The sequence below is a fragment of the Kogia breviceps genome, chromosome X (assembly GCF_026419965.1).
Source record: "Kogia breviceps isolate mKogBre1 chromosome X, mKogBre1 haplotype 1, whole genome shotgun sequence".
NCBI lineage: Eukaryota > Metazoa > Chordata > Mammalia > Artiodactyla > Physeteridae > Kogia > Kogia breviceps.
In genome coordinates, this window is record NC_081330.1 from 31,518,884 (window position 1) to 31,620,478 (window position 101,595).

Consider the following 101,595-nt stretch of genomic DNA (forward strand, 5'->3'; position numbering starts at 1 on the left):
TTGGCTGAGACCCACAAGCACTGAAACGAGAGGATTCCTTGAAAACATTTAAAAAGTCTTTTTCTATTTTGGAAGTCTAAATTATGGCAAAATTCATATAGGCTTAAAACTCAATTCTGCACCCATTTTCCTCTCCAAAGTTTCTCTCCGTGTTAACACTGCTAAAGTATTCCTGAGGCATTTGCCGTAAGCATTTCAGTCAGGTCCCTGATAGTCCTTCTAAACTCTGTTTCAAAATATTCTGAAACGAATCCCTTTCCTCTCTATCTAATATATTTGCCTTTGTTTTGCAGACGCAAAAGGTGAAGTAACAGGGAGATTTGGGGGCATATCGCCAAATGACTTACAGTCAAGCTGGTGTCGCTTCTTAAGATTTTGGTACCCAAAGCAGCGGAACCGGGATTTAGCATCCTTCCTCTGATCACACGTTTCTTAAAGCAAGCATTCTGCGCGTTTGAACATCGCCTCTTCATCCCCAACACCTCCTCCCAGCCCGCCCCCTAGTTCCTTCCCACCCTCTACCTCGCCCCCCCCGCCCCCAGCCTGCGCATGCGTCCTAAGAACCCCCTACACTCGCGGCACAAGCTGAGAGTATTGTCGGGGGCTATTCTCTCTCCCAGGAACATGGCGGCGAGTCAGGGAGGTGGTGGTAACAGTGGGGGCGGCGGTTGTGGTGGAGGTGGAAGTAGCGGTGGCGGTGGCGCGGCCGGAGGGGGAGGTGGCGGAGCCGGAGTGGGAGGCGGCGGCGGCGGCGGGACCCTGGTGGTGCCCATCCCGGTACCGACTCTTTTCGGTCAGCCGTTCCCTAACGGGCCGCAGTGGAACCCGGGGAGCCTACAGCCTCAACACACCGTGAGGAGCCTGGACCGGGCCCTGGAGGAGGCGGGCAACTCCGGCATCCTGAGCCTCAGTGGTAGGAAACTCAGAGACTTCCCGGGCAGCGGCTACGACCTGACGGACACCACCCAAGCAGGTGACAGGACGGGGAGGGGGAGGGGAAGCTGGGCTGAAAAGGAGGAGGTGGGGGGAGTGGGTGGCTGCGTGGCTGCGTTGTTGGACTTTGCTGGTCTGGGCGGGTGCGCGGGGGCGGCGAGACTGACAAAGTCAGAGCAGCCAGTTCTGAATGTGAGGGGAAGAGCAGAGAAAGGTGGGGGGCGGGGGGCCGGAATGCTGACTGAAGGTTGTATGGAAGTCGGCTGGGATGTGAGGGGTGAAGGAGCATTATTGTTAAAGCGAGTTTCCCTAGTAAGGGGTGGGGAGGGAGGTATTGACACCTTCCTGAATGCACTGCTAACTCTCGTGGATGTTCCCATCTTTCCCGGAGGAAAAAAGGCAATACATAACATCATAATCTATACATATTCTTTAAAGCCATACGTGCCTGCAAGAATGGTATATCCCTTTTCCAAGTACAGCAGCAGTATTGCCACGGTTTTTCTGTGTTTTTATTTTGTGTGTGTTTTAATCATCCTAGAATATTCTTGCCTTCTTGTCACATATGCCTTTAAAGACTGAGATTTGTCATTTTCCTGGTGTTGAGATAGTGGTGGTTAAATTAGTATTTGCTGCAGTGGCAAATTAAATCATCAGTCACTTATGTGTCTGGTTTACTAGGGGAAAGAGTCCTTGTTTTGAGTTATGTTGGAGTCTTAATTTTTATTGCAGATATAACCAGAAATTTTAAGGGCATTTTTAAGAAAATTAACTCCATTCTTCTTGGAGTTGTGGGTTAATGGTTTATAATTTTGGACAAGAAATTGGCTATTGTAATGTTCTTCATATACTCTCTGGTACTCTTTGTTGTGGATGGCATTTTTTGTTATGAACACACTCTCTTTCCCCTCTGCCTTATAAGCCAATGCCGATTATTTTAGGTGTGTTTTGGTTTGATGAAGGATTTTTAACTTTTCATAATCGTTAAATTTGTTATTTATGTGTCTGTTTTTATTTGCTTTGCTGAAAGAAGTCATGGACAGATTTATTTTAATGGATTTAGTGATTTTGAAGCAATATAGTAAGTTCACTCATAATGAGAAGTAATAAAAGACCTCTTATTTTCAGAATAACACTGTTTCATTGTATTACGTTTCTATATATTAAATCAAGGTGTGTGTTTGGATGAGGGTGGGGAGAGGAGGAAAACCTAAAATTGAAGTCTTCTATCCAATTATTCTCTTAGGAATTATCCTAAGAACTATGAATGTGTAATTGATTTTGTATTTTGGAAAGCATGTTTGAGTATTTACTCCTTCACTCTGAACAGACTTCCTAAACAATATGTTCACATATTCATGATATATTGGCAAGATATTATACTACTTGGTATGTTCTTCAAAGGCATGAAGAAAAATGGTTTCAGACTGCATTATTATAGAGATATGTTGTTTTGCTTGTTACCTATAAAAGATTTCTTTATCTATAGGACAAAGTTGAAGCATTCTCTCTTGGCATTCAGGGCTTTCATTGCCTGGCTCCAATTTATTATTGCAACCTTAACTCTTCAAATGCTCCTACATAGAACCCTCTGTTCCAACTAGGTCAGCTCCCTGTCCCTCAAATATAGTTTATGAATTTTTGGCTCATCTTTGTAGAAGGTCATCCACATGCATGAGATTTCCTTCTTTTCTCCACCTATTTAATTTTGTTCAAGCTCCAGCTTTTCCAAGATGCTGTCTCCAACTCCCTTAGTCCACAGCAGTCTCCTGTTTCTTTGAATTCCTGTGGTACTTATTGTCTTTACCACTTACCTGCTAGTGCTGGCTTTATTTTCTTTTTATGTTCTGCTTTCCCTGAGAAGATGGAGAGCTCCTTAAAGGCAGGGAAAAAGTCATATATTTGTTCAGTTTTCTCATTATATATTGCTTATATTGTACTTAATAATATTTTTCATAAATATGAATATCATCTTATGTGGTTGTAACCACTGGCTTTTAAGGCTTCAGTTTGTTTTCTGAGGCAAGTTTTAACACAAACCAGAACCATAGTTGTTCTTGGTAAAATTCATTCATCATAAACTTTATCAGTGCCTACAGTAACAGAGGACTTTTGGAGATAATTCCACCTCATTTTACTTTTTAAAAAATTGAATATATGTTCCTTGTGGGAACACTTCAAAATTTAAATGAAAAATCTGTGGGTGACTCATTTGCCATTCATTTTTGACCAAATTCAGCCATGAACTAGTTAGGGACAATAATCTTATATGTAAAGAGACTAGTATCCATTATATATAAATGGAACTGAAGACAAACAGAGCACGTTTGAGATTATACATACATACCGTACATACATACACATATACATACAGACATACACATATGTATATACAGTATATTCTCTGCTTGATGAAAACAGTTCTGTTTGTTGATATTGTTATACTTAAAATGACTCTCAATGGGATACTGTTTCAGTACCAAATTGATTAGACAGCAGTGGTTTATTGGGTTGGGAAGAGATTGGAAGAAGGGAAAATAGGTAGAAAGCTATTTGTTAATCTAGGTGTAAGGTGGCTGAGAATCTAGGTTGAAACAAAATTGGATTAGAAGGGGAAATTGGTAAATTTCAAAGGAAGGGAGAGGGCTTTTCACATTATTTTGCTGTTCCTTACATATACATAAGATGAAATAGACCTGTGGTTTACTACCTTGCCTGCATGTTAAAATCACAAGGGAGTGTGTTTTTTTTTTTTTTAACCTATGCCTGGGCCCCACCCTAGACCAATTTAATCAGTCTCAGGGGCAAAGAGAGGGTTTTTTTGTTTGTTGGTTTGTTTTGTCTTTTTGTTTTTTTAAGAATTCCCAGGTGATTCTATTGTGCAGTCAGGGTTGGGAAACTCTAAAATAGCTCATTTTTTAGGCACTCAAGATATATTTATTGTTTGAGTGAATGAGAACATTGATAAAAGTTTGGTGACTAACCTAAAGCTACTTGTCAAGAGGGTCAAAACCAAAGCTAGGAACCAAGTGTTCAAGTTCTAGTTCAGTATTCTTTTTGATAGACTTGAGTGAAGCAGACCCATTTTTTTCATCATATTATGTCTGTAGTGACTAGAAACTAACCAGGAAACTATAATTTCTCCAGTTCCCTACTGTTGGATAAATTTGCGTTAAGAAAATAATGCCCCTAGAATATGTAGCAGCAAAATCTTGTTTTGTCTATTAATAGTCTTCCTGTGAGGGAAAGTGGATAATAGGTTGCTGATGGCAAAGTTTATCTTTGGTATCTTTTTATTTCTCTTTGCATTTCTGGTGTCTGTTCTTCTTCACCTGTCCCCTTCCTCCTGCTGCCCTCCTTATTTCTTTTTCCCTCTTCAGCCTCACTCCTCCTCCTTTGCTGCGATGGAGCTCAATGCTAAATAATTATGGCAGCCTTTCCAGGTGATTAACATTTAGAAGAGAGAGTTTGCCAATTTACTTGAATCTCCATTTGGTGGTTTGTGCTCGTTGGTATCTTTTTATTTCTCTTTGCATTTCTGGTGTCTGTTCTTCTTCACCTGTCCCCTTCCTCCTGCCGCCCTCCTTATTTCTTTTTCCCTCTTCAGCCTCACTCCTCTTCCTTTGCTGCGATGGAGCTCAATGCTAAATAATTATGGCAGCCTTTCCAGGTGATTAACATTTAGAAGAGAGAGTTTGCCAATTTACTTGAATCTCCATTTGGTGGTTTGTGCTCGCGACCTTTTTTGAATTGATATGCCTTGCAGATACTTTTTTTTTTGGCCACGCGGCATGTGGGATCTTACTTCCCTTGGAGTCTTAACCACTGGAAGGCCAGGGAAGTCCCTCCAGATACTTCCTGATTAAAATCCTCACCCATATAAAAACATAAAAAATAGGGATCAGAAAGTTGGTTACCCATTTCAGGAAAGTAGCTAACTCTGGTTGTAATGTCTTATCTTTGCTGGTCTGTGGGTAGATTTGGCAAGACAAAGGGAAATTGCCTAGAACTTTAAAAAGTCTGTCTGGATACTGTGATAATTTGTTGACTTTAAGAGAGCTTGGAAATGATTTTAATGGCTACCCAAACAAATCCTGAAACTTTTCATATTTGACTTTGTCACCAGTGCTTCAAATAAGTCTCAGTCTACTTGCAGCTGCTCCCTCTGTTTCTTCATACTTCTTTATGTCCATAAACAATAGGTCTGTGAAACAGATTTAGGAATTCTTTACATACATCAGATTGTGCTGTGTCCTGGTTAATCACGTGTTTTCCTGTAAACCTGGAGTCAACTCTAGTATTTCCTACATGTGCTGGTTCACCTCTTCAACTGTGGGGCATGGTGCATTGTATCGGCTTGTAAAATGGAGCCAGTTAAACTGTGCAGCATCTGATTTTGTAACATAGGTGAAGGCCATCTTAGTGCATTCAGTGGAATAAGCTTGTGATTTTGCGGCCTGATTCAAATACCTGCCTTGCTGTATGTAATAAATATCTTACTGAAAAATTGAATGTGAAGGACACTTTTGACGGTTGACTCATATTTTAATTGCTTCAGATTGAATTTGAATTGCTGAACCTTGCAGTGATTTATTTTATTCAGTGATGAATTCTTCTATAGCATAAACAGTTGCCCCTTAATTTCTTTCTTTTGCAAGTTCACACTTTAAAATAAAATGTTATCTTAAATTGGAGGGTACATTTATCATTAAAATAATACCATTTATACAGCTCTTTATAAATTCTGAGCATTTTAATATATATTACCCTATTGTATCCTAATAATAACCCTTTGAGCTTTGTAGAGTGCATAGTAATTACTCTTTGTTGTTGAGAGAGGTTAAGTGATTTGCCGGAAGTTAAATGGCTAGTGTATGGCAGAGTGTGGGTCAGAGGCTAGGTTTTCCAACTCTAGCACTATTCCATTGTTACTTCCATTGCAGCACTTTCTCTTCTTATAACAAAGCTACTATTAAAATAAACACTGTGCTAATAAATAGCTTATTTAATCTGAAAGGTGAATGCTTATTTAGTTTCATAGATTATATAGTTTTTGTTTGTGGTGCAGTGTGTTTTGTTTTGTGCACGGTATTTGCATAGCTTGTCTTCATGCCCCTCTGTTGGTTTTAGAATAGATTCATTAAGCAAGCTTTTATTGAACTCTAACTTTGGGAACATGATCCTTGAAGGGTTTACAAGCCAGGTGAATGTGCACAGTAATATATATAACAATTAGAAAAGAGTTATAATATATAATGTTCAAAATTGTATGTTTTAATAAACTGTACAATTAAGTGATATGGAACTGGGGCATAAGGCTTAATTTTATTGGGGGTTAAGTTAGTTTGAGAAAGTTCACTATAGAGTTAGGTATAGCTGAATCTTGAGGTAAATGATCAGCATGGGATCAAGTTATGATTAAGCAGGAGGGACAGTTGCAGACTGTCAGGGGAGAAATTGCACTGATATGGAGTTGAGAATGGCATTGCATGTTAAGGGCAGATGTTAACTGCAGATTCACTTTATATTTTCTCAAACATACTTGGAGGCTGAAAGGAGGGAACTAATAGAGAGTTCAGTGTTAAAATGCAAAAGGGGAGGGAGGATCTTCATGGAGTGGGTGGAGAGTTGTTAGCAATGGAAAGGAGGAGTTACCTGACTTTTGCTAAGGTGAAAGGGAAGGTAGATGTCTGGGGACATTATTGTCTTAAATTTTAATCTTAAGTGAGACAGTGTCATCTGGGAGAACAAAGTTACAAGCATAGGAATAAGTACTCAATAGAGCAAAATGCTTTAAGGAGTCATTATGGAGAGTAAGCCACAGTTTAGAATTAGGACTGTGTTAACCACCTAGATTAGTTGCTTTTGAACAATATGAGCTTATCATGTTTTCTGAAAAAAATTATATATACTGCATGACAGGTAAAAGAACAGAAGTGGTTGATTAGGATTTTTTTTTTTTTTTTTTTTTTGCGGTACGCGGGCCTCTCACTGCTGTGGCCTCTCCAGTTGCAGAGCACAGGCTCCAGACACGCAGGCTCATCGGCCATGGCTCACGGGCCCAGCCGCTCCGCGGCACGTGGGATCCTCCCGGACCGGGGCACGAACCCACGTCCCCTGCATCGGCAGGCGGACTCTCAACCACTGCGCCACCAGGGAAGCCCGATTGGGATATTTTTGAATTGGGGTTATAGTGATACTTGCTTAAGTTTAAAATTTAATATTTTGATTTAGATTATTTGTAACATAAACTCTGAAGCATTTATTTATCATCAAAAGCATAAAGATGTACAAGATCCAGAACCTCATTGACAGCATGAGAGATGATGTTAAGGACACTTCACAAATAAAGGTAGTTGAATACTTAGAGCATATTGATTTCCTGGGAGGTGATATTTAAGTTCCAGTGCATGCAGTGAAACTTTGCAAAAGGGCGTATTACTCTCCTAGCCTATCCCAGCAGGGTTGCTTAAACTGTATGATGCCCACCCCCATCGTACAGAGGCTGTTCATCATCCTGATGTAGAAGGGGAAACCTTTTTCTTTGCTCTACACTTTGTGTGTATTTAGGTAGTTTTTGAAGCATTGTAACACTCTTATAATCAGTTTTCTGAAAAGTTTCAGAAAGTTTTCTCTGCTTCCCTTTTATAGAAAAAAATACCTTATATTCCAGGGGACCATTTAATGTAATAAAAGAAAACTGTACAAGTGAGTTTTATAACAATAATTTAAGTTTGTGTTTAGTCTCACTTTAAACTAGTGTATTCAATCTGCTAAAGGTCTAACTTTTAATCTTTACATTTTTCCTGCTTCAAATAAATTATAAATTGATAGCATTCTACTTACAGAATACCAGTCAATGGACTGTAATGGATAATTAAACAATGAATATTGTCTCATATGTTTTTTGACCCCAAAATTTTTTTAGATTTTTTTTTTCCAAATAAGAAAGTAAGTTCTTCCCTATTTGTGGACATTGTTAATCTGTGTACTCTTATATTGTGACAGAGATTGTTGTCACTTTTAAATTAATTGTTTAAGTTCCTTTCAGTGGAATTTTATGTATAATATTAGGGATTTAAGGTGACAAGAGACAGAAATAAAATAACTGTGCCATACAATTTTATTTGAACTCTATTAAGACTAACCAATTCTAGAGCATTTGTGAATCTGGATTTCATTCAAAAATGACTTCTCTAAATTATTATGTCCCTAAGAGACTCTAGAATGTGCAGCATAGAAATTTTCCCCTCTTAAAAAAGTAATTACAATATATAAATCCTTAATACTTTGAGCTAATTGGTTGGGGATGTCTGTGTCAATGAGAAATCAATTACTTTAAAAGATATTTATACATTAAAAATAGTAAATTGAACATAGCTGTCTCCTTAATTTACCTTGATTAGTATGTAAGAATGGATTTGTCATATCTATTTTATGTAAATGGACAGGGTGATAAAGTTGCTGCCTTTAAGGAACTTATGATTTCCTAGTGGTATAAAATAAGTACTCATGTATCTATTATATAGGCTAGATCAAGGTTTCAAGGAGTGGGGGAACTTGCCCCCAGGAGATATTTGGTAATGTCCGGGGACATTTTTGACTGCCACAACTTGGGGATGCTACTGATATCTAGTGGGTAGAAACCAGGGATCCTGCTAAGCATCCTACAGTGAACAAGACTGCCCACACAACAAAGAGTTACCTGGTCCAAAATGTCAGTGGTGATTGAAGTTGAGCAGTGCTGGGCCAGAGTATGATAAATGTCTTAAGTGAAAACAGAGTGATGTGCAAGTTTGAAGAGGGAGCGGTGACATGATTGTGTTGGTAGAACATCAGAGGGGGCTTTATAATGGAGATGGAGGATGGGCTCTGAAGGGGGAAGGATCAGATTTTATACTTAATCATAAAAAGAGGATACTATATGAATATTGACGTCCTAGAGTCTCTTCAAACTCAACATGTCAAAAAAAGATCAACTTTCGTTATTGACCCTAGGCCCCCTGATCTCCCAGACCAGAAACTTGGGAATTATTCTTGACTCTTCACTGTCCCTCACCCTCTATATCTGGTTAGTACCTAAGGCCTCTTGATCATAACTCTTTGAATAGCTTTCAGATCTGTTTCCTTCCTGTCTGTTCTCACTGCCATTGTTGTTGTTCAGTTCCTCCTCTCCTCACCTTTAGCTGGACCTATCAACAGTTTTCCCAAATGATCTCTCTGCCTCATGTTCAGTTAGCTTCAAGTCCAATTAGTCCTTCACACTATAGCTGGAGCACTCTAATATGCAAATCTGGTTGTCACTTGTTGCTACTAAAACACCTTCGATCCAGTAAGCCAGCTCCTTAAATAATACATTGCTTATTCCTTGTTTTGAACTTAAAAAAAATGTGAAAAAGCTAATACATAACTGCTTTATATAACTGGTAATTTTTATATTATATTACTTAATATTAAGTTGCTCAGATTCATCCAAATTGTATGAAGCTGTAGTTCATTCTTTTTTTAAAAAACAATTATGTATTTATTTATTTATTTTATTTATAGCTGCGTTGGGTCTTCGTTGGTGCATGCAGGCTTTTCTCTGGTTGTGGCAAGTGGGGGCTACTCTTCGTTGTGGTGTGTGGGCTTCTCACTGTGGTGGCTTCTCTTGTTGTGGAGCACGGTCTCTGGGCACACAGGCTTCAGTAGTTGTGGCTCACGGGCTCTAGAGCACAGGCTCAGTAGTTGTGGCGCATGGGCTTAAGTTGCTCCGCGGCATGTGGGATCTTCCCAGACCAGGGCTTGAACCTGTGTCCCCTGCATTGGCAGGCGGATTCTTAACCACTGCGCCACCAGGGAAGTCCCTGTAGTTCATTCTTTTTGGTGGCTCCATTATCTTTCATTGTGTGACTATAGCATAGTTTATTTATCCCCTGTCTCACTGGTGGCCATTTGGGTTGTTAACATATTTTTGCTCTTGTGAACAGTGCTGCTATAAGCGTTATACATGTCTCCTGTTGTGCATGTGCAAGAATTTCTCTTGTATTTATTCTTGGGAGTGGAATAGCTGGATTGTATGGTATGTTAATGTTCAAATTAAGTAGATAATGCCAACTGGTTTACAGTTTACCTTTCCATCAACCTCTGTAAGAGATCCTATGAATTCATATCTCCTCCAACACATAGTATTGTCAGATTTAAACATTTTGGCCATACGAATTTATTATTTTTAATTTTTTTGGCTGCACTGAGGCATGCGGGATCTTAGTTGCCTGACCAGGAATCGAACTCGCACCCCCTGCAGTGGAAGCATGGAATCCTAACCACTGGACCACTAGGGAATTCCCCCAAATGAGTTTAAAAATGGTAGTTCGATGAAGTCTTTTTTTGGGGGGGAGTATGAAACTATTTTTTTTAATCGAAGTGTAGTTGATTTACAATACTGTATTAGTTTCAGGTGTACAGCAAAGTGACTCATTTATATATATGTGTATGTGTGTGTGTGTATATATATATATATATATATATTTCAGATTCTTTTCCATTATAGGTTATTACAAGATATTGAATATAGTTCCCAGTGCTATACAGTAAGTCCTTGTTGTTTATCTATTTTATATATAGTATCTGTTAATCCCAAAGTCCTAATTTATCCCTCACCCCCTCCTTTCTCCTTTGGTAACCGTAAGTTTGTCTTCTGTATCTGTGAGTCTGTTTCTGTTTTGTAAATAAGGTCATTTGTGTCATTTTTTAAAGATTCCACATATAAGTGATATCATATAACATTTGTCTTTCTCTGTCTAATTTACTTCATTTAGTATGATAATCTAGGTCCACCCATGTGGCTGCAAATAGCATTATTTCATTCTTTTTTATGGCTGAGTAATATTCCATTGTATATATATCTTTATCCATTCATCTGTTGATGGACACTTAGGTTGCTTCCTTGTCCTGGCTACTGTAAATAGAGCTGCAGTGAACATTGTGGTACATGACTCTTTTTGAATTATGGTTTTCTTAGGGTATATGCCCAGTAGTGGGATTGCTGGGTCGTATGGTAGTTCTGATTTTAGTTTCTTAAGGAACCTCCATACTGTTCTCCATAGTGGCTGTATCACTTTACTTTCCCACCAGCAGTGCAAGAGGGTTCTATTTTCTCCATACCCTCTCCAGCACTTATTGCTTGTAGACTTTTTGATGATAGCCATTCTGACTGGTTTGAGGTGATACCTTTCTTGGTTTATATTTCCCTGATCACCAGTTTCGTTAACATATCTTCAAATGTCTTACCTACTTGGCCATATGTGTTTCCTGTACTGTGAAATAATTTATTTTGCCCCAAATACTAATACTATACTAATCATTTGTTAGTTTTGTATATTGTATTTTCTCCTAGTTTATAACTTGTCTTTTTTGCTTTTTAAGGAGTCATTTGCTGAACAAATGTTCTACATTTTAATACAGTCAAATTTATCAGTCTTTTATAGTCACTATTTTTTGTGTCTTGTTTAAGAATGTGTAAAATATATTCATGTATGGTTTTTTACTAAAGGTTTTAAAGGTTTGTTTTGGGTGTTTAAGTTCCTCATCAACGTGGAATTGATTTTTATGTATGGTGTGAGGTAGAGGTCCAATTTTGTGTTTTAGTACATGGATCATCTTTTTCCAGATATATCCCTGCCTACTTCTTTTCTTTTTAACATTTTACTGAGATATAATTCACATGCCAAAAATTCACTCATTTAAACTATATACTTTATTGGTTGTTACTTGTACACTCATCACTGCAGTCTAATTTTGGGATATTTTTATCACTTCAAAAAGAAACCCCATAGCCATTAGCATATCCCCCCACCCTGCCACCAATCTAGACCTAGGCAACGTCTAACTTACTTTTTGTGTTTATAGATTTGTTGATTCTGAACATTTTATATAAATAGATTCGTACAATATGTGGCCGTTTGTGATAGTCTTCTTTCATTTATCATGTTTTAAAGTTCATTTATGTTGTAGCATATATCAGTACTTCATTCCTTTTTATATCTGAATAATATTCTATTGTATATTTTGTTTGCCCATTCATCAGTTGATGGACAGTTGGGTTGTTTCCATTCTTTGGCTATTATAAATAATATTGCTATGAACATTATGTAAAAGTTGTGTAGATGTATGTTTTCATTTCTCTTATATATGTAGGAGTAAAATTGCTGGATCATATGTTAATTCTATGTTTAACATTTTGAGGAAATGCTAAATTGTTTTCCAAAGTGGCTGCACCATATTACATTTCCAGTAGCAGTGTATGAGGATTCCAGTTTCTTCATATCTTCAACAACACTTGTTGCTCTCTGTATTTTTGTTTATAGTCATCCTAGTAAGTGTGAAGTATAATCTCATTATGGTTTTGATTTGCATTTTTGCAAATGACTAATGATGTTGACGTCCTTCCATGTGTTTATTGTCCATTTGTGTATCTTCCTAAGGAAATGTCTGTTTAGATTCTGTCCATTTTCTAATTGGGTTGTCTTTTCATTATTACTGAGTTATAAGAGTTTTTTTTTTCTTTTTCTTCTGTACATAAAACCCTTACCCAAGTATATAGCTTGCAAATGTTTCTTTTCTAGTCTGTGGGTCATCTGCTTTGAAACACAAAATTTGAAAATTTTGATGAAGCCAATTTTATCTGTTTTTTTCTTATGTTGCTTGTGCTTTCTGTGTCATATCTAAGGAGCTATTGCCTAACATGGCGTTGAAGATTTACTCTTTTGTTTTCTTTTGGTTTTATAGTTTTAGCACTTACATTAGACATATTATCCATCTTGAGTTCTTTTGTTTGTTTTTCAATTAAAACTTTTTTTTACCAGTAAATACTGTATTTTACCCCTCAGGTGTGTCGGTACTTTTTTTAAAATTAATTGTTTAATTGAAGTATAGTTGATTTACAAGGTTGTGTTAGTTTCTGCTGTACAGCAAACTGAATCAGCCATGCATATACATATATCCACTCTCTTCTAGACTCCATTCCCATATAGGTCATTACAGAGCACCTAATAGAGTTCCCTGTGTTATACAGTAGGTTCTTATTAGTTATCTTTTATATATAGTAGTGTGTATATGTCAATTCCAATCCCCCACTTTATCTCCCCCCTTTCCCCTTGGTAACCATAAGTTGGTTTTCTACATCTGTGACTCTTTCTGTTTTGTAAATAGTTTCATTTGTGTCATTGTTTTAGATTCCACATATAAGCGATATCATATATTTGTCTTTCTCCGTCTGACTTAGTTCACTCAGTATAACAATCTCTAGGTCCCTCCATGTTGCTACAGATGGCATTATTTTGTTCTTTTTTATGGCTGAATAATATTCCATGGTATATATATACCACATCTTCTTTATCCATTCCTCCATTGATGGACATTTAGGTTGCTTCCATGTCCTGGCTATTGCAAGTAGTACTGCAATGAACATTGGGATGCATGTATCCTTTCGAATTACGTTTTTCTCTGGATATATGCACAGGAGTGGGATTGCTGGATTGTATGGTAGTTCTATTTTTAGTGTTTTAATGAACCTCCATACTGTTATCCATAGTGGCTTTGCCAATTTACATTTCCACCAACAGTGAAAGAGGGTTCCCTTTTCTCCACACCCTCTCCAGCATTTGTTGTTTATAGATTTTTTGATGATGGCCATTCTGACTGGTGTGAGGTGATACCTCATTATAGTTTTGATTTGCATTTCTCTAATAATTAGTGACGTTGAACATCTTTTCATGTGCCTCTTGGCTATCTGTCCATCTTGAGTTCCTTGTGTGTGGTGTGAGATCAGGGTCCAACTTTGTGCTTTTGCATATGTATATCTAGTTGTCCCAGCACCATTTCCGGAAAATACCTTTCTTTCTTCATCCAGTTTTCTTGTTACCCTTGTCGAAAATCAACTGACCATAAATGTGAATGTTTATTTCTGGACTCTCAATTCTATTCCATTGATCTGTATATCTGTTCTTATCCTGGTACCATTCTATCTTGATTTCTGTAGCTCTGTATTAAGTTTTGTAATCAGGAGGTGTGAGTCTTCTTCCAACATTGTTCTTTTTCAAGATTGCTTTGGCTATTGTGGGACCAATATGAATATTAGGATCAGCTTGTCAATTTCTTCAGAAAATGCAGTTTGGGATTTTGATAGGGGTCGTGTTGAATCTGTAGGTCAATTGGGGGAAATTTTACCATCTTAACAATATTAAGTTTTCCAGTCCATGAATATGGGATGTCTTTTGATTTATTTGTATCTTTAGTTTCTTTCAATAATATTTTGTAGTTTTCCTCAGTCTTTATTTTCTGACATACTATCATATATAGAAAAAAACAGAATTTTTTCTTAATTTCATTTTTGGGATATTCATTGCTAGTTTATTGAAATACATTTTTTTTTTTTTTTTTTGTGGCTGCACCACGTGGCTTGTGGGATCTTAGTTCCCTGACCAGGGATTGAACCTGGGCCCTAGGTAGTGAAAGCATGGAGTCCTAACCACTGGACCCAAATATAATTGACTTTTTTTTTTAGTAGACTTTATTTATTATTATTATTTTTAGTATTTATTTATTTATTTATCTATTTATTTAGTTGGCTGTGTCAGGTGTTCGTTGTGGCATGTGGGATCTTCATTGTGGCACGTGGGATCTTTCACTGCAGTGCTCGTTGCAGTGCACGGGCTCTTTGTTTTGGCACATGGGCTTCTCTCTAGTTGTGGCGTGTGGGTTTCCTCTTCTCTAGTTGTGTCGTGGGCTCCAGAATGCATGGGCTCTGTACTTTGCGGCACGTGGCCTCTCTAGTTGAGGCACGCAAGGTCAGTAGTTGTGGCACGCAGGCTTAGTTGCCCCACAACGTGTGGGATCTTAGTTCCCCGACCAGGGATTGAACTTGCGTCCCCTGCATTGGAAGGCAGATTCTTTACCACTGGACCACCAGGGAAGTCCATATAATTGACCTTTACATAGTGGTCTTTTATCTTGCAACCTTGCTGAACTTGTTTCTTCATTCTAATAGTTTTTTAATGGATTCATTAGGATTTTCTGTATATACGATCATGTCATCTGCAAATAGAGATAGTTATACTTCTTCCTTTCGAATCTGGATGCCTTTTATTTCAGTTTCTTACCTAATCATCCTGGCTAGAACTTCTAGTACAGTGTTGAGTGGATATGGTAAGAGTGGACATTCTTGTCTTATTCCTGAATTTAGGAGGAATGCATTGTCTTTCACCATTAAATATGATATTAGCTCTGGTTTTTTTCATAGATGCCCTTTTTCAGGTTGAAGAAATTCCTTTTTGTATCTAGTTTTTTTGTCTTCTATTGCGTTAATATGGTATATTATATTGATAGGCTTTTAGATGTTATATCCTTCTTGCATTCCTGGCCTACCTGCTTTTCAGTTTAGTCTCATAGTGTCCCCAAACTCTATATTCCAGCCTGCCAAATTCCATGCTGTTCCTTGAAAGTATCATGCTATTCCATGTTTTCATGTTATTTTTGCCCTTACTGTTGATGTCCTTCTTCTCCCTCTTTTCTGCCTTGTGAACTCCTGTTGATCTTTTGTATCCAAGATCAGGCCTTTCTTTATTACCTTTTCCCTTTCCCCCATCCTCTACATAGAGGGATTACTCTATCCCTCTAATGTAGCTGCTGTGATCCTTTATTGTAATTAATATATTTCCCCTATTGTAACATTCATCATCAATTTAATAACTTTTCCAGAAAAAAAGAAACACTACCACAATAAGCACATACATGGATTTTAGAAATGTTAACATTAGATGAAAATGTGCATTGTAAAATCAAAGAAATATGGTATTTGTTTACATTTCTCTTTTTATTGATTTTGGAAGTGTTTGAGTATAGTTGCTTTGTTGCCACTCCAACATTTAGTGTAGTGTGTGGTACACAGTAGATGTTTAGCACATTTGTTCAATTTAGCCTGCTTCTTACCCTGGGTGCCTTTTCATGTCCCTCCACAGTTTGTCTCTTTCCTTTTCCTCTATGTTTTCCAAATACTTCTCATGTATGTATCTGTTCTTCAGTCAGATTGGACTTCCTACTGTGTCTCTGATTTTTGTTTTTATTGTTTTGTTATATTATTTTTAAAAAGAAAAGCTATCAGGAAGCAAAAAGAAATAACAGCTGTTAATTGCTTCATAAGCAGAGGTATCATTATTAAACTTCAACAGTTGCAAATTAGCTATAGTTTTTATATATTGTTGTATCACTGAATATGTTTTTATTTTAGAATAGTTGACTGCTTTTAAATATTTAGGTTAACTAATAAAATTGATTTGTAAGTAATGTTTATGACATTAAATAACATGTTTGGCATTAAAATTATTATAAAATGTTTTGAGGATTAATCTGTTGTTTTAACCAATCCTATCTTGAAAATCATATTTTGTAGATGAAGTCCAGGAAAAATTGTGAGATGAATGCCTATTTTGTGCTTGGGTTTAGCAGTTTTTCCAGTAGTATAGCTCTAAATTGTTTAAAATTATTTTCATGTGTCTTGGTCTAGTTTTCTCTTCTTTACATTGGTCTGCTGTCCTCCATTTGCCATAAGCTCTCAGAAATAATTGCTGTATATATGTTCACTGCTTCTCTTGTAAAAAACCTCATCAACTCATGACTGAATGTTTTCTCAACAGTAATTTATGTAATGTTGTTGCCTTAAAAGTCTTTAGTCTGTTGTATACTTTTCTTCCAAATTGTTCTTTCTGAGAGTTCTGTTTATGCCACCGTCCCACTGAAGAAAAATGTTTTATAACATGATTTTTAATGACTGCCTAATAGTCTATTGTATGTATGCACCATATTTTATTTAGTCATTCCTCTATTGTTAGTTGTTTAAGTTATATTTAATATCAGTACATAGCCAGGTGCAGCTGTGCTCTTAGCTTTACATTGCTTCACTCAAGAGGAGTTTAAACTCTTTGAGGGCAGATAACACTTTCTATACAAAAATACCCTATAGTGTTTGTTTGACTGTGGTGTCTCTCTGCAACAGTTGATAGTAAATGCTTGTCAAATTTCTAAACTTAAAATTATGGGAAGGAGCATGATAATTTTATGTACTAACTTCTTATTCTATTTGTGTGACTATAAACTAGAGGAATGGCTTTGCCATGGTATCTTGGTGATCTTGCACATCTCCACATAGTCCACATATGCAAGGCTGAACCACAATCTGACTCAAATCTTGGGGAAAGACTCTCTGATCCTCCCTGGTACATGGCAAGATAGATGACATAAGGTCATTTTGTGTCCACCTCCCTATCTTGTGGGAGACTGCCTCAAGGCAGTTTATTATCTCCTTCCCTCATTCTGGTGAGACATGGGACATTCTTTCAGATACAGTTGTGAGTATAAAATTGCAAAGCTGCAGTCTAGAGTTGGCTCCTCCATGACAGAGCAACCCTCTGTGCATGTTGTCTGTTATTTGGTCCTTCCCTCCAGTTTGGTTTTGTCCTGTAGGACGAGGGACATGGGGAACTGACACCATACAGATCATGCTTTCTCTGTCTGTGTTAGTAATAAACTGTCTGAATCCATTTGGTCTTATTGGTAGCTGCCAATGTGCTGCTGTGTAGGAGCCACTTGAACATTTAAGATATACTAATGGGGTTTTCTTTGGCCTGGTTTGTGGAATTTGTCATTTCTTTGTAATTCGTTCACTGTAACTTGCTTTTTAATTTCAGCATCCAATATTTAGTGCCTTGTTAAATAGCTCAAGTAAGGATGATCCTTGCTCTGTAAATACAGCATTTTTTTAAGGGGCACAGTACACCGGCTGTAAAATTTGTCTTAATCTGGATACATCAAAGGTGAATCAGTTAGTTTTGTTTAGCATAGTAGCTTGCACTTGGGTTTTTTTTTTTTTTTTCTCTTTCTGACCTGCTTTATTTATTTATTTATTTTTAACATCTTTATTTGAGTATAACTGTTTTACAATAGTGTGTTAATTTCTCCTTTACAACAAAGTGAATCAGTTATACATATACATATGTTCCCATATCTCTTCCCTCTTGCGTCACCCTCCCTCCCACCCTTCCTATCCCACCCCTCTAGGTGGTCACAAAGCACAGAGGTGAACTCCCTGTGCTATGCGGCAGCTTCCCACTAGCTATCTAATTTACATTTGGTAGTGTGTATATGTCCCTGCCACTCTCTCACATCGTCACAGCTTACCCTTCCCCCTCCCCATATCCTCAAGTCCATGCTCTAGTAGGTCTGTTTTATTCCCGTCCTACCACTAATCTCTTCATGACATTTTTTTTCTTAGATTCCATATATATGTGTTAGCATACGGTATTTGTTTTTCTCCTTCTGACTTACTTCACTCTGTATGACAGACTCCAGGTCTATCCACCTCATTACAAATAACTCAGTTTCATTTCTTTTTATGGCTGAGTAATCTTCCATTGTATATATGTGCCACATCTTCTTTATCCATTCATCTGTTGATGGACACTTAGGTTGCTTCCATGTCCTGGCTATCGTAAATAGAGCTGCAATGAACATTGTGGTACATGACTCTTTTTGAATTATGGTTTTTTCAGGGTATATGCCTAGTAGTGGGATTGCGGGGTCATATGGTAGTTCTATTTGTAGTTTTTTAAGGAACCTCCATACTGTTCTCCCTAGTGGTTGTACCAATTTACATTACCAGCAACAGTGCAAGAGGGTTCCCTTTTCTCCACACCCTCTCCAGCATTTATTGTTTGTAGTCTTTTTTTTTTTTTTTTGGCGGTACGCGGGCCTCTCACTGCTGTGGCCTCTCCCGTTGCGGAGCACAGGTTCCGTATGCGCAGGCCCAGCGGCCACAGCTCATGGGCCTAGCCGCTCCGCAGCATGTGGGATCTTCCCGGACCGGGGCATGAACCCATATCCCCTGCATCAGCAGGCGGACTCCCAACCACTGCGCCACCAGGGAAGCCCTTGGGGTTTTTGTTTTGTTTTGTTTTTGTTTTTTGTTTTTTTTTTTACCCTCCTCCAGGACTGCTTTTGTTTTGGAATCCAAAGCCTACAAGAGTTATCTTGGGAAGTTAGTTTGACATAGACTGTTCTTATGTTACATTAGACTTTCATTTCTCATGCAGTAGAAATGTACTAAGGTATCATAATTAATGCAAATAAAAAGTATACTGTATGCTTGTCCCTCAGTATCCATGGGGGATTGATTCTAGGATCCCAGCGAATACCAAAATCCACAGATGCTCAAGTCCCTTATGTAAAATGGCCTAGTACAATTGGCCCTCCATATCTGTGGATTCCCCATCTATAGATAAGGAGGGCCTACTGTACAAACAGATCCATTTGATTTTCAGTGACTAGTTGACATTGACCTAGGCAGAAAGTAAATCAACGTTAGATTAATCATGCATCAGTTCAGATATCTTAGAGATGGTCAAGGTGACATGTTTTGTTATTGCTTACTTCATTATCAGACTAATTATAACAATTCAAATTGTATGGTTTTGGAGGTTTGCTTTATGAAAATAATTTACATGAAAGCATGATTTTTGACATTAAAACGTGCATACTTTCATAGTAATTTGCATTTTTAAAATTATGACATATAATATTGGAATAGCAATAAAACATGATAGCACAGTGATAGATGTTTGGTAGCAGACCAAGTTGTGCCCCATAAAAACAAAATAATTGTATATAATACCAACTTATAATTAGCCTATAGCTGTCTGGATACATCATTTTTATGAATGAAATATATATGGTTAGAATTCAGTTTACATACTGAAATATAATACTTTTAAAGTACTATAATATTAATAGTGTTTTCTTATAACAGAAGCATGCTTGCTTATTGTAGAAAATTTAGAATATTAAATGCATAAAGAAGAAAATACAAAACACTCCTTATTCTACCAACCTTGAGTAAACATTAACATTTTGGTGTATTTCCTTCATACCCCCACACTCATCACCTTGTACATACCTGTAGGTCTTTGTATGTGTATATACTGAGTGTATAAAATGTACATTTTAAAAGGAAACAGTTGGCTCATACTGTGTATATAGTTTAATATTTTGAGTGTTCTAGTTTTACCCTCTGAGCATTCTTATTTCCATATTAAGGAATCAAGTCTATAACATCATTTTTAAAGGTTGCTGGATATTTCACTTGGAGGGTATACTGTATTTTATTTAGCCTTTACCTATTGTTGGACATTGAAGTTGTTTCTAATTTTCTACTCTATTAAATAACTGAAATGTACATCGTTTTTTATGCATCTTTATTTGGTTTTAAAAATTGCTAGAGATTGAATTCTTGGATCAATTGGTATGAACATTTTTAAGGCTCTTGATTCATATTGCCAAATTTCCTTCTAGACTGGTTACCTCATTTTGAATTTCCATCAGCGGTGTATGGGGAAGTGCCCAATTAAAACTAGCCTTGCCAACATTTAGTAATATCTTTGAAAACTTTTAAATTTGATGGGTGAATTATAGTGTCTTATTCTTTACAGTTCTTTTGATTAACAGTGAGGTTGAATATATTTTCATATACATCTTGGTCATTGATAATTTTCATTTTTGAATCTGTTTATATCCTTGGGCTAGGCTTTATCTATGAGTTGTTGTTATCATTTTGCTTTTTGATAGACTGCAGTTTTCCTTTTTATGTAGCTAAATCTAGAAATCTTTTCATTTGTGAATTATTTCTTTATTTGATGCTTTGAAAGTCCATCCCTCATTCTAGAATTGAGTGACTATTCACTAGAATGTTTTGCTAGTTTTTTATGATTCATTTTTCATGTTTATCTTTTTCTTCCATCTGGAATTTATTTTAGTAAAAGTTATGTGATGAGGCTCTAACATTTGTCTTTTGAAAATAAAAGTTTTTCAAGAACCACTTAATAAATAATACTACATGAATTCAAACTGCCAAATTTATAGTCTAATAAATTTTATAGGGGTGGAAATATAGTGTCATTCTCAAACATCACTTTGATGTTTGAATGTCATTATACTGCATTATTTCTTGGTGAAATTGAAACACTTTGTAGAATTTCCTACAGACAACTGTGGATAAAGTTGCCCCTCCCCTCTTAAAAAAAAATAAAGTCTTGTCCTTCCACGTGGCTTAATAGTTGTATGACTCACAGTCCTTTTCTCACTGAGCATGCATATAATCTACCCTCTGGTTAGCAGCTGTGGTTTCTCCTTGCAGCATCTGTTTTTGTTTGCCCCCTTGCTTCTCAAAGTGCCTGTGCTCAAAAGGAGCCTTCCATTATTGGGTGCTGCAGGTCACTAAGGTCTGCTTGTTATTGTTTTTCATAACAGTTGGCTTTAAAGCATTTTTTTCTTCACTTTTTCTAATATCTACTTCATACTTTTTTTCCTCTCCACTGTACTTATGGTTAATATTTTAACATCATGGAGTAGCTTAGAAATTCTTGAGCTGTACATCTTACTCGTTCAACAAGGCTTTAATATTATAGACTGATTTTTCATTATCTTGTCCTGAATGACAGCACAATACCCTTCTAGGGAATACTGAATCAAGAAATCACCTGTCTTTGCTGAGGGCATCTGTTGAAAGCAGATGCCAGAGCCATGGGGTTGTCATTTCCCATCAGGTTCCAACATCAGAGTTTAATACTTCAAAGACACTCTCCATTCTTGCATTGACAGACAGCTGTGGTGCCTCCTGTTTTCTTGTTGCTTTTGTTACTAGTCCTAACACTTCTTTTAGATGGAAAAGTAGATAAGGAAGCATTAGTATTTGAGAGCATATTAATCAGATTTTACGTGCTGTGACTGCTCACATTTGAGTAATATCAATTACTGAAGAGCACAGAAAATTTTTTTCATTTTCATGTTAGGAAATAAGTATTTTAGTTAGTTGATTTTATGTACTCTCCTAAAGAAATAATTCTAGCATATATTTTCCATGTAATAAGAACTGAATATAATAGTCAATTTCCATCATTTTATTTTATATCTTTATGAACATTATATATCATTAGGTACAAATTGATAATATTCCTGTCATTTCTTTTGCTTACTTCCTCTAAGGATTTTAGGTTGCTACAGAATATTTACTCATTTTCAGTAGCTCTGAGATAATGAGTAGTAATTAAGTGATTTTGGCAATCTTTTATAGGTAATCATCAGTAGAATTAGAATATAGTTCAGATACAGTCTAGTGCTCATCTACTAAATAACAGTTATACCTCATTTTTCAGTCTGTAGGACTTCTGTAAACTGTGAGATACACCCCAAGCATTATGAAGTATTGGTCCCATCACAACAGCTTTGTAAAAATTCACACTTTTAGTTGAACTAAGTGGGGGTGATTTTTTTTTTGCATAGTTCCTTTCACTGAAGTGTTATTATCTGAGCCGATAATATTTGGTGCTAGGGTGGAACAATAATTGGGATTGCTTAGAGTTGGTGTCTGACTGGCTTTTAACCTACCCTAACACATAGTACCTAATTCATGGTGCTTAATGGAATTTTGTATGAGCAGCACAGCCTATGAGTCAAGTCAGGATGCTGCCTGAGAAATAAGAATGAGACTTGGAAGGTGAGAATCAGGATTTGCCTGCCTCTGTCCCAGACTCTAAGGGCAGAACCACAGAGAATTTGATGCTTATGATATTTAATTATTTTACCTTGTGTATTTTCTGTGGTGAGGCTGCAACTTCTGATCCTTGGTCAATAAGGAATGTACACCTTGGGAGGTAATTTTCCATGGGTCTCATGTTTCTACATATCTTGCGAGTGAGGCACTAACTGCCCTTTGTTCAGGACTACTTTTTGGAAGAAAGGACAATCATGCTTATTATCCAGTAAAATAATGTCTCCCTTTGAACAAAGTGCAGGCATGTGTACTGTCTATTATAAAAGATTTGGGTTCCCTCAGCTTAGACTTCCTCTCCTTTAATGTGATGTATTGTATGTGCAGGTATCCATCTATACCCATATATGTTGCCCCTGTGAGATTTGGGGGGCAAGAGGAACTGATACAGACTTGCTGCTCATGCCACTTGCCGTGCTGTGAGTAATAAAGTCCTCTGACACATAGGAGTCTCATGCCTTCTGCAGCCTCCATTCAACTGTGGTAGGCTAGCTTGTTGGCTGACAAGTAGGCTAAAGTCTAGGATCCTTTAGAGTTCTTGACAGGTACTCAGCCTATAAAATGTTACAAATCTTTTGAAGAAACTCCTTTACTTTTTAATTTTCTTTAATCTTTGTTTATTGAGTTGGTTAAAATATTGAAAAATTAATAAGGGTCCATTCTTTAAGGAGCCAAGAAAGCTATGTTTTGGCTCAGACTAAACAGTTCTGAAATGGTAAATTGGGAACAGCTGAGCGCTTTATAATGGTGTTCATTATTTTCTTAACTAAAAATTGGGACTTGAAGTAAGATATATGTTCTGTTTCTTTTTGCAAGAAGAAATCTAGGATATGAATGTAGTTACGAGATTTAGAATTTCTCTGACCCTGCCTTGTGGTTCCAGTGGAACAGAATATTTGAAATCTGGGACAGGAAGTCACAATAGTGTGTTGGAGGAGTGGAAAAGCACACATAGAACATGGACTTCGAAGTCATATCTGAGTTTGGAACCCCTCTGCTGTCAGTTATTACTAGTTTTTAAACATTAGTCATGCCATTCAATATGTCTTTGATTCATATGTATAATGAGGAATAGTGGCTACCTCATAAGGTTGTTATGAGGATTAGAAATGATTATGCAAAGCCTATAGCCTTCTGACCTAGCATATGTGGAGGGCGCGTGTGTGCGCGTGCACGCGCACACATGAGACAGTTGCTTCAGTTCCACTTAGGTTATTGTTGATGTGAATTTAAAGTTCTGACTTCAAATTATTTCTCTACTTAACTGTCATGTTTCTTTAAGCAGAAAATTCTCTATCTCTGTTAATGATGAGTGTTTTCTAAAACACACATCATTGTTAGAAGTTTTCCATAGGTGAAAATGTGACAGATTTTCAAACATAATCTGGCATTTTTTTGAAATAAGAGGGACTATAGCAGTCTATATTATTAATTATCACCCAGAGAAGACTCATGTATCTTAGTTCATTTTAACAATATGTGACAAAAGTCATACAGCCTTTTGAACACTGAGTAAAATAAAACTATAATTAGTGCAGTATAATAGTATACTTTCTGAAGGTCATTTTCTATATCTTGGCAGAAATGCTAGCCGGTGGGCCAAGAAATGCACTGGGTGACAGATGGACCCATCTGTGGCTCTTGTGGTTGCAGCTTGGGAGACAGCAAACAGATTTCCATTCCATCTGACTCCTCTCTTCCCTTCTCTAGCTTCTTTGACCTCTGAAGCTCAAGAGTGATACAGAACATAATTTAGATCAGATTATTTAAAATGATCTATTAACGTCTAACAGGCTCCCAGCAGTTTTACAAGGAGCGATTTGAAGGAGGCAGGAAACAGTACACAGCAGTCTGTCTACTGTTGAGTTATTGCCAATACTGCTTGATATGATTTTATAATAAAAACCAAGACAAAAGAAAAATAGTTCAGTGGTTATAAAGGCACTTATCCTCAAGGATACTAACAGATATCACCTTACTGTTTAAGAAAAACAAGTACAACTGTTTAATTAAAAATTTTTTTGCAGGCATTCTGTCATTAATTCTGATTTTTGAGAAATCTGTTTGTTTTCTGTGGCTGCTGTAACTAGTGACTACAAACTTGGTGGTTTGAAACAACAGAAATTTATTCTCTTATAGTTCTTGAGACCAGAAGTCCAAAATAAGTGTTTTGAAACTAAAATCAGGGTTTCAGCAGGACCGTAAATCCTCTGGAGGCTCTAGCAGAGAATCCATTCCTTGCCTCTTCCAGCTTCTGGTGACTGCTGGCATTCCTAAGCCACATCACTCCAATGTCTGCCTCCATCTTCACATGGCTTTTTCCTCAATGCGTCTGTCTCATTTCCCTCTGTCTTACTCCTATAAAGATACATGTGATGGCATTTAGGGCCCAGCTGGGTGATGCAGGATAATCTCCATTGCAGGATACTTAATTTTATCTGCAAAAATTTTTACCCTATAAGCCAACATTCACAGGTTCCAGGAATTAGGACCTGATACCTTTGAGGGCCACCATTCAGCTTACTGCAGGAAGATAAGGAGCAAATTTTAATTTCCTTTTCTGTGTGTGTGGGAAAGGTGAAACATCTTTATAATAGTCTTTTCCCAAGTTCTACTTGTCTCCTAAGAAGGCAGACTTTAAAGCTGTTGTGAAATTAATCTCCTCATAAGGAATAAATTAACAGTTTGTTTTCCATCTTTAGATGGAACCATATTAAATAAAATACCAATTTAGCATGTACTTCTTGAGTATGAATATGTTCTTTTTTAGTCATGTTATTCTAGTTGCCCCAGTGCACGTGTTCATTAAATGATTTTTAATGTTATAAAAACTTCCTTGTGGTTTAATTGTACATCACAAGATAAAAATTTTAATCAGAGTTTAAATTTTATCCATTATATCTATGTAAAAGTTAATTTTCACTTTTTTGAAGGAAAATATGAGATGCTGTTACTGTGAGATCAAGAAATTAAAATACAGTTTTGTGTTATTGCCTATCTTTGCCTCTATGGTTGTATTTTTCTTTTGGCACTCTTTTTCTGTTTACCTAATTCTTAGAAAAGATGTTTATACATATTTAAAATCTGGAAAAGCCTAGAACAAGATTTCCTTAATTAGAGGCTTGGTAATGGCTTCAGTTTTAATTTTAACTTTATTATGCTTTACTCAATTAAATTAGAGTAATAATTAACTGTAATTTTAAGTGGTATTTACTAAATAAATATATTAGCTCATTCGGAAAATAGTTTATGAATTTAATTAAATTCCCTAAGGGAACTAACCATATTATTATTTTTTTAAATTTTTTTATACAGTAGGTTCTTATTAGTTATCTATTTTATACACATCAGTGTATACATGTCAATCCCGATCTCCCAATTCATCACCCCACCCCACCCCACCCCCCACCACTTTCCCCCCTTGGTGTCCATACATTTGTTCTCTACATCTGTGTCTCTGTTTCTGGCTTGCAAACCAGTTCATCTGTACCATTTTCTAGGTTCCACAAATATGCGTTAATGTACGATAGTTGTTTTTCTCTTTCTGACTTACTTCGCTCTGTATGACACTCTCCAGATTCATCCACGTCTCTACAAAGGACCCAATTTCGTTCCTTTTTATGGCTGAGTAATAGTCCATTGTATATATGTACCACATCTTCTTTATCCATTTGTCTGTCGATGGGCATTTAGATTGCTTCCATGTCCTGGCTATTGTAAATAGTGCTGCAATGAGTATTGGGGTGCATGTATCTTTCTGAATTATGGTTTTCCCTGGGTATATGCCGAGTAGTGGGATTATAGGGTCATATGATAATTCTATTTTTAGTTTTTTAAGGAACCTCCATACTGTTCTCCATAGTGGCTGTATCAATTTACATTCCCACCAACAGTGCAAGAGGGTTCCCTTTTCTCCACACCCTCTCCAGCATTTGTTGTTTGTAGATTTTCTGATGATGCCCATTCTAACTGGTGTGAGGTGATATTTCATTGTAGTTTTGATTTGCATTTCTCTAATGATTAGTGATGTTGAGCAGCTTTTCATGTGCTTCTTGGCCATCTGTATGTCTTCTTTGGAGAAATGTCTATTTAGGTCTTCTGCCTACTTTTGGATTGGGTTGTTTGTTTTTTTAATACTGAGCTGCATGAGCTGTTTATATATTTTGGAGATTAATCCTTTGTCTGTCGATTCATTTGCAAATATTTTCTCCCATTCTGAGGGTTGTCTTTTCATCTGGTTTGTAGTTTCCTTTGCTGTGCAAAAGCTTTTAAGTTTCATTAGGTCCCATTTGTTTATTTTTGTTTTTATTTCCATTACTCTAGGAGGTGGATCAAAAAAGATCTTGCTGTGATTTATGTCAAAGAGTGTTCTTCCTATGTTTTCCTCTAAGAGATTGATAGTGTCTGGCCTTACATTTAGGTTTTTTATCTATTTTGAGTTTATTTTTGTGTATGGCATTAGGGAATGTTCTAATTTCATTTTTTAACATGTAGCTGTCCAGTTTTCCCAGCACCACTTATCGAAGAGACTGTCTTTTCTCCATTGTATATCCTTGCCTCCTTTGCCATAGATTAGTTGACCGTAGGTGTGTGGGTTTATCTCTGGGCTTTCTATCCTGTTCCATTGATCTATATTTCTTTTTTTGTGCCAGTACCATATTATCTTGATTACTATAGCTTTGTAGTGTAGTCTGAAGTCAGGGAGTCTGATTCCTTCAGCTCCGTTTTTTCCCCTCAAGACTGCTTTTGCTATTCGAGGTCTTTTGTGTCTCCATGCAGATTTTAAGATTTTTTGTTCTAGTTCTATAAAAAATGCTATTGGTAATTTGATAGGGATTGCATTGAATCTGTAGATTGCTTTGGGCAGTATAGTCATTTTCACAATATTGATTCTTCCAATCCAAGAACATAGTATATCTCTCCATTTGTTTGTATCATCTTTAATTTCTTTCATCAGTGTCTTATAATTTTCTGAGTACAGGTCTTTTACCTCCTTAGGTAGGTTTATTCCTAGGTATTTTATTCTTTTTGTTGCAATGGTAAATGGGAGTGTTTCCTTAATTTCTGTTTCAGATTTTTCATCATTAGTGTATAGGAATGCAAGAGATTTCTGTGCATTAATTTTGTATCCTGCAACTTTACCAAATTCATCGATTAGCTCTAGTAGTGTTCTGGGGACATCTTTAGGATTCTCTATGTATAATATCATGTCATCTGCAAACAGTGACAGTTTTACTTCTCTTACAAATTGTATTCCTTTTATTTCTTTTTTTTTCTCTGATTGCCTTGGCTAGGAGTTCCAAAACTATGTTGAATAATAGTGGTGAGAGTGGACATCTTTGTCTTGTTCCTGATCTTAGAGGAAATGCTTTCAGTTTTTCACCATTGAGAACGATGTTTGCTGTGGGTTTGTCATATATGGCCTTTATTATGTTGAGGTAGGTTCCCTCTATGCTTACTTTCTGAAGAGTTTTTTATCACAAATGGGTGTTGAATTTTGTCAAAAGCTTTTTCTACATCTATTGAGATGATCATATGGTTTTTATTCTTCAATTTGTTAATACGGTGTATCACGTTGATTGATTTGTGTATATTGAAGAATCCTTGCATCCCTGGGATAAATCCCACTTGATCATGGTGTATGATCCTTTTAATGTGTTGTTGGATTCTGTTTGCTAGTATTTTATTGAGGATTTTTGCATCTATATTCATGAATGATATTGGTCTATAATTCTTTTTTTGTAGTATCTTTGTCTGGTTTTGGTATCAGGGTGATGGTGGCCTCGTAAAATGAGTGTGGGAGTGTTCCTTCCTCTGAAGTTTTTAGGAAGAGTTTGAGAAGGATGGGTGTTAGCTCTTTTCTAAATGTTTGATAGAATTCACCTGTGATGCCATCTGGTCCTGGACTTTTGTTTGTTGGCAGATTTTTAATCACAGTTTCAATTTCATTACTTGTGATTGGTCTGTTCATATTTTCTATTTCTTCCTGGTTCAGTCTTGGAAGGCTATACCTTTCTAAGAAGTTGTCCATTTCTTCCAGATTGCCCATTTTATTGGCATAGAGTTGCTTGTAGTAGTCTCTTAGGATGCTTTGTATTTCTGTGTTGTCTGTTGTAACTTCTCCTTTTTCAGCTCTAATTTTATTGATTTGCATCCTCTCCCTCTTTTTCTTGATGAGTCTGGCTAATGGTTTATCAATTTTGTTTATCTTCTCAATGGACCAGCTTTTAGTTTTATTGATCTTTGCTATTGTTTTCTGTTTCTATTTCATTTATTTCTGCTCTGATCTTTATGATTTCTTTCCTTCTACTAACTTTGGGTTTTGTTTGTTTTTCTTCCTCTAGTTCCTTTAGTACATAAGGTTAGATTGTTTATTTGAGATTTTCTTGTTTCTTGAGGTAGAATTGTATTGCTATAAACTTCCCTTTTGGAACTGCTTTTGCTGCATCCCATAGGTTTTGGATCATCGTGTTTTCATTGTCATTTGTGTCTAGATATTTTTTGATTTCCTCTTTGATATTTTCAGTGATCTCTTGGTTATTTAGTAAACGTATTGTTTAGCCTCCATGTGTTTGTGTTTTTTAACGTTTTTCTCCCTGTAACTGATCTCTAATCTCATAACATTGTGGTCAGAAAAGATGCTTGATATGATTTCAATTTTCTTAAATTTACTGAGGCTTGATTTGTGACCCAAGATGTGATCTATCCTGGAGAATGTTCCGTGTGCACTTCAGAAGAAAGTGCAATCTGCTGTTTTTGGATGGAATGTCCTATAAATATTAATTAAATCTATCTGGTCTATTATGTCATTTAAAGCTTGTGTTTCCTTAGTAATTTTCTTTTTGGATGATCTGTCCTTTGGTGTAAGTGAGGTGTTAAAGTCCCCCACTATTGTTGTGTTACTGTCGATTTCCTCTTTTAGAGCTGTTAGCTGTTGCCTTATATATTGAGGTGCTCCTATGTTGGGTGCATATATATTTATAATTGTTATATCTTCTTCTTGGATTGATCCTTTGATTGTTATATAGCGTCCTTCCTTGTCTCTTGTAGCATTCTTTATTTGTAAGTCTATTTTATCTGATATGAGTATTGCTACTCCAGCTTTCTTTTGATTTCCATTTGCATGGAATATCATTTTCCATTCCCTCACTTTCAGTCAGTATGTATTCCTAGGTCTGAAGTGGGTCTCTTGTAGACAGCATATATGTGGGTCTTGTTTTTGTATCTGTTCAGCAAGCCTGTGTCTTTTGGTTGTAGCATTTAATCCATTCACGTTTAAGGTACTTATCGATATGTATATTCCTGTTACCATTTTCTTAATTGTTTTGGGTTTGTTTTTGTAGGTCCCTTTCTTCTCTTGTGTTTCCCACTTAGAGAAGTTCCTTTAGCATTTGTTGTAGAGCTGGTTTGGTGGTGTTGAATTCCCTTAGCTTTTGCTTATCTCTAAAGCTTTTGATTTCTCTATCGAATCTGAATGAGATCCTTGCCAGGTAGAGTAATCTTGGTTGTAGGTTCTTCCCTTTCATCACTTTAAGCATATCATGCCACTCCCTTCTGGCTTGTAGAGTTTCTGCTGAGAAATCAGCTGTTAAACCTTATGGGAGTTCCCTTGTATGTTATTTGTCATTTTTCCCTTGCTGCTTTCAATAATTTTTCTTTGTCTTTAATTTTTGCCAATTTGATTACTATGTGTCTTGGCATGTTTCTCCTTGGGTTTCTCCTGTATGGTTCTCTCTGCACTTCCTGGAATTGGGTGACTATTTCCTTTCCCATGTTAGGAAAGTTGTCAACTATAATCTCTTCAAATATTTTGTTGGGTCCTTTCTCTCTCTCTTCTCCTTCTGGGATCCCTGTAGTGCAAATGTTGCTGTGTTTAATGTTGTACCAGAGGTCTCTTAGGTTGTCTTCAGTTCTTTTCATTCTTTTTTCTTTATTCTGTTCCACAGCAGTGAATTCCACCATTGTGTCTTCTAGGTCAGTTATCCGTTCTTCTGCCTCAGTTATTCTGCTATTGATTCCTTCTAGTGTATTTTTCATTTCAGTTATTTTATTGTTCCTCTCTGTTTGTTTGTTCTTTAATTCTTGTAGGTCTTTGTTAAACATTTCTTGCATCTTCTCAATCTTTGCCTTCATTCTTTTTCCAAGGTCCTGGGTCATCTTCACTATCGTTATTCTGAATTCTTTTTCTGGAAGGTTGCCTATCTCCACTTCATTTAGTTGTTTTTCTGGGTTTTTATCTTGTTCCTTCATCTGGTACATAGCCCTCTGCCTTTTCATCTTGTCTGTCTTTCTGTGAATGTGGTTTTTGTTCCACAGGCTTCAGGATTGTAGCTATGTTGTAATTTAACTAAATAATCTTGTTTTGGGAGGGGAAAGAACATGAAGCATCATACAATAATATATAAATTATTAAAATAATATCCTGATATTATTTAAATTATTAATACTGATATGTTGGCTTTTTCTCTGATTACTTCTTTGAACACTCTCTTAATTGTGGTGGTTCTTGTGTTTTCTCTTGACTATTATTTTCAGTCTTCTCTGCTTGTTGTTTTTTTTCTGCTCAACTTGTACATCTTGGTTTTCTGGATGGCCCAGTCTTGAACTTTCTTTCTGACTCAATACTCTGATTTTAGGTGATGTCTTCCACTTCTATGATTTTAGAGTACTAACCATATTCCCACAACTTTCTGTTTAATATATCCATCCCAGACCTCATGTCTGAGATCCAGAATGATCTGATTAACTGTCCACTTCACAGTCCCCTGTGGGATATTTTTCAGTTATCTCAGTTTGTACAAATATAAAATTGAACCCTTGATTCTAACTTCTGTTTCAAAAAACAACAGAAAACCCTACCAGCCAAAACAAGAACAAAAATCCTGTTCCACTTCTCACTCTTCTATTAAGTAGCATCATTTAGTTGCCTAGGCCAGAATTCTGGGTGCCATCCTCGATTACTACCTCTTATTTATCCCACATAAACAATCACTTGCCCAATACTTGGAAGTACTAATATCAAATATGTTTCAAATTCTACTTTTAAAAATCCCTATTCTTGCAATCTCAATGCAAGCTACCATCATCTGTTTCTAGGACCAGTGTATTATTTATGAGTACTTACTAGATATACAGATTAACAAACTGGGCATAATTTTGTTTTTAGTATTTCAAATTAACTGTAATCAGTAATTTTCAACTTGCAACTCCCAGGATTCTTTTTTTTGGTTGTGTTTGGTCTTCATTGCTGCACATGGGCTTTCTCTCATTGCGGTGAGTGGGTGCTACTCTTTGTTGCAGTGTGCGGGCTTATTGTGGTGGCTTCTCTTATTGTGGAGCATGGGCTCTAAGTGCGCGGGCTTCAGTGGTTGTGGCTTGCAGGCTCAGTAGTTGTCGCACACAGGCTTAGTTGCTCCACAGCATGTGGGATCTTCCTGGACCAGGGCTCGAACCTGTGTCCCCTGCATTGGCAGGCGGATTCTTAACCACTGCACCACCAGGGAAGCCCAACTCCCAGGAGTCTGAAGTTATAAGATTAAGAAGTAAAAGTGAAATGTAGAAGAAACATTCTAAACTAAAAAAAAAAAAAAAAGACTTAATTTTTCCCCCTAAATAGAACTGCACGATGCTTGCCTGCTCAGAGGAGGTGAGCCAGGAAAATGAAAGTTCAGAATTTGGTTTCTAATAATTCTGTCTATCCTTTTATTTAGTTATTCAGAATCTTATGGTGGGAGGAAGAAGAATCCAAATTTATCTTTATATTATAAAATCATAACTAAAGTTTTCTTTAGCCAATTATGAAATTTTGCATTAGGTGTGTGTGTATACACACATACATTAAAACATATTAAAACATGTATATTAATATTCTGAATAGGGAATTTATTATACTGCTAAATATGTAGGTCTCATCTCTCAGAGTGAGGAAGTTGAGTGTTGGTAGGAAGCTGTTCTTATGAGGGCATACCAGATGCTAAGTGAGGTACATGGGCTAAAATACACTGTAGATGTTCTTCTTGACAGAGGTGAATGATAGTCTTATGTTTTTAACCAAATATGTATATGAAGTTGTGTAAGCAAAGTATATTCCTACTGTAAGATAGCTAATTTGATAGTTGTTCTGGCAGTGGTTCTCAACAGGGGTAGGAGGGTTTGTACTCCAGGGGACATTTTTTGGCTTTCATGACTAGAGGGTGTTACTAGCATCTAGTAGGTAGTTGTCAGGGATGCTGCTAAATATCCTACCATGCCCAGGATAGCCTCATACAACAAATAGTTATACAGCCCAAAAGGTCAATAGTACTTTGGCTGATAAACTTTTTTAGGGTATTTTTTTCAACCTGCCACATGATATCCTAAATATTTTTCAAAATTTCATTTAACAAATAAACTGTCAATAGAGGTATAATTGTTATAATTCCATGATTTTATTTTTATGAAAACTTAAATGAATAGAAGTATATTTGTGTGTACCTGGAATAATTTAGGAGAGGAAGGAATCAAGGGCGAACAAGTTTCTGGTTTGAGCAGCTCGTGAGGAGGATGTTGGTGACATTACCTAAGATGAGAGAAACGATATGTGGAAGAAGATCTTCAGTTCCGATTTTACATTTGGAGAGTTTGAGGTGCCTGAGAGATATCCAGAGGAAGTCCTAAAGATTAGAACATAGGTGTTCAAACATATATTTAATTTGAAATTTGTCAGTATATGAATACTAACCCCGGTTTTGGATAAAATCACCTAATAGAGTATATATCTTAAGGAAAGAGTACCTTATGTCACAGCCCTTAGGAACACTAACATTCACAGTATGGGTAGAGAAGAATCTAGCAAGAGACTAAGTAGCCAGGGAGATAATAGGAAATGATCCAGAAATGTAGTCTTCCAAGCCAAGGAAAGAGAAATATTTCCAGATGGTTGACTGGTGGTTGATAATGGAGGCTGTTGGTGACCTTGGTGAGCATGAGAATGAATAGAAAGCAAATTACAGTGGGTTGAGAAGTCCATGGTAAGTAAGACAGTTATGTTGTAGATTTATGTAAGTTTGGCTATAAAGGAGGCAGAGGTGGATGGAGGCTGATGTGGGATCAGGGGAGGTTTTTTTCGTGTTTTTAAATATCAGAGAGAATTCCTCACTGATACTTTAAAAGATAATGTTTAAAAATAGTGAAGTATATAAAGTACGGTTTGTTAATGAACAGACTTTCCATGAGGTCAGTATTTAAAATAGTTGCTTGGATTCTAAGTGATTCAGCAAGTGTGAAAATAGTTCTGTTAATTCCATAAATACAGGTGTATGTTTGACACTCAAACATTACTTTTATTTTTCAGATCTTTCAAGAAATCGTTTTACAGAAATTCCTTCTGATGTCTGGTTATTTGCACCTCTTGAAACGTTAAATTTATATCATAATTGCATCAAAACCATTCCTGAAGCCATTAAAAACCTACAGATGTTAACATACCTTAATATTAGGTAAGGAAACAATTTTGGGGGGGTAGATTTTGTTTTTTATTACAGTTCTGATTCTTTTTAGTTGAAAAGGAATATATTTGGTTTGGCTATGTAACCTATATCTCAGGAGTATCTTATCTGTATTTTTTATATATCCACATTATAGGCTTTTGGTCTTGTTCTTGACAGCAGTGCTCCTCAAACTTTACTGTGCACAGGAATCAGATGAAGATTCTGATTCCATAGGTCTGCAGTGGGACCAGCATTTCTAACAACTCCCTGGTAATACCCATGCCTGCTGGTCCTTAGATCACTTTGAGTAGCAAGGCTTTAGATCAGAAATATTTTACTGAAATCATAGCACCACAACACAGATTTATTTATATGCATCCTCAGTTAAAGTGGAACATTATAAAGAAACAGTTCTTGATTTATATTTTTCATTCTCATGACTTCTTGTTGCTACTTCAAGGATGGATAGATTGGCATGGGAGTATTGGAAGGTTAGGAAGTAGGTAATTGATGTTAATAATAAGTGCTTACTGTGTGCCAAGCAGTGTTACAAATACTTTACCCATATTACCTCATCTTAACTTCACAACAGCATTTTGAGATACGTGGTTATTATCCCTGCACTGCAGATGAGGAAACTGAAGCACAGAGAGAGGTTAACTATTTGCCCAAAATTATATATATTGCAAGTGGTAGAGCCAAGATTCAAATCAAAGCAGCAGTATGGCTATAGAACTCTCATTCTTAGCTATTACCCTATGTTTATAATAGAGTGAATATTGAATAAGTATAAGAAAAAATTGCCCTATCAAATGAGTGACATTGAATGGAAATTGGTATATTGTGACTTAACTTTAGAATCTTTTTCTTATTTTTCTTTTATGTTTCTAGTTATAAGGAATAATTTCTTCCCCCCTCCTTAACAAAGTTACTTGTCTAAATTCTCATATAGGGAAATAGTAAATATAATTAATATACATAAATAATAGCATTTCTTTCTCTCTGTGATATATTATTTATGTCTCCCCCAGTGGTGTAACCTGTCAGTACATACTATAACTGAATATAATACTTTAACTGAAACCATTTTACACCTTAAAATGTGTGAGAGGAATTTCCTTTCATAGAGGTTGGTCATTTGGATTGTTCCTTTCTCTAATTGGGTACATAATCTCCTTGGCCTCGCTTGGGAAAGGTTTGAGGAAAGTGAGGTATTTTTAAGTTTTTTGTCTTTGTTTTATTTTGTTCTTTTATGGAAAAAGTGATTTGTCAAAATTGAATTGCATTTCTATGTTAACATGTATGGTATATCAGAATAGTTCTGCTAAAACTTTCTGCGATTCTTTCCCGTTTTGATCTCTAAAAGTTGACTCCTGGTTTTTGTTTACAGTCGGAGAAATTTTTGAACACACTGTATTAAAATAACATTTGTTCTAGTGACTGACTTCCTTTGACTCTCTCTAAAACATGTGGCAAAAAAGTGAAGATTGATGACTTATTAGCTATGTATAAAGAAATGGAAAGCTGACTGCTAACTTGGTAAACCTGCTTCTTAAGGGAAGAAAAGAAGCCTATTTTTTTTTTTTTTGTGGTACGCGGGCCTCTCACTGTTGTGGCCTCTCCCGTTGTGGAGCACAGGCTCCGGACGCACAGGCTCAGTGGCCATGGCTCACGGGCCCAGCTGCTCCGCAGCCTGTAGGATCTTCCCGGATCGGGGCACGAACCCATGTCCCCTGCATCGGCAGGCGGACTTTCAACCACTGCGCCACCAGGGAAACCCAAGAAGCCAATTTTTAAACTTTGTTGTCTGAGGGAGATTAGAATGATTTTGTATGTGCCATTCTTTTTCCTGTTTAGTTTTTATTTTGGTGAAAAGATCTTGAGAAACTTGTAAGATAATTTTTTAGCTCTTTCTTTCTTCCTGGGTTCTACTCTCCTTTTCAGTGGAATCCTCAGGAAGATCCTTGTGTGCTCTAAGACCACTTTCCCAAGGATCCTACTTGATCCTTAAAGTTCAAGGGTTGTGACAAGCACCTGGTATATTTGACATTCCACCAGTCTGGCTAGGATTGCTGGTCTTGGGGCATTATCCTTTTTTATTAAAGTCTGTGGCATGTGATTAAAGCTAGTCTAGTGTTTCTGGACGCCCTCTGTAGGCATAAAATGAGGTGAAAGGTCTTGAAGTTCCCCCAGTGGGGTAACATTGGGCTTTTGTTGCTCTGCATGTTAACAAAATGCTAGGTACAAGTCTATAAATATCACTTTGAAAAGCAGGAAAAATAATAGCAAATTGCTAATGAATGGTTGGTAGTATGTAAATATAATGATGCACTTTATATATTTTGGTAGTAGGATTATTGTCTTAGTCCATTCTCATGGTGCTGTCACAGAATACCATAGACTAGGTGGCTTATAAACAACAGAAATTTATTTTTCACAGTTCTGGGGGCTGGGAAGTTCAAGTTCAAAGTGCCAGCAGATTCGTGTCTGGAGAAGACTTGCTTCCTGGTTCATATAGATGGCTGGCTTCTAGCTGAGTCCTCACATGGCGTAAAGAGCAAGGGAGCTCTCTGAGATCTCTTTCTAAGGCCACTGATCCACCTCCCTAAGGCCCCACCTCCAAATACCATCACATTGGGGATTAGGTTTCAACATTACAGTTTTGAATGGGGAGGACACAAACAATTAGTCTACAGCAGGGATTGTTTGGGTCAGTCTGCATTGGCATGTAAATTTGACCAAAATTAGTTTGAGGGTAAGGGACCCGGAGCCAAATTGCCTGGATTTGAATCCTGACTCTCCCACTTACCAGCTCTGTGACTTTTAGCCGTTTACTTAATCTCTTTCAGACTTTTTCTTCAGCTGTAAAATGGGCATCATGATAGTGTCTATCTTCCTAAAGTAGGTTGTTTTGAGGGTTAGTCAAGTTAATTCATGTGAGGTGCTCTGAACATGGCCTGCCGCATAGTAAGCACTCAATAAATGTTAGTTGTCCTTATATTTAAATGTATGCACAGAGACAGGAATGTTGTATCAACTTTGAGCTGAGATAAAGGTGCTAGTAGACTGTTCTACCATAAACCCAAAACAAAAGCGAATGGGTTAGGGTTACTACATGTTTTTAAAGATATAATTCTATTAATTCTTTCATAAATTTGAACACAGCACATGCAAATTTATCCTTGGAGCATTTCCCTAGAGGTGTAGAGGTATTGAATATAGTGAAATTATGCCAGAGAGCAAGGTTCTAGCAATTTCTAGCTCAGAAGAATGATTCTAGGTTTTGAGGGCTTGTGTGTAGGACAATATCATAGGTAACAGCACAGGCTTTGCAGTCTGTTGTGCCTGGGCAAGTCACTTAAGCAATTTTAACCTTTATTTTTACTTGTATAATGGAGATAATAGTCTTGTGGGGTTACTATGAGGATTAAGTGAAATAGTGCATGTAAAGGTTTTAGCCTGTTACAAAGTAAGCACTCATTAAATGATAGTTACTATTTAGTGAAAATTTATTTACTTTTGAGGTGATTTGTTCTTTTTCAACATAACATGTCAAGTTTCAGACATATTTCTCATAATGAGACTTTCTTATTCTTTTCAGTCGAAATCTTTTATCAACATTGCCAAAATACCTATTTGATCTTCCCCTTAAAGTTTTGGTCCTCAGTAATAATAAACTGGTATCCATTCCAGAAGAAATCGGGAAGTTAAAAGATTTAATGGAATTGGTGAGTAAAATAGTTGCATCAATTGTATATAATATGCATAATACATACCTTTATATTTCCAAAGATTGATTCCTTTATGGAATTTCACTGTAATTAAAAAAAAAATAACTTGGTATATGCCTAAGTTCACTTTAGTGAAATTTTGAGATAACCATTGCTTATGTCTGATTTTAGCTCACAGCTACAATAAAAGCCTGGTTGTTCCTCAGTCCTAGTGAGGTTAGAAGGCTTGATTACAAGTCTTAAATGCTTTCAAACAAATAGGCATTTGTCTATCCATCTTGTGGACAGTAAAGGTCGTAGACCAGGAAGAGATAAGGTGGGTTTTTTTTAAGGTTTTACAGGGCTTCTATGAAAGCATCAGAGAGAGGAGAGTACAATGCCTACAAACAGTAGAATTAATAAAATGACCTTCCTCTCCTATATCCTTGTGTGATTTTATGACACCAAGATAAATGGAAACAAGATAAATGGAAAGAGGCCATTTATATAATTGATTATAGAAATTGATATAATTGATTATAGAAATATAGGAATAATTTAAAGTAATTACTTTGAATGTACCATTGTAGGTATTAAAGGACATTGAACTTTGAGAGAAACATAATCAAATCTTCAAAGCACTGAGCTGTTTTCACATTTTTCTGTTACTTCTACCTCATACAATATACCATGCTGTTTATTTTCTGTTTTATCTTGAGTAATGCTTTCCCAATACATAGATTCTTTTAAAAAGTGTTCATAAATATGACTTTTTAATGTGTGGAGGGCCAAAAGTTTTCTTGAGGAATTTATGTACAGTTTTATAATGGGAAGTTAATGTGCAAATACAATGTAAGGAACAGAAATTTCAGGAATGTTTTTTTTTAAAATTCATTAGCGAATACATACATGCGCAATTGTAATGCAAAGAAACTTCCTTGAACTTAGTCTTGTTATGTTGTAGAACCACAGAATTTTAATATCGTAAGAGATCTTATAAGTGATCAGATATAACCACTTCCTAACGCAGGAATCCCTGACACATCTAGTTGTATATGTTCAGTGGTGGACAAATATTTGTGTGTGTGTATCTGAGGCAGCCCTAATTCTCTTTTGCAGAACTTTGTTATCTTTCTTATTTTGAATTAAGATACATGCCCCTATCACTTTTATCCATTGGTCCTGGGACTACCATGTGAAGAAGTATAGATAATGACAACTTTTCTTCCCTTTGGATATTTGTAATCTGTTTTATGTCTGCTCTCCATTTTACCAAACTCTAAGACCTGTTTTTCTGTAGCTTAAACATCTTTATTTTATTCCTTTTCATATTTTCTATATTTCTATTCTTTATTACTTTTTATTTTTAGCTATGTCTATACTGAAAATGCTCCCTTTCATTAAGGTCTCTTTTAATGTTACATTCACAAATGAACAGAAGATGCCAGATGTGATCTAACAAATTCATATTACAAGGGACCCATTACTTTCTTTGCCCTGCACACTGTTAACGTTTTTAAAGATTTAATATATATATTGTACTTTAAGATTCTGTGGCTCTGTAATTTCTTTTTCATTCAGTTTTTGGCCCTATGTTCTAATTTGTATTACATGAGATAGTTTTTGGATAAATGAAATTTCAAAAATAGTTAGGATTTTTAGATTTAGTGTAGTATTTTTATTTAAATAGAATGTGAAAAAATATTAACCATTATTTTAGTAGGCACTATAAAATTATTGTGCTTTAAACTCTCAAAATTAGTAATGGTGGGTAGGTTGCATTAGGCTGGCTAATTGACAATTTTAAATCACACAATGAATTTGTGGGTATTACCTGTCATTGGAATGTTTTCCCAGGACACTATTCCATAAGAGTGTGGTAGCCAGCTATAGTGAAGTTCTGTCATTAGATCTAGGAAATACTCTCAGGCCTTCAATCCCCAGCACAGTATTTTGTAGAGTACCCATTGGTGAGTGGGTCAGTATCCTGTGCCTGGGTTTATTTCTTCTGGGAAGTGGCAGCTACCTATGATTTTTTTGTATGGAAATCCTCAGTATTAGGCACCTTCAGGAGGAAGCCATAGTATTTGCTTTAATGGACATTTTCCCAAAATTTTATTATCCATCATTTGGACAATAGCCTATCTTCAACACAACAGCTAAGGTGATCCTGTCAAAACATAAGTCAGATCCTGTCATACCTCTGTTTAAAAGTTTCTGGTACCTGCCCATGCCTCTGAGTAAAAGCCGAAGTCTTACCCCTCCCTCCATCCTAGCCTTCCCCTTGCCCACTTCCCTCTAGCTACATGGGATTCCTTACTGTTCTTAGTACATGTCACGCATGCTTTGCCTAAGAACCTTTACACTTATTGTTCCTTCTGTCTGGAATATTCCTTTCTTATGTATTGGCATGGCTCATACTCTCACCTCTGATAATATTGCTCAAATTATCAGCTTCTTCATGAAACAATCTAAATTGTTAATATCCCTCCCCACTATTACTAGTTACTGCCATTTTCCTTTACCCTGCTCTGTTTTTTTCTTCCATAGCACTTATCACCTTCTAGCATATTGTATAATCTACTCCCCTTGTTAGAATGCAAGTTCCATAAGGAGCTATGAAGGCAGGAACTTTTGTTTGTTTTATTCATTGATGTGTCCCCAGCACCCACAACAGTGCCTAACAAATAGTTTGTATTTGATAAATATTTGTTGTTGAATGAAGATGCCTTAGATATAGTTTGAAAGAAGTATGTAGGATACATTTTTAAATCATCTGTGGGTTAGATGATTAGATATTATTTAATATTCTTTATCTTCTTTTGAATTTACCCTCCTGCCTTTTTTACTTTTGATAAAACAATATATGTATGTGCCACTCTTCTCCCTCCAAGCTAATGTCAGTTCCAGAAAGTTGGAAATTGGGGGCAGTTGCAGTACAACACGAATTTCATTTGCAGTGTGTCTGGAATGACTGCTGCCTGAGATCTTGTTGCAGATTTTTCTTCCCTTTTTTTTTTGATGTGATAGTAAGAAAGGGGAGGGAGAGGGACCACAGGTAAATAACTTAAGCTGTGCCTTTATCCTCTTATAATGGAAAGGTGGTATTGTTTACCTTTAAATTGGGGTTTGCATTTTAACTTAACCCTGAGACATTTCTGATTAGATCTCCTAGAATGCCTTTTGGTTATGACGTGAGCCACAAAATTTTGAGCTTGTAATCCTTCATGTTTTGTATCCCTTTGAGAAATAGGTTTAGTTAAATCGATTCTGACCATGGTCTTTGGTTCTTCAGCTCACATCTGTAAATCCTTGACTTTCTCAGCTTCTGCCCAACCAAGTATCTCAAAACAACTACTATAATTGACAAATTATCACAATGATTGATAGTTGTCTTTCATTTTTACCTATGAATGAAGAGCACCTGGATCATCCTTACTTCTGTTTTTAGTTGGTAAGAGTGGTCTTTAGTTGAGATTTTCAAAAGGCTGACTTATGTAGTACTAAGTTGTAACCTTACATTTTTGCACAGAAAAATTTATGTTAACTGTGCTGGGTTGATTTCACGATGTAATGTAAATGGAAATCTGCCTGATAATCAATGTTTAGAGAAATGACATTAGAGGTGACTTTTACTAGCTATTAGCTATGTGCTTTAATTTAAAAGTTGAAGTACATCTCTATTTCTCTGTTAGTGGGTTATAATTTTATTTTCTTGTTTTCCTTAGGATATTAGCTGCAATGAGATTCAGGTTCTTCCCCAACAAATGGGAAAATTACAATCACTTAGAGAGCTAAATATAAGAAGAAATAATCTTCATGTATTGCCAGATGGTAAGATGCTCACTGTTCTTACTCACGTGAATAAGAGAGTACCTATGTAGAATTTAATTTAATTATTTTTTATTCCTGAACAGAATTAGGAGATCTTCCCTTAGTCAAGCTGGATTTCTCTTGTAATAAAGTGACCGAAATTCCAGTTTGTTACAGGAAGCTGCATCATTTACAAGTAATAATTTTGGATAACAATCCATTGCAAGTACCACCAGCGCAGGTTTGTAATTTTAAAAAATGATACTTGTTTCTTCTATTTTTATTAAGAATTATATCTGTTACTGGTAAATCAAAAAGCATCAGAATTAAGAGTCAATTTGTTTTTGAGGTATTGTCTCAAAGAGTTTTTCTGAGAAGTGACTTTTTCACTTTGGCAGGAGGTTTAGCGTACTTTCTAGAGAATAGGATTTGGATCACCCAGATATCAACTTTCTGCTTGTGAACTGATAATTCTGGTTGTCTATGTTATTTTAAAAGGATAGACTATGGAGTCTCTACCTCTGTCCTACTCAGGTATATATCTACTTGAGATTTGTTGTGTGATTGATTGGAATACATTTTTAGCACTGATAGGTGGAATCATAACAGAAAGAAAAATATACAAGTGGAAAAGTTTTAATTCATACTTTTAGTTTGAGAATTAAATCCACGTGGAATCCACTAAAATGATAGCATAGGAATACACTAAGCTGTAAACCCACGAGGACAAACATTGAGACAGAAGAGGACAGCAGGGGAGAGATGGCAACAAAATTTTGGAAAATGGAAAATAAGTGAAATAGTGGTAACTAGGATCTCTACTTACACTGCACAAGAGTATCTGGCTGAGGAGGCACATGGTAGTGAAATGCCAGCCTGCACTCTATTTCTAAGCTATGTGCCCTGGCACTGGGTTTGTATACATCCAGAAGACAGGTTGCCTTTTTCTTCCTACAAAGGTGCATTCCACTCATTGCAAAGGAGGTGCCTGTTTAGGCTGGCTGGGGTCCTGGTAGCTGCCCTAGCAGGATGGGGAAAGCTGAAACTGTGTCTGCTGTGGGAGAAGGCAACAAGAAGCAAGTTGATTTTACTGTGTTAAACCTGGGAATGGCTTGAGTGTTTCTTTCGTGATTATTGAAGGCATCATGTAACTGCAAATATAGGTATGAAAGACTGAAAACATGAAGGTCTGTAGAATATCTAAGGCTTTGATATCTAGTAAACTTTCTGAATGATTGGAGTGTTGTATAACATGTGATGTCTAATACCATAGCCACTTGCTATTGAGTACTTGAAATATGGCTAGTGTGACTAAGGAACCAAATTTTCAATTTAATTTCATTTTGATTAATTGAAATTTAAATAGGTTTACATGACTAGTGGTTAACATATTTGATACTACAGGTCTAAGTTTACACTCTGATTCTTGTCCTTAGCTCCACAACTACATGACTTCCACTCCCTTGCCTTAGCAGAAGCCTAGGGTTTACTCTGAGGAGTAGGTGGATTCTCTAAGATTCTCCTTCTCAGCTCAGCAGCCAAATGAGTATCATTACTTGCCTCAATATAAGCCTGGAGTTTACTCTTTAGAGCAGCACTGTCTATTAGAACTTTCTGTGATGATGGAAATGTTCTAAACCTGCAGTGTGGTAGCCACAAGTGGCTAATGAGCACTTGAAAGTACATAGTGTGACTGAAGAATTGCATTTTTAGTTTTATTTAGATTAAATTTAAATTTAAACAGCCACATGTAGCTAGTGACTACTGTATTGGACAGCACAGCTATAGAGAGACTCAGCCAGAGTCAGGGGCTCCAGGTACAGCTGTGGGTAAGGGTGAGACCCCATACTGGAAACAGTGAATGCTTACATACTGAATGCTGGGACTCTCCAGTAGATGTCTCTTGCTTGGCTCCCAGAATACTTGCAGCCTCTCTTAATATATCTCAGGCAGAGTTGGTGGATTTCTCTCTTGGTAAACTGACTGAACTAGGAGAAAAGACCTATAGATATACTGATCGTTGGCAGGCCCCTGAAGAAGTGTGCAGTCACTGTCTGAAATCTAGACAGTGAGGCTCACCATTGATAAACGTCTCCCTCATACATAGAGCTTCCATTTGACTTCTTATTGTTTCACTTTTGAAAATGAACAGACAGCAATGGATCACTAGATATTGCAGAAATAATTTCTAACATGAAAGACAGACCAAAGACACTGAAAGGCTTCCATTGAAACAAAATGGGTCACTTTCATAGCGGTGGTAATCAGAATGACTTCTCGGCAGCAGCATGGGAAGCTAGAAGATGTTAGAATGATGCCTTCAAAGACTGAGGAAATACCTCCAACTTTATAAAGTCAAACTGTCAGTTAAATGTAAGATAGAAAAAAGTTTCAAACATGAAAGATCTCAGAAATTTTAGCTCTCTTGCACCCTTTACTAGGAAGCTAGCAGAGGGTATTCTATATCAAATTGAGGGAGTAAATTAAGAAAGAATTCATGTCCAAGATAAACAGGTATGCATAGACCTAGAGAGCAGCAAGTCAGTTTGGAATAGGGGGGTTGTCTCCAAAAAGAAAATAGAAAAAGAAGAAAGAAATTGATAGCTGACTTGATGTGTTTGTCAATATGAAGCGATGTTTTACAGTTCTGTCAGAGTCAGGAATGAATTAGTAATAGGCATACAGAAAATTATGCAAAGAAAAAAAGTGGGACAAATAGTCATTTTAGGAAAAACAAAAACTTACAGGAGAAAGGAAGTGTAATCTAACTAACCTATGTACTTCATCTGTGAATATTTTCTTGGTCATAATATTGTATGTACTGGATTTTGAGTTAATGAAAAATTGTGACATAGTTATAATAATAGCAAAGATTTATATGACACTTACCGTGCTCCAGGCACTGTTGAAAATGCTTTACATGCATTAATTCATTTCTTATAGCAACCCTATAAAACAGATACTGTCATTATACCTCATTTTATATAGGAGGAAACAGAGGCATAGATGTTTAGTGACTTGTCCAAGGTCACATGGCTAGCATATGGTGGAGCCTGGTTTCAGACCAAGGTAGTCTGACTCCAGAATCCATGCTCTATCCACTATGTTATGCTTCTGAAGAGGGAGGAAATATGTTTATATGAGTTGGTAGGGATTGGGGATGGGAGGAAGGTGGTTGGATGATATGTGATAGTAGTGGTGATCTCGTGGAGACAGCAGTGAGTGATGGCTTGAAGTGAGATCTCCAGGAATTGAACCTGGGTAGCCTGGGTGAAAACCAGGAATCCTAGCCACTAGACCACCAGGAGCTAGAGGCTAGAAACAAAGTTTCCCTGGCTCTTGCCATGTTTGAAAGCAAGAATGTTTCAAGGAGGCAAAAACTGTAAAAACAGGTACAAAATTTAGAGATACAGCACAAGTGGGAGAGCACACAGAGAAACTGTTAAGACAGAAGCAAGGCTGAGATACACACCTGGAGAGAAAGGGTGTGGGCGTCCTCCCTAATGAGCAGGAGCGCACCAGAGGTGATTCAAATCACTTATATAGGGCAGTTCTTCCGGGTTTCCTCTGGCCAATCATCTCGCTTTGCCTGGCTCTGAGTCCATATTTGGTTTAACTCAGGGTCCTCTCCTGTGTGCGCATGCCTCTTTCAGCCAGATGGATTCCAGGATTTCTGGGAAGTTGACCAAACATATTATGGTCTGGCGCCCCCTCCCTTCTCTGACCTCTGAGGAACCTTTCTGCGCATGTGTAGTTGGGGAGGTCTCCTTGACCTCAAGAATGAGAATTACGTGGTCTATTTATCTTTCATCCAAGCAGGACTCAGCTCCTCCTTGCTCCTGCCATTATCTTTATCTTGGAGTATCTGTACACAGGGGACAGGTTCCAGCTACTCAGCCAGGGGCTCATCTATCTCATGTCTCAGTGGTAGTGGTAACATAAGGAATCTAAGTCCTCATCTTCCTTAGTAAGACCTCAATAAATAAAATATATAATTGAAAAATAAAAAAATAGCATTAGACCCATGTTATTTATAAATATGAAGGTGAAAAGCAGAAACCAACTGAAAGAGTTGAATGTGGGGACTGGGTCTTAGAGATTGAAAGGGGTGGAATGGGGGATTAAGTTTTTGTTATCAGTTTTGTAATTCACTTTGATATTTAAAACTATGTCCATGAATTATTATATAAATTAAATTTACAAAAGAAAGTAATTTGCCATCATTTAATTTGGAAATAGATAATTTTAAAAAATAGTTTGGACAGATAATAGGATACATTTTAATTGGTAATGTATTTATATTCTAATAGCTCATATATTTAAAATTTTCCTTTTAAATGAAGTTTTTCAGTGGTCAGGTCAGATCTGGTATCTATTAGGTTTATCCTTTCTATGTGGAATGATGATTACATTTTAATGTACTTTTCTTACTGTTTTCTTTGTTCATTGTTTTTGTGTGTTGCTAGGTTATATGTGCCCATACAACAAAACATTTTTTATTCTAATTTTTTTTTTTTTTGTGGTACGCGGGCCTCTCACTGTTGTGGCCTCTCCCATTGCGGGGCACAGGCTCCGGACGCGCAGGCTCAGCGGCCACGGCTCACGGGCCCAGCCGCTCCGCGGCATGTGGGATCTTCCCGGACCGGGGCACGAACCCGTATCCCCTGCATCGGCAGGCGGATTCTCAACCACTGCGCCACCAGGGAAGCCCTATTCTAATTTTTGAGAAATATTTATTCGATAACACTTATGGTGACTGTAGTTAACCTTTGTAAAGCTGACTTACTGTTTCCCGACTGTGCATTGTCTATCTTTTTTATATAGAAATTTTCTTTCACGTAGTATTTTTCCCTTCGTTATTCCTTTTCTTTATCACCAATGAAAATAACTTTTCAGGATATTATTTTAGTTGAATTGACCATTTAAAGCTTTCTTTTATTCTAACTGGCCTACCATCACACCTTTCAACAAATTCATTTTTCCTATATTTACATTCTTTTGATTAGCTTTCTTCCAGTGTTTAGCCCAAAAGACTTAGTGATTCTGATGAGATTACTTTAAAGAATTACATGGATTATTATTGTTTTCTGTTCTCACCACTACACTGAATATATTTCTTTTCATTTTTTTTGAATAAAGGCAACTTTCATGAATTATAAATTTTATATTGTTTAGTGGTTTGTACATTGTGCTTTTCACAAAAATAGCCAATGAAATACAGAAAAATTAACTTATTTTTTCTAATAAGAACAGAGACCACAATAGAATTTTAGTTGGTATCAGTGTTGTCACATTTTTTTCACCTAGTGTCAGAAGTACAAATTATTTAAATATGCAGAGTATATCTCATGACTGTTATATCTCTGAATAATTTGAGATTATTAAAATTTATCAATAAATTGGTAGATGACATTTATATTTGCACCTATATAATTAAATCTTCATTATTTATTGACAGATATGTTTAAAAGGTAAAGTACACATATTTAAATACTTAAATATCCAAGCATGTTGCAGAATGGATAAGAAACCAGATTCTCTGGATCTTCCATCATTGAGTAAAAGAATGCCCTCCCAACCTCTCACAGACAGGTAATGTAATATTCTGACAGTCTTATTTCATGATGATTGTGTCTTCCTTCTATATAAAAGATATTTATTAATCTCGAGTGTATTGAATATACTTAGACTGATTGGCCCAGTGTTAAATAATTAATTGGCTAAAGTGAAATATCACCATCATAGAATGAACTTTTGGTATACTAGAATACACTTGAATTTTCTCAAAAATTTATTATTAAAGCTTTTAGTAGTAAAATGTAAAGATTTGACATTATAGTACAGAAACACTAATTTCTCAGCACTTGACAACTGTTAATTTACTCCTGTGATCACTCTGTTGTACGTTTCAAATAACAAGTAGAATTTGACTTTGAACTGAGGTTAGCGGAAGAGCGAGACATTTCAGGATACCTTTCACCTTCATATTCTTTATGTCTGGATGAAAATTGAGTTACCATTGATGTTCTCTATGATATTGGTGTTTTTCTTCTCATGAGATTTTAAAATGTTAGATTTGAAATTTTGTTTTTAATTCATCCTTTCGAGATGTAGATTGGTCTGAACAATTTTATGAAAACATAATTCCGTCTAGTAGCATGGAAAATAATTTGGAGTTGGATGAGAGTATACTGTTGTTAATAGTGCAAGTTCTTGAATTCACAAATAGGACTTTTTCTTGAATATTTTTGTTGCCTCAGTAGAATTCAATATCAGAACATTAAATTTAGTTCCCAAAGATTATTTTGTTTAATATTATAAATGATAGTAGACCAAACAATTCTATAAAAATTAGAGTTAATTCATATATGAATCTCTATTAGTATGATTTATATTTATTTAAAAATTACTTTAGTAACAGCAGTCATTGTATTAGTCGTTTATTTATTTTAAAAATATCAGTTGGGGCTTCCCTGGTGGCGCAGTGGTTGAGAGTCTGTCTGCCTGCCGATGAAGAGGACACGGGTTCATGCCCCGGTCCAGGAAGATCCCACATGCCGCAAAGCGGCTAGGCCCGTGAGCCACGGCCACTGAGCCTACGCGTCCGGAGCCTGTGCTCTGCAACGGGAGAGGCCACAACAGTGAGAGGTCCGCATACCACACAAAAAATAAATAAATAAAAATAAAAATATCAGTTGAATGCCTACCGGCAGGTTCAGGGTATGTTTTGTTGAATTATATACACATTGGCCTTGGCCCTCATGAAGCTTACATTCTAGTGGAGGATGTCAGTCAGTAAATAAAGCAAGAACACACACAAACACACACACACACACACACATATAATTTCAAATTGTGGTGACTGCTTTGAAAGAAAGGAACAGGTTTCAGGAGTGTGGTCAGGGAATGTCTCTTTGAGAAGATGAGGTTTTAAGTCAAGACGTGGAAGGAGAAAAGCTAGCTGTGGCAAGAGTGAAGGGAAGAGCATTTCAGGAAGAAATAATGCCATGTGCAAAGGCATTAAGTTAGGAAGAAACTTGGTGTGTTAAAAAACCTGAAAGGAGGCCAGCACTGTGGTACAAGTTGATTTTGGAGAGGTAGTCAGGGCTGAAGTCATGTGGGGGCTTTGGAGGCTGTGGTAAGGAGTTTGAATTTTATTTAAAGTACAGTGGGAAGTGATTGGACAGCTATAAACAGGAGAATAACATGATCTGAATTATGTTTAAAAAAAGTATTTTTGGCTCTTACAGAGAGAATACATTGGAAATATACAAGAGTAGAAGTACAGGGACTAGTTAGGTTGTTGTGGTACTGCCAAGAGATCAAGGGGTCTTGAATAAGGTTATTGCAGTAGAGATTAAAAGGAGTGGACAGAATTGAGATTTATTTTGGAGATGTTCTCTAGCAGTGCCGTCCAATAGAAAGGCAATGTGAGCCACGTAAGTAATTTTAAATTTTCTTGTAGCCCACTTAAAAAAAGTAATAAGCAGGTGAAATTAATTTTAATAATGTATGTTACTTAACCCAATATATCATATGTCATTTCAACATATAATTAAATGTAAAAAATTAGCAAGTTATTTCACATTCTTTTTCTTCCTTTTAAATCTTTGAAATCTATTATGTATTTTACATTTATAGCATGTCTCAGTTTGGACTAGTCACATTTCAGATGCTCAATAGCCATATATGACTGGTGGCTACTGTATTGGACAGTGCAGGTCAATAGAATTTATTTATGAGTTGGCTTATGGGTGTGCTTATCTCTCACTCACAGCTGGTACTGAATTACTTAGAAAGTTCTCGTACTTTGAGTTTCACACTCATGTTCTTGGCTATATGGTTCTTACTACTTTCCGTGCCTTGACTGTTTTATAAACTCTTTATTTTACATAGGCATTACAGTAGCTATATATATCATCAGCCTTTGGAGTCAGACATAATATGCCTGTGAAGCTCTTCTCCAACCCTTAATAACTGTATGTCCTTGTGTCATGATCTCTGGTTCTCAGCTTTCTTATATGTGAAAAGGGAATAACCATATGGATGCTGTCAGGATTAAATGAAATAATGTATATAGAGTACTTAACGCAATGTCTTACCCAAAATAATTCCTCAACAAATAGCTTATTATTATCATTATCATCTATTACGAATACACCAATGTATTTTGGTATAGTACATGGATGTATTATTGTGCAGTGGAGTCAGATGGATTTCAGTTCTAATCATGGTTTAACCTCTCTCTTAATTCCTCTGTGGGCTGTGTAAATTATTTAATCTCTCTGAACCTGTTTCTTTATTTAAGATGTTAGCAATACACACTTCATAAGCTTGTGAAAATTAAATGTGTGCTTGGCAACTAGTTCAATGAATAATATTCAGTAACTGTCATAATTTTTCCCCTTGGGAAGTTAATTTTTATAAGCTGTATTATCTTCATTTGTAAAAAGATATAATACGTAAATTGTATAATGTAAGGATTATAAGTAAAATATGATGTGTACCCGGCATAGTATCTAACACAATGTAGACACTCAACTAATGCTAGCAATTGTTGCCTCTTCATCCTTCAAGATTCATCTCAAATGCCACTTTCTTGGATGAGGCCTTTCCTAACCTTACCAAGGAGAATTAATCTCTCTTTTCTCACAGCACTTTATATTTACCTTTGTCATATTCTTCAAAACATAGAAACATACTCCCTTCCCTTCTGGGCTGAGAGCCCTTTGAAGCCAAACATTTTAAAATTTATCTCATCTCAGCTGTTCAGCATAGTGCCTTGACACTTGGTAATTGCTTCCCTAAGTTTGTTGATATACTTCTGAAAAGTATAAAATCAGTATTTGGGGATGAAGTATAGCATAGTGATTAAGATCAGGGACTTTAGTGTTAGATAATCTTGGAACAAATTTAGACTGCCATTTGAAAGTTGTATGTCTTTGGGCAATTTTTTCAACGCCTCCTGGCCTCACTTTCCTCTTCCATAAAGTGAGAAAGCACCAATAACCTGCTAGAGTTTTCACAAGGAATGTATAAGGTATTACCTTTAAAGCACCTAGCCCAATTCTTGGCACGTAATCAGTGGTCAGTGTAGAGTGTATAGTAAATTTGCAAATTAAAGTGAAAAATATTTTGCAACCTGGGTGGCATACTGTAATTCAGAGATTTGCAAGGACAGCTCTATCCTCACACCAAAACAATTGCTTATTCAATGCATCACAGACTTTTTTTTGCCTCTTTTCTTAATTACTAAATGGGCCTTATTTACAAAGCTAAAATATATTTTTAAAGATAATGAAGAAAAAACTCTATGAATTAAAGTTAAAAAAACATTTCAGCATTCTGTGGTGAAATTTGTCAAACTGATAAAAATAGGTCTTTATCAAGATGATTTTCTAGCAGGACTATCTGCTTTTCTGAATCTTTCAGGAGAAATAATAAGCTATTGTTAAGTTTTTACAACAGAGCACATGAAAGAAAAATATTACATGAAGGGCATGAATAAAGTGTTTTGTATGATCTGATATTTTTCTCCTCATGTCTTTAAGGATTCTACATATCAAAAATGTGTACGACTGTATTATCTAGGGAAATTCTAGGTCAATTATATATTATTTATTTAAGAAGAAAACCCTAACTGCCCTTAGAATTTATATTTCCATAGTATGGAAGATTTTTATCCAAATAAAAATCATGGCCCTGACTCTGGAATTGGAAGTGATAATGGAGAGAAACGATTGTCTACAACGGAAGTGAGTCTTCTCTATTGCTGAACTGTTTTATTTTAAAATTTTATTAGAGCTTTGAAATAGACACTTGCACACACTTGATTTCTTTTGCTTAAAAATATGATCATCATTGTATTTTATGACTTCAAATAAAAAAAGACATGCACGTTTTAAAAAGCAGAACAGTAAACCTCATATTAATTTTTGGTTTGAAAACTGGAGATTTAAATCAGATGTTCTCTACTTAAGATGTGATATTAAAGCAACTTAATCCTCATCATATGTTTAAAACGCCTCATTTTTACTTTTTGCTTATTCTGTTCAGCCATCAGATGACGACACAATCAGCCTTCATTCTCAAGTCTCAGAATCAAATAGAGAGCAGACATCAAGAAATGACAGTCACTCAGTAGGAAGTAAACCTGATTCTCAGAAAGGTAATTCATATGGTGTCTGCTATTTTTATATCATGTACATAGCTCTTATTAAAAATGAATATTTTATTATAAATGGCCTTTAAAAATTATAGTATCTTTGGCCAACTCTTTTATCGGGAAAATATACTTTTTTCTAAGCACTGCAGTGTCAGAGAATACTGTTTACTATTCATAGTTTCTAATAACTATTAATCTCCACTTAGACCAGGAGGTGTATGATTTTACTGACCCCAACACAGATGATGTAGCAGTTCCTGAACAAGGAGATGCACCTATTGGATCATTTGTCGCTTTCCTTAAGGTAAAGAAAACTTTGAACAAGTATTAATAACATGTTCTCCTTAATCTCACAAAAGTGAACAATACAATTTAAAATGATAACTTTCTTTTATATAAGGGAAAAGAAAAAGGCCCTGAGAAATCTCAGAAAAATGAAGAATTGGGAGATGAAAAAAGGTAAGCACACACTAATTCTCAAACTGAAATGTTACTTCCTAATACTTGAAATATTCTTTAGATAGTTCTACTTGAATGAATATATTTTTTTGTTCATTTACCTGTTAAGTTCAGATAGTTAATTTGTGAAATTTCATCTGTTTGCATTCCTCAATTAAACGGAAAATTATACTGAACATATAAGTTGAGTGTAGTATATATACCATTTTCCCCTATAAGTGTAATTCTAATATCACCTATTATTATTATTATTACTGAAGAATACAGTACCTTCCCATACATTGCCTCATTTGAGCTGTTTAACAACTCTTTAAAACAGATGGTATTGGCATAATTTGACCAATAAGGATACTGAGGCTTGGAGTTTCAAATGTCTGGAACTCAGGTGTTCTGACTCTTGGTCTAATACACTTTACATTTCATCAGACTGGTTATGGTAATTTTAAGGGTATTTACTTCTCTATTTTATTAAAATAATTGTACTTTGGATCTTTTCTGTATCATTTATCTTATGAAATGTTGGAATATGACCTACCACATTTTTCAGTCACTCCTTCAAGTTACTTCATAGCTGCAGGAAGGAAGGAGTATTTGTTGAATACCTACCATATGCCAGGATCTGTGCTATGTGCTTTGCCATGTTTCTTACTTAATCTTCACTAAATCCTGTGGGGTCGATATTGTCCACATTTTTAGAGATGAGGAAGGTGAAGCTCAGAGACTAAAGTTTCTTATCTAGAACTACTTAGCTAGTGTCCACTAGAACCTCGGGTGTGAACCTAGCTCTCTCTCTCTGATCCCCAAGTTTTTCTCTTTTCTCTGCATTGTGCTTCCCCCAAATGACCTCATTGGTAACTTTTTAACAGTCATTAATTAATCATCTCTGGTACCCCATAAGGAGATACAGTGGTTTGTCTTGTACTCTGTATTTCATTATTCTCTTACTTTCTCACCTTATCTCATGAGGACAGTTGCCTATACTTGAGAGTCTCCAGTGGCATGCAAGATATGGTAAAGATACAGAGTCTTAGGGCTTCCCTGGTGGTGCAGTGGTTGAGAATCCGCCTGCCGATGCAGGAGACACGGGTTCGTGCCCTGGTCCGGGAAGATCCCACATGCCGCGGAGCAACTAAGCCCGTGAGCCATGGCCGCTAGGCCTGCGCGTCCGGAGCCTGTGCTCCACAACGGGAGAGGCCACAACAGTGAGAGGCCCGCATACCGCAAAAAAAAAAAAAAAAAAAAAAAAAAAAAAAAAAAAAAAAGATACAGAGTCTTAGGCTTGGTACCTTTTTTTTTTTCCTTGTGGTGCGTAGGCCTCTCACCGTTGTGGCCTCTCCCGTTGCGGAGCACAGGCTCCGGATGCACAGGCTCTGGATGCACAGGCTCAGTGGCCATGGCTCACGGGCCCAGCTGTTCCGCCGCATGTGGGATCCTCCCGGACTGGGGCACGAACCCTTGTCCCCTGCATTGGCAGGCGGACTCCCAACAACTGCGCCACCAGGGAAGCCCTTGGTACCATTTTTTGAATGAAATACCTTTGGGGTAAAATTACTAGAGTTTGGAGGACAATTTTAAAATTTCTTTGTTCTTTTTGAATAATAAAACTATATATTTTAATGAGTATTTTTTGGCAAATTGCCAATCTGTGTGAACCTATTTTGCATTTCTACTACTTAAACATCTTACATAGAGAGTCTGAAAATCAAAATGAATAAACTGGGCTTCCCTGGTGGCACAGTGGTTGAGAGTCCACCTGCTGATTCAGGGGACACGGGTTCATGCCCCAGTCCGGGAGGATCCCACGTGCCGCGGAGCAGCTGGGCCCGTGAGCCATGGCCACTGAGCCTGCGCGTCTGGAGCCTGTGCTCCGCAACGGGAGAGGCCACAACAGTGAGAGGGCTGCGTACCAACAAAAAAAAAAAAAAAAAAAAAAAAAAAAAAAGAATCACTCTACACTGATAAGTGTAGAGTGGCTTGATAAAATGAGAGATTTTCATAACCTTTTCTGTCTCTATAAAGATAGGCCAAATAGAGCTCTGTGGTCCTTATTACACTCAAGATAGAGAATATGCATTGTTAAATTACTATGGCCATTACACATTTCAGAAATTACAAAATGGTGGTGCAGTGTACCTTTTAGCCATTAATTCTATTAATATAACCAATATGCCACGTTTCCTATTGAGAGGATAGATATGTTTTTATATTCCTTAAATATTCTTTATTTCTTATTTTAACATTTTAAATACAAGGACGTTATAGGGTTTTAGCTTTCACATGCTATTAAAAATAAAAAATGGTTTCTACATTTAGAAGCTGGCATAAAATATCATCTGCCTTACTTTTTGGATAACCATGTTTGTGTCACCTTTCAGACTTGGGAAAGAGCAATTACTTGCCGAGGAAGAAGATGATGGTTTGAAAGAAGTAACTGATTTGAGGAAAATAGCTGCTCAGTTATTGCAGCAAGAGCAGAAGAACAGGTATTTTTTTCAATAATGAGATTTAAGTGGGCAACTTTTATAATCATTAAATCTGAGTATTTAAAGATTATAAAATAAATAGTAAACAATAGGAACATCTTAAGATCTATTTCAAGGGACTAACTACTAAAAGACAATAGGAAATACTTAGGAGAGAAATATAATGTTACATATACAATTAACAGAATACTTTATACTCATCTAGTCATTATATTTAATTATTACTTTGGTATCTCTTTTTTATTCCTGATGCTAAATATATTATAATTGTTGATATTCACCTTAGCTCACAGTAGCATTAGATATGTTATGAGCATTTTTTTCCAAGTACGTGTCACAAGTATATAGTGTGCTTTTTATCAGATTTTGAGTTACTTTGGATATGTGTAAACTCCTTAAAACTGACCTGAATTATATAATCGTTGATTAAATCAGTGTGACGATTTGAGAGTCACAGGTTCACTTTAGTCTGTTTCTTGGTCAAGGAGCATTTCTCCCTCTGGTTGGGCTTTCTCCAAATGCGTGTTATTGGCAATGAGGAGGACATTGTGTTAATGAGTGTAAAATCAGTGCAAGTCCATTTTTAATACAGAGAAAGTTCTATGTGCTGCTGAGGGTCAGCTTTATTGCCATCTTCATGTACTGAGAGTACTGCATTTATAGTTTTGAAATAATAAAGCAGATCTGAGATTTTTTTTGTTTTGAGATTAAAAGAATAATTTTGGTACACTTAACATGGATAACTAGTAAGTATTTTACTTATTCAAAGCAATAAATGTTTATGGATCACATGACCATGTTTTGGGAAGCTTAAAAAAAGTATACTGGCATTTCAAAGATGCTTTGAAAAATAATTACTATTAAAACTTATTCAATGACAGATGTATGGTTTTAGGGGCCACTATTTTTTAAAAATAATCACTCAGTATCTTTTTTTGCACTGCTACTACATTTATAGAATTAAAAACCATACTAGAAAATATCACTCATCTTTATCCCTTCTATATCTAATGTATCCTTATTCTCAATTGACATTTGTCTTCTGCAATAACTTTCTGTCACCCTTTTCTGTGAATCTTGTCTTCTAATCTTTTCCTATGATACATTTTTAACTGGGCTTTTAAAAAATTGGCTATTTATGAGGTGTGTGTTTTCCCCCTTCAGTATAATTAAAGTATTGATCCCCCCATTGGTTTAAGAGGTTTGATGAAGCAAGCCACCACCTGCTCTGTGTAGCTTAAAAAATAGTTGAGGGCTTCCCTGGTGGCACAGTGGTTGAGAGTCTGCCTGCCGATGCAGGGGATGCGGGTTCGTGCCCCGGTCCGGGAAGATCCCACATGCCGCGGAGCGGCTGGGCCCGTGAGCCATGGCCGCTGGGCCTGCGCGTCCGGAGCCTGTGCCCCGCGGTGGGAGAGGCCACAGCAGTGAGAGGCCCGCGTACCACAAAAAAAAAAAAAAATAGTTGAGTTTCTACCTCCTCTACCTGGAAGGTGAAAAAATGGCATTTATCATTATGGACAGAGAATACTGATTTTATAAGAACCCACAACAATATCCATTTCTCTCATTGTGTTAAGAATAGCATTTGAGTGCATAATTTTAGATTTTAACATTGCCATATATAACATTTCTACATTTTCAATTTTCTCCTACTGTTGTATTAGTTTTTCATCTATCCCTCTGACAAATTATTCTTTCTAGCCTAGATACAACATCAAATGATGTTTCATAGGTCTTGTTTTTGTGATAGTTTTGTAATCAGTACAAAACAGTGCCTAGCACTGCCTTGTACATAGTAGGTACTCAGTAATACTGTTACTGGTTAATTAATTGCTTGAAAATGAGATCAACAAATTTAAAGCTAATAGGAACCATTAAGTTAGTTAATTTGTTCTCTCTACATAATTTGTTACTTTTTGAGATTTATACAAAATTATTTCCTTTCTCTCTGAACTGTTTCTCTACTTCATCCTCCTTTTCAGATGTTAGTGCATACAAATATAAGAGCTTTTTGGATTAAATATTAATATGCAGTGACATTAATGTTATAACTGTCTAATTTTTGAAGGCATTAAATTTTTATAATATCTGTTCATAAAGTAAGGAGTACATTTTACTTTTAAAATCTGTAATCTGTAGACAATTTAAATTAAATCCCAGAATTTTCTTATGCTGAATCTAGTGTTTTCTCCATTAAATGATCTCATCCTTCCTTCTAAAATATGTTGCTATTGCTTATATGTCTTAGATGAAGATAATTAAATTTTTTTGTTTACTGTTACAATACTAAAATTTGAGTGAGTCCAAAAAGTCAAAAGTAATCTTGTATAAGAATATATGCCTTAGAGGATTTGAGTTTGTATACTTTCTCTGGTTGTAGTTTTTCCCTTTCACACTGTATTGTTTTAGATTCCAACTTTATTAATGAAGACTCTGAAATGCTATTTAAAATTGCAAGTCAACCAGGAGTTGTAAAATTTCTTTTTAAGTTTTAACATAATCATTGTAATGTTTTTGTTTGTTTATTGTTAGTCTTGATTTAAAATAATTTATCTGGTGTAAGATTATCTTTGTAAATCAGGAAGTACCACTTAAGACTCCTACTTTTACTGTATGCTTACTATTTAACTGTTCTTTAGCTAGCTACTAGTCAAAGGTAAATGCAGTGTTAACTCTCAGCTAAAAGAAGCCATGCATGTACTCCAAAATTAGAGGCAATTTAAAAATTGCTTATGTTGAGTTTAGTGATGATTTTCTTAGAGCAGCTTTGCCACTTGTTTAGTTCGTACTGTTTTTTAAAATATCTGTGATTCTTAAAGAAGGTTTATACTAGTACTTGGTGGATGAAACTATCTTAGGAAAGTAACAAGAAGATATCACACAGAATTAATAATCAAAAAGGGTGGGGAAAAGGATCACCAAATAAACCATCAAGTAGATAACTCATAAGTGTTCAAAGTCTGAAGCCTAGTTTTTTAGAAGACTGCCCCTTCTTTGTCTGAGATGCATAGATTAAACTACTTTGTATTGACAGTTTATTGTTAAATTTTTTAAAGCTAATCTTTATCCCCTTTGTCAAACTATTAGATTATTTCTACTTGTATTTGAGTGTATTGAAGTCCACCTGAATCAATGACTTTGTCTATATTAAAATAGCTGTTCCACAAATCATAATTTTATCTCCACAAATCATAATTTTATCTTCACTATAATTTGGGAAGCTAAATAAAAAACTATTGTCTTAAAAAATCATTATTTTAAAATAATGTTGCTCTGTAAATTACTTAGCCAATTCTTCAAATTTCCACCAACTCTACTTATGTATGTTAATATTAGAGAAGTGGCTACTGCTCTTCTTATACTGATTTTCTTATTACATGGCTGATTAAGTAGATGTTTATCTGGCTTCTTAAAATTTGTTTGATTATCATCCTAAAGAAAGGATTATAATACATGCAAGCAATGAATAGCTTCAGTTGACTGGTTCCCATTGCATGTTCATTCCTGCTAACTTATTCTATAGTATTTTCTATTATATCTTTACTTTTAATAATTATTTTATTGGCTTTTAGGTGTATCCTGAGAATTTTTACTTACTGTGCAAACATGTACTTCTGAGTATTATGTGATATAGCTAAATTTAAAAAAGTAATTATGAAAAGTTATTTTGAAGTATAATTAATTAAGGATCATGGAAAGCAAAATCAGATTTTGAGTAGTTTATTATTTTGGTTTAGAATTATAAAAATTATGTACATTACCTTTTCATGTGATTTTTTTTTTCTGATCATGTGAACTCTAATTTGAGGAGCATCATGTTAATCTCTAGCTTGTTATAACTAATCAGGTAGTTCTCTCAACCCTTAAAATCTATCCATTCTTTCTTTTCTGCTTGCTTTACTAATGACTTCCCTATCCTCTCCCAAAACATCTTACTTCTTCCATCTTTTGGTTTGGTTGATGTACGTGAAATGTGAATACAGACGGAGACCTTTATGTTATAGAGCATCATTCAGTGAAAAACTCTTCCAGAGGACCAGAGCAGCAGGACGTGCATCAAGGTATCTAGAGTTTGTGGACACCTTAAGTATTAAGGGGCCAGGTGGATGCAGCTGAATTATATAGTCTTTTACTTAAAACTCAGTACTGGTACCTGGATTGGGGAAGTGTCTTAATAATCTAGAAGAGGTATTTAGATAAAACAGACATTTATTTTAACTTGAGTATCACAGAGTAAAATATTAAATATCAATTGTACACAAAATTTTTCATAGGAGAATTTACAAGTACATAAAATATATTTTATAGGTAAGTAGATCTCAACTTTTTTTCTTTCTGCTCCAATATGACTTATACACATAAATAATCACAACACTAGTGAGTATGGTATGGGGAGAATTCAGAATTTACTGCAGTGAAGGGCACTGTAGTTTGACCTCCCCTTCCCAGGGAATAATTCTGACATTGCCCCCTAGCATACTTCACAGTGCTATATCTCCTTTTTAAATTAAGATTTTTTTTCTCTTTCAGTTTTATTGAGATACAGTTGACATACAGCATTGTATAAGTTGAAGGTGTTCGGTATAATGATTTGACTTACATACATCATGAAGTGATTATCACAAGCAGTTTAGTGAACATCCATCATCTCATATAGAGACAGAACTAAAGAAATAGAAAAAAAATTTTTCCTTGTGAGGAGAACTCTTAGGATTTACTTCCTTTTTAAAAAATCACTCTTTAATGATGTAATTTTTCCTCATAGTCTTAGATAATTTATTATCTAAATTCTTCTGCATTTGAGGATTCAGTACAATTTTAGTGCCTGCCCACACAAAGGTGTCAGTAATCTCGAAATTGTTTGGTGCAAAGCTACACTGCTTTGCTTGTGATAGTTGACCTTTGCCCCACACTGGGACTTCTTCCTGGTGAGGCTCTACTAGATCTAACCTAGTGAGGAAACTGGGGTAATGGAAATTGGTTTCTTTATGTTAACCATCTTTCTGGAATTACCCACTTATTTTTATTTCATTATGTGTTTTAATAGTTAATATGTAGCTTTAATTCGGAATTTCTTTTCTCCTGTGTATTCTTTTGATAGTTGACATCTGATGATATTATTTTGAATAAAAGGCAGATATTCTACTCCTTATAAAACTAAACTTAAAATTGAAAATTAAGATAACATTTATATCTACAGTAAACGGATAAATATTAATAACTCTTAAATATGTTACTTATATGAAAGAAAGATAGTTAATAATTCATTACTTTTGACTTTGAGATTAACACTTAGAATTACATAAAATTATAGACAAATAGTTCTCTCATACAGTGGTTTATCATTCTTTATTTTATTCTTTTTTGGTTTTCTTCGAATACTGTTTCATTTGGTTATTAAAAGTTTAATAAACTTGTGAAGTTTTTTTTAAAGAATTGAACTTTAGCATTAGCTTTGCATTTTGAATTAAGTTTTATTATTTGGCATTTGGCAAAATGATTATTGCATCAACATGATCCTGTCATTTGCTATCCTGGGAAAACTAAATCAGTTATGGTGGTACCTAAACAATCTACATCTCTTTATCTTCTGTCTCAGCCAAAAGTTAGATATGCACAAGGAAATAGCATGGCTAGAAGATATCCAAGCCTTGAGAAAGGGTTTATAAGAGAAGATGCATGGAAGAGTTGGTGAACTTCATTCCTTCATAATAGCCAGTGCGCTTATGAGCATCTGATCTAAATAACATTTAAATATTGTTTTCTAGCAAAGATCTTCATGGACCAGATGCAGTTATTTATGGACATCTTTTATATCATGTATAGACACTATTCTCTTTAATATACTATGGAATTAATGTGTTGATTTACTTCTAGGATTCTTAATCATTCAACTTCTGTCACAAGAAACAAGCCAAAACAAACTGTGGAATGCGAAAAGAGGTATAAAAATATCTTAGTTCTTATAGTTAATATTTTATAATGAAAGTTGATCCTTTAACAGTAATGTTCCTATATGTGGGCTTTAATTGAATAATTGATATCAATTTAATATAACTAGATAATTTAGAGAAGAAATGTGCTTTTTTTTTTAAGAAATGTGTTATACAGCACAGGTTTAATTGACTTTTGATGTAAACAAATCCAAAAATGCTGATTTGATCTTTTTGTACTCATACCAGCATTTTGTCTTGATGACAGATTCATTTATCCATTTAGCAAACATATATCATATTACTGTTACTGTCAAGAATAATGTGTTTCTTCATCATTGATTGTGTTTATTCTCTATGTATTGTTCACTTTTTAATTTCTTTTTTTAAATTAATTTTTTTGGAGTATGGTTGCTTTACACTGTTGTTTTAGCCTCCACTGCACAACAAAATGAATCAGCCATACACATAACAGATATCCCTTCCTTTTGCACTTCCCTTCCATTTAGGTTACCTCAGTTCATTAGGTAGAGTTCCCTGTGCTATACAGTATGTTCCCATCAGTTGTCTATTTTATACATAGTATCAGTAATGTATATTTGTCAATACCAGTCTCCCAGTTCCTCCCACCCCTACCCCTTCCCCCTGGGTATCCATACATTTGTTCTCTATGTCTGTGTCTCTATTTCTGCTTTGCAGATAAGATCATCTATACCATATTTCTAGATTTCACATATATGCATTGCTATACTATATTTGCTTTTCTCTTTCTAGCTTCACTCTGTATGACACTCTCTAGGTCCATCCATGTCTCTACAAATGACCCAGTTTTATTCCTTTTTATGGCTGAGTAATATTCCATTGTATATATGTATAACATCTTTATTCATTCATCTGTCGATGGGCATTTAACTTGCATCCATGACCTGGCTATTGTAAATAGTGTTTCAATGAACATTGGGGTGCATGTGTCTTTTTGAATTATGGTTTTCTCTGGGTATGCCCAGGAGTGGGATTACTGGATCATATGGTAGTTCTATTTTTAATCTTTTAAGGAACATCCATACTGTTCTCCATAGTGGCTGTAACAGTTTACATTCCCACCAACAGTGCAAGAGGATTCCCTTTTCTCCACACCCTCCCCAGCATTTACTGTTTGTAGATTTTTTGATGATGGCCATTCTGACTGGTGTGAGGTGATACCTCATTGTAGTTTTGATTTGCATTTCTCTAATGATTAGCGATGTTGAGCATCCTTTCATATGTTTGTTGGCAATCTGTATATCTTCTTTGGAGAAATGTCCGTTTAGGTCTTCTGCCCATTTTGGGATTGGGTTGTTTGTTTTTTTGATATTGAGCTGCATGAGCTGCTTATATATTTTGGAGATTAATCCTTTGTCAGTTGTGTCATTTGCTAATATTTTCTCCTATTCTGGGGTTGTCTTTTTGTCTTATTTATGGTTTCCTTTGCTGTGCAAAAGCTTTTAAGTTTCATTAGGTCCCATTTGTTTATTTTTGTTTTTATTTCCATTTCTCTAGGAGATGGGTCAAAAAGGATCTTTCTGTGCTGTGATTTATGTCATAGAGTGTTCTGCCTAGGTTTTCCTCTAAGTTTTATAGTGTCTGGCCTTACATTTAGGACTTTAATTCATTTTGAATTTATTTTTGTGTATGGTGTTAGGGAGTGTTCTAACTTCATTCTTTTACATGTAGCTGTCCAGTTTTCACAGCACCACTTACTGAAGAGGCTGTCTTTTCTCCATTGTATATTCTTGCCTCCTTTATCAAAAATAAGGTGACGTTATGTGCATGGGTTTATCTCTGGGCTTTCTATCCTGTTCCATTGATCTATATTTCCGTTTTTGTGCCAGTACCATACTGTCTTGATTACTGTAGCTTTGTAGGATAGTCTGAAGTCTGGGAGCCTGATTCCTGCAGCTCTGGTTTTCTTTCTCGATATTGCTTTGGCTGTTCGGGGTCTTTTGTGTTTCCATATAAATTGTAAAATTTTTTGTTCCAGTCCTGTGAAAAATGCCATTGGTAATTTGATAGGGATCGCGTTGAATCTGTAGGTTGATTTGGGCAGTATAGTCGTTTTCACAATGTTGATTCTTCCAATCCAAGAACATGGTATATCTCTCCACCTGTTTGTGTCATCTTTGATTTCTTTCTGTCTTATAGTTTTCTGCATACACATCTTTTGTCTCCTTAGGTAGGTTTATTCCTAGGTATTTTATTCTTTTTGTTGCAGTGGTAAATGGGATTGTTTCCTTAATTTCTCTTTCTGTCCTTTGTTGTTAGTTATAGGAATGCAAGAGATTTCTGTGTATTAATTTTGTATCCTGCAACTTTACCAAATTCATTGATTAACTCTAGTAGTTTTCTCTTGGCATCTTTAGGATTTTCTATGTATGGTATCATGTTATCTGCAGTGACAGTTTTACTTCTTCTTTTCCAATTTGGATTCCTTTTATTTCTTTTCTCTGATTGCCGTGCCTAGGACTTCCAAAACTATGTTGAATAATAGTGGGAAGAGTGGACATCCTTGCCTTGTTCCTGATCTTAGAGGAAATGCTTTCAGTTTTTCACCATTGAGAATAATGTTTGCTGTGGGTTTGCCATATATGGCCTTTATTATGTTGAGGTATGTTCCCTCTATGCCCACTTTCTGGAGAGTTTTTATCATAAATGGGTGTTGAATTTTGTCAAAAGCTTTTTCTGCATCTATTGATATGATCATATGGTTTTATTCTTTAATTTTTTAATATGGTGTATCACATTGGTTGATTTTCATATATTGAAGAATCCTTTCATCCCTGGAATAAATCCCACTTGATCATGGTGTATGATCCTTTTAATGTGTTGTTGGATTCTGTTTGGTAGTGTTTTGTGGAGGATTTTTGCACCTGTGTTCATCAGTGATATTGGTCTGTAGTTTTCTTTTTTGTGTGATACATTTGTCTGGTTTTGGTATCAGGGTGATGGTAGCCTTGTAGAATGAGTTTGGGAGTGTTCCACCCTCTGCAATTTTTTGGAAGAGTTTGAGAAGGATAGGTGTTAACTCTTCTCTAGATGTTTGTTAGAATTCACCTGTGAAACCATCTGGTCCTGGACTTTTGTTTGTTGGAAGATTTTTAACCACAGTTTCAATTTCATTACTTGTGATTGGTCTGTTCATATTTTCTATTTCTTCTTGGTTCAGTCTTGGAAGGTTGTGCATTTCTAAGAAATTGTCCATTTCCTCCAGGTTGTCCATTTTGTTGGCATATAGTTGCTTGTAGTACTCTCTTATGATCATTTGTATTTCTGTGGTGTCAGTTGTAACTTCTCTGTTTTCATTTCCAGTTTTACTGATTTGAGACCTCTCCCTTTTTTCTTGATGAATCTGGCTAAAGATTTATCAATTTTGTTTAAAGAAGAACCAGCTCATAAAACCAGCTTTTAGTTTTATTGATCTTTGCTATTATTTTCTTCATTTCTGTTTCATTTTTTTCTCCACTGTGATTTCTCTCCTTCTACTAACTTTGGGTTTTGTTTGTTCTTTCTATAGTTGCTTTTGGTGTAAGGTTAGGTTGTTTATTTGAGATTTTTCTCGTTTCTTGAGGTAGGATTGTATTGCTCTAAACTACCCTCTTAGGACTGCTTTTGTTGCATTCCATAGGTTTTGGGTCATTTTTATTTCCTTTCAATTGGGTTTTATTAAATTCGTCTATATGAATATGTAGTCTAAGTTCACATATATGAATTCCAGAGAACTAGAAGTCCTTGAAAGTTTCCATTTATTCTTTTTGGTGGTTTGAAAATTTGCATCAGACTCAACTCCTGACTCATTCCTCTGGGAGTTAAAAAGTCCAAGGTTAGGGTGTAGGTACAGAAGAACACAGAGAGAATTAACATTTGTTAAATGCTTGTTATATGTATACTGTTCTTAGTGCTTTAGATGTATGATGTAATTTAATCCTCATAATAACTCTATGAGTTATGGTTACTATTGTCATCCCCATTTTATAGGTGAGAAACTGAGGCTCAGAAATTACCTTAGCTTGTTCAAGGTCACACAACTAGTAAATGGTACAGTGAGGATTTAAAACCAGGTTGTCTGGCTCCAGAACCCCAAGTCTTAATATATGGCAACAAGAACACTTTGCTTGCTCCAGATGCATACATTTCACTGATATGTTTTCCTAACTACCTCACAGTCTAAACTGAACTTACTTTTCCCAAATCTGTTTCTTCTCTTGTATAGTTTGCCTGAGTGAATGTGCCACTATTTATATAGTCAACTTCGGAATAATTGGAAATTCCTTTCTCTTATGCACCCTTCCCAATCCATGCAGTCACAGAAAACTATAGCGTCTTAACATTATTTGCATCTATCCCAATCCCTCCATTCCTATTACAGTTGTGTTGGTTCAGGCCCCATCTTTTCCACCTGGACCACCGCAACAGACCCCAGACATATCTCCTTTCTTGATTTTGGCCTACCTTTAAATCTGTTTTCTGTAGTGGTGGTGTAAGAGTGCTGGTTCTAAAACACAAGCCTCACTATGTGACTCCCATTTATTATCTTCTAATAGTCCTTTCTAACTTTTAGGATAAAGCTTAAAATGTTTGGCTTAACCCACAAGATTGAAGTGAATTTCTGCCTAGCTTGAGAGCCTCATCCAATGTACTCTTCCACTGGCACCTTTTCTGGCTCGGAACAGTAGTATTCCTTTCTTTATTACAAAATGGTTTCACATCTCTGTGTTCTATATCCTGGTATCTCTGCTGGGATTACCCTTTCTTCTTCCATTTTTCACTTAGGCTTTTAGAATTCAGTTCAGGCATAAGATAACTTTTCATACCCAAGTCTAGAAACATTCATCTGTGTCAAATTTCATTTAACTGGATTTAACCCACTCTCTCCCTTTTTGAATACTGATTCTTTATCTTACATATTTTGTTGTCCTTGAACTTTCCATTATTACCTTCTTTCTCAGTTCCTTTGATTTCTGTCTTAAGCTTTCTCACCAGGTTTATAACATTCTCTTGAGAAAGCCCCAGCTACCCAAACTTCAAAACTGTGGTTTTCAATCCCAGCCCTTTTTTTTTTTTAAAGAATTATTACTTCCACTTTTCTCATTTTCAGAACAATCACCAATTTCTTCTTTTAAAAAAATGAAAAATCTTTGTTTTTTCCTGATTATAAGAATAATGTAGCTTTATTGTTAAAAAAATAGAAAAATTTTATCACAAAGAAAAAATAAATATCATCTATTGTCCTACTCCCCAGAGATGAGAAGTCTTAATATTTTGGTATTTTCCCCTTTAAACCAATTTTCTATATATGTGCATGAACATTTGCATGTACGTGTGTGTATATGTGTACATACACATACACACTGCAGAGTTGTATTACGTGTTACCTACTCAGCACCTCCACTTGGATGTGTAATAGGCATATGAAACTTAACTTTCCAAAATAACACTTTATCTTTCTCTTTGTACCTCTAAACTTGCTCTTCCTGCCTTTTTCCCCATTTCAGAAAATGTCAACTCCATCTTTCTAGTTGCTCAGCTCAAAAACCTCAGAGTCATCCTTAACTTGTCATTTTCTTTCACACCCCATAACTAATCCTTTAGCAAATCTTGTTGACTCTGCCTTCAAAATATGCCCAGAATCTGGTCATGTTTTACCACCTCCATGCCTACCACCCTAGCCCTAGCAATCTCTTACTTCAGTTATAACAGCCTGGTAACAGGTCTCCTTTCTGCCCTTGCTTTCCTTTAGTCTGTTTTCAAAAAAATATATCAGATTGGTATTTTTAAAATGTAAGTCAGATCATGTCATTCTTCAGAATTCTCTAATGACCTCCCATTTCATTCAAAGCAAAAACTAGAGTCCTTTAAGGACTTGTGAACTTCTACATTATTTGGCTCCCTACTGTATTCCTCTTGCCACGGTCTTCCTGCTGTTTAGTTCTTCTCTAGTTATACGGGCCTCCTTGCTGACTCCCCGTACTCCAAGCATTTCCTACCCCTTCAAAGCTTTTGCCTCTGCCTGGAATGATTTCCCTTCAGATAACCATATGGCTTATTCCCCTGTCTTCACATTTCTGCTCAGATTTCACTTCATCAGCAAGGGATTACCTGAACAACTTATATAAAATAGCATGTCTCCTCCACTTCTTTGTCCCTTTTCCCAGACCCTGCTTTATTTTTCTCCACAGAACTTAATTCCGTCTGACATTGTAAATATATACTTTTTTACCATCTGACATTCTCAATATATACTTCTTTATTTGTTAATTTCGTGTCTTTACCACCCCACCACCACCTGGGCACACTACAATGTTGGTTTTTATCAGTTATTAAGAGAAGACTATTTGAAATCTCCAACACTAATTGCGGATTTGTCTTTCTCCTTAAAGTTCTTTCATTTTTCCTTCATATATTCTGAAGCTGTTATTAGATGCGTAAATGTTTAGGATTGTAATGTCCTTTTGATGAATTTACACCTTTGTCATTATAAAATGACTTTTAAAATATTCTTGGTTATATTCTTTGCTCTGAAGTGTACTTTTCTGATATTATATAGTCACCTCAGCTTTCTTTTGATTAGTGTTAACATGATATATCTTTCTTCTTCCTTTTATTTTTAACCTATTTGTGTCTTTATGGAGAAAGTGGGTTTCTTGTTGTTAGCATATGGTAGTATCTTCCTTTTCTATCAAATCTGACAATCTGACTTTTAACTGTGGTGTTAAGATTGTTAATATTTAATTGGAACTATTGGTATTCATGGATTTAAATCTACTGTATTATTGTGTGTTTAATTTTTATCTTATCAATTCTTTGTAGCCATCTTTCCTCTTTTTCTCCTGTCTTTAGAATTATATTTTAAAATTCCTATTTATCTCCTTTGCGGGCTTATTTAGCTACAACTTGTTGTTATGTTAGTGATTGTTTTAGGGTTTAAAGTATAATATTTAGCTTATCACAGTCTACCTTCAAGTGCTATTATGTCATTTTGTATATCCTATAAGAACCTTACAAGAGTATACTTCTGTTTCTTCCCTCCTGGCCTTTGTGGTTTTGTTGCCATACATTTTACTTCTGTGTTACATATTACACTGTTATTATTCTGGCTCTAAATAGTCAATTGTTTCTTTAAAGAGATTTAAATAATCTGAATAATGTCTTTTACCTTTACCCCTTTAGTTACCATCTCCAGTGCCCTTTGTTCCTTTGTATAGCTCTGTATTTCCATGTACATCATTTTCCTTCTATCTGAAAGAGCTATTTTAACATTACTTTTACTGCTGGTCTGATGTTGAATCCTTTCAGTTTCTGTAATGTTTAAAAAAGTCTTGGGGGTTCCCTGGCAATCCAGTGGTTAGGACTTGGCGCTTTCACTGTTGTGGCCCTGGATTCAATCCCTGGTCATAGAACTCAGATCCCACAAGCTGTGCAGCACAGCCAAAATTTTTTAAAAGTCTTTATTTCACCTTCATTTTTGAAAGATATCTTTGCTAGTATAAAATTCTAGGTTGATACTTTTTTTTCTTTTGGTTTTTCTACTGTCTTCTGGATTGCATTGTTTCCTGCGAGAACTCTGTTGTCAGTATTCGTTTCGCTGGACCTATTGTGTCTTTTTTCTCTGGCTGCTTTTTACATTTTCTCTTTATCATTTGCTTTTAATTTGGTTATGAGGTATACTGTTGTAGTTTTCTTCATATTTCTTTTGCTTGGAGTTCATTGAGCTTCTCAAGTTTGTGGGTTTGTTGTTTTCATGAAATTTGAAAATTTGTGGTCTTTATTTATCTTTAAATATCTTTTCTGTCACCTGAGTTATATTATTCTGGAACCCCAATTATATGTATATTAGGCCACTTGAAGTTTCATACAGATCATCTAAAGAAATTATTATTTTTTTTTTAGTTTTTGGTAATGATTTTTTTTTGCATTTATTTTTTTATTTTTTTATTTTTTGAGTGATACATTTTATTTTATTTTTTTAACATCTTTATTTAAGTATAACTGTTTTACAATAGTGTGTTAGTTTCTCCTTTACAACAAAGTGAATCAGTTATACATATACATATGTTCCCATAACTCTTCCTTCTTGTGTCACCCTCCCTCCCACCCTCCCTATCCCACCCCTCTAGGTGGTCACAAAGTGCAGAGGTGAACTCCCTGTGCTATGCTGCAGCTTCCCACTAGCTATCTAATTTACATTTGGTAGTGTGTATATGTCCCTGCCACTCTCTCACATCGTCACAGCTTACCCTTCCCCCTCCCCATATCCTCAAGTCCATGCTCTAGTAGGTCTGTGTTTTATTCCCATCCTACCACTAATCTCTTCATGACATTTTTTTTTTTTAGATTCCATATATATGTATTAGCATACGGTATTTGTTTTTCTCCTTCTGACTTACTTCACTCTGTATGACAGACTCCAGGTCTATCCACCTCATTACAAATAACTCAGTTTCATTTCTTTTTATGGCTGAGTAATATTCCATTGTATATATGTGCCACATCTTCCTTATCCATTCATCTGTTGATGGACACTTAGGTTGCTTCCATGTCCTGGCTATCATAAATAGAGCTGCAATAAACATTTTGGTACATGATAATGATTTTAATATAATAAATATCCTATCTGTGTTTTGACTGTATGTCTTAAGATATACATATTAAGGCATCTTTAATTTTTTAGTGTCTCAGCAGATGAAGTTAATTCACCATTATCACCCCTCACATGGCAGGTAAGAAGAAGTTAAATTACTGTTATATCTAATATTTTGTTTTCATTTATTTAGTTAAAAGAAATTATTTTATTGCAGCCCTTAGAAAGTCAAAAGGATCAAATAGATGAGCAACAGTGGCCAGAATCTCAGCCTATAATCTGGCAGAGTGAAGAAAGGAGGCGGAGCAAACAGATTAGAAAAGAATATTTCAAGGTACTTTATTAAGTTTTAAAATTTACTCTGTAATTATTAGTTTTGATTTTATCCATTTTGTTTTACATTAATATGACAGAATATAACTCTCTAGTTAGATATAGTAGATGTGTTATTTTATCTTGATTTCCTACATGTATGTGGTATACATATATGAGCCAGTTATTTCCATAAAATTTCAGTAATTCAAAATAATTAAGAGTAGATCAGTGTGAATTGTGATTTGCCAGATATTTTACAAGAAATATGAATGTTAGCTACACTGCTAGTTGTAGCAATATGTAACAGTATTTTGAAAGAATTGCCCAAAAAAGGTCCTTCATTGGATCTGTTTCAGTAAAGAGTTGACACATTTTTACAATTAGCATTAAACTGTTTCTATGTAAATAAATGCTATTTACATGATTCTAAAAATGCCTGAAAGCATTTCCCCCCATTTTCTTTTCTTATTACCGTAATATATTTCTTAGGATGGCATTTTATCTTAGATAAATTAAAAGCTCAGACCATCTGAATTATCTCAAATTTCTAGTTAGAAGGGTTTTAATGAAATTTCATTGTGTACACCTTTGTAAATATTGCAATATTGTCTCATTTGTGATTAAGGTCTGCTGTATTTGTAGTGGCCAGTCATTAGAGCTGGAGTAATCTTCAATACTAGTTAGAATTTGTTATTGGAATTTCTGACTCAAATGAACAGTGCAACCAAGCTCCTGCTCTATGCATAGCAAATTTTATTGTTTTTCTGGACCTTTTCTATTTCCCAAAACCTAATTTTTATCTAATAATAAATACATATCTAAATACATAGTTCTAGGTTAAATTATAGGTAATTTGAAGTTTATATCACTAATAAATAGGATTATATTTCATGCTTTTCTCAGTTTGGTAAAAGTGGGTCTCTATGCACTTTGATCGGTTTCCTTATTATGGGAGTGTAACATACATTTGGAAGTAGCATCATATCACCAAAACCAAAATGTTATATGTCTTAGTCTGTGATAAGTTTACTCCTTCAACAAATAATTACTGAATCCTTTTAATGAGCCTTATGTTACCTGGTCAATATGAGAGATAATGAAGAAATAAAAGACATAGGGAAAAAAGGAAAGACATTCTTAGCAGAACCCTGGTCAGTACCCTTTACAAATCTTCAGTTATATTTGCATTCTGGCATTTATTAATTTGTAAATCCCCTCTTTTAGTTTATGGCACTTGAACAAACTCACTAAAGAAAAATTGTTAACAGATAAAACTTAATGAATAACCACATGAATGAATACCACATGAATAATGATGTGGTAGAAATTTTAGTATTTCTAACTAATAAAAGAGATTTGATATTTATTTGATCTATTAGTATAGTAAAAGCATACAAATTCTGGCTGTTTTTCAAAATACTTACATGGCACTTAGTAAGAAGTAAGTGCATTTATTGTCATTCCTGTTTTATAGATGGGGAAATTAAGGCACAGAGAGGCTAAGTAAAATGCTTCAGGCCCCTTAGGTAATAAACAGCTGAGTCAAGACTTGGACTGAGAACCTATGCTATGCTGCCTGTTGATCTGCTGTGGATAGCCTAATATCAAATGAACACACTTTCAGATAAATACAGTTTTATTGTCTTTTAAATATTTTATTGTAACTCAAGTAAACTCCTCAGTAAAGTCTTAATAGAAGCCTCAGTGAACCTTTAAAAAATAGTTATTTGATTTAATAGTATCATTTGTTGATAAATATTTTATTTTTTATGGCTTAAGTATACCTTCCATAATATTACTATTTTATAAGTTGCTAAGAGATCAAAGGAGATAATATTTGAAGAGTCCATAATCATCATTCAACAAATGTTAATTTCTACTATAGTTAATAAAGTTAGGTGCAAAGATAAGCTTCAGTAACTGGGAAATGTTTTAAGGAGACATGTAGTTCTCCTCAATAGTCAGAAGAGGTCAGTGTTAGGACACTGTAAAAAAATAGTCAACAATTTTTTTCCAAAGGTGTTAAAAAAAAATTATAAAACTGAGATACTACTCTCTAAGTGAAGTCAGACTGATTATTCAGATTTGCCAGTATTTTCATGATTAAAATATTATCTATGAAGTGTCTTTCTTTCAAAAAGAAAATTTCTGTTAATCACTTATCTCAAGAATAAAAAGGTTTATTCATAAGATAATAGTATTGAACTTAATTTGGATTTATAGTTAAAGTATACTACTCTAGAGATATATATCAGATTATCACTAAGCTCACTCAGTGATGGCTCCTTTAGCTTTGCTTTGTTATGAAACATACAGACCTTTTGTGCACCTTTATCCTAACATATATAAATGACTGAACCACAGGATTTCTTTGTTAGTGTCCCATGGTAAATTATTCATGATGCTGTTATTTAGAAGAGTTATTGAAAGTGTGTTTGTGTGTGTGTGTGTGTGTGTGTGTGTGTGTGTGTGTGTGTGTGTGAGTGAAATCTAGCTCTCCAGTTTCATAGTTGCTAAGACTGATTTTGGGAGGTATGTTTTTCAGGTAAGCCCCTGAAACTAAATTTTAAAAAGTTTCAACATAATTGGCCAGAGTATGTGAGTAAGAAGATAATTTAGGTCAGATTATATAAGTAAATCATTGTAGGAGAGTTATATTAACTCTTTTAGACTCCTGGCTGCTCTTGTGTAGATTACTATTCTAGTAAATAAAATTTAATGTCATTGTTGCTGAAGTAAAATCACTGCATTTCTCAAAGTAAAGGTATTCCAGAAAATACATTACTTTATTAAAAATCATTTACAGAAATTTATTAATATCATTTGAATAAGGTACACAACAAAGTATGAAAATCTAACCTTTTTTCGATAATGTTCAATGTAAATTAGTAGCTTTAATTTCTTGTAAGAATGACACAAATTTCTAAATGCATTTGATGATTCATTTCTCAATAAAATAGTTTTAAAAATCAGAATAACTATACCAAATTAGTTTTAAGGATTATTTGATTTATTTAAATGCCATATATATTTGTCATCAAATGTATCTCACTACTTTTGTGATAAAACATTATAATGACTCTTAAAATACATATCTGATTTCATAAATATAGTACAATATTTTAATTTAATGGCTAACCCCAAGGAAAATATTTTTGTATATTTTCTCTGACCATGGTTAATTTTATACTGGAATAGGGAAGCCAACTGGGCTTGTGAAATAACCTGATTTGTTCTGAGTCAGAGTTTGTGCACAAGTACTGTCCCTTCTGTGAAATTAATATAAGCTTCAGAGATGAACTGATCTTTGTATTTCTGAACAGGCCTTTATTGTAGTATTTGAATTTAGATATAATAAAACTTCAGTTATTCTGACTAATGTTAATGGAGGACAGCTGAGTTGAATTAGTAAGAAGTTGGACTTATAGAATATTTTAAAATCTATGTATATATTCAGATTTGGATTTTAGGACCTTTAAATATGTGCAGTAATGCAAAACTAAGTATCTTCCTAAGTTTTCATGTATAATAGATATTTAAAATTAGAATAGTAGTTGAGTAACAATAATACAAGTCTCATTATCTGAGTTCTCAACTGTATCATCCTCTGTTTCTTTCCTTTATCAATTATCCGTTCACTCTTCTATGTCCTTTTTCTGTACCTTCCATCTTATAAATGTGCTCAGACCTCTACCATTATCCCTGATTCCCCTTTCAGCTGTTGCCTTATCTCTTTGTTTTCTTCTAGGGCCAAACTTGCCGCTTCTAGATCTGCAGTTTCCAATCACTCCTTAACCCACTGCAGTCTGTCTTTTACCTCCATTTCTCCATTGAAATAGCCCCTCACTAGAGCCTAACATGTACCTACTAATGGCAAAATCTAGTGTAGCATTTGACAGTGATGACCATATCTTCTTCTCAAAACTCCTTGCTTGGTTTCTGCCTCATTTTCCTTCCCTGATTCTTCTTTTTTCTTTTTGATGCTCCTGGCTAATTTTTCTTCTGATTTTTCTTCTGCTTGTTTTTAGGGGTCTCATCTTTTGTTACTCTCTCTGAAGCTTTTATGATTCCAGATGTCTCATATTCTCCTGAGTCTAAAGTTGCATCTCATAACTTTTTTTTCCTGTTCTCTGTACCTGTGTTTCTAATTGTCTGGATGCCATGTATTTCAAATCAGTATGTCTCCCCCTCCTGCCCCATCACCATGGAATTTGCTCCTCCTCTCTGTTCTTTATTTTAGTTAGTAGTGGTATTACCCACCCAGTTCTCTAAGCTCTATACCTCAGTCCTCCTTGATCTTGCTCTCTTTCTTTCTTCTTACCTTATTGGTCACCAGGATGCTAATTATGCATCTTTCTCCAATTCATTACCTCTTCTCCATATCTACTGCCCTTGCTTTTGTTGGAACCCTCATTCTTTCTTGTCTGGGCAATTGTAATAACTTCTTAATGGTCCCCCTTTCTCTAGTTTCACAGTCCTTAGAGAAATCCCTGGCTTAAAATTTTTTATTGGCTCCCCATTATCAATTACATAAAATTTGGACTTTTAAAAAACTTCATGGCCATCCTTACCTACCTCTCTAAGTTTTATTACCTGCCACAATTCACTCGTTACTAGCTACTCTTTTTTACATAGGCTGAGCTTTTTTATTCCTTTGTGCTTTCCTTCTTCTGAGCATGCCCATTCTTTTATTCCTGAAAAATCCCTACTAATCATTTAGGATTTAGGGATGAGAGTATAGCATAGTGGTTAAGAGCTTTGACTTCAGAAATCAAACCACTTTGGTTCCAGTCCTTACTTAGATATCTACTAACTGAGTGACTTTGGCAAATTATCTAATCTTGCTGAGCTTATTATTATTATTATTATCTTCAGATGACTCTAATAGTATCTTCCTTCATAGGATTATTATAACTACTGAATTATTTAATAATATAAAGTGCTTAGAACAGCACTTGCCACAGAGTATACACTAATAAATGTTAGCTTATTATTCACTAAAATGTCATTCTTTTGTTTTTCTACCAGCCATCTTTTTTTAAAATAAATTTATTCATTTTATTTATTTATTTTTGACTGCATTGGGTCTTCATTGCTGTGCACGGGCTTTCTGTAGTTGTGGCGAGTGGGGGCTACTCACTGAGGTGGCTTCTCATTGCGGAACATGGGCTATTGGTGCCTGGGCTTCGGTAGTTGTGGCACGCAGGCTCAGTAGTTGCGGCTCGCGGGCTCTAGAGCACAGGCTCAGTAGTTGTGGCACACGGGCTTAGTTGCTCTGTGGCATGTGGGATCTTCCCGGACCAGGGCTCGAACCCGTGTCCCCTGCACTGGCAGGCGAATTCTTAACCACTGCACCACCAGGGAAGTCCCTACCAGTCATCTTTTTTCAGATGTTAATTCTCAATTAGGATATGAAAGGATTCAGCAAAGATCAGGGCTGCTGGGAAAGAAGGTCATGGTCAGGAATGCAGACTGCATCCTCCTTTTCAGTGGTACTTGCATAACTGCTCATGTTTGAGTTCCTTGTAAGAAAGGCAGTAATTGAAAAGCACATAAGCATGGAAACTCCAGTAGCATACTTGTAATACTCGTAGTAACCTCTTTGAAACTCTTCAGCAGTGCCTTTTGGGGTGAAATTCTGCATCAGTTTCAAGCTTGGGCAGCTCCCCTGTTTTGACATCTATGAGTTTCTTCTCCTTCACTAGTATGACTGATGCCATCTTGGGGTCCTGGTGTTCAACTGTCTAAATGTCATTCTTTTGTTGAAGTAGAACAAGAACAAGTGTCGTCAGTGACATCGTGCCTAAGGATGGCAAATAGGTTTATTCACACATGCCAACTCTATTCATTGGCTATCTGGAACATTGGATTGAAAGTATATTGAGGCTATGTCTGGAATCAGCTGGAAGAGCACCTTGGTGGATTAGTGATAGTTGTCGTAAGTCATAGGAGAGACCGTGGAGGAATTTAGGTCTTGTATTTGTCATCCGTAATGCTGCTCATCCTCCAGTTTGTGGTTGAGCTATCAGGTAGGTTATCTATTTTTCCAAGAGTTATGGAAGATAATGCTGCATAAATAAAGGGGGCCATTAACTAGAACCTTGAATGCCAGGCAGAGAAATTTGGACATAATCTGAAAGTTAGGTTTTTTCAACAGAAGAGTCATGAGTTGCACGTAGTATTTTGAAAAGGTCAATCTACCACTGATTTGCAGGATAATTACTGGCAAGGAGGAATCAGAAGAACTTTAGTGGTTGTCATAACTGTATTTCCTTGATTCCTGCTCCTAAAAACAAGCACTGTTTTACATTCTAGCATTTGTGATATTAAGCATATTACCTCTGTGCCTTAGTATAAAATGGAGATAATATTGGGTTGGCCAAAAAGTGCCTTCGATTTTTAATGAAAAATAAAAGACACATTTTTCATTTTCACCAAGAACTTTATTGAACAACATATTCACTTTTTGTTCCACTACTTTTTGCCATTTTTCAGGCAACTTCATAATTCCATCTTCCCAAAACTTTTTATCTTTTTGAGCGAATAACTGTTCCAGGTGCCTTTTACAGTTTTCCAGGGACTTGAAATTTTTTCCGTTAAGAGAATTTTGTAAAGACCTAAATAAATGGAAACCCAAAGGTGCAATGTCTGAATATGGCGGATGAATCAGAACTTCCCAGCCAAGCTGTAACAGTTTTCACCTGGTCATCAAAGAAACATACAGTCTTGCGTTATCCTGATAGAAGATGATGTGTTTTCTGTTGACTAATTCTGGATGCTTTTCGTTGAGTGCTGCTTTCAGTTGGTCTAATTGGGAGCAGTACTTGTTGGAATTAATCATTAGGTTTTCTGGAAGGAGCTCATAATAGAGGACTCCCTTCCAATCCCACCATATACACAACATCACCTTCTTTGGTTGAAGACCAGCCTTTGGCATGGTTGGTGGTGTTTCATTTCACTTGCCCCACGATCTCTTCCATTCCACGTTATTGTACAGTATCCACTTTTTATCTCCTGTCACAATTTGTTTTAAAAATGAAACGTTTTTGTTACGTTTAAGTAGAGAATCACATGCAGAAATACTGTCAAGAAGGTTTTTTTCACTTAACTTACGTGGAACCCAAACATCAAAGCGATTAACAGAACCAAGTTGGTGCAAATGATTTTCAACACTTGATTTGGATATTTTGAGTATGTCAGCTATCTCCTGCGTGGTATAACGTTGAGTGTTCTCAATTAATGTCTCAATTTGATCGCTATCAACTCCAATTGGTCTACCCGACCGTGGAGCATCGTCCAGCGAGAAATCTCCAGCACAAAACTTCTCAAACCACTTTTGACACGTTCGATCAGTCACAACACCTTGACCATACACTGCACAAACCTTTTTTTGCATTTTGGTTGCGTTTTTACCTTTCTTAAAATAATAAAGCATAATATGCTGAAAATGTTGCTTTTTTGTTCCATCTTTAATATTAAAATGGCTATACAAAAATTTACCAATTTTGATGTCTTTTTTAAAATGCAAACTGATATGACAGCTGTCACATACAGTCTAACAAAATTGTTTTGAATGAAGTTAAAGACAACTAAGTGCTGCTAGAGCCATCTTACGGAAAAAACTGAATGAACCTTTTGGCCAACCCAGTACTATTTACCTCAGGGTTGTTAAGGATATTAAATGGGTTCATACATGTAACACACTTCAATCACTGCCCGGTGTATAGTAAGCACTAGTAGAAGTGTTATTATCACTGTTACTGTTTTTGTATAGTCAACATATACATTTAATGTAGTATTGTTTTTAACCTAAGATCAGTAGGTTTCTTAAAAATGGATGACATTTTTGAATGGTGAGATTACAGGCTAGGTGTGAGATAGTGGGGCCTAGAATAGAATAATATTTGAGAGAATTCAGAGGAAGTAAGTCTGAGAGAGATTACAGAAAGAATTGACTTCTTGATGTTTTGTAAATAGTGAATTAAGAACAAGGAGGGGGCTTCCCTGGTGGCGCAGTGGTTGAGAATCCGCCTGCTGATGCAGGGGACATGGGTTCACACCCCGGTCCGGGAAGATCCCACATGCTGCGGAGCGGCTGGGCCCGTGGGCCATGGCCACTGAGCCTGTGCGTCAGGAGCCTGTGCTCTGCAACGGGAGAGGCCACAACAGTGAGAGGCCCACGTACCACAAAAAAAAAAAAAAGAACAAGGAGGATTTAAGACAGCACTCAGAGAGCAAACCTGAATGAATGGGAAATGGATTGGTTTAGGAAGGAAATGTTACTTGATGTATGTACTTAGAACAATGCCTTGCACATAGAAAGTACTGTTTTGTGTTAGCTATTAGTAAGTAGTAGGACTGTTTAAACTGGTTATGTAATTAAACAGTTAATTTATCTTTACATATAATTTACATTTTATATATAATTTAGATAATTTAATAAAAGTACCAAAATGTGAATAAATGTCATATATAATTTACTAGTTAGAGAATTTATTTGTTCAAGGAAAAATAAAATAATGTGATTTAAATATTTTTCAGTATAAATCATCAAGGAAGAGTTCAAGTGGCAATGAAAACGATGAGGTGAGAAAAGAGGGTAATATTAGCAATTGTTTAAAATATTTACTTTGAAATGTAGTTGGCTCAATCAGAGTAAAATGTAATTCATGTTTCAGTTTGTTATTGAATTAATGCACAAGTTTTCTCCAATAATAAAAACTGAGCATCATTAGACAATTATTAATTTAATTATGTAATTTCCATCTGTCCTTTGTAGTTCAGCTTTAGAATTTTGTTAACATTCATCTTGAAACTAATTTAAAAGTTTTACATTTTCCTATATTTTATCTTCTTAAATCAACCTGGTGGTCAATTGAGATTTTTCCTTTTTAATTTATTAATCTCTTTTCACAGCTCTGTATACTATTTCAACACTTAAAATTAAATTTCTACAGTTTGTGCATAACTATAAATTTTTCTACCTCATCATTTTAAGCTGTACAGCAGCCTGGCATTTTTGAAATGATACAGTCTCATCACCATGAATACTTAAGCTTTGTGTTTTTTTGTTTGGAAGGATTGGTAATTCATTTGATGTTGGATACTTGGCAGGGCTTCTGAAAACTCCTTTAATTTTAGGAAATGGAATCACCAAAAAAAGTTTGTTGTACCTGAGCTAGAAGTTCAGTTTGGATATTTTCCCTGTCCCTTTATATATTATATCCACTTTGGTCCTGCCTGCTTCAATATCTAATCAGTTACCAAAACCTTTTTTTTTTTTTTTTGATACAGAAATATTTTGAATACATTCCCCACCTGCATTTCTGCTATTTCTGCTCTGGCACAGGCCCTCCTCATTTCTTGCCTATATTACTGCAATAGCATTCTTGATTGATCTTCTCCCTTTCTCCAGTCCATTCACCTCTCTGCTGCCAATGATTGTTTCAAAGAACACAAATATGATCAGGCCATTCCCTTGCTTAGAAACCTTCACTGTCTCCTCATCACTTAGAAGATAAATTCAAGGTCCTTCTTCATTAAGCTCCTGCTTACCACATCAGCCTCAACTCAAGATTTGTCTTCCTTTCACCATACTGTCCAAAAATGTGGAATTACAAGGCTTTCTGCACTCATCCTTACATTTATTGCTTCTTTTTTTTAAACATCTTTATTGGAGTATAATTGCTTTACAATGTTGTATTAATTTCTGCTGTAAAACAAAGTGAATCAGCTGTATGCATACATCTATCCCCATATCCCCTCCCTCTTGAGGCTCCCTTCCACCTTCCCTATCCCACCCCTCTAGGTCGTCACAAAGCACCGAGCTGATCTCCCTGTGCTATGCAGCAGCTTCTCACTAGCCATCATTTTACATGTGGTAGTGTATATATGTCAGTGCTACTCTGTCACTTCGTCCCAGCCTCCCCTTCCCCCTCCCTGTGTCCTCAAGTCCATTCTCTACGTCTGCGTCTTTATTCCTGTCCTGCCTCTAGGTTCTTCAGAAACATTTTTTTAATTATTCCATATATATGTTTTAGCATACGGTATTTGGTTTTCTCTTTCTGACTTACTTCACTCTGTATGACAGACTCTAGGCCCATCCACCTCACTACAAATAACTCAATTTCATTTCTTTTTATGGTGAGTAATATTCCATTGTATATATATGTGCCACATCTTCTTTATCCATTCATCTGTCGATGGACATTTATGTTGCTTCCATGTCCTGACTGTTATTGCTTCTGTGCCTTTGTCCTTGTTGTCCTCTCATCTTGGAATATTGTTAAACATCTACTCAGTTTTTTAGTTTCTCAGGAAACTTGATTTTATCCACCACCCCCACTGTTTCCCCAAGTGCCCCTTATCTGTGCCTCATAATATATCATGCATAGCTCTATCCTTATACTGAGAAGGTTGTACTACCCATGTAAATGAATCTATTTTCCCCCTAGACTGAGAGATCCTTGGGTGGATGATATTTTACTAAATTTCAGTGTTCCCAGTGTCTAGCACCAGTGTCTGACATATAGTAGATAGTAATCATTTGTTGATGATGAATACATGTCCTCTGTGGTATGCATATTCAAGATTAAATGTTAAGAATTTTGTATTTGTTTAGTAGTAGTCATTGAAAAAACATGGACCATTTAGTAGTATTTTATGCAATTCAATTAATTCTATGTCATTATTTCTAAGCCTGTGTTAGATACACATAATTTTCCAGGTAAATGTTATTATTTGGCGTGATGGAATTTTTGCATGCTTCCATGTACCTGTCTCAGATTGTAACATATTGTTGCCGTTTCCCATCAGGAATTAATCTTAACACATGGCTATTTTCTAAGAAATATAGAAAGGCTTTTCATTTGTGATATTTAAAGGAAATAAATTTATAAGAAAATATTTGATGTAAGTAGATACTACTTCTAAAACTTTAAAGGGCTTATGAATCACCTGAGGATGTTACTGAAATACAGATTCTGATTCAGTAGGTCTTGGGTGGGGCCTGCTGCATTTCTAACAAGCTCCCAGAGGATGCTGATGCTACTGGTCCACAGACCACACTTTGGCAAGGTGGTAGATGGCATTTTCCAGATTCTTCCTCTAGTAGTTAATCAAAAATTTTTCAGTTTTCCTTTTATATGTCTAAATCATCATTCATATTTTAATTTCATCTTTCATCTTCTTGTTTTTATATTTTAGCAAGACAGTGATAATGCTAATATGTCACCACAATCTCCAGTATCATCTGAGGTACAAGTTCTGTTTTTAAATGTGTTTACATAGGTTTCTTTGTCTCTTCGCTCTAACCTCATCTTTCTTTTTTTTAAATGTAATTTATTCACCCATATTTAAAAACCCATAGTAGGTTAATTTATACAAACCTAGCCTATAAAAAATTCTGAGAACACCATATTTTTGAAAAAATATTAATAATCAATATCATTTAAATTAGTTATTGAAAAATGCCTATAGATCATAGAAAATAATTCACTTTATAAATTTTTTATGTTTTATAATTCATCCATATTTTGAAATCAATGATAAGAACAGCTTTCAGATTTTAAATTTGAAAAAAGTACTTCAGCATTGTGCAATGGCCTTTGGTTTTTCTCATAACCAATTAGGTCTGAAAGCAATGCAAGAAAAACTTCCTTTTTCCACGAGAAACATCCCTGTAGTGGGTTGTTCCTATCGACAGGAGGGTACACCTTTCCTACCATCTTAGACCTAAGGAGGAGCATGGGGAGAAGGGGTAGATGAAAGTTAGAGTTTCTGAGATCTCAACCAAATACTCTGGTGGTTTGAATGATTAACCCTTCTAATTTAGTTAAACCTATTGCTTCACAATAGGAGATAAATTTTAAAAATTCTAAACAGTATCTCTTCTACTTCAGATTACTTTAGTATTCTAAAAGTGTATTGGCATTAGTGAATAGATGATTATGCATTCATTTGGTGAATTCAGAAATTTTTCTAAACGTTTGGATGATCCAAATTCACCACATAATTTTGGTTAATTAGCCAGTATTTCATTTTATATAGGTGGTGTTAATTTTTTAAAAAGCCAGGATTCTTTGACTATTGTTTTGGGTGAGTTGCATTATAAAACTTTTAAATGGATGTGGACATTAATTTTATAAACATGTTTCTAAATTATTTATATGGCAGGAAAATGGTTTGCATTCTTTTAGAAAATAATTTAAATTAGGATACCCTAAAATTAGTCTTTGTCACATACTTTTGTAAATCCTTTTTTTACTTTCAGTTATAACAAATGTAAGTGCTGCCTTATTTAACTAGGTACTTTAAGATTTTATGATCTATGCTCATGGGGAGAGTATCAGTACCAGTTTTCTCAAATAAATTATATTGCTTTTATAATACATTTTTCCTTACATTTGGATAAGTGAAAATTTTGTCTGGAAATTCATAACACTTTAACCGAAGTAATCAAGACAAACAGGCTTGTAGAGGGATAGGGTGGTGAGCATGTATTTTAGTAACTCAACTGACTTTCAACTTGAACTGCTTATCATATGTTAATCAGAAAATTAAGAGAGTTAACAGAATTCTGATTGTTTTAGTTTCATCTGTGAAAGGAAACTGATACAAACAATTAGTATAGTGCTTTATTATTAGCAAAGTGCTTGCCTGTACATTTAAACCTAAGAGCAGTCCCATGAACTGAGTAGTATCCTCATCATTTTACAGCTGCAGAGACTGATAACTTTTCCTAAAGACTTCAGTCAATAAATGGTAGAGAAGTGACTGAAGCCCGAACTCTAGCTACTTCAGTTGTTGTACAGATTAAATAAGATGCTGCTAAAATTACATTATCTTTTCATCTTATAATTTACAAAGTGCTTTCTTTAAGTTATCTCACTTAATCTTTACAACATCCCATTTTAAAGATGAAGAAACAGTTACAGAGAAATTAAATGTTTTGCTCAAGGCTTAGCCTAAACTTTCTGACACTAAGTTCAGATTTTTAAAATATACCACAGTTCTTTCCAAAGCACACTACTGTGTGAAAGCACTTTGAAACAATGTGCATTCAGATAGAAGAAATAATACTTTTATTATCTATTACTCTGCAGCCCCTGTTAGTATGAATGTGTATATTTGCCTCAGATTATCCACTAAGGGTCAAGTCCATAGTAGGTACTGAATAAGTTTTACTAATTTCACTAATCTTTTCATTGAAGCTTTTTTTCATTTTGGGGGAGACTTTAATCTGTTTCTTCATTCAAAAAATATTTTATATACTTCAATAATTTTCTTTTTCATTTTCCTTATACTATGAGGGAGAAGTCAATTAGCAAATATTTATAGACCTTTTAAAAGTGAAATATATCAATTTGAATTGAAATGCAGTTTACCTTTCTCTACTACACTAATCATGGAAAAAAATACTTCTCAAAATTGGAATGGATATGAATAACTACCTTGATTATTTTGAAAGAAAAGAGGTTTTATTTGTTTTTTGTTTTTAGGAATATGATAGAACTGATGCTTTTTCACATGGTCCCTTTGGCTTGAAGCCTAGATCAGGTAAATATATATTCTGCAAATAAAATTTATTGGCTATATATGAAACTAGAGTTTCTCAGCTTAAATGGGATTGATTCCATAGTTTTAAGTACACATAGATTCTTTCCCCTCTCCTAAAAGTAATTTTCTCTTAACCTTATTTGTCTTTCCAATTCCCATTCCCCATTTCTTTCTTCCTCTTTACTTTCAAGCTCCTGAAACCTCAGCTTTTTGCCTTAGATATACTGCAGTCTTATTTCTACTCTACTGTGACTGCTATTAGAATGACCACTCTGCCAGCAGACCAAACACTGTTTGAAATTATAGCACTCCATTATATTGTGGTTTTAAAAAGGGATCTTTTCGCATTTGGCAAGCCCAAAAGAAAATGGATCCATGTTACTTGGCAAGGTATTGAATTATAGTTTTTATTTGTGAATAACTGTATTGACCTTCAAGAATAATTTCCTTTCTCTTTAAAGATAATAAAGGCTGATTTGTGTTCAGTAATAATTCTTAACCTGGATCATAAGTTTCTAATAATATATGTTTAAGTAAGAACATGTATAGGTGGTAGAAATTGTTACACTTGTCTTCCCTGTTGCTTTCAATTATGCAGATAAGCAGATTTCAGTTATATTCTGTAAAAAATATTTAGAATTTATTAATAATAATAGTGTTTTATGTCATTTTGTTCTGGTTCTTTTTATCATGTCTCTTTCCCCACCGATGGTTGATCCTTCCTGTTAGCTTTGTAATAAGGTAGGAAATTTTTGTTTTATAGCTTTTAGCCGCTCATCTCGTCAGGAATATGGGGCAGCAGATCCAGGTTTTACAATGAGAAGAAAGATGGAGCATCTACGGGAAGAAAGAGAGCAAATACGACAACTTCGCAATGTAAGTCATATTGACCTTTCAAGTCTGCTTTATAGAAATGGGTTTAATGTGGAAAATTAACAAAGTATGTTTTATTTTCAGTACTCTTTAAAATTTTAGATTACATAATGATTAGTTGTATAAATATATAACATATATGTTTAGATAGAATATCTGTGATTTACACCCATTTCTTTTGTAGAATCTCGAATCCAGGTTAAAAGTAATTTTGCCTGATGACATTGGAGCTGCACTGATGGATGGGGTTGTTCTTTGCCATTTAGCCAATCACATAAGGCCACGCTCTGTAGCTAGTATTCATGTGCCATCACCAGCAGTGGTAAGTTTTGTCTGCAATTTGTTAGTTCTCTAAAGGAAGATAGAGCTTCTTGAAACAATCTTTAAATAATATACTTCAATGAATTTAATTTTCAGTTATTAATTTTGTATAAATATACCTGAAAATATACCTTTTTTTTTACTTTACAGCCTAAACTTAGCATGGCAAAATGTCGAAGAAATGTAGAAAATTTTCTTGATGCTTGTAAAAAGTTGGGTGTCTCACAGGTAATTATTTTTTTAACAACATGATCATTTAAATATTAATTTATTGCATGCAAACTGGATTCTTCTTCACAGTAGGAATGAGTAATGCTTTCTGAACATGAAAATGAATACCTTCCCTTGGTACCTTCTACTGAGTCCCAGCTTTAACTGTAACAGCTATCTAATGAATGATTTTAAGCTGCTTATAAAGTAATTGTAGAAATGGTTTCAGTTTTTCACCATTGAGGGTGATGTTGGCTGTGGGTTTGTCATATATGGCCTTCATTATGTTGAGGAAAGTTCCCTCTCTGCCTACTTTCTGCAGGGTTTTTATCATAAATGGGTGTTGAATTTTGTTGAAAGCTTTCTCTGCATCTATTGAGATGATCATATAGTTTTTCTCCTTCAACTTGTTAATATGGTGTATCACATTGATTGATTTGTGTATATTGAAGAATCCTTGCATCCCTGGGATAAACCCCACTTGATCATGGTGTATGATCCTTTTTATGTGCTGTTGGCTTCTGTTTGCTAGTATTTTGTTGAGGAGTTTTGCATCTATGTTCATCAGTGATATTGGCCTGTAGTTTTCTTTCTTTGTGACATCTTTGTCTGGTTTTGGTATCAGGGTGATGGTGGCCTTGTAAAATGAGTTTGGGAGTGTTCCTCCCTCTGCTATATTTTGGAAGAGTTTGAGAAGGATAGGTGTTAGCTCTTCTCCAAATGTTTGATAGAGTTCACCTGTGAAGCCATCTGGTCCTGGGTTTTTGTTTGTTGGAAGATTTTTAATCACAGTTTCAATTTCAGTGCTTGTGATTGGTCTGTTTATATTTTCTATTTCTTCCTGATTCAGTCTTGGCAGGTTGTGCATTTCTAAGAATTTGTCCATTTCTTCCAGGTTTTCCATTTTATTGGCATAGAGTTGCTTGTAGTAATCTCTCATGATCTTTTGTATTTCTGCAGTGTCAGTTTTTACTTCCCCTTTTTCATTTCTAATTCTATTAATTTGAGGCTTTTTCCCTTTTTTTTTTTTTTTTTTTGTGGTATGCGGGCCTCTCACTGCTGTGGCCTCTCCCGTTGCAGAGCACAGGCTCCGGACACGCAGGCTCAGCGGCCATGGCTCACGGGCCCAGCTGCTCTGCGGCATGTGGGATCTTCCTGGACCGGGGCACGAACCTGTGTCCTCTGCATCGGCAGGCGGACTCTCAACCACTGTGCCACCAGGGAAGCCCTTCCCTTTTTTTCTTGATGAGTCTGGCTAATGGTTTATCAATTTTGTTTATCTTCTCCAAGAACCAGCTTTTAGTTTTACAGATCTTTGCTATTGTTTCCTTCATTTCTTTTTCATTTATTTCTGATCTGATCTTTATGATTTCTTTCCTTCTGCTAACTTTGGGGTTTTTTTGTTCTTACTTCTCTAATTGCTTTAGGTGTAAGGTTAGGTTGTTTATTTGAGATGTTTCTTGTTTCTTAAGGTAGGACTGTATTGCTCTAAACTTCCCTCTTAGAACTGCTTTTGCTGCATCCCTTAGGTGTTGGGTCGTCGTGTTTCCATTGTCATTTGTTTCTAGGTATTTTTTTCATTTCCTCTCTGATTTTTTCAGTGATCTCTTTGTTATTAAGTAGTGTATTGTTTAGCTTCCAACTGTTTGTATTTTTTTACAGATATTTTCCTGTAATTGATATCTAGTCTCATAGCGTTGTGGTCAGAAAAGATACTTGATATGATTTCATTTTTCTTAAATTAACCAAGGCTTGATTTGTGACCCAAGATATGATCTGTCCTGGAGAATGTTCCATGAGCAATTGAGAAGAATGTGTATTTTGTTGTTTTTGGATGGAATGTCCTATAAATATCAATTAAGTCCATCTTGTTTAATGTACCAAATAAAGCTTGTGTTTCCTTATTTATTTTCATTTTGGATAATCTGTCCATTGGTGAAAGTGGGATGTTAAAGTCCCCCACTATGATTGTGTTACTGTTGATTTCCCCTTTTATGGCTGTTAGTATTTGCCTTATGTATTGAGGTGCTCCTATGTTGGGTGCATAAATATTTACAATTGTTATATCTTCTTCTTGGATTGATCCCTTGATCATTACGTAGTGTCCTTCTTTGTCTCTTATAATGTCTTTGTTTTGTAGTCTATTTTGTCTGCTATGAGAATTGCTGCTCCAGCTTTCTTTTGATTTCCATTTGCGTGGAATATCTTTTTACATCCCCTCACTTTCAGTCTGTATGTGTCCCTAGGTCTCAAGTGGGTCTCTTGTGGACAGTATATATATGGGTCTTGTTTTTGTATCCATTCAGCCAGTCTGTGTCTTTTGGTGGGAGCATTTAATCCATTTATATTTAAGGTAATTATCAATATGTATGTTCTTATTACCATTTTCTTAATTGTTTTGTGTTAGTTATTGTAGGTCTTTTCCTTCTCTTATGTTTCCTGCCTAGAGAAGTTCCTCTAGCATTTGTTGTAAAGCTGCCTTGGTGGTGCTGAATTCTCTTAGCTTTTGCTTGTCCATAAAGGTTTTAATTTCTACATCAAATCTGAATGAGATCCTTGCTGGGTAGAATAATCTTGGTTGTAGGTTTTTCTCCTTCATCACATTAAATGTGTCCTGCCACCCCCTTCTGGCTTGCAGAGTTTCTGCTGAAAGATCAGCTGTTAACCTTATGGGGATTCCCTTGTGTGTTATTTGTTGTTTTTGCCTTGCTGCTTTTAATATTTTTTCTTTGTATTTAATTTTTGATAGTTTGATTAATATGTGTCTTGGTGTGTTTCTCCTTGGATTTATCCTGTATGGGACTCTCTGTGCTTCCTCGACTTGATTAACTATTTCCTTTCCCATATTAGGGAAGTTTTCAACTATAATCTCTTCAAAGATTTTCTCAGTCCCTTTCTTTTTCTCTTCTTCTTCTGGGACCCCTATAATTCGAATGTTGGTGTGTTTAATGTTGTCCCAGAGGTCTCTGAGACTGTCCTCAATTCTTTTCATTCTTTTTTCTTTATTCTGCTCTGTAGTAGTTATTTCCACTGTTTTATCTTCCAGGTCACTTATCTGTTCTTCTGCCTCAGTTATTCTGCTGTTGATCCCTTCTAGAGAATTTTTAATTTCATTAATTGTGTTGTTCATCACTGTTTGTTTGCTCTTTAGTTCTTCTAGGTCCTTGTTAAATGTTTCTTGTATTTTCTCCATTCTATTTCCAAGATTTTGGATCATCTTTACTATCATCATTCTGAATTCTTTTTCAGGTAGACTGCCTATTTCCTCTTCAGTTGTTAGGTCTGGTGAGTTTTTTTCCTTGCTCCTTCATCTGCTGTGTGTTTCTCTGTCTTCTCATTTTGCTTCACTTACTGTGTTTGGGGTCTCCTTTTTGCAGGCTGCAGGTTCGTATTTCCCCTTGTTCTTGGTGTCTGTCCCCAGTGGCTAAGGTTGGTTCAGTGGGTTGTGTAGGCTTCCTGGTTGAGGAGACTAATGCCCCTGTTCTGGTGGTTGAGGCTGGATCTTGTCTTTCTGGTGGGTAGGTCCACATCTGGTGGTGTGTTTTGGGGTGTCTGTGACCTTATTATGATTTTAGGAAGCCTCTGCTAATGGATGGGGTTGTGTTCCTGTCTTGCTAGTTGTTTGGCATAGGGTGTCCAGCACTGTAGCTTGCTGGTCTTTGAGTGGAGCTGGGTCTTGGTGTTGAGATGGAGATCTCTGGGAGATCTTTGCCGTTTGATATTACATGGAGCTGGGTGGTCTCTTGTGGACCAGTGTCCTGAACTTGGCTCTCCCACCTCAGAGGCACAGCCCTGATGCCTGGCTGGGGCACTAAGAGCCTGTCATCCACATGGCATGAAACTCCAGAACTCCACACTCCTGAGGCCCCTCTCTGGATGTGCCACCTCTCCCCTTCCGTGCAGGTCCAGTTAATTTTTATATATGTTGAAAAGTATGGATTGAAGTTTTTTTTTTTTAGGTCTGGGATTGGGCACACACATTGGGTTTTTTTTTTTAACATTATTGAGATATAATTAACATACCATAAAATTCACCCATTTAAAGTGTATAATTTAATGGTTTTTAGTGTAGTCACAGAGTTGGGCAGCAGTCTAAATGTAGAATATTTTTATCACTTCAGAAAGAAACCTCTTAGCTGTTAACAGTCCCTCTCCTGTTCTATCTCTATGAATTTTCCTATTCTGGACATCACATATTAATGACATCATATGTTATGGGGTCTTTTGTGTCTGGTTTCTTTCATTTAGTATAATACTCTCAAGGTTCATCCATGTTGTAGCATGAAGCAGTACAGACATACCCAGTTTTATTGCACTTCACTTTATTGTGCTTCACAGATACTGCATTTTTTACGAATTGAAGGTTTGTGGCAACCCTGCATTGTCAGATGATGATTAGCATTTTTTAGCAAGAAAGTATTTTTTAATTAAGGTTTTTTTTAAGACATAATATTATTGCACACTAATAGACTACAGTATAATGTAAATATAACTTTTATATTCACTATGAAACAAAAGTTCATGTGACTTACTTTATTGTAATATTTGCTTTATTTTGGTGATCTAGAACTGGAGTCTCTATCTCTGAAATATGGCTCTACTTCATTTTTTAGGGCTCTATGTATATACCACAGTTTGTTTACCATTCATCAGTTGATGGATATTAGGGCTGTTTCCACTCATTGTTTATTATGAATAATGCTGCTCTGAACATTCATGAACATGTTTTTGTTTGAAAACGTTTTAATTCCCTTAGTTAACTAGGTTATATGGTAGTTTATATGGTTGCTCTATGCTGGATTATATGGTAGTTCTACGTTTATCTTTCTGAGGAACTGCTAAGTTATTTTCCGATTTACATTACCACCAGCAATGTATGAAGGTTCTAATTTCTCTGCATCCTCACCAACAATTTTTATTGTCTACCTTTTTGATTCTAGTCATCCTAGTGGGTCTGACGTGGTCTCATTGTGGGTTTGTTTGTTTGTTTGTTTTAAAAAATATTTATTTATTTATTTGGCTGCACCGGGTCTTAGTTGCAGCATGCAGGATCTAGTTCCCTGACCGGGGATCGAACCTGGGCCCCCTGCACTGGGAGCACGGAGTCTTAACTGCTGGACCACCAGGGAAGTCCCATTGTGGTTTTGGTTAGCATTTCCTTAATGATTAATGATGTTGGGCATCTTTTTGTATGCCTGTTGACTATTTGTATATATTCTTTGGAGAAATGTCTTTTGAAATTCTGTGCTCATTTGTTAATTGAATTAGTCACCTTTTTATTATTAAGTTCTTTATATATTCCAGATACAAGTTCCTTATGAGATATATGATTCTAGTTTGCTGAGAGTTCTTACCACAAATGGATGTTGAATTTTGTCAAGTGCTTTTTCTACATCTACTGAGTCAACATATTTTTTCTTTTACAACATTGTGAATTACATTGGTTGATTTTCAGATATTAACTCAAACCTGGCCTGCTGGGATAAACCCCACTTGGTCATGATGGATTTTGTTGCTGTTATTTTTATATTGGATTCAGTTTGCTAAAATTTTGTTTAGCCCTTTTACATCTATGTTAATGGGGTTATTAGTCTTCTCTTTTCTTTCTTTTAATGGTTTTGCCTGGTTTTGGTGTCAAGTAATGCTGACCGTGGAACATGTTAGGAAGTATTACCTGCTCTTCACTTTTCTTGAAGATTTTGGGTAGAATTACTATTATTTCTTTATTAAATATTTAGTCAAATTCATTATTGAACCTTGAAACCATCTAGGCAAGGGGTTTTCTTTGTGGGAAATTATTTTTTGTTTGTTTGTTTATTTGTTTGGGGTTTTTTTTGTGGTATACGGGCCTCTCACTGTTGTGGCCTCTCCCGTTGCGGAGCACAGGCTCCGGACACATAGGCTCAGCGGCCATGGCTCACGGGCCCAACCGCTCCGTGGCATGTGGGATCTTCCCGGACCGGGGCACGAACCCGTGTCCCCTGCATCGGCAGGCAGATTCTCAACCACTGCGCCACCAGGGAAGCCCTGTGGGAAAGTTTTTAACTACAATTCAATTTCTTTAATACATATAGTGCTATTCTAGTTTTCTATTTCTTCTTGTATGAGCTTTGGTATACTGTGTCTTTCAAAGAATTTGTCCATTTCATGTAGTTTGTCAAACTTATTGTTATAATGTTGTGTATAATGTCCCCCTTATTGTCATTTTAGTATTTGTAGACTCTCTTGTGGTGTCACTTCTTTTATTCCTGATATTGGTAATTCTTTTATTTTCTCTCTTTTTTGTGATTAATCTAGCTGGGGATTTATTAATTTAAAAAAATTTTCTCAATGAACTAATATTTGGTTTCATTGATTTTTTTTTGCTATTATTTTCTGTTTTTTAATTTTATTGTTTTCTTCTCTCATCTTCATTATTTCCTTCTTTATGCTTACCATTGGTTTAATTTGCTTTTCTTTTCCTAGTTTCTAAGATGAGAGCTGAGGTCATTGATTTGAAACCTGTTTTTCTTTTCTAATATATATTTTAGTGGTTTTTTGAATAAATAAGCAAAATATTAGGGGGGCAACAAATGTTGCAGTGAAAATGGAGTGAGAAGATAGTTTTTGAGAACTCTTGATAAATGGGATATTATCAGTAGTATTTGGTGATTGACTTATGGGAGTAAGGAAGAAAGAGACTATTATGATTCCCAGGTTTATGTTGAGAGAGATTGAATAGTGTATTACTCACTGAGGTATAGAATACAGAGAAGTTAATTTAGTAAGAAGTAGTTCTGTTGTGGGCATATTGATTTTGATGTCTGTTGGATATCCATTTGGCTGTATCAAGTTGACATTTGTATCTGGAGCTGAATAGAGAGGTCTTGGCAGGAAATAAAGGTTTGAAAGTCATCAGGATGGAAAATATAGTTGTTACTATTTGGGAATAAGGGCTCTGTCTTGCCAAGGCTTCCAATGTTTCTAGAAACACTGAATTAAAAAAAAAAAAAAAGTAATATTTCTAGATTTGGAAAACACTGTGGTAGCTAACTAAAACAAATTATGGACCAGATAGGACCTGTAGATGGTCTGTTTGCCACCCAATGTATCCATTACTAGCTTATTTTCCTGAGACGAGCAAGTGTCCCAACTGAAGCAGTAGACTTCATTGTTTCTTAAAAAATGCTACCAAATTTATTTGATGTTGTGCACATGCATGCAGACCTTCAGTTAAAACCCTTGTAGTTTTGATGAGGCTTTGAGAATACCAAGGAGAGGATATAGTTTGGAAACATTAAGATTGTTAGAAGAGGATCAGTGAAGGCTAATGAAACCTAATGCAAAGTTTTCTCTGAACCCTGTTTCTCATAGAGTTGTGAAGATCAAATGACACACGTGATGACTTAGAAGAGAAGGCAGTTGTAATTTATTAAATTCTAGACTATTGGAACTAAGAAGCAACACATCACTAGAAGCTGGAGGGAAGTAATCTTAAGACAAAAAAAAGTACTGAAGTGCTGTGTACATCACAGACCATGGAACCTCAGAACTGATAGAAAGAACCAGAGTGGCTAGTTTTGTATAGGACTGAACAGTTTACAAAGTGGTTCCATATATAGACTGCTCTGTTTGTTTCTCACACAGTTCCATTTTCAGGATGAAAAAACAGAGTCTCAGGGAATTTTAGTACCTTTAGTACTTCATATGGCCCTTAGATCCCTTGGCTGGAAATGTAGTGCTCTTTCTGCTGTAGCATGAAAGCTTAGGGAACATTTAGCACCACCATCTCACTTTAAAATATTTGCTTATTGTGTGGATCAGATCAACTTCAGGTCAAAATACAACCTGTAAAACAGAATTCCATACCATAAAAATGTATTGAAACAGACATTTTTAAATTAGATTTTAATTTAATTACAATTGTGTACTTTTTACTTGAAGTTTCATAAAAAGCATGTTTTAAAAACCCAGTTCTGACTTTTTCAGGTTTTGCTACATTATTAAAAAGCAAATGTTCAGATATCATTTGTTTTGTTTTTTCAGGAAAGACTCTGTTTGCCTCATCATATTTTGGAAGAAAGAGGTCTTGTGAAAGTTGGTGTCACAGTTCAGGCTCTTCTTGAATTACCTACAACCAAGGCATCTCAGCTTTCTACGGCTTGATATAACATTTAAAAGTCATTAGTGTCTAGTTTCATTTGAAGTGATTTCAAATATCTCAAATTTATGAATAAGGTTGTCTAATCAAAAATAATTTTATTAGATCAAGCCTTAGGTTTAAGAAATATTATGTTAAAACATTAAAATTCAATTTTGCATTGCCCAAACTTCTTTTGGGGGAAAACTGGATCAACTTAATAAGAGTTTTTGATAAATTCAAATTCTCTTTTTACTAAGTCAGCTGATAACCTTGATTATTTTTCAATAATCAGATTAATACTAAATTTAAAATGTAGTTTCAATTCAATAATCACATTAGGTTTAATTTTTTTTATCATAGCATACTGGTGAACATGTGGATAAGGTAATCATTTTTTTACCAATTTAAAGCAATTCTATATTTGAGTTATCTAATATGCTTGTAATTCTAGTTTATACATAATTTCTTCAATCTTTGGTCTTAGTTTTCTAGAAAAAAAGTGAGTAGAAATTATAGAACTCTGGCTTTATATTGAATTCTTTTAGTATTATAGGTTGGTGCCAAAATATTTTCAGTTGTACTGTAGATTGTTTACATGTGAAGTGCCTGTGTAATTGATGACTCATATAGTCTTAAGCATTTTTGCAGTTTCTTTTTATGTATTAATGGAATCAATGGAATTTTAAAATATTTTAGTAGATTTTGTAAGTTCAGTAATATGTGAGGATAAATTTGCCTCACATTGTGACATTTGTGTTTTTTTATTTAGTCCATTGCAGTTTTCGTAAATTGGTTATTCATGTTGTCAGAAAAACAATGTTAATATGCTTAATTTATGCTATTTAATTTTGCAAAACTTAATCATCTTTTAAAATGTATTATTTGAAGAGTATTTTATTTCTGTATTGAAAATGTTACACAAAGCAGTAAGGTTTTTGCAAATTAGCAGAGTAATTAATTGTCAAGGACATTTTGATAAAACTGCCAAAGTTTGGATTTATATCTTGACTTTCAGGAATGTTATTACATCAGTGTGCTGCCTTTGGTTACATTCATATTCAGAGAGCGGCAATTGAGGAATAGGTTTTTATTAGAAAATATGTCCATTTGTGGATCCTGTAAATCTTAATTGATCTTCAACATGATGTTGAAATGAACACAAACCATTCTATAAATCTTTTCATAAGTATACTGTTACATAAAGTCCTTGTTTAATTTAGAGATGGATAAATTTGCGTTGATAGTAGTGCAGGAATTTTTCAAAACCATTACTGTGATGAATAACTCAGTTTGCTATAGAAAAACCTTAGTATAATTACTTTTGTAGTAGTCAAGCAAGTATCATATCTTAAATATGTGATTATTTGCACTTGTTACCTCTTAATATGGATGCAACTTACTAAAAATGTTAGCCTGGGTATTTCAAAGGTATATATAAAAGATAAAAACTATTGTGCCAAATGGTATAGTAAGGGTTGGTTTAGGAACAACTCTACTTTTTGTGATCAGTCGGCATGAAGCCATATAATTAAGTTTTGGCTTTAGGATACAGATGTGTTCGTTACATTCCCCAAGGGTCAAATTGAAGCTTTTAAAGAATTAAAGCTTCTTATGACTAAAAGGTTTAAAAATTAAATTATTAGTAATTTATTACTTTAAATATTTGAGCTAATTAGTTATTATTTTTCAGTTGGATCTTAAAAAACGGCATTGACATAATCAATCTCTCTAGTGAAAACTTGGGTAATAAAGGTAAGAAATGACAAATACCTTAGTTGTTAGTTTTTAATGTAAAAATTTGACAATGTTACAAATAAAGTGATCATTAAAAGCTACAGCAATCATTCATACTGCTTTCATAGTTATCATGCTGTAGGATTCCTCTTGTTAATCACTCTAGATGTTAATTATTTTACAAGTATTTTCATGTTTCATATCATTGAAATATTAGTGAAATTATAGGCCATTTCCTTATTGCATTTCACTTACTTGTCAGTTAATTATTACTTTAAAGAGAAAATACACCAGAACCTTTGTAGCATTCTTTACTGCAAAGCAAAATTCCATTTAAGATGGGTCTATCTGAGGTCCATACTATGGCAGTTTATTTACTGTAGTGGCAAAAGGCAACATCACCTCTATGGCAGTTTCACAACATAGTCCCCAAGCACACATTATACCAAGGCTCTGATGTATTTCTTTTAGTATTTTTGAGTAAGTGTAAAATTGTTCTAAATGGTCTTTATGGTTATTATATATTTACTTCATCAGTTATTGAATTAAGAATAATTACCTTATTTGAATTGGATTTGTGATTTGAAGGTTAAATAATCAAACTAAAATATTTTATTAGAACCTAAAACATGCAGTAGATAGCTGCTTCTGCTAAATTTTATTCCTGTATCGCACAAGAAAGAGGTGATGTCAGATATGTTAGAATTTAAATGAGTAAAAATACATTACCATTTGTTTAATAATTATCTTTACAGAATGCTAGTTTATTGACTTTTCTAACTGAATTTTTTGAAGAATTCAGAAATGTTTGTATTGGTCACAGATCTATCATGATTGCTTTTCTGATGCATTTAAAAATAAATGGAACACTAAATGTATATTACTGATGCAAACTGTGGATAAAGTTGAACGAAAAAATTAAAGTCTGAGATTTCTTTTCTCCCTTTCTACCTCTTCTCTTAACATCACAGCATTCATTTTTTGTAGGTATTTGATAGCTTGTGTCTATGTTCTCTAGTATGGAAAAATAGACTTCGAGAGGATATTCAAAGTAAGTTGAGTCTAGATTTTCTTTACATCATGATATTTTTAGTAGACAATGTTTTCTTTAAAAAAACAGTGATTTCCTCAGATATCTTCACAAAATGATGTCACCTTAACTTAAGATAGACTGTATATAACATAAATGTCAGATAAACCTTTACATAAAATAAAAGGTAGGACACTCCCTTCTGGCCTGCAGAGTTTCTGCTGAAAACTCAGCTGATAACCTTATGGGGATTCCCTTGTATGTTATTTGTTGCTTCTCCCTTGTTACTTTTCATGTTTTTTCTTTAGCTTTAATTTTTGTCAATTTGATTACTTTGTGTCTCAGTGTGTTCCTCCTTGGGTTAATTCTGTATGGGAGTCTGCACTTCCTGTCATTTAAAGTTAGGAATAGATTGACTTTTACTGTGCCCCATTAATATGCATCAAGTAGCTACCTAAGTAGATGAGAAATGCATAAGGTATGTACATAAAGAGAAAAAGATTGTTCAGTTAGCAAATTGAATTTTCTAGAACTTTGTTGATTTTCAGATATCTCAGTCACTTCTATTGCAAAGAAATACAAAGTAATGCTGTATAATTTATAAAGTAGTAATTAAAATTATACCTTAGGACAGTGATTCTTTTCTTTTATTGTATAAGTTTCAGGTATACAGCATTATAATTCGACATCTATATATATACACTACAAAGTGCTCACCACCACAAGCCTAGTTACCATCCATCACCATACAGTTTACCCTCTTCACCTGTTTTGCCCTTCCCCGACCCCCTTCCCTTCTGATAACCACTAGTCTGATCTCTGTATCTATCAGTTTGGTTTTATTTTATTTTCTTTGTTTGTTTGTTTTTTAGATTTCACTTAGCATAATACCTTCAAGGTCCATCCATGTTGCAAATGGCAGAATTTCATTCTCTTTTATGCCTGAGTAGTAGTATTTCATTGTGTATATAAAACATATCTTCTTTATCCATTCATCCATCATGGGTGCTTAGTTTATTTCCTTATCTTGGCTATTGTAAATAATGTTGCAATGAACATAGGGGTGCATATATATTTTCAAGTTAGTGTTTTTGTGTTCTTTAGATAAATACTCAGAAGTGGAATAGCTGGGTCATATGGTAGTTCTTTTCTTAATTTTTTGAGGAGTCTCCATACTGTTTCCATAGTGGCTGCATCAATGTACTATCCCACCAACAGTGTACAAGGGTTCCCTTTTCTCCACATCCTCACCAACACTTGTTATTGTCTTTTCAATAATAGCCATTCTAACAGGCAGGTTGTGGTTTTGATATGCATTTCCCTAATAATTAGTGATGTTGAACATTTTTTCATGTACTTGTTGACCATTTGTATGTCTCCTTTGGAAAATGTCTATTTAGATCCTCTGCACATTTTTAATTCAGTTTTGTTTTTGTTATTGTTGTTGAGTTATATGGCTCTTTATATATTTTGGATATTAACCCCTTATCAGATTTGTGATTTGCAAATATCTTCTCGCATTCAGCAGGTTGCCATTTTGTTTTGATTATGGTTTCCTTTGCTGTGTGGAAGCTTTTTAGTTTGATGTAGTCTCATTTGTTTATTTATGCTTTTGTTTCCCTTACCTGGAGTCACATCCACAAAAACATCGCTAAGCCTGATGTCAATGAGGTTACCACCTATTAAGATTTATCATTTTTCCTGCTCATATTTTGCAAGCTAATTAAAAAAATTTACCTCTCAGTACTGCATTTGTCATTGAATATTCATTTCTGCTAGTTGGTCCCAACAATCATGTTTCTTTGAAAAGTAATTCTGTTTATTGATTGTACATTACATTTGCATGGAGAAAGTTAATGTATCCATTCCACAGATTTGTAAAATAGTCTATGTAGAAAATGGTGTATTTCCTAAAATTTTATATTTTTCTGAAATAATTTCTAAAGCAATTAACTTTGAAATCTTTCTCTGTGTTAAGTTTTAGAATAATTCATATTAGTTTAAATGTACTGTTTTTATGTTTATGGTTCTATTGTAGATATAACATTAATATAACTCAGAAGTTCTGGTAATTTTGGCCTATGGAAATGTTAATCAAAAGTATTTTTTAAAACACATTATAAAGTACTAAGAAATTTTTCACTGTTTTCTATACTCATTTCTAGGTGCTTTTGATATTATTTAAAAATCTTATTGGTAATATTTATATCAGTAGGGATCTAATTCTTTATTTATTTACTTTTTTGCGGTACGCGGGCCTCTCACTGCCGTGGCCTCTCCCGTTGCGGAGCACAGGCTCCGGACATGCAGGCTCAGTGGCCATGGCTCATGGGCCCAGCCGCTCTGCAGCACGTGGGATCCTCCCAGACCGGGGCACGAACCCATGTTCCCTGCATCAGCAGGCAGACTCTCAACCGCTGCACCACCAGGGAAGCCTGGGATCTAATTCTTTAACTGATCTTTTATTTATTTGACTTGTCAGTTATTTCCAGATTGTTTTCTCTTTCTTTCTATGGCAAAGTTGCAAGTGATAAATGCAAATGGAAATGTTTTTCTTTCTGCTAGGCCTTTTCATAAACCAAGGTGTCTCTTTAAAATTGTTTCTGTACTTTCAGCCTGGTTAATCTACAGGAATGAAAGAAGAGACTACCACACATGATCCTGTTTTGCCCTTAGGCCTAGACCCACGTGTTTTCTAGCCAGACTTGATAAAATAAGGTTTTGTTGATAAAGGGATACGGTAGGACTCTAAATATAAATATAAATAAATCTAATATTTAGTGAGTTCTTACTATGTGCACAGCATTGTACTGAATGTTTTCAAGCATTATGTAATGTAATTCTCAGAATAACCCTATGAGATGGGTACTGTAATTATCCTAGTTTTACAGATGAGGAAAATTAGACCAGAGGTTAAGTGATTTACCCATTTCATAGGTGGAAAATCTAGGATTCTAATTCTATCCAACATCAAAGAAACTTTATTTTGCCACATCACCTGCAGGAAATAAAGTTCTTTAGTCCTCCTAAGGAATTAATTGTTATGAATCCTTCACTTGCTTATTTTTGTAGTTTAGACTATATTTTTTCTGTGGCATATGTATATATCTGTTTTCTGTATAGGCCTACACAAAATATTAGTCCATATACATGTTTGCATTTTAATTATTTTTCTTGTATTGGAGAAATTTGAAATAATAACAGGCACCATGGCATGTCTCAACACTTGAGTTTTAAATCACTCAGGAAATACTGAGTATCTATTACTTGCCAAGCATTGTGTCCTGGGTGCCAGGTATGCACTGATGAATAAGACAGATACCTACACCTTGAAGGGGCTCACAATCGCGTATTCTATGTAGAGTGCCTTACGAGTTCTGTTTTCTAAGCCTTCTGTGACTCTTAGAAATATTAAGACAGAGTTTATCATTACTATTTGATTTATACCTCAGCCTACTCTTAAAAATAATATGACGGTTTGCAATAAAAGTAACCAATAAAAACTCTCATGTATCCAGTTAATAGAGAATAAGAGCCAAGTAATGAATGGGGTGGTAGAACAATTATAGACTAAAAATCCAGACTCAAGTCAGTTACTACAGTTTTATTCAAAACTCAGCTCTGAGCCTTCTGCCAGATAAGAAAATACATGAATATATCAAGAATGTTGTTTCCTTAGGCTTTGGAGATCAGTCAACACTGCATTCACTGAACCTTAAGTGTAGTAATCTCTGTTATGTATTGAGCACAGGCTTTGCAGGACAGACCCTTTAATTCCCAATTCCTTTAGTAGCTGTGGAACTTTGTATGTGCTAACTTCACTTGTCTGTGTAGCTACTGCATAGAGTTGAGTAGATGAAATGGGAATTGTGTAGATTGCCTACCACAGCACCTCATGCGAAGTAGGTTTCCTCCATTTGGATATTAAACATGTAGATAAAGATTTTGTTGTGAAAATTATTATATCGTAATTCAGATGGAAACCTTATATTGGTTGGCCACAGGATTACCTGTAGGTAGGTACCAAAATTCCTTTATGAATGAGTATCTATTTGAAAGTCTAACAATTGCTCAGTTGAAATTCCAGATACCTGTCATAAAGCAGAAGAGATGGCTTTAAGCCAGGAGTTATTAATTATCTTCCTTAGCAACAAATTGAGTTTAATACAGTTCCTACAGATCACTTGAGTTTTGAGCTGGAATGCTATCTCAGTGAGCCAACCAGAAGTAATTTTATCCTTTCTTCAAATTTATTCCCACAGTCTCTCAGTTGATTAATCTGTTTTAATACTTCATTGAGAAAATAGAAACCATCAACTGGGGACTCTATAATCTTTCCACTTGTAATCTTAGCTGCCCTTACACCTATTAGATTATTCAATACTATTGCAGTGGAAGATGTGTCTTTCTACTTATCAAAGGCCACATATTCTCTGGGATAAAAAACCCTCTTTTGTACTTCACTTTTTTTGGTTGATAATTCTTCGTGCATTTTTGATTTCTGCCTCTCTACCTTGATTGTTACCATCGACATAAAAGCATATGGTAGTTTCATTTGAAAACAACCATAAAACTCCCACAATACTCCCAGCAACTGACCTTTTTTCTGCTTGGCTACAAACCCAAATCTCTTAGAAGAGTACTCTATACTGTCTCCACTTCCTCACCTTTCAGTCATTCTTCAATCCACCCTGTTCTAGCTTCTTACCTGGTCTCTTCACTGATGTTGATTGCTCTTATCAAAATTACCATGATTTCCATATTGCAAGATAACGTCGGTTCTTTGTTCCCATCTCTTTTGATCTTTCACCTGCTTTCATCATAGTTGGCCCCTCCCTTCTTGAAACATTGTCCTCTCTCACCTCTTTATAACATTATATTCTTCCAGTTTGCTTTCTATCCTCCTGGCTACTCCAGCCCTACTTCCAAATGAATGGTTCTCAAACTTTAGTTTAAAATAGCTTTGAAAGCTTGTTAAAATGCAGATTCTTGGACTTAATTCTCCCAAGTTCTTTTTTAACACCTCTGAATTAAGCCTAAGAATCTATAGCTTTAACCAGTACCCCAAAAGGTTATGGTGTAGATGGCTCATGAATCTCAATTTTGAAAAGCTTTGCTTCTTAGGTCTCATTCCTGTGCCTCCCTTCTGTCTACACTTTCTCCTTTGGAGAGCTAATCCATTCCTATCTATATGTCAGTGCTTCTCAGCCCTAACTGCGTAAAGAATCACCTAGAGAGCTTTTGAAAAATGTTAATGCCCATTCCAGACCAAATAAATGAAAAATTCTGGAGATGGAACCTGGGCTTTAGTATTTTTAAAACCTTCCCACGTTATTCCCATTTGTAGCCAGGGTTGAGAACCACTGTTCCACAGATGTATAACTTTTATCTTTAGCTCAACCCTTTCCACAGAGTTTCATATGTACATATTCAGTTGCCTACTTAACTGTATCTCAGATGTCTCAATCCTAGAATGACCAATAAAGAACTATTTATTCTGCCTCCTGGCCTCAAACACATTCATACCCATAGAAGTATAAATGTTAATATCATCGATTCAATTGCTTATGACAGGAAAGAGGGAGTCATCTTCAATTTTTTTAACCTTATTTTTCATGTTCAAGTCATTAATAAGACTTGTCACTTTTACTTTTTAGAATACATATCAACTTCGTCTCATGCTTTCCATCTCCACTGCCAGGACTGTAGCCCAAGCCACCATCATCCCTTGTCTGGACTGCTTCAATAGACTCCTAACTGGCTTCCACACTTGCTTCTCCAGTTCATAACTCCATATTGCAAACTCAAGTGACCCATTAAAGCCATAAATTATCATGTCATCCCCGTACTTAAAACATCTGACTTATAATAAACCCTGGATTACCTCTCCAACATCAACTCCACTACCTCTCTTCTTACAACTCCCCATACTCCAGCCACATGGGTCTCCTTTCTGTTTATTGATCTCACCAGTGTATCAGGGCCTTTGTATGCTGCCTGAAATGCAATTTCCCCATGGCTGCTTATTATTCAGCTTGAAAGTCTCCTCCTCAGAAAGTTCTCCCTTATTATTTTATAACATAACACCCAGTTTATTTCTTTCATAGTACTTCTCAATGTGACATTTTATTTTATGTGTTAATAATACTTCCCTATTAGAATATAAGATTCATTAAGGCAGGATCTATTTAATATGTCTTGTTCATTACTGTATCTTTAGT

General features: G+C 35.4%; 1 protein-coding gene, 1 non-coding gene and 1 pseudogene across 4 annotated transcripts; 2 read left to right on the plus strand and 1 right to left on the minus strand.

Moving 5' to 3' along the window:
* Positions 1-577: 577 nt before the first annotated feature.
* On the plus strand, positions 578-95,256 carry LRCH2 (leucine rich repeats and calponin homology domain containing 2). 3 transcript variants are annotated; one of them, XM_067024017.1, is made up of 22 exons: positions 625-973; positions 33,900-34,044; positions 37,637-37,763; positions 41,474-41,579; positions 41,663-41,799; positions 47,017-47,150; positions 51,226-51,313; positions 51,615-51,726; positions 51,930-52,027; positions 52,124-52,182; positions 54,558-54,665; positions 58,649-58,726; positions 60,543-60,608; positions 69,303-69,351; positions 69,430-69,546; positions 78,069-78,113; positions 80,733-80,783; positions 83,027-83,084; positions 83,848-83,960; positions 84,142-84,279; positions 84,429-84,506; positions 92,514-95,246. In XM_067024017.1, the coding sequence occupies exons 1-22, from the start codon at positions 625-627 to the stop codon at positions 92,631-92,633; spliced, it is 2,376 nt and encodes a 791-aa protein (XP_066880118.1). In that variant the 3' UTR covers positions 92,634-95,246. The 3 variants fall into 3 exon arrangements, with proteins under 3 accessions (XP_066880119.1, XP_058905645.1, XP_066880118.1); XM_059049662.2 differs by lacking the exon at positions 58,649-58,726 and having other exon boundaries at positions 613-973; positions 92,514-95,256; XM_067024018.1 differs by lacking the exons at positions 58,649-58,726; positions 80,733-80,783 and having other exon boundaries at positions 578-973; positions 92,514-95,252.
* On the minus strand, positions 75,014-75,247 carry LOC131747724 (ATP synthase subunit f, mitochondrial pseudogene; annotated as a pseudogene).
* Positions 81,115-81,243, plus strand: LOC131749076 (small nucleolar RNA SNORA35). The gene has a single exon (XR_009333188.1). It is a non-coding gene; the product is annotated as a small nucleolar RNA SNORA35 (small nucleolar RNA).
* Positions 95,257-101,595: the final 6,339 nt, after the last annotated feature.

Coding starts and splice junctions, on each gene's coding strand:
- LRCH2 (XM_067024017.1), top strand. CDS start 625: ATGGCGGCGAGTCAGGGAGGTGGTGGTAACAGTGGGGGCGGCGGTTGT. Junction 83,085..83,847: donor TGGCTTGAAGCCTAGATCAG/GTAAATATATAT, acceptor TTTGTTTTATAG/CTTTTAGCCGCTCATCTCGT. Junction 84,280..84,428: donor ATGTGCCATCACCAGCAGTG/GTAAGTTTTGTC, acceptor TTTACTTTACAG/CCTAAACTTAGCATGGCAAA.